The sequence below is a fragment of the Gordionus sp. m RMFG-2023 genome, chromosome 5 (genome assembly GCF_954871325.1).
Source record: "Gordionus sp. m RMFG-2023 chromosome 5, tfGorSpeb1-WG-v2, whole genome shotgun sequence".
Taxonomy (NCBI): Eukaryota; Metazoa; Nematomorpha; class Gordioida; order Chordodea; family Parachordodidae; genus Gordionus; species Gordionus sp. m RMFG-2023.
Window position 1 is genome coordinate 21,562,800 of NC_088779.1, and position 121,357 is coordinate 21,684,156.

General features: G+C 25.9%; 5 protein-coding genes and 1 long non-coding RNA gene across 10 annotated transcripts; 4 read left to right on the forward strand and 2 right to left on the reverse strand.

Moving 5' to 3' along the window:
• Nucleotides 1–10,220: 10,220 nt before the first annotated feature.
• Nucleotides 10,221–10,559, reverse strand: LOC135929494 (uncharacterized). The gene is made up of 3 exons (XR_010572600.1): nucleotides 10,506–10,559; nucleotides 10,347–10,463; nucleotides 10,221–10,303 (listed from the first exon to the last, which is right to left on the reverse strand). It is a non-coding gene; the product is annotated as an uncharacterized LOC135929494 (long non-coding RNA).
• Nucleotides 10,560–32,786: 22,227 nt separating this feature from the next.
• On the forward strand, nucleotides 32,787–44,393 carry LOC135929558 (probable serine/threonine-protein kinase DDB_G0283337). Of its 3 annotated transcripts, none has more exons than XM_065466198.1 (11): nucleotides 32,787–32,861; nucleotides 32,908–33,030; nucleotides 33,076–33,188; nucleotides 33,249–33,580; nucleotides 33,647–33,809; nucleotides 38,321–38,955; nucleotides 39,372–39,600; nucleotides 39,746–40,027; nucleotides 42,297–42,535; nucleotides 42,862–43,257; nucleotides 43,732–44,391. In XM_065466198.1, exons 1-11 carry the CDS (start codon nucleotides 32,810–32,812, stop codon nucleotides 44,174–44,176), a joined length of 3,009 nt encoding a protein of 1,002 aa, XP_065322270.1. In that variant the 5' UTR covers nucleotides 32,787–32,809; the 3' UTR covers nucleotides 44,177–44,391. The 3 variants fall into 3 exon arrangements, with proteins under 3 accessions (XP_065322270.1, XP_065322269.1, XP_065322271.1); XM_065466197.1 differs by having other exon boundaries at nucleotides 39,369–39,600; nucleotides 43,732–44,390; XM_065466199.1 differs by lacking the exon at nucleotides 42,297–42,535 and having other exon boundaries at nucleotides 39,369–39,600; nucleotides 42,869–43,257; nucleotides 43,732–44,393.
• Nucleotides 44,394–48,565: 4,172 nt separating this feature from the next.
• Nucleotides 48,566–67,577, reverse strand: LOC135930243 (uncharacterized). Its single transcript, XM_065467025.1, has 5 exons — nucleotides 67,209–67,577; nucleotides 64,668–64,839; nucleotides 52,842–52,964; nucleotides 50,205–50,800; nucleotides 48,566–49,202 (listed from the first exon to the last, which is right to left on the reverse strand). The coding sequence occupies exons 1-5, from the start codon at nucleotides 67,575–67,577 to the stop codon at nucleotides 49,002–49,004; spliced, it is 1,461 nt and encodes a 486-aa protein (XP_065323097.1). The 3' UTR covers nucleotides 48,566–49,001.
• A 1,725-nt stretch (nucleotides 67,578–69,302) lies between these two features.
• On the forward strand, nucleotides 69,303–70,997 carry LOC135929857 (solute carrier family 35 member F5-like). Of its 2 annotated transcripts, XR_010572646.1 has the most exons (3): nucleotides 69,303–69,378; nucleotides 69,435–69,575; nucleotides 69,613–69,704. XR_010572646.1 is itself a non-coding variant. In XM_065466587.1 (2 exons), the coding sequence occupies exon 2, from the start codon at nucleotides 69,518–69,520 to the stop codon at nucleotides 70,715–70,717; it is 1,200 nt and encodes a 399-aa protein (XP_065322659.1). In that variant the 5' UTR covers nucleotides 69,303–69,378; nucleotides 69,435–69,517; the 3' UTR covers nucleotides 70,718–70,997. The 2 variants fall into 2 exon arrangements, 1 of the variants encoding a protein (XP_065322659.1); XM_065466587.1 differs by having other exon boundaries at nucleotides 69,435–70,997.
• Nucleotides 70,998–84,582: 13,585 nt separating this feature from the next.
• LOC135930547 (putative uncharacterized protein DDB_G0282133) lies at nucleotides 84,583–94,060 on the forward strand. The gene is made up of 11 exons (XM_065467361.1): nucleotides 84,583–84,676; nucleotides 84,748–84,881; nucleotides 84,926–85,659; nucleotides 85,705–85,804; nucleotides 85,911–86,108; nucleotides 90,463–90,578; nucleotides 90,796–90,929; nucleotides 91,245–92,067; nucleotides 92,257–92,526; nucleotides 92,627–92,755; nucleotides 92,800–94,060. Exons 1-11 carry the CDS (start codon nucleotides 84,665–84,667, stop codon nucleotides 93,165–93,167), a joined length of 3,018 nt encoding a protein of 1,005 aa, XP_065323433.1. The 5' UTR covers nucleotides 84,583–84,664; the 3' UTR covers nucleotides 93,168–94,060.
• Nucleotides 94,061–106,823: 12,763 nt separating this feature from the next.
• LOC135929783 (myoneurin-like) lies at nucleotides 106,824–109,180 on the forward strand. Of its 2 annotated transcripts, XM_065466496.1 has the most exons (3): nucleotides 106,824–106,913; nucleotides 107,064–107,368; nucleotides 108,387–109,180. In XM_065466496.1, exons 2-3 carry the CDS (start codon nucleotides 107,068–107,070, stop codon nucleotides 109,133–109,135), a joined length of 1,050 nt encoding a protein of 349 aa, XP_065322568.1. In that variant the 5' UTR covers nucleotides 106,824–106,913; nucleotides 107,064–107,067; the 3' UTR covers nucleotides 109,136–109,180. The 2 variants fall into 2 exon arrangements, with proteins under 2 accessions (XP_065322568.1, XP_065322569.1); XM_065466497.1 differs by lacking the exon at nucleotides 106,824–106,913 and having other exon boundaries at nucleotides 107,042–107,368.
• The last annotated feature ends 12,177 nt before the right edge of the window (nucleotides 109,181–121,357 follow it).

A 121,357-nucleotide genomic window follows, 5' to 3' on the forward strand; every position in this document is an offset into this window, starting at 1 on the left:
TCAAATATAATATATCAAATATAATATATCAAATATAATATATCAAATTAAATAATATATACAAATATAATATATCAAATATAATATATCAAATATAATATATCAAATATAATATATCAAATATAATATATCAAATATAATATATCAAATATAATATATCAAATATAATATATCTATAATATAATATATCAAATATAATATATCAAATATAATATATCAAATATAATATATCAAATATAATATATCAAATATAATATATCAAATATAATATATCAAATATAATATATCAAATATAATATATCAAATATAATATATCAAATATAATATATCAAATATAATATATCAAATATAATATATCAAATATAATATATCAAATATAATATATCAAATATAATATATCAAATATAATATATCAAATATAATATATCAAATATAATATATCAAATATAATATATCAAATATAATATATCAAATATAATATATCAAATATAATATATCAAATATAATATATCAAATATAATATATCAAATATAATATATCAAATATAATATATCAAATATAATATATCAAATATAATATATCAAATATAATATATCAAATATAATATATCAAATATAATATATCAAATATAATATATCAAATATAATATATCAAATATAATATATCAAATATAATATATCAAATATAATATATCAAATATAATATATCAAATATAATATATCAAATATAATATATCAAATATAATATATCAAATATAATATATCAAATATAATATATCAAATATAATATATCAAATATAATATATCAAATATAATATATCAAATATAATATATCAAATATAATATATCAAATATAATATATCAAATATAATATATCAAATATAATATATCAAATATAATATATCAAATATAATATATCAAATATAATATATCAAATATAATATATCAAATATAATATATCAAATATAATATATCAAATATAATATATCAAATATAATGTATCAAATATAATATATCAAATATAATATATCAAATATAATATATCAAATATAATATATCAAATATAATATAATATATCAAATATAATATATCAATATATCAAATATAATATATCAAATATAATATATCAAATATAATATATCAAATATAATATATCAAATATAATATATCAAATATAATATATCAAATATAATATATCAAATATAATATATCAAATATAATATATCAAATATAATATATCAATATATAATATATCAAATATAATATATCAAATATAATATATCAAATATAATATATCAAATATAATATATCAAATATAATATATCAAATATAATTTTTTATAAAGTGAGTAATTTTAATTTATTTATTTTAATAAAAGTAAAATATAATTATAAAACTATTGATAAAATTAAATCATAAATTAAATAAAAAAATTAAAGCACAATACAAACAGTGGAATATTATATGTCGTAGATTTACAGTATATCTAATTTTATCAATTATCATATAATAATTAAATAATTTTTACCGATATAGCGAATTATATATATTACTGAAAACTATAAAATACTGATAAGGACATCAGAAAATAACTTTTAAAGACATTGTGGGATGAATAATATGAAGATTATTTTTTAATATCATTTTTTATTTAAAATAAATAGATGTAGTTAAATAATTTAATGCATATTGTTGCTATATTTATTATCAAGAGCATTGATAGAAAGAATTGAGGACGATTGTATTGAATAACTACGGAAGATTGAAGGTTAAGAATATATCATCAATTGTAGAATGTGGAATCCGTGAAGATTAGGAATATTAATAATTAAGTTCTTTATTTTCAACTAAGATCAAATAAAAACAAAAGGTGAAAGTAATCATGATCATTTAAGTATATATACAAATATAACATCAATTTAATATTAAATAAAAATCATTGTATAACTTTTCAAAACATCAATTTAATGTTAAATATAATATAATATAATATATCGTTTTAAGCCTTAAGTTTTCTACAATACAAAATCCATTAATAAACATTGTTACTTGTATTTAACAAATATTAACTGTAATATATTTTCTAACAGTCAAATATGTCTGTAAAAGTGGAATTTTACCTAATATTTTGTAACCAATTCTATATAATAGAGGAATATCAATACGTCTACTTACTTTTTATAAATAAATTTCTTATACTTGTTTGGAATAATTATTACCATGCTTTTATATTAATGTATATACAACTAATTTATTATATTTTATATAAACTAATATAAATATATTCCATTATTCGCTTTTTTATTAAAAATACCCTCCTCTCTTTTAAAAATATTTTATGACTATATATAGACTAAGGTAACCCGCAGAAGGCCCGCCCAAATGGGGTGGGGCAAAGTCCCCAGAAATTTTTTAATTCCTTCCCCCCTTTAGGAAAATTCTGGCTACGCCTATGCTTGATGTATATATCAAATCTAAGGAAACAGATTAATACCGATCCGTAAATATTTATTAAAATAAAAAAGGTTCTTATTAAATTTTTATAAAATTTGGTAATTATTGTGCAGTGTTGCTAAATAGCATGATTTGAGCCGATTTTTAAAAATGGTCGTATTAAAATCTTAGACAAAATAATATTATCTAAGCCCGATATAACCAGTTATTTAAAACAGCGGTAAATATTTTAGCATTATGAAGAAAATACTGAACAACAGTTTTGGTAAGCCAACAAATTAACCGTAATCTTTACGATCTTACATCAAGATTTCATGATATTTCTTAACATAAAGGAGCTACCTTTCCGTGGGACTGGTTCAACAGAAATTACGGATGCTGCAAATGTAGAAAACATAATTTATTCTTTCTGGGCTATTTATAGCAACTAGTAGATAGCCCGTCAAAAATGACGGAGAATGAGAATTTTATTCGTTTTTTTAAGAAAGATGTTACCTTTTATTTAAAAATCATATCCAATTTATATAATTTTTAAATCCCCCCCCTCCCCATTTAGGTCAAGTCCAAGCAATGTCATTGAGTCAACCCATTAGGACTAAGAGTGGAAACTATTATTTGAGTCAAAATATATTTAAATGAGCTTGTACCCAATACCAAAATTCTTTGTAAATATATTACTGGTTACATAAGACTAACATTTAACATTAAAAAATTTCAAGCCAGGTCCAAGCTCATAATATTTGAAAAAAATTTCCACGCGTTCAAGACCTTATAATTTATAAAAAAAATTCTCAAATCTAGCTCAACCCATAATAATTTTGAAAATTTTTTCCTAGCCCGGCCCATAATAATTTGTATAAAATATTCTCAAGTCAGGTGCAAGCAAATATTAATCTTGAGGAATATTTTTCAAGCCCAGTCCATCACATATTAAGTTTTAAAACTATTTCCCAAACCCGGAGATAGTTAAATTTCTAAATAATTTATCAACACATGAAGGGGAAATCTCGGATTTACCAATTAATGAGTTAACTCCTTTTATCAAAAAATTTGATAAGGGCTATCTATATCTTTTGTTATGTACAAAAAAATGCTATCTATTTAAATTACAAAAATGCCATTCAATACTAATGAAACTTATATGCAATTTATTTATATATTTTTTAAGAAATTTGTTTTTCTTGCCATATAAATTTAGGTATTTTTTTTAAAAAATGATGAGGATTAATTAATACTCTGTGTGTCTGGTAAAAATAAGAGCAAATCCTTTATGACATTTTAATTTTTGATGAAAAAAGCGACAAAATAAATCTGGGCAGCCGTCTGCAGAAGAAAAAATAAATGTATAATATCATCCCATTTAGGGTTGTAGGTGAAAGTAATGAATAATGACGGATTACCAAAGCAGTGTACAACACCCATTGCATCCTGATAAAGCTGAGGAGAAGAACGCGAAATGATATTTCTGCCAAAGTGTCAATTTTGGTATACCCCTCTAAAATAGAATCATGAACGACATTGTCAACTCAACCATAAAACGGTCGTAAGTATTGTTATAAAGGCCATGACAAAACTATCGCATATTTTCCCATTAATAATGTTAATGAAATTGGCTGCACTACACATTCACGTTTGAACATCTCTCTAAATATTCATGAAAGTTCCTCAGGGATTCGGATAAAGTATTATTTATAATAACTCCTAATGAGGTGAATGATAGTGGAATTAAATGCTTATATTTGTTAAAAATTAGGCAGAGGTGGCATAGGGATTGTGGTAGTGGTAATAGAAATATCATTTGGAGGCAATTGGGTGTATAAAATAAACATATAGAAATAAAACATTAGATAAAAAACAAAATAAACCTCCAGAGGAGTTCACAGTGCCTTATTATCTTGGCCACCAGTAACTCTAGAACGGGTAAGGCGTTTGTTGAATCGCCATTTTTTCCTTTGCTTATCTTTAATAATATATTCATCATGTTTGGTAGCAATGTGAGGGATTAGGATTAGCCTAGACATATAAATAAATCAGGCAAAAATATAAATATACTATTGTTGAAATTAAACAAACATTAAAATAATGTAAAACCGGTAGAAGGGTCAATATTAGATGCATATTTCTAATAAGTTGGAGGGCTATCATCAAATAAAATTTTTGGGGGACTTATCAAGTCTATTATGATATTATAAAAGTTAAAAAATAACATGATAAATGTAATGTTATTAAGATAAAGGTTAATTAATTGTAAGGTAATTAAAAAATTAGATTAAAAAAGGGGGGAAAAAGAAGGTATAAATTATTATATTATATTATATAAATTAAAGGTGATAAGGTTTTGAGATATAGTGGTTAATAGATAATAGAGATAGAAAGAAAAGAATGAGATAATAAAATTTAGTGATAAATAAAAATGTTTATTTTTGTTAAAAAATAGGTGGAGGTGGCATAGGGATTGTGATAGTGGTGATGGAAATATCATTTGGAGAACTGGGTGAAAATAAAATAAACATAGATATAAAACATAAGATAAAAAAAAACCTCCAGATGAGTTCATTACAAGCGTAGTTCTTTATTATTTTGTCTACCAGTAACTCTAGAACGGGTAAGGCGTTTGTTTATTTGTCATTATTTTCTTTGCTTATCTTTAATAATAGAATCATCATGTTTTGTAGCAATGTGAGGGAATAAGGTTTTATTTTGAGTTGTTAGTAGATTTTGTAGGGCCTCGCTATCCCTAGTGCGTTTCTTTTTTTGATTGATCTGCCATCTTTTTCTTTTATTAATGAAGGATAAATCACCACCTGTACAATCATTAACTGAGGTTAGGACATGTCTTGTTATCTAAAATAGAAATAAAGAATAATATAAAGAATATAAATGCAATGAACATGATCTAAAATTAAACAAAAGAATAAATAAAAAATAGAGTCAATATTAGGTTAACCTCTCTAGAAATAGTGGGAATACAATCATTAACTGAGGTTAGGACATGGCTTGTTATCTAAAATAGAAACAAAAGAATAAATAAAAAAAATAAATGCATTGAACTTGATGAGGAGCCAATATACCACTTGTACAGTCATTAAATATGGGAAAGACATGGCTTGTTATCTAAAATAGAAACAAAAGAATAAATAAAAAAATTAATGCATTGAATTTGATGAGGAGTCAATATACCACCTGTACAATCATTAAATATGGGTAAGACAGGGCTTGTTATCTAAAATAAAAACAAAGAATAATATAAAGAATATAAATGCAATGAACATGATCTAAAATAAAAACAAAAGAATAAATAAAAAATAGAGTCAATATTAGGTTAACCTCTCTAGAAATAGTGGGAATATCATCCATCATAAGCTAAAAATAGATATGATCATAAAAAATGAACAAATAAATTAATTCTTCTGATTTCAGGAATTCAAATAAAATGATAATCTCTAAAAATTGGTATCTGGCACTCCGATTTCAGTCAAGGAAAATGATAGTCTCATAAAAAATCAACAAATAAATTACTTCTTCTGATTTCAGAATTTGGTATGAACATCTGTTTAAAAAAATATAACAAATAAAAAATAAATAAATAAATACGTACCGATGACATGACGTAACGATGACATGACGTAGCGATGACATGACGTAGCGATGACATGACGTCACGATGACGTAGTGAGGACATCGGAAAATTATAATATAGATGTTTTCATACACCATCCAAAAAGATCCTGAATTAAATAAAATTACGAAATTTATATACAAAAATACGCGATATACATCACTCAGATTTAAAATGAAGTAATATCTATTATGATATGGTGCTTGATTATATTTCATTTCAGATAAATATAATAAAAGTGAGATCAGGGGCGTCGCTAGCCTTTACAATCACAGGGGGCTCAAATAAAAATCTTTTGCGGGCCTTCGTCCCGCTTTTGCCTGGCCTTCGGCCGGGTTTTATATTAATATATTATACTTTTTAAAAATTAGCTAACTCTGAATAATTATTCTGAATTTCATATTTTGTCATTTATTATATTATGCATACAAAATAAACTAGCATATAAATGATTAAAACAATATAAGACATTTCTAAAAATATTATTTTTTAATACAAAATCTATTTATTACAGTATAAAATATTTTTGATTGCTGATTTAAAAAAAATTTTGCTTCTAAAGAATTACAAGTGATAAAAAAGGTTAATTAATTCAATATGCCTCAATTGATAATGGTTTTTAAAAACTACATATTTTAAAATTAGCAACTTATATTGACAAAAGGTCAAGAAACTAATATAACACTCTGTTACCATTTTTAGACAATGTTTTAAAGAATGAATTAATAAGGAAAAATTTATAAGCCTAACCAAATCAACAATTCTTGGAGAAGAGAATATAAACGACCAATCTAAATCATAAAACTATATGGTGGTTATAGCTTCCTCTTAAAAGACATGATGGAAGCTAGATAAGTAATTGAGAAAAAAATTGTGAGATATTAAATTTCTAAAAGATTATCTTCCATTTTTGATGATATATAAACAACTACACAATTGACCCTTATTGCTTATAAAATATGCAATCATGTGCTCTCAGCAGCTGTAATAATAATCTTAAATTACATAGCTACATAAATTATAGATGCTGGTTAATTTGCAGTCATAGCCATGACACTCAGTATACTAACTTTATATTTATTATGCTAGATAAATTGATAAAACAAAAACACTAAAAATCTTTAGAAGAAATTATGCAAATGTATTAAAGCCTTAAGTTATTTACAAGGCAGGGATGCCATATTAGAAATAAAACATTTTGTAGCTATAAAATAAGAACCAGAGTGATATTATGTGATAAAAGAAATTAATTAAGATTTTATATATTATTGTCGCACCACCTCTAGTTGGTATATTATATCTTAAAATAGTAGTAGTTTGTAAATATCAAAAGCTTTCCTAAAAACACGTAAAAAAGAGAAGAAAAGTTATCTAATTTATTACATCCATTCTGGGATAAATAATAAGATGTTATATTTTTAAAAATATTTCCTAATAAATAGATTGCGTTAAATTTTTAAATGCAATTTATTACTTATATTTATTACAAAAGCATTTATTAGTAAAATTTATTAAAATATTAACTGTAATATATTAAATAACTTCAAATACGTCTGTAAAAGTGGTATTTAACCTAATCTTTTATAACCAATTATATCTAAAAGAACTTTATTTTATAAATAAATCGCTTATACTTATTTGGATTTGGACCTTGAAGATAATTTTAAGAAGAGGCATGGTAATTAAATTTAAATATCAATAATATAGTGGATTAGTGATTTTGAACTCGGCTAATTACATATTAAATTTGTTAATTTTCAATTAATATTTATTTATTTATTTAATTAGGGTTATATAATAATTTAAATAATAAAAGTCAATAAAGCTTCAACTGTTAATGCTAAATTAATATTTAGTGAGTGATATTAATATTCTATTTTTAACACAGAATTTTATTGCAAGCTGATATAATTTATAAGTATTAATCTAATCTAATAATTAAAATAGTATTCATTTAAGAATAATTTAGATAGACTTATTCATTTTTAAATTATAAAATTAAATCTATATATTACTCAATAGAATAAAAAAATTCATTTAGTGGGCAATCAAAAAAATTTATTTTTTGTTCAAGTGGATATTAAGGAGCCATTAAAAAAAAAGTGGCTTCAGGGTGCTCGAGTCCCTGCGCCCCCCTAGCGACGCCACTGGTGAGATGCCTTTTACTTTGTCTTAAGGCTGATGTGACAAAAGATGCATCAGGTTGTGAAAACCTGAGCATAATTATATATATTTTATCTGGAGAAGTCCAAGAAAATTTATTATGGATTATTAATTCACAGTGTCTTTCTGCAGTAATTGCATTTTAAAGCAACTTAATGAGTTAAATATTAATTCAACTAATATGATAAACCAGGCATATTATGGTGCAAACGTTATGGCCGAAATGGAGGAGTGCAAAACCTACTTCAAAAAAAAATTAATAAAAAAGTTCCTTTTATACAATGCTACCACATGTTACATCTTGTGGTTCAAAATTGGTATAATAATATTGTTTTCATTTCTAATTTTTTTTAATTTATTCAATGCATTGCATAATTTTTTAGGCGGTTTAACTTTCCTGTAAATATGCAGGCCATACTCTTAAGAGACTTTTCGACCAGAGGTGGACTCATTTAGCAACATCTCGCATCATTTATGTTAATTTTGAGGCTATTGGTGAAGTATTAGTTTACTTTTATAATAGAACTCTTAATTCAGAGGTTTCCACTCATGATTCTGTCGAAGCCTCTGGTCTTTTATCTCAATACATTAATATAAATTACGTTATATTAGCCATTATAATTTATGAGATATTAATAACAATAGATCCACTATATAAGTATCTACAATCAGTAGGTACTTATCAAGTGGATGCTAAAAATTGTATACCCTTGGACACTCATAACATCTTCCCTTTCTATTTATTGGAATATGTTTTTCATCAATTATGTTGAGAACGTCCCCTATGTTGTTACGTAATAGTCTACATATACGAGGGTTCTCGTATCTACTGGTCATAAATGGAGTTATCAGTTCCATAGCTAATAATTTTATAAATTTAGACCTTTTTATAGTCAACAAATTATTGGCTTTATAAACTATTAGGGCATTTATTATTAAAATATTTATCATAGTATAAAAAATGGTAAGTGGCCATCTATTTGATCTCCTAGATATGGAATATATTGAGCAAAGTTGATCCACTACATCAACTCCTGCTTTGGTTAAATCATAAAAAGTAATAATTTGTGGTTTTAACAATTCACCAATTGTTACATCAATTTTATTATTCTTATACCTTTTTGGTATATATGAAACAATAGTAGTATTTTCTTTGAATCCAAATAAACTTGAATATATTTCTCTTTTTTTATTAAAAAATAATGCAGGTAACTGCTTTTTATTTTTTTTAATAGTCCCTACTATTGTTAGGGAATGTGAAGATAATAAATAAAATTCATAGTTAGTAAACCAATTGTCCATTGTAATATTTCTAATACTTTTTGAAATTGGTTGAATTAGTCTTTCAACTACATCAAATGGCTTGTTTGACAATTTATATGGCCCTTCTGGCTGATTGCCAGTATATAATTCTGTTTTTAATGTATAAAAAGTTCTAGAATCAACTAGAGCATATATTTTCAGACCATATTTTGATGGTTTTATTTGGCATATATTGCCTAAATGGACATTTTCCTTTGAATGCAGGAAGCATTTCATCAATAGTAACATATTGTCCAACAGAATAAGAATTATTGCAATTATCATTAAAAATATCAAAAATTTCTCTAATATGTGTGGCTTTATCAAGTGCTTTCCTTGTATTTCTTGTATTCATATCATCAAATCTAAGCACTCTCAATAGAAATTGGAATCTATTTATATTCATAGTATATCTAAATATATCAACACCAAATCCATCCTTATTCCATAAATCTCTTATATTTTGATGACTGGATTTATAAACTCCGGCTATCATTAGCAAACCAACTAAGGCATTCAATTCATTTTCATCCATTTTGGCATGATAAACAGAGTCATCTTTTTCAATGGACTCAATCTTTTGATTTGTATATTTTAAAACTAAATCTGTAATATTAGGTGAAATGAATAATTTGAGGCTTTCTAATGGTGATTTTGCATTTTTTTGCATGAGATTTAACCCCTGGCAAACATGATATTATATTATGGGATCTTGTCCTTTTTTGTGTAGGGCATTCCATATTCCATTTAGTTTTTCCATCTTTACCTTCATATTTTTATATAATTTATTAAAGACTAGCATATTTTACTGTAACATTATTTATAGCTATCTTCACACACATCACTATCTATATTGTCCTCCTCTCTCTCCGAGTTGTGATTGCTGTTATACAAATAATCATCATCTGACTCAAAATCTACTTCACCTATATAAATTTTATTAATATCAAATATTAAATAGAAAATACTTCCAGAACTTGATGATATTAAATTTTCCATATGCTAATTTTATAGTATTTTGCTCCACAAGAAAAAAAAATAGTATAAAATTTTAAAATTTTGAGTAACAATATAACAATGAAAAATTTACAAATAAAATTTTTTTTTTCAATTTTATATATTAGTTTGTAATATACAATAATATTTATCAATAAAAAAAAATTGTGAAAAAAAAAATTACTTAAGTACAAAGGTGGGACTTATACTACCCCAAGCTCAACAAATTGCAAATATTTTAAAAAATATCAAATCAATTATCTTGAAATTTGGTAGATATATTATTTATAAGAAAATATTAAACTACTATAAAAACTAGGTCAAAATATCTTCAGGTTTTTTTATTACCAACATTATAAAAGCCGTGGGGTATTATTTACCCCACCTTTGTAGTGAAGGGTTAAATTGTTAAAAATTTATTTGTAAAGATCATATGCATACAATTTGCCGCGAATGTTATCTCAAAATTTTACATGATATTTGATGATTAATATTTTTTTTGATATATGATATTTTTTTATAAAATTTATGTAATTTTCATTATTCAACATTGATTTAATAAAATATTTAATAAAATTTGCATTTTTTGAATTTTATTTAGTGATAATACCATAATTAAAGGAAGTACTCAAAAAGAAAATTTTATTTCAGTAACTTTAGGAAAATTTGTCTAACTTTTTTTTGGAGGTAAATATTAATCTAAGATTTAGTATTTATTATCTCCTATATTTTATAAATATATACTCATAATTTTAGATCTCAATTTTTAATATGTTCTGAGATATAGCTATTTTTATTATAAATTTTACATTTTTACAAAATTTTAAATAAAAATATGGGTATTGTATTATATATATTCTAAAAATAAAAATTTAGTGTCTTTTCTTTCCTTAGGTGGTCTGGTATATTCTAAAAATTAATTACTTTTCCTTTCCTTCATCATTATGTTGGAACGTAGTAAAATAAAAATACACCGCCCCCCCCCCCCTTAGTTAACTAAAATAAATTTATATTTAACAAAAAACATCTAGGGCTGGGTATATAAAAATTAATTTTATAAAACATTAAATTTGATACAAAAAAATAAAATTATTCCCCCCCCCCCCCTAAATGATGAGGTGCCAGCAAGGCGTTAATGAATTTAAATTTATTTTTTCAGAGAATTATTTAGTATATAATAATTTTTTATAATTATAAAAAAAACTTTTTTCTTTACTTATAGTTTTTTTTGATTAAAATTTTTATTTTTTCTTCAATATGATGATAATGGAAACAGAAATAGAACAAGTAATAACAAAAAAAACTATTAAGTGGTATAATAATAAGTTTGAGGTGTTTAAAAAAACAGAAATATCACATTTATGTATCAGGAAAAAAATAGTTAAAGTGAATATTTTTTCAAATTTTTACAATAATTTTTTTAAAAAAAAGTAACATAAGAATTTATCTACGAAATGTTTCTAGAATATCGTGTGTAATTGGAAAATTAATTTTTTGGAAGTGTAATACTGTATTGTAGTATTTAATGATCTTTATTTCAGATTCTAACCTTAAATTTCAATATTGATCATAAAGACTTATACTAAGAATTTAAAAAATCAGCCCCCACCTTTAAAGTAATTAACTTATATTGCAGATTGCCATTCGTTTTTTTATGTAGAAAGGCGCTTAGAAGAACGAAATATAAAAATTATCAACTAAAGGATATTTTATTTTGTATATATTATAATAATCTATAATTACAAATACAAAAATAATAATTTACATAATGATTTAATTTTGTAAGAAAATATTATATTTTTAACATTTTCTTAATATTAATTGAGAATTATTCATTTTTATAAATAAAGTAAGTGTTTGGACAGGTATAAAAAATTTTCTATTAGATATTTAAGCATCAATACTCATAAAATTAAATTTAATCATAATCCTTTTTTTTATAAAAGTAAAAAAATAATGTTCTATTCGCTAGATGACGTCAGTATTTTACCAAAAATATAAAAATAATGAATGTGTTTAATAAATTTTTATAATGAGATAAATTCTAAATACTACCACGTTGACCTCCTAAATCAACACACCCACTGAGTAACATGACATAATCCACGTCATGTACGCAACCTTCTTCCATTGTATTAAGTTTGAGACTGTTCCTCCCTACAAAAGTGAAATAGTAAGTATAATCGGATTCTGTTTCAGATATTATAGCTTCAATACATTTATAAAATAAAATTTACTCATTTTTTTACATTCATGATAGTAAAAAAATATTTTTCTATCCTCTAGATGAAATATTTTTTATCATTCAAATTTAGAAAACAAAAATTTTGAACTGGTCTATTTTAACTTATTCTACCAAGATGCACTAAAATGTCTAACGGTGTATTTTTATTGTAATCTTTTCTATATTTTAGTAAATTAATTAGTAGTCTTTTTTAAATTTTACCATTTCCATTGATCAGAGTAATTAATAACGAGAGTAATTTTTTTTATTGATACATAATTATAAATCATAATTTAACGATATATATTATAATAATGCTGTTATAATATAAGTGATTATTTACATAAAATATAATTTGTTCGGCATCGGTGAAAAGAGGATTAAAATATAAATTTAAGATAATATAATTATATATATTGACGAAATAAATAATATTCGTTATTCTAGAAATATAAGAAAGGGGCAGGCGAATGTCGGGAAAAATAAACAACAAGTTCACTTTACTATATTATAAACCTAATTATGTATATTGATGAAATATATCTGTTACTTTAATGGGCGAAGGGCATGCGAAAATCAGGAAAAAATAGGGAATTAAAATTTATAATAAATATTTTCATAATTACGAAAATTTAAAAAATATTAAGTAGTGAGTTCATAAATGCATTTCTAAATATATTAATGAACTGAAATAATAAAATAAATTAACGATAAATAAAGCATTGGAAAAATATAAGTGTAGGACCCCTAAGCGAGTAAACCAGATTCGCGAAATATTTCAATAAAAAAATTGTAAATGCTATTATGTCTAAAAAATTACACAACATAATTTTTATTTTAATGGATGGGCATAATAAAAAATTTACGTGATTTATGCAACTATTGTAAAAATGAATTAAAATTTTTCGCTATATATAATATATTAACTTAAAAACCCTTTAAAGAAATTAAACGACAGAATTAAAGATATTACAATGATCTAAGAGAATGAATTCGAAAGATAAATCTCAGAGAGTGAGAAGAATATTTATTAAATAATTATTATCCTAATTTCTAATACCCGAATCAGTAGATGGTTATGATACATATAATACTTCACTTAATAATCATGTAAAGATAAAAGGTTATCATTGTACAACTAAAAAGCTAGAACATTAATTCCTTTAGATAAATATAATTTAGTTGATATTATTTTTTCGAGTCCTTTCTGCTTTAATTCTAAGTCGCTGATGTGGTTTTTTTGGGCATTTTGGTTTTAAAACAGATAAGTTTTATCTAATGAATGTAATTTATCTTTGTTCTTACTATTAAGTAAATTATTTAATGTATCATGACAATCTATCGATTCGGGAATTAAATAGTTATGATACTCATTATTTAAAAAATATTCTCCTGTTCCTGAGAAAAATCTTTCAATTTCTTTTTCTTGTAACATTGTTATATCTTAAATTTTTTTCGATTAATTCTTTTAAAGGACGTTGTTTCCAGTTTATATATGATTTTAAAACGTGATTCATAGATTCACAGTTGTTATTTAACCATAAACAATTTATTATTTTATTTTTTAGGGGAATGTAAACATGTTCATAAATTACTTTTTGAAATTTATTTTTTATATATGGCAAAAATATATTTAAATTTTGATTATTACAATAATTATATAAATCATTTAATTTTTCATCAAGCCCATTAAAAGAAAAAATGTCCTGTATAATTTTTTTAGACATAACAGCATTTACACACACCTTGTTTTTCCACAAATATTTTCTTACATTGTCTTTTAAATGAGTATTAAATTTAAATATTTACCGAATAGATTTTACTATAGCCTTTTCTTGGTCACTACCAAATATGATATTTTTAATATTTATTTTATTTATTAAAAATGCAGAATGTAAATGAGAAAAAAAAGTATATGTGGTCATATTAGAATCTCCATGCGAATATATTGGTCTTAAAAATATTGGGGATTCGTATGTTTTATATCTCTTACTTTATGTTTAAATACTATAGCAGTAAGGTATAGATCACCCAAATTAAATGTTTTATCAACAGTCTACGATGGTGTTTTGTCTTTGATATGAATGATTGATTGGAATGCCGAAATATGTAAATCATTAGTAATGTGTAAAATATTATCCACGAAATTTAGACGTACTTTTATATCTTTTTTAAGCTTATAATTTAAGTTAATTTGTTTTAAATTTTTTGGAAAATTGGTGATATGTCATAAATGATTTTATTTTGAAATAAACTTGTTTGACGCATCTGTCACTGTTATTTCAATTGATATATTTTATTTTAAGTTTTTCTGAAATTATTTATCTCATTCCGAGAATTAGCCTTATTTCCTGAAATTAATTATTATTATTTTTTTTATTTAAAAACAACTCGATATTTCGCGGAAAAAACCTATTTTAAAATTTAGGTTCAGGGACCAAACTTTTTTTTAAAATAATTTTTGTTTAATTAAAAAAAAATACAATATTCCTTAATAAAAGATTTCATGACCATGATATTTTCAATGAAATATTAGGGCATATGAGATTTAAAGTGGATTACTTATTTAAACAATAATCGAACCCAGATATAAAATCCTATTAACAACTAATTAGGAACAGGTTGCCAGAGCTCATTTAACGAAATTATGGGGAAAACATAAATCATTAATAGGGCTGTGTCGATATTAAATATCGGATAGGATCGGCACAGATATTTAGCGTTTTCCAAAAATTTCGGATTAGAAAACCCGATTCGATCTTTTTACTTTTCTTTTTTTATATTATTTGAGAATAAATTTAAAAAATTTTAAAAATGGCGTAAATGAACAAAGTTGTTTAAAATATTATAAAATTTCAATTAAATTTTAATATTTGTATTAGTATTTAGAATTTATCTCATTAAGAAAATTTATTAAACACATTCATTATTTTTATATTTTTGGTAAAAATTAATAATATTGACGCCATTTAGCGGATAGAATATTATTTTTCTTACTTTTATAAAAAAAAAGGAGTATGATTAAATTTAATTTTATAAAAGTATTGAAGATAAAATATCTAATAGAAATTTTTTTATACCTGTCCAACACTTATTTTATTTATAAAAATTAATAATTCCCAATTAATATTAAGAAAATGAAAGCTCACTTAGAATATGATCGTAAATATAATATATAAATAAAGGATTATTTATAGCCGAGCTATATTTATCAGCCGAGCGATATATAGTAATAAATGATTTATTATGTCATTAGAGCGACATTTTTCAGCCGAGCGATATTTAGTAATAAATGATTTATTATGTGGTTAGCCGAGAGATATTTATCAGACGAGCGATATTTAGTAATAAATGATTTATAGTGTGGTTAGCCGAGCTACATTCGAGCGATATTTAGTAATAAAATGATTTATTATGTGGTTCGAGCGAAATTTCCTAGCCGAGCGATATTTTCAGCCGAGCGATAGATAGACTCACCGCATTATAATATATTAAAAATATGGAAATTTTAAGATCTTTTCAATTTTTTTAATAATTCTTTAAAATAATTTGCGGTTTTTAAAAATTAATTTTATTATATTAATTTTTAAATTAATATTATTAATTAAATTAATATTTGTTTATGATTTTATATATTAAGTAAGTATAAATATATTATAATTAATGATAAAGAAGTAAATGAGAAATATAAATTTTTTAAGGATTTTTAGATGTTTTTTTTACGTTTCCAGTTCAAAAATTAATTTTTTTGTCGCGAAAGCAATTTAGAGGGGAAAGGCTAACATCTTATACGTAATTTTAAATATTATTATAACTCAGAATTAAATTCTCTATCCAAAGAGTTTAATGAAATAATATTATTTGAAATTACGTTTAAGATGTTAGCCTTTCCCCTTTAAAATGCCTTCGCGACAAGATAATTATATTTTGAACCGGAAACGTAAAAAATAACATCTAATCGGTTTTGGATAGAGAGTTAAATTCTGAGTTCAATGATATAATAATATTAATAATTATGTTTAAGATGTCAGCCTTTCCCCTTTAAAATACTTTCGCGACAAAAAAATTAATTTTTAAACCGGAAACGTGAAAATATACATCTAAGCGGTTTTGGATAGAGAATTTAATTCTGAGTTCAATGATATAATATTATTAATAATTACGTTTAAGATGTTAGCCTTTCCCTTGAACCGGAAACGTAAAAAATTATCTAAGCCTTTTTGGATAGAGAATTAAATTCAGAGTTCAATGATATAATAATATTAATAATTACGTTTAAGATGTCAGCCTTTATCCTTTAAAATACTTTCGAGACAAAAAAATTAATTTTTAACCCGGAAACGTAAAAAAATACATATAAGCGGTTTTGGATAGAGTATTTAATTCTGATTTCAATTATATAATTATCTTTATAATTACGTTTAAGATGTTAGCCTTTCCTTTTTAAAATGCTTTGGAGACTAAAAATTATTTTTTGAACCGGAAACGTAAAAAAATACATCTAAAAATCCTTAAAAAAATTTATATTTCTCATTTACTTCTTTATCATTAATTACAATATATTTATACTTATTTAATATATAAAATCATAACCAAATATTTCAAAGAATTATTAAAAAAATTGAAAAGATTTTAAAATTTTCATATTTTTAATATATGTAATTATAATATTTTTTCTCTAAAAAAATCAATAAATCAATCAAATATCTCATTAATCATTTTCTTTGTTATTTTTATTTTCAATATTATTTTTTAGCCTTTCGTATTACCAAGCCTTTCGACTTATAGACCTACACAAAAATATATATCATATATTATGTTTATTTGTTGATAAATTAAATATTAACATTAAATATAAATATAATGAAATAAATTATTTTAATAAAAATAAAAAAATAATAATAGGCCGCGTTATTTTCGCGAAATAGTTTTCGCTATATTATCTTCGCGATTTATGTTTCGCGATATTGACTTTGCTATAAAAAATTCGCGATGTTTGTTTTGCTATATTGTTTTCGCGGAAAAATATTCTCTAATGTGGATTCGCGATAAAAATTTTGCTATAAATTTCATTCGAGCTAAAGGTCGCGATAAAGTGTTTCGCGATAAAAGTTTCTCTGAATTGACATGAAACCCATTGGTCTACTTACTTTTCTTAAATAAATTTCTTATACTTGTTTGAACCTTGTAAATATTTTTAGGAAGAGGCATGGTAATTAAATTCAAAAAATGGATTAGTGATTTTGAAATCGGCTAATTATAAAATTAAATTTGTTTTCAATTAATAAATTATTTTATTTATTTAATTAGGGTTATAAAATAATTTAAATATAAAAATTAGTTAAGCTTCAACTGTTAATTAAATTGATATTTTGACATAATGAATTATACTCTATTTTTAACATAGAATATGATTGTGCAAGCTGACATATTGAAAATATAATTTATATATATATTAAAGCATTCATTTAAAAAAATTTAGATTGTCTTATTAATTTTTAAGTAATAAAATTAAATCTATATATAATACTTAGTGGAATTAAAATAGAAATAGTTCAGAGGGCTTTCAAAAATAATTTATTTTTAGTTCAGGGGGATATTAGGGAGTCATTAAAAAAAATATTAATTTGCAGAGTGCTATTCAAATTTATCAGGAGGCGTGAGACCCTGCTTGCTCCTCCCTAGTGACGCTAATACCCCTCCTTCTGGAATGCTCAATTCAGAAGGGGAAGGAGTGGTTTCTGTGATAAATGTTACATAAGATTTTATACATTTCATACATCTTATATTACAATTTATTTGTTTTATATTATCATTATTATTATATATATGACTTAAGTTTATAATGTGATTCGTATGAGGCAACAAATAATGTGATTCGTATGAGGCAACAAATAATGTGACTGTGTTTTAGACTTTACATTTATGTCTACGAGTATTGGATTCTCTTATAATGAATAAAGAAGAAAAACCTACTGTAATTGGGAAAAGTGATGAATCAAAAAATTCTAATTAATAAGAGTGCTGAAATTAATATTTTAGGTGAGATGAACAATGATAATCAAGCAAAAAAATATTTTTGAATCAACATTTATATATCAAAGAATTTTGAAATTAGAATGAAATAGTAGAAATAGGTAAGGCAGATTTTAGACCCATTACAATTCTATTTAGTTCTTGAATTAGGCGCATTCGAATAGAAAGAGGGAAATGAGAGACAGTTGCTGAGTAGGCGGCTTAAAAAATTGTTACATAGGCGGCTTAAAAAATTGTTACAAGAGTGTAAGTTTGAATCATACCTTGAAGAGAGGTTAAGATAGCGGCTATATGAGCGGAATGGGTTAGAACAGTTTGCATACAAGACAACGATATTGCTAAATATCAATCAAATCTATATATTGCCCATAAGGGTAGACATAATTTTTAAAATAAAACTATTTATGGATCATTTTTTTACTATCCTTTTAGATGTATATTAAAAGGGTTAAAAATTCTAACAACAAATTCATATTCGTGACAAACAAAATACTATAATGACATAATGGAAAACTATTTCATTACTTTTAAATATTTTGAAAAAAAAATATTTGACTTGCATAAAATTGTTAGAAAAACTAAATATCGTTGTAACAATTCTTCCAGATTTCGCTGGACTATATTCGTGGTTAGGAGTTGATGCACATTCCAAATGGACTGAGGTGGAGTAGATGAGAGAGGCCACATCTACAACAATGATCAAGGTGTAAAGAAATGGTTCGCATGTTTTGGAATGCCAAGACAAATTGTGCCACATAATGACCCCAGTTTATTTCTGGATAATTTTGAAGATTTTGTTTAGAGAAAACTATTAAATTAATACATTCGAAACCTTGCCATCCTAAAACGAATGAGTTAGGTGTGCGAACACTTGTGAGTCTATATATTGCCACTAGATAAGATACTAAGAAGCCAGAGGATGCTATGAAAATGTTAAACACATTCAAATGAGGGGATTCGAGGTTTTCCAACATTTATGTGTATATAATAAAATCAGTTCAGGGTGGAGTGAAGGAAGTATAAAATTCAGAACTGGTAAATATTCCTATTAGGTAGAAAGTAAATAGAATTATATAAAAGCATACTGATCAACTTCGAAAAGGGAATGTAACAAAAAGATGAAGATATCAGGGAAAGAGGAAGAAAATATGGTGTCAGAGATATTTGATAATTTGGAAAATTAAAAGGATCACCTATAGAGGGAGAAACGGCTAAATTGAAAAGACTGATAAAAATTTGGGTTCGTAGGATATGTCTACATTATTTCTAGAACTAGAACATCAATGAGGCAGAAATCACAAATGTCCTGAAAGCCACACATCGTCGGATTGAGGAGTTTTAAAATCGTTTTGGGAAATGTGATAAATGTTATATAAAATATTATTATATTTCATACATTTTATATTACAGTTTATTTGAATTATTATTATCACTGTAGATAGCCCGTCAAAAATGATGGGGGATGAGAATTTTATTCGTTCTTTTACGATGATGTTACCTTTTATTTAAAAATCACCAATTTTTATTCTTTTAACCCCCCCCCCCCCATTTAGGTCAAGTCCAATCCAGTAAGACCAAGAGTGAATACTATTTTTTGAGTCAAAATATATTTAAATTAGCTTTTATTTCATATAAAAATTATTTGTTAAAATATTACTGATTACCTATGGCTATAATATTTAATATTAAAAAAACTTTGAAAAAATTTCCTCAAGTCCCGTCAAACACTATAATAATTTTGAGTTCAGAACCAAAAATAAAATTTAAAAAAAATCATAATTCATTTAAAATACGATCGGAATCATCATGGTCCTTGGTTTTTTGATCAGGCCTGGACCAGGCCTGCTAAAATTTTTCTTAGGCCAAGCCCTTATTATATATTAAGAAATTTCCAATTCCAAGCGTCTAAGACCTTAATAATTTTTTTAAAATTTTCCAAGCTCAGCCCAACCCATAATAATTTTGAAAATTTTTTTTCAACCCTGGTCCAACCCATAATAATTTTAAAAAAATTTTCCAAGTCAGGCCCATAATAATTTGTTAAAGATTTTCTTCCCAAGCCAGGTCCAAGCCCATATTAATTTTGAGAAATTTTTTCCAAGCCCAGTCCAACCAATAATAATTTTGAAAATTTTTTTCCAAGTCCGGAGATAGTTAAATTCCTAATTAATTTATTATCAAATGAAATAAATTCTCCGATTTACCAGTTAGTTTTTGGATTAACTCCTAGCATAAATACAAAAAAACACGTGAATTCGTAATTAAGGAAACTGGAAAAGACCGGGCAAACCATTTATTAGAGAATTATGACAAAATCAGGTCTGTCCTAATATTTTTATAAGAAATAACAAATCTTACCTCGTTTTATTGAAGATAACCTCAAAAATTATGTTATGGAGAAAAATATGGATTGAAATTACATACACTGCAACAATTCTAATAAAATTGATTTTTTCTATATCAATTAAAATTATATCTATAAAATAAAATCTTGTTTATTATATTGATTATTGTTGTTTTACAGATAAATTTAGTTAATGTTATGCTTATCTATGTAAGTATAAGAAAAACATCAAAATTATTATACGCATAAAGATAAATAAACATTTGCATTTTTAGTATAGCCATGAATCACAAACAGTGGTGAGTAACAAATAGCGATGAATCATAAAGCATGAGATATTAAAGTTTTATAAAAAATTAAAATACAATATAGGTAAAGCAACGGCATAATATAAATGAGTGTTTATCAGTAGCTTATTTATTGACAGGGACAATGATAAATAAAAATTATATATATTTTAACTATTATTATTCAAAATAGTAAGTATGCGAATAAAGACGAATATTGCTGGGGGAACCAATTCTCAAGTTAATTTTAAAGGTAGGATTAAAATAAAATACTATTCGCAGAGACCAAATGGCAATCTTTTTAAAAAATAGAATCCTTTAGATATAGAATAATTTAAATAATATAAATACCCTACTATGTAATTTTTTTTAGAAAAATGTTATATTCTATTTAAATAATAAAAATAGGAAACCCTCTTTCGTCTTTTTTATTGAGTTATACAAATAAATTAGCAGGAATAAAAATGAATATTGTTAAAAAAGGTAGGATCGTTAAAAATAGATATATAATTTTTATTAAATAAAAAAATATTGTAATTATATCGCCTTTTTGGAATAGATATAAAATGCTATATATTATTTAAATAATAAAAATAGTGTGATATGAATATTTTTTTTTGAATTATACAAAATAATCAGCAGAGCAAGCTTTAAAAAAAGTAAGATCTTTAAGAATAGATATATCAATTTATTTAAATATTAAAAATTATATACTTTGTATATTTTTATGTTAGTTATACAAAATATTATTCAGAGATATAGGCACCCCGACTTTGAGTGAAAGTTTGTGAGGCCTGATATACTTAAAGAGTTTTAAAATTTGGTGGGATAAAACGTCACTTCTTCCTAGGTTATCGTTTTATCAGCACTTTTATATATATAATTAAATCCCTAAGAATTTTGCTAAGCAATTGAATACTTATGGAATCGAAATTTACATTTTTAGGGGTCAGGATGGCATTTTGAGCAAATGATGTACGATAAAAGGAAGTATTGTCTTTGTCTATATCCGATAGCAATAAATAAGATCCTCGATATCATTAAAAGCTAAAAAAACAATCTTCAGGTATTTTTATTTTATGAATGGAGCCATCAAATGTCTCATAGTCTTCATCAACTTTTAAAAAGAAATTTGAGTAACTATTATTGATAAGAGATTCATTTGCGTCGTGAAAATGTAATAGATATTAATTCCTAACCTTAATGGCAATATATGCGACCATAAATACCTTTTTAAGGTTTTAACAATGTCGCATCTTCCATCACGTTTTATAGCAGGTAAAATTTGTCTAAAATCTCCACCAAAAATAATAATTTTACCATCAAACGGTTTATTGATTCATTTGCGTCGTGAAAATGTAATAGATATTAATTCCTAACCTTAATGGCAATATATGCGACCATAAATACCGTTTTAAGGTTTTAACAATGTCGCATCTTCCATCACGTTTTATAGCAGGTAAAATTTGTCTAAAATCTCCACCAAAAATAATAATTTTACCATCAAACGGTTTATTCAATTTCATTATACCTGAAATGACCTATGTTTATGTGCGTTATCGATATTTCGTCCCATATTATAATAACGGATTGTCTTATGAATTTAGCTATTTGGCTTATCTGCATCTGTACATTCATTGAAAGGTTAAAACAGGGCTTGTTATCTAAAATAAAAACAAAATAATAATTTAAAAAATAATGTATTTAACTTGAGGGAGTCAATATTAAGTTCAACTCTCCAGAAATAGTTGAAATATCATCAGAAGCTAATAAAAAAAATATATTCTAAAATGTAAGTAAGTATATGCATTTTTAGTATATATAGATGACTAAATTTATTTTGCATTGTTGGTAGGTTATGTTGGGTCATAAGACCCATTATAATTGAATTTACAATATGAGTTGAATTCAGTCTTAGGCTGGAGTGAGTGTAGCCTGGGGGGGGGGGGGGTAAAAGAGAAAATAAAATGAAAAAATAGTAAAATTTAAAGGGAAAGGAAGATAAAGAGAAAGAAAAAGAAATTAAAGGAAGAGGGGAAAGTGGAAAGGGAAATAAAATGATGAGAAAGGGGAAGATAATAAGAGAAATTAAAAAGGAAAGAAAGGAAAGAAGAAAAAAAAGGGAAGTTGAAGGAAATTGATTATGGATAACTTAGAAGTAATGTTTGCTTTAGTTGCATCTTTACTGTCAATTATAACACCTAAATATTTATATCAGCTTGTTAAATAATTTTATTGTTATTGTAAAAAAATTCGTGATGAAGATTTGAATTTGTTAAATTTTAGTTTTTTATTAAATTTATTTTCAGGTTCATTTTTCCATATTATTTGAGACTGTTATTAAAATGTCAGGAATGTTAGTGACATTTTCAGTAAGGATACACATGTTGACTGCGTAGCATAGCCAGTCTTTTGTTTGAAGAATGAATTTGTTAATTTAGAATTGATTCACAGCTGCATTACCAGAAGTAAGAATAGTATATCCTTTTAGTTTTTATGATATTATTATTTATCATAGTTTCTTGGGTCATTAGAATTTTAATATTACTATTTTCTATGATTTTTCTGAGTATAGTTATTTTATTTAAGAGCCCTGAAATATTAAAGGAATAAATTTGTAACTTGACTTTAAGAGACATTTTAAATTTATTTTATTATGGTTGGAAAGAAAATTAAAAATACTATTTACATTTAGTTTTGAGAATAATAGTGGCTTTTCATTTGCGTCGTGCTTTCTTGGCTGTTGTGTTTGTAAGGAATACCTTTCAAAATATTTATTATTACTATCGTATATGATTTTTCTGAGAATAGTTATTTTATTTAAGAGCCCTGGAATATAAAAGAAATAAATTTGTAACTTGTCTTTAAGAGAAATTTTAAATTAATTTTATTATGGTTGAAAAAAATGAAAAATATACATTTATTAGATGAATTTTTTTACCAGTTTTTAGGATAATAGTTGCTTTTCATTTGCATCGTGCTTTCATGACTGTTATGGATGTTATTAGTTTTGTGTTTATAAGTGTTAAACATGGATTATATTTATATTTATTTTATTTAAACTAGATGTTGTTTAGCATGAATTGCAATTTACCTCATTCATTCGTTGTATTTTTAGGAGTGGCCAGAGTTCCTTGTTTTACATTTTTCTTTACATTGGAGGTAGGATATTCTTCGTCATTGATTTCGAAGTATCCAAACATGTATTAGTGGTTTTCTAGATCTGGAAGATGTTGGGGTCTTCCCATTTTTCTGACAACGAAGCTACATGGTTAACTTAATCAATAGCTCTGCTATAATCTACAAATGTGAAGTAGAAAGGTGTTTGTACTTACTTTTCTGCATGATTATATTTCTGAACTAATTTTGACTCCAATATATTTTTTTTGGCCTGTATAAACATATGTATTTTTGGGGGGGAAAGATGAGGTGCAGGTGATATGCTTGTGGTTTTTTTGAGTGAACCATAAAAAATATTTTTTCATGCTACAGGATGTGAAGGCTATAGCTCAGTAACCCTTTAATTTCTGTGGTCTTTGATTTTTTTTGGGTAGTTACTTAGGTAGGATTTGTTCCATCCCACTGCAGTAGTTCTGCTTTCCCATATTTTATTGAAAGAGGGAAAATAGATAGCGAGATATTGTTGTAGGTGCAATTTTTGGATATTCAGCTGTGATATTATCTACCCCCGGCGCTATGTTTTCCCTTAATTTTTTTTTTAGTTTTTTGACCTCTTGTTATTTCATTTATGGAGAAACCAGTAGAAAGGTGGGCGAGGTTTGTAATTGTTTGTTGGTAGAGTTTTTTTCCCATGAGTGATAGAGTATCATATAACAATCAAGCCATAATGCCTTTTGTTAATCCTGGTCAAAAATTTATCTTCTATTTTAGAGAGCAGGTTCCTATTTCTGCGTTATTTCTCTCATATCTTTATCAATATCAAAGATCTTTTTCGCGGCCATGACTAAAATCCGAATTGCTAAAAATTAAGAATTGGCAGGTAAAATGCGAATTGACATACTAAACTATGAATTACCGTATATAAAGATAAATTATGATAAAATGCTGTAAAATAGGATGACTAAACTACTAATTGTCGTATTTAATGTTAAAGTAAAGTGACTAAACTACGAATTGCCGTATTTAATGTTAAAATAAAGTGACTAAACTACGAATTGCCCTATATAATGTTAAATTAAAATGACTAAACTACCAATTGGGTAATTAATGTTAAATTATAATTAATAAACTGCGAATTGCCGTGTATAATCTTAAATTTAAACTACTAATTGCTGTTTAAAATAAAGTAACTAAACTACGAGTTGACGTATTAAAAGTTAAAATAAAGTGACTAAACTACGAATTGCCGTACAGACTCTTAAATTTAAACTACGAATTGCCTAATTTAATGTTAAAATAAAGTGACTAAACTACGAATTGCCGTATTTAATGTTAAAATAAAGTGACTAAACTACGAATTGCCGTATATAATGTTAAATTATAATTACTAAACTACGAATTGCGGTAAATAATGTTAAATTAAAATGACTAAACTACGAATTGTGGTATATAATGTTAAATTTAAACTACGAATTGCCGTATAAAATAAAGTGACTAAACTACGAATTGCTGGATATAATGTTATTTTTAAATAATTAAACTACGAATTGCGGTAATTAATGTTAAATTATAATGGCTAAACTACGAATTGCGGTAATTAATGTTAAATTAGAATGACTAAACTATGAATTGCCGTATTTAATGTTAAAATAAAGTGACTAAACTACGAATTGCCGTATATAATCTTAAATTTAAACTACGAATTGCCGAATTTAATGTTAAAATAAAGGGACTAAACTACGAATTGCCGTATTTAATGTTAAAATAAAGTGACTAAACTACGAATTGCCGTATATAATGTTAAATTATAATGACTAAACTACGAATTGCGATATCGGCATTATAATTTAACATTATATACGGCAATTCGTAGTTTAGTCACTTTATTTTAACATTAAATACGGCAATTCGTAGTTTAGTCATTCTAATTTAACATTAATTACCGCAATTCGTAGTTTAGCCATTATAATTTAACATTAATTACCGCAATTCGTAGTTTAATTATTTAAAAATAACATTATATCCAGCAATTCGTAGTTTAGTCACTTTATTTTAACATTAAATACGGCAATTCGTAGTTTAAATTTAACATTATATACCACAATTCGTAGTTTAGTCATTTTAATTTAACATTATTTACCGCAATTCGTAGTTTAGTCATTATAATTTAACATTATATACGGCAATTCGTAGTTTAGTCACTTTATTTTAACATTAAATAGGGCAATTCGTAGTTTAGTCACTTTATCTTAACCTTAAATACGGCAATTCGTTTTAAATTTAAGATTATTTTCAGCAATTCGTAGTTTAGTCACTTTATTTTAACATTAAATACGGCAATTCGTAGTTTAGTCATTCTAATTTAACATTAAATACAGCAATTCGTAGTTTAGTCATTTTAATAACATTAATTACCGCAATTCGTAGTTTAGTGATTATAATTTAACATTATATGGCAATTCGTAGTTTAGTCACTTTATTTTAATATTAAATACGGCAATTCGTAGTTTAATCATTCTAATATACAGCAATTCGTAGTTTAGTCATTTTAATAACGTTATTTACCGCAATTCGTAGTTTAGTGATTATAATTTAACATTATATACGGCAATTCGTAGTTTAGTCACTTTATTTTAACATAAAAGACAACAATTCGTAGTTTAGTCACTTTATCTTAACGTTAAATACGGTTATTAGTTTTTAATTTAAGATTTTTCCTGCAATTCGTTGTTTAGTCACTTTATTTTAACATTAAATACGGCAATTCGCAGTTTAGTAATTATAATTTAACATTAATTACAGCAATTGATAGTTTACCCCAATTCGTAGGTTAATCATTTTAAAATAACATTATATACAGCAATTCGTAGTTTAGTCATTTTAAACATTATTTACCGCAATTCGTAGTTTAGTCATTATAATTTAACATTATATACGGCAATTCGTAGTTTAGCCACTTTATTTTAACATTAAATACGACAATTCGTAGTTTAGTCACTTTATCTTAACGTTAAATACGGCAATTCGTTTTAAATTTAAGATTATTTCCAGCAATTCGTAGTTTAGTCACTTTATTTTAACATTAAATACGGCAATTCGTAGTTTAGTCATTCTAATATACAGCAATTCGTAGTTTAGTCATTTTAATAACGTTATTTACCGCAATTCGTAGTTTATTGATTATAATTTAACATTATATACGGCAATTCGTAGTTTAGTCACTTTATTTTAACATAAAAGGCAACAATTCGTAGTTTAATCACTTTATCTTAACGTTAAATACGGTTGTTAGTTTTAAATTTAAGATTTTTCCTGCAATTCGTAGTTTAGTCACTTTATTTTAACATTAAATACGGCAACTCGTAGTTTAGTCATTTAATTTTAACATTAAATACGGCAATTTGCAGTTTAGTAATTATAATTTAACATTAATTACAGCAATTGATAGTTTACCCCAATTCGTAGGTTAATCATTTTAAAATAACATTATATACAGCAATTCGTAGTTTAGTCATTTTAAACATTATTTACCGCAATTCGTAGTTTAGTCATTATAATTTAACATTATATACGGCAATTCGTAGTTTAGCCACTTTATTTTAACATTAAATACGACAATTCGTAGTTTAAATTTAACATTATAATTCGTAGTTTAGCCATTTTAATTTAACATTATTTATCGCAATTCGTAGTTTAGTCATTATAATTTAATATTTTATACGGCAATTCGCAATTTAGTCATTATAATTTAACATTAATTACCGAATACGTAGTTTAATCATTTTAAAATAACATTATATACGGCAATTCGTAGTTTAAATTTAACATTATAATTCGTAGTTTAGCCATTTTAATTTAACATTATTTATCACAATTCGTAGTTTAGTCATAAAAATTAATATTTTATACGGCAATTTGCAATTTAGTCATTATAATTTAACATTAATTACCCCAATTCGTATTTTAATCATTTTAAAATAACATTATATATGGCAATTCGTAGTTTAGTCACTTTATTTTATCATTAAATATTTCAATTCGTAGTTTTAATTGAACATTTTATACGGCAATTCGTAGGTTAGTCATTATAATTTAACATAATATACGGCAATTCGTAGTACACTTTATTTTAACATTAAATACGGCAATTCGTAGTTTAAATTTAACATTATAATTCGTAGTTTAGCAATTTTAATTTAATATTATTTACAGAAATTCGTAGTTTAGTCATTAAAATTTAATATTTTATACAGCAATTCGCAATTTAGTCATTATAATTTAACATTAATTACCCCAATTCGTAGGTTAATCATTTTAAAATAACATTATATACAGCAATTCGTAGTTTTATCATTTTAAACATTATTTACTGCAATTCGTAGTTTAGTCATTATAATTTAACATTATATACGGCAATTCCTAGTTTAAATACGACAATTCGTAGTTTAAATTTAACATTATAATTCGTAGTTTAGCCATTTTAATTTAACATTATTTACAGAAATTCGTAGTTTAGTCATTAAAATTTAATATTTTATACGGCAATTTGCAATTTAGTAATTATAATTTAACATTATTTACAGCAATTCGTAGTTTAGTCATTATAATTTAATATTATATACGGCAATTCTTAGTTTAGTCATTTTAAACATTATTTACCGCAATTAGTAGTTTAGACATTATAATTTAACATTATATACGGCAATTCGTAGTTCACTTTATTTTAACATTAAATACGACAATTCGTAGTTTAGATTTAACATTATATTTCGTAGTTTAGCCATTTTAATTTAACATTATTTATCGCAATTCGTAGTTTAGTCATTAAAATTTAATATTTTATACGGCAATTCACAATTTAGTCATTATAATTTAACATTAATTACCCCAATTCGTAGTTTAATCATTTTAAAATAACATTATATACAGCAATTCGTAGTTTAGTCACTTTATTTTATCATTAAATACGGCAATTCGTATAAATTGAACATTTTATACGGCAATTCGTAGTTGAGTCATTTTAATAACATTATTTACCGCAATTCGTAGTTTAGTCATTATAATTTAACATTATATACGGCAATTCGTAGTTTAGTAACTTTATTTTAACATTAAATACAGCAATTCGTAGTTTAACATTTAAGATTATATAGGGCAATTCGTAGTTTAGTAACTTTATTTTAACAATAGGCAATTCGTAGTTTAAATTTAACATTATATACGGCAATTCGTAGTTTAGTCACTTTATTTTAACCTTAAATACGACAATTCGTTTTAAATTTAAGATTATTTCCAGCAATTCGTAGTTTAGTCACTTTATTTTAACATTAAATACGGCAATTCGTAGTTTATCGTAGTTTAAATTTAACATTATATACCGCAATTCGTAGTTTAGTCATTTTAATTTAACATTATTTACCGCAATTCGTAGTTTAGTCATTATAATTTAACATTATATACGGCAATTCGTAGTTTAGTCACTTTATTTTAACATTAAATAGGGCACATTCGTAGTTTAGTCACTTTATCTTAACCTTAAATACGACAATTCGTAGTTTAAATTTAAGATTATTTTCAGCAATTCGTAGTTTAGTCACTTTATTTTAACATTAAATACGGCAATTCGTAGTTTAGTCATTCTAATTTAACATTAAATACAGCAATTCGTAGTTTAGTCATTTTAATAACATTAATTACCGCAATTCGTAGTTTAGTGATTATAATTTAACATTATATACGGCAATTCGTAGTTTAGTCACTTTATTTTAATATTAAATACGGCAATTCGTAGTTTAGTCACTTTATCTTAACGTTAAATACGGCAATTCGTAGTTTAAATTTAAGATTATATAGGCCAATTCGTAGTTTGGTCACTTTATTTTAACATTAAATACAGCAATTCGTAGTTTAAATTTAACATTATATACAGCAATTCGTAGTTTAGTCACTTTATTTTAACATTAAATACAGCAATTAGTAGTTTAAATTTAACATTATATACGCAATTCGTAGTTTAGTCACTTTATTTAAACATTAAATACGGCAATTCGGAGTTTAGTCACTTTATTTTAACATTAAATACAGCAATTCGTAGTTTAAATTTTATATTATAATTCGTTACTTAGCCATTTTAATTTAACATTATTTACCGCAATTCGTAGTTTAGTCATTATAATTTAACATTATATACGGCAATTAGTAGTTTAGTCACTTTATTTTATTATTAAATTAGGCAATTCGTTGTTTAGTCACTTTATTTTAACATTAAATACGGCAATTCGTAGTTTAGTCACTTTATTTTAACATTAAATACGGCAATTCGTAGTTTAAATTTAAGATTATATACGGCAATTCGTAGTTCAGTCACTTTATTTTAACATTTATTACGGCAATTCGTAGTTTAGTCACTTTATTTTAATAATAAATTCGGCGATTCGTAGTTTAGTCACTTTATTTTAACATTAAATACGACAATTCGTAGTTTAATTATCCTATTTTATAGCATTTTATCATAATTTATCAATATATACGGCAATTCGTAGTTTAGTTATAGCAATTCGCAATTTTCCTGGCGATTAGTAGTTTTTAGCAATTCGTATTTTAGTCATGGTCCTTTTTTGCTATATAATCTGTCTATCACTTTGTAGAGTTTTTGTTTTTCTGGAAAAATAACCTTCGTTGTGTTGTGTTCGTGGCTGGATAGTCCTAAACTTATTACTGACTAATTTTTGTCTATTCACTGGATTTTTAATCTATTTAAACAATTTGCGGTAAACCGATTAGCTTTTTCTTATTTTTTATGGATAAATTCGAAATTCAATTGATATGAACACATTCTCAATTATTGATAGTAATTATTAACTCTTACATTAAAGATGTTAAACTTATAATTAGCCACCACCCACCCTTAAAGTAATTGAATTATTTTTGCAGTTCTTGGGTATTGGCTTTTGTTTTTACCCAATTCTTTTTGTTTATTAGCCTATCTCGGACTGTTGCGCATACAAGTGCGTGCGACTTGCCCACAAACGTGTGAAGGGCTCCTCATTTTCTCCCCTTAATTAACTATCCAATTTGAAGAATTTTTGAGGAAAACCTAGCGTAGCTCTGTTGTATCCACAACCAGAGGGCAAAAACGCTTTTATCACGTATCACGATTTTCTATTAACTCAATATTATCCTTAAAGATTTATTTTTTTTATTCTTTAATATTAACCTCACGGACTTATTTTATGATATTGACTCAATAGTTTGATATAAATTATTTAATAGATTTTTTTATATAAATAGATATTACAAACTATATAAAAGAGAAAAATTATATTGTATTTCCAGATATATTTTTAGATAAATTTTAATAAATAATTTTTGCGTTTATCTGTGTTTCATGATTCCCTGCTCACCATAACAGTAAGGTATTTCTTCTCAAAATATTTTTTCGTTTTATAAAACAGACTATTACTACAAAAATAAATACGTATCGATACATCGGAAAATTATAATATAGATGATTATCATATATATAATTGACGTTTATAATGTGGTTCATGATGAGGCAAAATAAAGTAACTGTGTTTTAGACTTTACTTTGTTTCAAATGATTTTTTTTACATTAAAAGGCTACAGTAGAAGCTTCAAACATTACACAATATATCGTTTTATAACATAAATTAATTAAAATCAATAAACATACACGTTGTTCAGAGAATAATTATCATTCCTGAGAACTTAAATCTCTTAAATTAGTATTGTCCAGGTAGAAATTTTTATTTGATTAATTATAAATAATCATAAAATTAAACAAATATAGATAAAAACAAAGGATAAAAAAAAATATATAAGTATTGTAGCCTTATTTAATGTTTAATATATATAATAGTCAATCAACAAATATTGCATATTTGTGATTAATCGGTATTGAATAATATTAATAATAAATAACATGATTATGATGATAATGATTTTTGATATCGATAATGTAAATTTTTCGGGCACTCTTAGTTATTATTTAATTACGATAAAAATTATTAAATTATTGGATTAAATTTGTTGTATTTTTCTTAAAATAATATTTTTTACTTACCAAAAAATTGACAAATAAAGAGAAATTTAAAATCTAAGAAAAATAGCAAAGAAAAGAGTAAGATAATAATGACATATTAAATGAAAATATCCAAATACTTTTTTCTTTTTTTGACGATGATTGACTCCAAAGTTATGACGGTTTCAAAACACATCTATCCAATTTCTCAATCCTGACTCCATATGATTTTATCAATGCCAAAAGAAGTCAATTGTAACATAAAAGAACTTATTGGTATCTTATAATTTTTATTATTTTAAATTATTATCAAATATTGCAGAAATTACTAATTCCATAAAATTGGAAGCACAATCAAATGAAAATTTTATTAAAGAAGAAACATCTCAATATATTTCAACATTTTTTATCAAATTAGAACATATTCTTGAACGAGATTTAAAACGTAATTTTATTATTTTTAGATATTATGGATAATATAAATAATTAGAAAATAAAATTATGTTTGGAGATCATTCTTCATTTTGGAGATTTTTAGTTGAAAGTTTATCAATCAATAGAGCTTTACAAGATGGGATTTTTTATGTCATTAAAACTAACAAGGTTTATTTTATTTATATAATAACATAATTAAGCATATATTAATACTATAATTTATTAAAGCAAGCATCTGACATAAATAAAACACGATTATTTTTGCGATATATTTTGATTAATCACCAATTAGCAGATACTATTCAGCATTGTACAATTGCTAATAAGGGATGCCTAATGAAATATTATAATCAAGATTGTCCACTTATGAAATCTTATAATGTGGCTTTTCTGATAGACAGCCTATATTCATTAAATGATATTAATTTTATATTAAGAAACATGGAATGTTTAGATCAGTTTGAAACATTATCAAAAGAATATCAATATGGAAGCAATAAATTAATAAAATCTTCAAATTCACTTTCATTATCTTCTTTCCAATCATCTATTTCACCCCAGTATAATTATTTTTATTAAAATAATCCTATCCTTTTTATTTAATATTTAAAATCTTTATATTTTAGTGGCTCAAATTATATGCCTGAATTGACAGATTTTCCACCACTTCCAGAATATATCAAAAACCTTTTCAGTCCATCTAAACCATTTTATGAACAAAAACATTTTGACAAAATATTATTACACAAAACTTACAAAGGACAGGAGAAAACAACTATAATTGAGAATGTATTGCCAATTTTGATAATATTAAATAAGACTTACCTTACTAATTAAATTTTTTCATCATATTTTTTATATATCAGCATAGGCTAATATTATTTTAAAAAAATGGTAAAATTCAATATTTTTGTTTTGAGTTATTTTCTGAGTGATTTTTTATTTTCATTATTATATTAGGAACCAAAATTCAATTTATTTGTAATGTTTTTAAAAAAATCTAATTATTTAAAAGATAATATAGCTATGCAATAAGAAAAGGGTTTAAACTTATATAACCAATCACATTCAGCTAGTATGCTGGCTTAGCAGATTTTTCAAAATGGCTAACCCAAGAGTTTTGCCAAAATAAAAATACCCAAGCTTGGAAATTTTGCTCATAGATGACAGGTTTGGATATCTATTGGCAAAATTTTGAGGCTTAAGTAATTTTTTTTGGCTCTTAATCTAGTCATTTTTAAAAATCAGCTAAAACGAGCCATTTAGCAACACTACATTCAGCTATAAACATTGCCCTATTTTAAATGAGATAAATTACTTCTGGTGAATAAAAAAAGCAAAATATACTTAACATTTATGAAATTACTTGGGTTTTTATTAGATTATTTTATTTATGACATTGGTTAAAGATTGATGGTAATTAAGAATCAATAAAAATATTGTATCATTATCATATTATGAAATATCAAATCAAATTGGTGAATATTTTTGAACCGGCATAGCATTATTTTTTGATTAAATCATTTAAACGTAATTGGTGTTGATAAATGTTCTGCTCAAACCTATTCCAAAACTGTAGCAAATTTTTAGCCAAAAAGAATAGTTTCATGTTTTGAGGCTGAGCCATTCAACAATTTGCCAACGCTAAATATCAGAGATGTACCACTTGGTATTGGTTTATATTGCTTTCAGTTGCTGCATTCAATTTTAAGCAATACCATTAGCTGATACCCAATGAGAATTAACATTGATAAGTTTATGAAACCAAATCTATAGATGGACTTTACGAATCTTTTAGTAGGGATTTGAGATTTGATGTAAGAGCGTTTGACAATTTTAATCAATTTCTAGAAGTTCCCTAAAAATACGAATACCGTTTTGCCTAAACAGACATTAAATGACTTAGAATTCCTGATGGAAGTAAAAGGTGATTATGATTGATATTTTTTTAAGCTTCATGAATTCGTTGTGGAAGTTCTTAAACTTAATTGCCATCAATTTGTTAGATAACGTTTAATTTTCAATTACTAGCCGATTTGAAGAATGTTCATAAGCTAATTAAATTAGTTATTGAAACTTTTAGCTAAGCAGATGCTTTATTGATTTCCAGCTGATCTCGCTATTAATTCTACGAAGAATAAGCTCGTAGAATCTAAAAGCCAATTTAGTATTGATTTACTAAATAATATTACATAATGCATCGAGGAACACATGAACCCAATTTTAATTAATTTATCTAAGTGCCTTTAAAGATACGAATATGATTCTGTCAACAAACATTAAATTTAGCAATCAAAATTAAAACACTCTTTGAGACAGATGGTTATACCAATTCCATGGTTGCAAATAGTGATAGTGTTTTCCAAGAAAATGGTTTGATCGACACGAGAACTGACTATGTAAGAATTGAACATGATAATAAATGATACGAAAAATGAGCCACAAGAAAAACTTAATTTTATCTAAATTTAGACAGTATTGGAAAGCATACAGAAAATGTTCAAATATTGTACAATAATACCATACCAACTTCAATAAATTCTGAAAGTGTTTTCTCAGTGTACTGCAAACTTTTGCACTAAAATTAGATCCAAATTATTCGATGAATCACAAAATCCATTGGAAGGTTAGGTGATGTTAATATTTTTAAGTTAATATCCCTAACATATCGAATTAAAGATAAATATGTAAATAAATTAAAGCCATATTCTTTTAGTGAAAAAATATGTTATTAGTTAAATTTGCTCAAATAAAGAAACAATTGACCGGAAAAAAATTTTTGAAATAAATATACTGACAATTTATTTAAAAAATTTTTTTTTTGACATAGCTAAAATTTTAGGATTCAAATCTCGAATCTTTAGGAACCTTAATGGCCAATACCAGTGTTTTAAACGACGCACTCAATATTTTAACCAGAAAAATATTATCTAAGTCTCTAGATTTCGATAATAAATGTCCAAACCCTAAGCAAAATCTACAAGGTTGCGTTATATTTTTTCTGGATAAAATATTGAGTTCGCCATTTTTAAAAATCGGCTTAAATCGAGCCGTTTAACAACACTAGCCAATACACAAATATTCTATCATTTAAATTATTTTTTTTAGCCTACACTAAGCTCTGAATCTATAAAAAGGAAAATTTTTCTGAACCCTAATGAAAGAAAAGAATGTGCTTATAGCGCTTTTACCCTTTAGCGTTGAAGGTTCAACAGAGCTACGCTAGGTTTTCCTCATTTCCATCTAATTGGAACAAATTTATTTTGGCCTAAAAGTAAAAATATGAGGAGCCCTTCACACGTGTGGTCAAGCCGCATGTACTTGTAGGCACAACAACATTCCGAAAAATGTTGCTTACCTCTATAGGCTTATTAAAAAGGAGTGGGGCAAAAAAAAGAGCCTATACCCGAGAACTACAGTATAATTTATATTACTTTAAAGGTTGGTGATGGCTGATTTTAAGTTTAAATTTTTTAGTGTAAGTTTTGATGGTTACTATCAATATTGAGATTTAATGTTCATAGAATCTGTAAATAAATATGATTAAAATAAAAAATAATTGCCTGATCAGTAGATATTGTATTATATTTTATTAATGATCAACCCATACAATACAGTACTATCACTTCTAATTTTTGCACCGGGTGAAACCGCAAAATGCAAATCTCAGTTTTTGATTTTTATTTCCTTTTAACTTACATAATATAAATTTCATAAGATAATTATAAATGATGATAAATGATGAATGGATATTGTTTTAATAATATTTCATTATTATATTTTTGGCATCGGCATTGGTGTTGGTATCTGTTCCATTTCTGCGAATTTTTTTTTAGTATTAGCCACTGTGTTGATTACGGTATACTAAAAAAAGGAATTGCATCTCTGCTAAATAAAAAATATAAATATGTGTAATATAATAGACTAAATATATATTTTTTTAATTGAAATTTTGACGGTGAAGGATTTAAATTTTTATGCAGACCCCAATCATTTTAAAAAAAATGCTATTACTCTCTTTCTATATTTTTGGCTGATCTTTTAGTAGCTTAATTAGTGATCTGCATCGGGCCTAATTTTTCAAGCCCGGCCCGGCCTGAAATTATTTTTAAAAAGTTTTTCCGGCCCGAATTTATTTAAATATAGAAATTAATTTTTATTTATAATTACTCAAAATAAATGATATATGTTATATGGCGTCTAGTTTTTATAAATAAAATCTAATATTTTTATTTTACATTAAAAATTCAACATAGAATTGATAAATTTAGATATATTAAAAAAAAATTCCAGAGCCCGACCCGGCTCGGCCCGAACTTTATAAAAAAATATTAGGCCCAGCTCAGCCCGAACCCTACTTTTGGAGATCTCTAAGCTTAATATTTATATTTTTAGGTAAAGTGCATATATGCAAAATTAATTTTTATTTGTTCGGTGATTCATGAGTTATAATGGATTTTTGGAGCTTTGGGTCTGTATAGACCCCATCCCATTTGATTGATATATTAAGCATAAATAAACATTTTTATACATCAATTTTATTTAAATTTTTTTATATTATATTGTAACATTTTAAAGTTACCTTATTCGAGTTTATTTAATATACATTACATATATTTAATTTAACCCCTTTATACTTTCGTTTTATTCTTTTTAACCTCTTCTATAAAGGGTTAATTATGAATATGTTTTCCAATTTAAAATAATAAAATAAAAATCTTTGAAATATTATAATCACGCTTTATTTATTTTTTACCATGTCTTATAGTGTGCACAAATTGAGCGTTGCGCCCTATTTAATAATAAAAACAATGCATTCCTTGTTTAAATTGATGTTGCTTTTTTTTATTAGTATCGTCTATTCAAAATTTTAACTAAGTTATAAAAAAGAATTGGTTTTAGTAAAATATAATATCGTCTGCCTTTTTATTTCATTAATTCCTAAATATTTCATTCTAAAAGATGAGTAATTTTTTTTAACATTTTATATAAATTTAATTTAACATCTAAGGATTTTTAGTGCCCCCCCCCCTTTATTCTTATCTGGGTGCTAAGATTTTGACTTTTTTGCAAATAAATTGAGTAATTAAAGAACGAGTCGTAGTTCAACACACAAGATGAATAAATAAAAAAGATTTAAAACAGCAAACCAGTTTGCATTTTTTTCTAACATCATACATTAATTTGACCAGTTCATACGATACCACCTTGAAATACATTATATGCGTTTGAAACGCATAATTTGTGGGCACTATTATAAAATCTCCTTCCCCATTAACATTTTACATCCATGATATTAGGCGGAAGACGTTGTATCATACTGCGATCAACCAACTCAATATAAATCAAACACTTCCAACAACTCCTGTGATTTGGAAGACCTATTATTCATGATAGAGAACTTCATTGAAAATTACCTAACCCAAATACAAAATATCAAAAACGATTCAAATATACTCGATAGCATGGAAGACCCTTCAATATTTGTTAAATTAAAGAGACTCATGACCAAGTTATCACAGCTCAACAGTCATTTAGAGTTTCCTTCTTCTAACGATAAGATCTCTCTGCCTAATATTAAACCCCAATTTCCTGATAAACGCAATCAGATACGTAAGTATCACAGTGCTGATTCCATATCTCTCATTCGCTATGATGGGTCAGAACTAAATTTTAATGATACAAAAAACTATGTGATTCGCGAAAAAAAATATCAATATAATAGTTTAGGGAATCCGGGTTCTAAAGATCTGGAAAAATCGGAAAATAAAAAGAGATTTCGAATTAAGACCTCATTGAATGAGCATATTAATCATGCCTTGGATCGATTGAAAACGTTGGACGTTTTTGGGAAAGGGACCGTTAGTGACAATAACATTGGAGATTTATTGCTGAGATATTTAACAATGATTTTGCAAGCCTGCCATTGTTTTATGTAATAATAAATTTAAACAAAAATAAAATAATATTATTTGATATTTTGTATAAGACTATAATATAATGTATGAATTGTAAGGATCCGTCATACATATCCCATTTAAAACGAATAACATTAGGTAACTTTCCTCTCATCGTTTACTAAACAGAAACGATTAAATTCCACCCTAAGATTCCCTGAGAAACAAATTTTTGTAAAAAATAAATATGTATAATTTGGCATATATAAAAAGGACGAATACGAAAAAGTTTGACCCCATATTTTAAAATATTTTTAAATCCTCAACTCGGGCCAAAATTTCTTCTAATTTAGTTTTAAGTGTTAGATCACAATAAGTAGTAATTAAAATTAAAATATTGATTTATTAAAATATTATGGTTACATGTTTATATAGAAATTTTTATCTTAAGAAGTGAATCAAACGCGAACTATAATTTTCGAGAGGAATGCGATACTCTTTTGGATAAAATTGTCATCCTCTTAACCTCTCAAAAGGACGCGTCCGGAATAACTACTAATCCACTTAAAGCATCAACTCCGACAAACGATATATTGGTAGTGGATTCGATTTCCCAACAACCATACCATCTGGATATTTTTGATTCCTCTTCCAACGAGGAAGGCCGGAAGAGTTTGTTCGATGTAAATATTTAAATTATTTAATTTTTAAATCTCCATCATTTTTTTAAAATGGTTTATTTCTGTGTGTTTGTGGGAAAGGGGTGAAGGGGCAAATAAACATTTTACTCATCTATTATTTTACCCCTGAATAAATTGTTATTTTTAGGAACTTTTAGAACTTGATGAAAACGAAAATATTCTCCCTAATAACAACAATTCCAATCATTTTAACACCCTATCCGATAATAAGATTGGAAATGAAACAACTGGTAGCAGATCTCCTACAGATTTCTTCTTGGACGAAAATTCGACTTCCGAGAAAATTGAAAGAGTTCGCGGGTTAAACCATAACTTGGCCTTTCAAGAAAATTTCATGACCAAGATGGAAGCGGAAATAAGTGAGCTTAGGCTATCGAGGGATACGGATGATGAACAGTTTCTTTACGAAGTACTCTTTTTTCATCTTCGGGATTTATTTTGTACATTTAGAAGCATTAAAAATTTAATTTAAGGGAAATGTTTTTAAGTTAGAAATTATTATGTTTTTTTTAGGATAAATAAATACTTATTTTAAAAGATTAATTTATTTCTAATATATAATAAATATATAAAGTTGTATAAAACTAAAAAGTATTACACGCATGAGGCTATATAAAAAAAGAATTAAAAAAATTTATAGCCAAAATAATTTTAAGAAAAACATAATTGGGTTCCTAAAAAGGAACAATAGTTAAATTTAAAAATGTTTATTTATATCAGAGACCTGTAGAGGTACCATTCTCCCTGCCCGGCTCGGCTTTTTTTAAAAAAGAACTCAGACATGGCCCAGATTTTTTAATAAAAATTTCAGATCCGGCCCTGATTTTTTAAAATATATTATATTTATTTTGATTTTTATAGCTAATAATGGTGTTTTCAAATATTTGGTTTTAAAATATATGACCCGGCCTGGATATTTTTTTGAAAAAATTTTCAGGCCCTGCCCGAGTATTTTTTTTTAAAAAAAAATTTTTAGGCCCGGCTCGGGTATATTTAAAAAAATTAAAATACGACCCTGCCCATTTACCCGGCCCTGCAGGTCTCTGATTTATATGTTCTACCTAAGGAATAAGAATTCCCTAGGTTCAAGTGTTTGTAATTTTATTTTGTGAGCTAAATTTTTTAAAAAAACTAAAGGTGATAGGAGCAAACTGTCCGTTGGTAGAAGTTGCAATTGACGAGAATATGAAATTGCTGAGGCTTTTGTATTATTTTATTAATCTTTTCTATAGTAAGTAGGTTGCTATTTATATTGGTGGGGAAGCATGACATGTGTAATCCCAAATAAGGGATGTGTCCAGGCGATAGTGGTCAAGCCGCCAGGTCTTAGGCCGTCATCTGTTGAAAGATATCAAGGTTCTGGAATATTTACACGAGCCTTTTTTTAAAGGAGACTTAATAATTTATTTATCGAAGAGTGTCTTATGTCGACCCTATATTTTAAATGCAATTAAGACCATGTCTTCCCTTGGTGTTTACTAGGAGGTCACTTGTTCATTAATTAAGGGTTTTAACCATTTATGGCCCCATTTTATCTTCATTTAAAAAAAATTGAATGTCTTCAAGGGATGAAGAGGAAGATAAATTAGTAAAATTTTGATATTAGGGGTGAAAAAATATTATTATGGGAAAATATGTATCAGGAGAGATAATGTCTTGCCACATTGTAAGAGTTTCATCTAATAAGTTATTATTGGGAGATATGAAACTAGATATTAATGAATTATTTGTTAAATTGAGAGACAGGGAAGGGGCAGGGTAAGGAAAGATATTAAGTTATGCCCTAGGTACGGGCTATTTTCCAGTTGAGCATGGTTAAATTTAGATTTAAATAATTTTTCAGGAAAGATTTAAAAAGTGTTACCAAAATCTCTACTAAATCTTTAAAAAGTAAAAACGAGGAGGAGCGAAATAAATGTAGAATTTTGGAATATATAGGCATTTACGAGTAATGAGGTTCTGGTAAACTGAGAGTATATTTTAAAAAGTTATATGTTAAAGATATTGTTAAAAAATTTTGATAATGATACCTCCGATGGAGGAATGTTTAATAGGGGGTGATTCTAATAGGGAAAGATTATTAAGGTCTACAATTTTATATTAAAAATATTATTTTGTTGATATGTAAGTAGATTAAAACGAAAAGCAACAAGAATATTACAGACGGAATGCTCCAGATTTTAAAGAAACGGAATCATAGACTCACGATTCAATAAAATGAATTTAATACATAGGCGCCAACTGTAGACGCCATTTTGTAGTGAGCACTTTGATGAAATGTTAAGCGATATATGTCATTGGTCTACATGCCGACCACATAATGACGTCTACAATACTATGTATACATTTACAGAATAAATAGTCAATATAGGTTAATGAATATCATTGAACGGAACACGATTTAAAAAAAATTACTAAAAACGAAAAATAGTTGTTTAATTATATTGGGGAGAGGGGTGTGGGTTCGCTTTATCTTTAAAAAAATTCTTAAAAGAATCTAATTTTATGTTCCAGAACCTTCCTAAAAATTAAGATCATCGGAAGTGAATGAAGTATTTTTTAAATTTTATTTTAAGTGAACCGATAGAAACGAAAAATATGCAATATTTCAAGTCCTCTATACAAGGCGAAATCCAATTTTATTGATGAATTAAATTTTTTTAAATTGCATATAAAAGTTAAAAAACTTGACCGAACACTTAACCGATACTGCCTCGGAATGCTATGAGCTCAAAAGCAAAAATGCCGAATTAATTAAGATGTTGTTAGAAAGCGACAAGAATAACGAAATTATCAAAGCAAAATGTAACGAATTGGAGGCCAAAAATTATTCGATCAAAAGAAGTTTGACTAAAGAAGCTAAATCGCTTGAGAAGGATAACAGAGATCTAAAACGAACACTTTTGAAATTTATAAAGTTTATTTTAAAAATAATTCAAAATATGTTAAACCTAGAAATATGGGGGAATAAAAAGAAATAAAAAATCCCAAATTAATCTAGTCTAGTTTTTCAAAAATAAAGATCTTTTACGCATAGAATCACAAAAGATTTACTTTTTTGAATTTTAAATGAGCTTTTTTTCAAAGACTTTTGTGGGCTAAAAAAATCTTCAGATTATCCTCAGAAATTTTTTAATTTTTTTAACTCGAAACCACGTAATTAAGGCCTTTTTTTAAAAAAAAATTAAGCTGATTGATGAACATAATTTATATAAAATATATAAATATTTTTTTCCCTGTAAGAGAAAAGGATGCCTTATGGAGACTAGCCCGAGATCTCGAAAACAATAATAATAACAAACCTGGTAATGATACATTACACTTAGACGAAAACAAACCCTTTAAAAATAACTCGAATAATCATAGCGCCAAAACATCGAATTCTCTCTATGACCTTTCCTCTTACTATTTGTCCAATTACATATCTCCCACGAAAATGTATTCTTCCTTAACCAATAACAGTGCTCGACAAAATACGATAATCGTTGATGAAAATCAAATGAGCAACAGTAAAGAACAAACATCATGCGCCAATTGTGGTAAAGATTTCGGTTTCATCATGAAGAGACCCCATAAATGCCACAAATGTCAATCTACATTTTGTCATTATTGCGTTAATAATTGGGTCCCCTACTCGGAGTAAATATTTATTTTATTTCATAAGACTTATATCTGCGCTAATAATATCAGTATAATTAATTTTATAAACTTTCATCAAATTTATATCACAATATTTGTATGCAGAAAAATCTCGTTATGGTCCTCCAATGGGACATAAAATTTAATTAACTACAAATTATACCATATATAGAACGACACTTTTTATATAATTTAGATTAAAACAATTTTTTCATTAGATTCTATTTCTATCACAAATAATATAATGTATAATAAATTCAAATATTCTTTGCAAATAGTGCCTTTTTGGGATATCTAAAATAGAAAAGTATATTAAATTAAAATAAGATTACCATAAAATAATTCAAAATTAGCTATGACCAAATTATTTAATACTATGTTAGATATGTTTCTGGACTGATAAACTATAAAGAGGTTTATTGTATTATATGTTTCAAAAAATATTTTGTAAAAATTAATTAACATATTTTTAAGCAACTCACGACCAGATACTCTAATAAGACTGTGTGATAATTGTTATTCGGCCAACTTCATTCAGGGTTTATCCACCGCGAATAGTTCTTTAACAAATTCTATTCATAATAAAACCAACAAAGAGAATACAAAAGGTTTAAAAACTTCTAAAAGTTCTGTTCGTAGTATAAGTAGTAGTGAAGATACAAACATATCCTCTTGTATAACCAACGCATCCTCCCTCAACTGTCTCATTAACGGTATGTCTACGTGCGACGAAAATATGAGGTGCCCTAAAAAGGGTTTTGATAAAAATCTTGTTCGAAAAACAGAAAACAGTGACAAGATTAAAATCGATGAAAATGGGGTAAACGAAGACGATAGCGATTCTGAACATTTATTTAATCATAACAAGGCACCGAGATATTTTTGGATTAATGAGCCCGCGCCATATTTGTCTAATTAAATTAATTGGGAAGAATTTGATCGATTTTGGAATTTGAACACCACTCTTCAATATGTGATCATTCGTGTGCTGCAGCTGCAATCTTTATAGTTTGAAAGATTTTATGAGAATTGGGAAATTAATCAAAATAAGGGTTTTTTAAAATAAAATAAATGGATATTATATTTATCCGATCACATTTTTAATCCGCTTAAGCTTTAACGTTTATTTATATTATAATATAATATATTAAATTAAATTTAAAATAAATTATAATAATATAAAAAACGATTGTGATATTTTTTTAGAACAAATTTATTTTTTAAATTAAATTATCTATTTATTCAACATGTAGTATTAAAATAATACATTTTTATATTAAAGTGTAAAAATGTTTTAGTTAGAATAAACTATAAACATTACTCAAAATTAATATTTAAAACAACTTTATACATATTACATTATATATTTATATGTATGTTTTTACGCAAAACATAGAAATAAAACTGATATAACCTTTTTCTGTAAAATAGAAATTATTTATCGGCCAATAGTTATTGGATCATGGATTTTTTACACTTGTTTTGTTTAGACTAATGGTCTGCATTGGGCGAATATTTACCTACCCGCCCATACTTTGAACGGGCGTAGTTGGATTTTCTAAAATATTTTATTGGACGGTGGCGGGCAATTAAAAATTTTAAGTTATGTGGGCAGGTGAATTTTTAATATTTTTCAGATAAGCAGAACAGACTTCAAATTATTAAAAATAATAGTTTTATTTCATAATATTGCATATTATATGTTTAATTAAAAATGCATTAAAATAAAGAGACAAACCAGCCGTTAAAATATTTTTAAACATTAGGCGGATGTCTGGTAAACAAAATTTATAGATGCGTGGGCGGGTACATTTAAAAAAAAAACTGTAAGTCGGCGGGCGAGCCGGATTAAAAAATTTCCAAATGAGTGGGCGAGCTTATTGGCTAAAAGCTCTTCCATTTCAGGCCTCGTTTAGACTGTTTCCAAAATTAAAAAAATTCGATTCGCAAACTTTTGACACTTTATCGAAAAGAAGAAATAAGCTTTTTTTAAATATAAAAATAAAAACGTGTCCTAGAAATTTTCAAATTAACATGCGATTTCATTAAATTTATAATTCTGAAAGTTTTAAAAACTTTTCAAATTTTTTAAAAAAGATGAACATAGCATTATACTTTTTATTTTGTAAAATATTTTGGCCTTCTTGTTACCATAATTTTTTAAAGATAAACTTAAAACCAGACATTCGGATAGAACCTAACCGTTATACCGAAATGAACCTTTATAATTTTCTAAACCATAACCGAATCTTTATACCAGCTCATTAAAAAGAACGAAAAACGATATAATTTTACTAAAACTGTTGCTATATATAAATTGTAATTTAAAACCATAAGTAACCCTTTTAATTTTTTATACAGTAATTTTTCAAATTTTAAAATATTTTGATTTTTTATTACTTGATTAGATATTTAAATTAGGGATGTACCGATATTTTATATCGGATGTGAGTAGATGTATGTAATGATGCAAAATAGCTCCATTTGAGTCAATTTATAAAACGGCTATATTTTAGCCAGAGAAATATTGCCTAAGCCCCGAAATCCTAATATTGCGTGACATTTATGAACAAAATCTTCAGGCTTGTGTAATATTTTTCAAGGTAAAATACAGAATTAGCCGTTTTTAGAAAATTGGAACAAATATCGCTATTTTGCAAAATTAGATGTATGCATTAAAAATTAAAACGATTAGTATGTTTCAAAATAAGAAGATATAGGATCGGTAATCAACCGATATCAATTTAATATCGGATCGGCCTCCAAAATGTGGTATCGCTACATCCCTAATTTAAATTTATAGATAAAATAATTTTCATTAATATTTAGTTACAAATACTAGCACAATGATTTACTAATATTAAGAGCGTTTCTTAAAATTTGGAAAAGATAGATTTTACTGAAAAATGTATTCCAGCAGGGGAAACTTTCTTTTTAATAAGAATATGATATTAATCTATAAAATATAGTTAGAATCAAAGCTATATCCAATAAAAAAGATTTAGCTAGATTATTTTTGAGGGCACTTAGCACTAGCATGATGTTAAATGGCCATGCTATTTTATTTTAATTATATATGCTATAAAATAAGAATATATTCTTTGAACTTATCCAACCTGAACTGTTAGGTTTATCTGAATTGATACTACTATTGGTTCAAATTTTGGCTTAAATTAATTATGTTGACTTTATAAACATTAAAAATACAAATATTTTAAATATATATATATAAGAATAATAATCATTTAAATCTTAATAAAGATAAGATTTAAATGCTGATATGGCAACTTCCCCTATTCAAGTTTTGCCTTCCTAACTTTTATTAAATGGTTTTTATATAACATTAAAGTTTTAGGATTTTATCTAAATATAAATTTGAAGGAGTAAATTAGCAAAGCAAAAAATGTAGAGCGAAATTTTCGTTCCAATTTTAGAAAAATAGTAATGTACTGGGAAAAAATTAGATATAGATATTTTAGAGATCTGTATAATAGGTCAAGCCATACTCAGCTAACAGCCATTTTTGGATTAATAAATGAGCATACGTAGGCACATGGTATAAAACAATCAGTTGTTAAAGGATCGAATCAAAAGATCGCCGATCCTGGATTCGATCCAAAATTTATCCATTTTCCCGGATTTATGATCCTGACTTAAAGTGAGGATCGTGATCATTTTTTAAAAATTTTCCATCCCGATCCTTTTAAAGATTATTTTTTTACTTAAAAAGCAATAAATAAAATAAAAAATTAAAATATTATTTTTTTAAAAAAATATATATATATCATATTTTATTCAACTTCCATTCCACCATATTTTATATTACAACAATTTCCTAAATTTTATCTAGAACGAGATCTAGAGCCTACAAGTTTTATTTAATTTATTATATTATATAAATAAATTCTAGATTTTAATAATTTCCTCCATTATAGATTTAGAAGATAATACATCTACTATTGATGTGACATCAGATATAAGTGAGAATCTTTTACCATTTCATAATTTATGTAAGTTAAGTATTTTACTTTATCTGAAATGGATGGAAGTAACTATACAATGATCAGTACAAAATGCTCTTTATGTAAGAACAAAATATCTTCTTCAAAGATTAGTAGTTCAAACCTCAAGAAGCATTTAGAAGTAATTAATTCTTTTAAAAATACAGTTTTATTATTTATATGAAAAGCAACAATATGCATAGAATAAGAATTATTTACAATAATTAATAAAATATCTATAGATGTGTTAATAAGGGGTAAGTTTTGAGATACCTGATTTATATGAACGAACACTTTAATAATTAATTATTTCCTTCATATGATGACAGTAACATATTGGCAGCTATAATTCACCCAAAATTTAAGCTAAATTGGCCTTATATTAATCTGCTACAAAATCTGTTGGTAAAAGAAAGGCTAATAACCCATTTGGAAAATATCCAGGATCAACCACATGCAGATGCTTCAAATGAAAGTAAGGATGGAATAGATAATTTTTTAAAATTCTTCATAAAAGCTCGTCCATTAATATCTTTTTTTTCAAATGATGATTCAATGAATTTTTTAATACTTGTGTTAATTTAAAAAAAATATTTATTGAATATAACAGACCTTTGCCATCAAGCACTCCTGAGGCTAATTTTAATAATAAATAAATATATTCTAATTTTTATATTTATATTATATTATTCAATTACAATAAATTTATACCATATTTAATTTATATTTATATTAGTTAATTTTGCATCGATCAGAAATTTAAATAAAAAAAGGAACGTGATAGCGATCCTTCTTTTAAAAAAAGGTCGATCCTGGATTTCGATCCTCTTTTTTTGAAAAGATCGTGATCGGGATTCGATTTTTATAAAAGGATCGATTAACAAGCCTCAAAACAATACATATCTGAAGAAATTTTCAGAAAAAATAATCCCTTAAATAAAACATTAGAGGGGATGGCCAGTCAATACCTATGGCTATTTACCCCAATCTTATAAGATCCTATGTTATCTTAGAATGAGTCTTATATATATTTTTTTTATATTGGCAATACGAGAATTACTAAGATTTCAATATCATATTTTTTTATTTTTATACAAGTTGCAGATATGCAACCAATGAAATTTCCTTTTTAGGATGTTTATTGGGCAGATTTTTAATCAAACTAAAATAAATAATACTTTTAAAAATTTTTATTCTATTTCATCAGATAAAAACAAGAAAAGACCATTGAAAAAAAATTAAAATGGTATGTAGGATTGGTGATTGACCGATTCAACCTCAATATCAAAAATAAGATCTGTCTCAAAAATGGCATCAATGCTCCTCTATTAATTTATTAATATTGAACTATAAAAAATTGCTTAAAGAATATAAAATTACTAATGAATGGTATTATATTTTAGAGTAATTAAAATCGAATTGATGAAAATACTTATACATTAATTCTTTATAGTAATATGATTGACCATTATATTCAAAAAACTGCGGAGGGGGGGGCATTGAGATTAAACACATTGAACATAAGTTTTATATTTTATAATTACATCAATGATTAAAAATATAAATTTTTGGAATATGTATTTAATATTGATTGTAAAAAAATAATATATTTTATAATATTAATTTGAAATTTTTTATCCTATAATATGTAACAAAATGTAATGTAATTTAAAATTATAATCTATGAAACTTGTTAAAAAATTAGAGTAAAAAAAATTTGAAACAATTTTTATTAATTTATTCCTAAAATGCTAGTCCAAACCCGTTCATGACCTGATTAATAACTCGGTCACCAGAATAATTATTATGTGTTTTCCAAGCATCAGCAGCTTTTTTGAGGACAGATTTTACCGAACTTTCTAGCTTATACACAATTCTAGCTGGGTTAGGGGTAATATTTTCGGAATCCTGGCATTTGACTAAAATTCCCACTTTTTCTAAAAACTTACATATAAAATATAGATTATTATATTATTACATTCGAAAAAATGAAAATGAATCGGAAATGAAAACAAATAATAGATTTTTATCAGACATGCAGAGATACCATTTTCACGGCCCGGCAGGGATTTTTTTAAAACATATTACATTTATTTTTTATAGCTAATAATGGCTGTCCGGCCAAGGCATTTTTTAAATAAAATTTAACGTCTGCCCCGGGTATATTCAAAAATATGATTTTTATCATTGGGAAAACTTTTAGGGCACTAAACAAATATTAGTACCATTATTAAATGATTAATTGTGATAATATAATTTTAAGATTGCATAAGTGGGGCTGGCTGCACCTAGTGTAAAATGGCTCGATTTTAGTTTAAAAAGGGCTAACTCAATATTTTAGTCAGGCCTTTGTATTTCTCTAATGGATGTCCAAATCTTTGTGTCATCCATGAGCAAAATCTTCAGGCTTGCGTAATATTTTTCTAGATAAAAATACTAAGTTAGCCGTATATAAAAATCGAATCAAATGGAGATTTTGCATCACTAATTGCATGAGAAAAATTAACTAATCGGTTGGACGTAAACAATACAAATAAGTTTGAATGCTTCTTAGACAAACTTAATTTGACAGAAAAACTCGTATCTATATGTCAACTAATAAATAATTTAACTATCTATATTGGTGTAGGATATGCTATAATTGTTTTTTTGGTCGGCTAGGGATTAAATACCCTTTTTCTATTCATTTTTTTGAGATATTTAAAATTAACCACAAAATATATTGATAACTAGTATTAAAGAACAACCATTTAAAAGCCAGCCATGACCATAAATATGATTAAGTCATTTTCGGTAGTATACGAAAGAAAAATTACCAAAAGCCTTGGAAAAATAACTTTATATACATAATATAAATAAGAGGGGCAAAAGGGAAGCTAGTAATACAAAAATGTAAAATATCTTAAAATAATATATAATTTTTTTTAATACGTGTAAAAATGAAACCTCAAATTTCTGCGATTCGGTAAATAGGGGGTAAGCTATTTGCTCATCTATGTAATTTAAGATTTCCCTAGGCTTTTTGAGTGTGCGCCTAGACCTTGGTCCAGTTTTACTGCCGGTGCCAGTCAACCGCTCATAGAACACTTTTTGATGATGAGCATAACCATAGTAAAGGCATTCAAAATCTTCAGGGGAAATCCAATACCGAGATTCCCTATTCTCGTTCATCGTTTTTTCATCTTGAGAAGACGTCTGATTTTTCTGGCCATTCAAAAGCAAATTTGGGATATGCTCCTGTGTGTCAGCCTTCTGGCTGGATGTATTATTTGCGGGGGCATCATGTACCCTTTTAGAACATTCGTCAATAGAGTCCAATCCGCTAATCAACTCCATTATATCACAGTTGTCGTCTTTGGGTTTATTAGTGAGTGAGGTATCCCCAAGCAAAGGTTCCAACTTATCAATGACTTCTTTCAATTGGAAACATTTAGTTTGAGCTTCATTTATTCGTGGTACGTTGGCGACCTTTTTGAGCTTTAATCCCAAGGAATCAAAAGTAGGGTGAACAGGGTTCGTGATTTCCACTTTATTTGAATCAGCTAATCAATATTATTATCAATGTTAGAATTTTATAGTTACGCTATATATATACTTCAATATTTATATAAAAAAGTTTTCGGCTATCATTCAGTGTTGTTATTGTTAAACGGCTCGTTTTGAGCCGATTTTTAAAAACGGCTTAGTCAATATTTTATCTAGGTAAATATTACCTAAGCCTTGAGATTTCGCTAATAGATTTATAAACCTTTATGCCACTGATCAAAATTTTCAGGCTTGCATAATAAAAAATACTAAGTTAACCGTTTTTAAAAATCGACCCAAATCGAGCTGTTTAACAACACTACTTTCATTTGTCAATTTTTTTTTCCAAAAACCCTATTAATGTAATAATAAAGAACAATCCTTTTCATATATGTATAATATCAATTTAATAGGTGCCCTATTAGAAATATTAATTCGAGATTTTATTCCAAAAATTCTAAACTATAAATATCACCCCAGATGAAACGTGCTCTACAGTAAAACGTCGCTATAGTGAATGTTCAGGGATTTTTTATTCATAAGTCACATAGGGAAGGAAGGTAGATCAAAAAAATTGTGTTCGTACTAGGTCCATCGAAATATTAAAATTGAAATCCATCTCTCCAAGTTCTGACCAGAGTTAACAAAAAAAATATATATGCCCCACCAGAAAAAGATGTATTATTAGTATCGGTTTGAGACCAATATTATACTTTATTTTTTGAAGGTATCATTTTAAAATAATTTTTATTTTTGACAAAAATATTAAATCTATTTTTTTCATCTATAAAAATAAAGAAAAAAAATTATCATTAAAAAAATAAACCTAAGCCCTGCAAATAATCAATGCCTACATGCCGGGGTGGGTAGGAGACAAATGTCTCCAAAATATATTGGCATTTGGGGGGGGGGGGAGGTAGTTTTTGACTTGAATTATATTCTTTCTAAATTCAATAATTGATCGTCAATTAACAAATAATTAAAAATAATAAATTTTTTCTTTTTAAATTTTAAGCTTTCTTATTAATTTCCATAATATTTTACAATTTCACAAATATTAATATTATTCTTATTTGTTAATTTTAATTTTCTAAGTATAGAGAATCATATATGATTAATTTTAAATACAAATTTCACTAAAAATATAATAAATCCTTTAAAATTTTGGCAAAATACTTTAAATATTATAATTAAAAATAAAATTTTCGATAGGTAAATAAATTTTAATTATAAACTATATTCTTTATTAACTATAAACTATATTCTTTATTTAATAATTAGCAAAAATCCAAAGTTATTGAAAATTCCCAGATTATATTTTCTTCTCATTCAATGATCAATCCCGACCCAAACAGCTTATCAATTGCCTATTGATTATTAGCAAGAATTAGAGATTTAATTGTTTTTTCTAGCCTAAATAGGCCTGAAAGGATGTAAATAAAATTTTGTTATGAGAATATAAATTGTAGCTTATTATGAAATTCTTTTTAATAATATCACTATAGCATGATGGTTTGGCGAAAATCACGGCCGAAGACCGCGGAACTTTTTATGGGGGTAGGGATAGATTTTGTAAGGAGGTTTACCTCTATCAAATTTTCTGCCATTTAAACGTTTCTAATAATCTTCAAAATTTATTTTATTTTATCCGAAAAGATTTTCTTTCATTCTTTCTTAAGTCTGACCCGAGAGTTTCCATTGAAAAAAAGATTATTAAGGTTAAAGAAAATAAAAATTACCAATTGCTTATGTCATAATTCCAAGAGAACATTCCAATTATCGTTTTTAGAATAAATGAGAGAAATTTAATTTATATGCATTTTTTAGCTGGTCCATTTTTTAAAAGTCGATCCGGGCCAATTTTATATGCGTGCTCTCTAACCCATCCCGATTCCGAGGCTCTAGGTCCTCCTCTAGTCCATAAAATATTAATATCAAATCAAGGATTGGCTAAATAGTACCTCTGGTGGGACACCCTAAAATTTCGTTCGCTATAACGAGATTTAACTAGAGGATGTTTACTATAGTGATATTTTTTTTTACTGTATTCCAAGTTACCTACTAAAGGAGAATTGCTTCTAAAATTTTCGGGAAATATGTAAGTCGTTTGGCCTTCATCTCTGGTAGCACCTTCGTCTTCTATACGAAAAATAGTATCGGTGTGAGGGTTGAAAGAATTTTCTGGTAAAGATGTCAAATAAATATTTAAAAAAATTTAATTTAGATAGAGAATAGGTATACATCGATCAATATGCAATTTCCTAAAATTATATAATTTTAAAAATAAAAGGTAAATTTATTAAGACCAACCAAGTGACTAAGAATTGCGCGAATATACATGAGATAATTAAGAATTTACTAAAAATAAAATTACATCCAAAGTTCTATCATCATAGATGTTAGATTATCTAATTTACTAGTTATTCTTTCATAATTTCAATTTTTTCACTGCACAATCGATTCAATATGAATCTGTATAAGCGTGACATCATTTGAATTTTGATTATCAACCAAAATTTTAATTAGGATGTGCACTATTTGCTTCTCACTTAAGGGCATGGGAATTCTTCGATGTGGTTATTAGTGTGGGCTTTTCTACTCGATACCTAAATTAAATATTGGAAAATATTAGAATGATTGAATATATTTATTTCAAGTTTTTATACCTCATATAGTATAAAAGAAATAGTGTTACCAAGCCATGTGAAGTCCATATATTCCATAAACGAAATAGGGATGGATTGTTATTTGCCATTAGCAGGACAAACGAACTTGTACCATATGCTCCTCTTTGCAAAAATGAGAAAGCATCATCCGTCTAATAACAAAAACATTGGAAGTAGTCTCTCAAAACCCAAGGCTTGACATTTCCGACATAAAGCCTGGAAAAATACACATAAATCAACCCTTGACGACTATATTTGGAAATAGTAATTTAAGCGCAGATAGGGTTATAGTTTCAAAATCTGTTTGGCTCATTGTAGGATTGAAATTTATATTTTGTGGGGTACAAAAACTTATAATAATTCGTAATAGTTCAATGTATGTCTCTGATCATAACATTTTGATATATCATATTCAATGTAAATAGCTGATAACATAAACTAGAAAATATGTAGAAAGTTCCGTCCATATAAATTGTTGAAGAAGATTCCATCAATTTAATCATATCGAAACCAGCCTGTACTGTTAAATGAAAGTATGGCCATCTATATACGAATCATCTCATATCGGAAATTATCCAAAAGCAATCCCGCCATTTATATTAATTAGGATGCCATATTGATAGGTGTTTGGAAAAATATAGACCTTCTATGTCTCATTCATTTGATGATATAATATTAACCATAGCGTATGCGACAACTAAGAGATTTCAAAGATTTTTTATCCCTATTGAAAATAGTAGAATATTGGTTTTTGAGACTACGATATGCTAAAATTGATTAAATCTTAGTTCCTAAATTTTATTGTCAACTCTATACATTGTATATAATGTAAGAAAATGTTATGATTACGGTGATATATGCTCTTTTTCCAGATAAATCAAGGGAGACACATACTCAACGATTTAGGATTATTAATTTTTGTACCATAAAAATATTTACTTCAATCCTACAATGCGACAAAGAGATTTTGGGGAGGTATATGGGCGCTTAGATTTTTCCAAATATGGCGATCAAATTTATAATTTATGTTATTTTAATTTAAAACAATTAGAATGCTTCTTTCATTATTTCCAATTATGGCGGAACTGTCAAGCTTTGGGTTTAGTGATATACTATCTGAACGATTCCAATGTCCAATTAGTTGTTAGGCGAATGATAACTTTACCATTTTGCAAGGAGGAGCATATGGCCTAAGTTCGTTTATCTTGCTCTTCAATGGCAACTCACAATCAATCTTTACTTCGTTTTATGGAGTATATGGACCATACGTGGCTTGGAGAAAATGCGTTATTCCCTCATACAATATGGGCATGGTATAAAAACTTAAAATAATTATATTCAATTATTTTTCAAAATTTAATTTAGGTTATTATGTAGATGGGCCCACACTAATAACCACCTCGAGGTTCCATCATACGCTCAAACGAAAAACAAGCTGTGCGCATCCTAATATGTATAAGTCCTAGTAAAAATATTAAACGCAGATTCATAATGGATCGATTGTTCGGCTAGCAAATCGGACTTATGAAAGATTAAATCATAAAATAGTCAATCTAACCGCGATGTATGATAGAACTTTAAATTTGTTTTTATTTTTAGATAGAATCTCATTTTTAGTTAATTAATCATTTAATATTATATGTATATACTCGTTATTCCGATTAAATTATATTTTTATAATAATATTACATAAATATTAAATTATATTATATATAATTACTTTTGTTTTTTTTTGTGAAGTATTGTTATATTTATTTTTAGTAAGATAATATAAAAAATATTATTTACTACTTTTTTTTATTTTCTACTACTTTTTTCTATTTTCTAAATTTTATTTTTAATTTAAAATTTTATTATACATGTTAATTCATCATAAAAATAAAAACCTTAAAAATATTAAATACAAATACAAACAATATTAAATAAAAAATTTTAAAAAACAAATAAGAATATATTAAAAATTATATATAAAAAAATATATATATATATTTTATAAAGAAAAACATTAAAGGGAACTAAAAAATATTAAATAAGGTAAATATCACCCTAGAGAAGAGTGAATGCTTAAAAAATTAGACCCGTAGATTTCGAGAGAAATCTGCTGACGAAGGTAAAATAATTGATTTGGAGTCCCCAATCTGTCTCATTTTTTTCCCTATGGTTTTAATGAAATTGAGGGCCTCACTTCAGAACATGCCTACGGTATTGGTAAAGATTGGTAAGACACTATGTTGGTGAGGTCAGCATATTTGTTTTTTAATTTCTGCCTTTACGAAGGCAATAAATGAAAGGGTTGGACTTTACCGCAAAATCGACATAAGTATAGTCCCAAGTCAGCTGGATATACTAAAGATCTGCAAAAGTAGGACCCGGGCTGAATCAGGCCTAATATTTTTTAGAAAAATTCGAGCCGGGTCAGATCTTTCCATTGAAATTTTTTTTTAATATATTTAAATGTATCAATTTTATGCTTAATTTTTTATGTAAAATAAAAATATTTAATTTTATTTATAGAAACCAGGCGATATATCTTTAATTTTGTGTAATAATAAAGATTAATTTCTATTTTAAATAAATTCGGGCCAGGCCTGGCAAGTAAAACTTTAAAAAATACTTCGGGCCGGGCTTGAAAAATTAGGCCGATGCAGATCACTATATACCATGGGGGGCTAATGGCGTATTCATTTGAAAGACCCATTGGTTCGAGGGTCAATGGGATATTAACTTTTTGGGGGCAGCTAGAAGAATGTTGTTGATGGATTTATGACGGGGTTATCGTCCGCGGGAGAATTTGCAGTGAAAGGGATAGTGGGCTTTTCGATGGGAAGGCCACAATCGATGCAAATGGAGGGTACCAGCATTTAAGCAAAGGCGAAGGGCTATGGATATAGGTAGCTGTTCGCCAGTCATGAGGAGACCAAGATTGGAACTGAGGATGGCTTCAACCATTCATAGTCTGAGTTTGCATTTAATATTATTTTATTGGAATTTTATTGAAAGGGCCTGTTCGAAATGAGGTATTCAACATAATATGCGATCAAAGGAGCATCCCAGTCTTTTTGTGCTGGAGGCACAGGACGACAGAGGGCGGACAAGCTTTTGCTGCGAAGATAATGGCCTAGGATAGGTTAGAATTTATAGGATGAATACATTATTGACAATAATTTGAGCAGCTAGACGAGATGAGATAAAGGCAGAAGGAGAAAGTTGTAGCGGGTATTGGATACTAATACTACCTAACTTGATCTGGAGGGTGCCTGTAACCAGGATGAATATAAAATTTTATGCTCAATATATTTTCGGGGAGACCCTTGATTTGGATTTCATGAGAAACTAGAAAATCATTGCATTTGAAGATAGGCGAGGAAGGGCGTAGAGAATTTTGGGTATATTAATGTAGTTAATTAGAATATGAAATTTAAAAATATTCTAAAAAGGTTAAACAAAATAAACGTTAAGATTTATGAAAATAATTTATTACAAAAATATAATAACATAATATTATAACCAAAGGTTAATAAAATTAGAATATATTTTTAACAAAGAAGAAATATATTAGGCAATCAGATATATCTATAAGAGTAATATAAAAAAAATATCCATATTAAACATTAGAAACCTTCAAAAATAATAAAATATTAGAAATTCAATTATTTATAAGAGTAATAACTAAAAATAATTATGGTAAAAAAATTTATTCAGGAAGTTCCTAACAAGTGCCCAAAATACCCTTATTAATCGTTGAAAACCTTCAAAAATAAATATTAGGGAATCAGATATTCATAGGAGTAATAAGTAAAAAATTTATTCAGGAAGTTCCTATTAAGATAAGTTACTAGCATATCCTTATTAATCATTAGAAACCTTAAAAAATAAAATATTAGGTAATCTGATATTTATAAGAGTAATAGGCATTCAGTAACATCACCTAACTCCTGATTAAATAAGGTAAATTATATATTAAGATATGAATGTATTTTTTTTATAATTTTATTATTTTAATATTTATTTTACTTGTTGGAGCTTCTAAAATATTTGGAATATTTATGGCAATTTTAATTTTAGCGATTTAGTGTGGGAATGGAACCCATTATTTTTGTGATCGAGTATTAGATGTGATATGCATCGGGCCTAATTTTTCAAGCCCGGGCCGAGCCCCAAAATATTTTTGGAATTGATGGCCCGGCCCGCGAAATTTTTTTTAAAAAAATCTACAGGCCCGGTTTGGCCAAAATTTATTCAAATATAGAAATTCATTTTTATATATATTCAAAATAAAAGATATATATTATATGACGCCTTATTCTATAAATAAAATTAAATATTTTTATTTTACATAAAAAATTTAGCACAAAATTGATAAATTTAGACATACAAAAAAAATTCCAGGGCCCAATCAGACCCAGATCGAATTTTTTTAAAAATATTAGGCCCACCCCAGCCCGAACCCAATTTTTTTAAAAAATAGACCCAGCCCGAAGGCAAATCTCTATAAAGCAACACATATGGATAAATAAAAGTTAATTTTTGAAAAATTATAAATACATAAAAATAATTATAAGTTTTATGGCTTTGGCATTTTTTGAAAAAAATTATAAACATTTTGGCTGTAATTATTTTAATTTTGTTAATGTTTTATACATTATTAATTTAAATTAAAGTATATTTGAATTATACCGTATGTTTACACCATGTGGTTAGCTAATAGATTTTGGTGAGTTAACTTAAAGACCACAATAATACCTAATAATATTACCCCATGAACCAAGGGTCCAATTCTGTATGAGAAGTCATTAAGGTGAAGGAGAATAATATTTGCTATGTACGCCTAAATATAAACATTATGCACTAAATATGTATATAAAAATAAACTGCTAAGCTGTACATCAACGAAGTTATTAGTTCGACAGTAATTCCTGTAGAATATTGGCAGGTTCAGCCATCTGCTCAGAATTGTTATCAAACCCTATGTTACCATTTGTCGAAACCTGACCTCTTGAATATTGGTAAACTCGGCAAAATTGGTCATATCCGTGGAATAATTGATGGTTGCGAGTCAGTTTGAGCATCTACCATTACCAGAATTTGATTTACTTTATGTTCCCGAGGTTTGGTTATCCTATCTACACATATTGCAATAAGATGTCCAGGGGAATTGCACCCAAAACGGGCTAAGACTATTTTTTTTGGGTCTGAACTCTCTTACGGTAGACTTAGAACTAGTTTTATTGAATCATTATTCTGCGAAATAACTTCCTATACAAAATTAGGCATTTGGTTCATGGGGGTATAACATTGTAACCTGAAGTAGAAATCACCATAATATATTAGTTGTGTACATGGTGTGAACATGTGGGTATATTTCAAATTTACTATAATTTAAATCAATTTCGTAAATCAACCAACAAAATTAAAATACTTACGGACAAATAAAATAAAACTAATATACAATTAATTTCTGTGCTTATAATTTTTTCAAAAAATCCTAAGGCAATAATATGTAATTATTTTCTGTAGGGGTGTACCGATGCCACTTTTTGAAGGCCGATCAGATATTCCAGATATTAAATTGATATCGACCAATAACCGATCCGATAACATAACTAATTTAGTATTCTGTAAAGATACCAATGGTTTTAATTTGTAATATACTTTTTCTTAGTATAACATCTATAATTTAATTATACCATAACTTATGTCATTCAAATATATTATAATGTTCATTTATAGTTTATATTCAATTCTATTGTCTAAAAGTATATAAAATATTTTTATATCTATATACGTAATAAGTAATAAACAAATATATTATGAAATTTAAATAAATATTTAAAATAATATTTAACATTAATATATCGAAGATTTCTTTTTGGAAATATCAAAATATCCAATTTATCAGAAATCAGCCTGCGGCGATGGTAACTGTCAATATCACCAGCTTCACTAAAAACAGATTCTGAAGAGATTATCGCACACTTTTATAAACAGAGTGCGCAAAAAATAACAATATGGCAAAATGTTTATTAATTAAATTATTATTAAAAAAATATGGATTTCGACTTTATTTATAAAAATAAATGATTTTAGATATAACTTTTTTTAAAATTTATAACATTTTATTTTTGTTAAGGACGCCATTATCGACGATCGGCAAATTTTATAATATTGGCCGATAACCGATATTTTATAATAGGTGAAATATCGGCCCGATCCGATAAAAATATCGATACATCCCTAATTTTCTGAGTTTAAAATTTTTAAAAAATCAACTTTTATTTATCCCCGCTTCTAGCCATCTGACCACAAGAATAACGAACATATCAACAAAAATTAAATGAGCTAATTTTTCAATTCATCAGTATTTGGTGTCAAATCTCTGAAGTATAATTTTAGAAGGGCTAACTGATCAATTTATTTTTTGCATGTGCTAATGAGTATAATATTGGTCAAAAATATATAAGAATTATAATATATTCTTTGATTTGTAAGGATTGCTTGATGAATCAAGAACCTTTCAGTTATTTAAATTAGAAAGCCTGGATTTAACCGATTTTTAAAAAACCGATAAATTTATTTTAGCCAAATATTACCTATTAAATTTGGCCAAAAATTGGAAAGATTGAACACTCTATTGGCGAAATCCTGAGGCTTAAATCAAAATTGAGTTTCTGAACAACCACTAGAAAAGGGGGAAAATAAAGAAATATATTTTATAATATTCTTCTACCGATCTTACGATAATATTTGAATGATGGGATTGTATTGGTGATATGCGATATCAAATTCACAGAGGCCTAACTCTGAACTCAACAATCACGTAATTTATTAATAAACATTTGGCTAGTTTCTTCAAATTCTAAAATACTTCTGCAATTTTCATGGTGTCAATAAAATATTTTTTTTTAAAAAAATTGCATAAAATCTCTAGTATCATTAAATTATTTGTTGATATATTCTATTGCAAAGAAAATATCGAGTTTCTAATAAGGCGTTTTCTTCTCAAGATTTTTAGGCCATTTTAACATTTCACTAGGTGCACTCAGCTCCTCTAGCCCTGCATTCATAGTTAGGCGAAATCGTGGCTAATCACAAAATCCACGAATATTTTAATGATAAATGGTTTTTAAAAATATTTTCATAATCTGCATTGGGAGGGGTTGTTATTGTCCCCATCCCCGCTGAATCCTTCCATTATTCCACAAACTTCATTAAGACAAACTACTAAATTCGAATAATAAAAAAATAACTAATGATATATATACCATAAACCCTTTTGGGTATTATGAGGGGGGGGGGGTCAAAAAGGCATTTATATTCTCCTCTCCTGGAATTTTTCTCTTTAAATCCCATTTATAATAAAATATTTAAAATATGGTGTGATTATACCTAAAACAAATTATTTGTTATTCGATATTCGATTCGATTAGTATTTTACGAATAACACAATTATTCGATTCGAAAATTCGAATAAGGAAAATATATTATTAGTCGAATAATTTTTTATTCGAGATTATTCGATTAAAATAATTTATATTAATAAATATCGAAAAATTATCATATATTATTAGTAGGAATTATTTGCAATTATTCCTATTTAATAAAATTTCCAGTGGAATAATGAAGTAACATTTTATATTTCTAAATGTTGTTAACGGCTGTTTTTATTCGAATAATTCATAATACAAAATAACTTCCGAAAATTGTTTTATGATGGACGAAGAAAGTATTTATTTATATGTAATTTATAACACATATACAATTATAAATAACTAGTAGCTATCCCGTCAAGAATGACGGGAACCAGATATTTCTCCTTTGTTTGATGATGGAGAAATCATAAATTTGACTTTTTGCAAAAACTTTGTGTTTTAAAAATTTTTTGTTGGTATATTTGTCTTCTACATGATATTAATATATTGATTTTTCTACATTATACATAAATAAACTATATATGTATCTATATTATCTTACTAATAAAATTTGTTTGTCTTTTTTTATCCATAGTTAAATTTTACAAAATAAATTTAATATGCTATCTTTTTTAATTTACGGTTAAATAAATTTTTTAGAATTGAATCGAATATTCGTACAAATACGAATAATGAATTATTTGATTCGTATTTTTGTAGGTCTAGGTGTGATTTATTATTTTTCAACCACCGAAACAATCATAGATGCGCTACTGCATAAAACGAACTTGAAAGCAAATATATTTTACGGGCTTAGACCGTGTCCTGGGCTAATTTAATTTTGATACTTATGCTTTTTAGTATAGACTAAAAAGCTTTTGAACTAGGATACCCTATTTTGGTTTTTTTAAGTATTTGGTAGTATTGTTATTTTTCGTACTTTATTTTCGTTTTTTTGGTTGTTTAATTTTCGGTTTTTGCTTTTTCTTTTTTTTAGTTGTTTTATTTTTGGATTTTGTTTTTTCGTTTATTTTAAAATTTTTATTTTGCTTTTTTGGAATTTCGTAATAAGTCTACCATGACACAGGAAAGTAGCCACGGGGGGCCAGCCCACCCCCAAAAAATTTATTTGGCCCCCAAACCTCAAAAAAATCTCTGGCCTCTAAAAATGGCCCCATAAATTTTTCCAGCCCCCCAAATTTAAAAAATTTTTGTAATATATTATTTTTATATTTTTTAAATAAATTTTAAATATTTATTCAAAAAACATGTCTAGTTTGTAAATTTCTTTCTATCCTGTTTTATTTTTATTCAATAATAAATCATCATTTCATATTTTATAATTTTCATGTGTGTTTGTGTGTGAAATTATATAGGCACTTAATAATGTTTAAACTTATTTTAAAGATAATTATTTTATTTATTAAGGTTCAATCACAATATTATTATTATAATATAACCAGTTATTTAAAATAGCGGTGAATATTTTAGAATTATGATGAAAATACTGAGATAACAACAATTTTGGTAAGCCAACAAATTAACCGCAATATACGTTTAATCACAGGTGATTCAAAAGTAGGCTTTTACCTTCGACAAAAAATATCAATTGAAATTTGTCTATCCAACTGCATATCCATACATGGGTCATTAAGCCCCGCCGACCATACCTAAATATATTATTTTTTTAATTTCTCTTCTTTTAATTATATATTTTTATATATAGATATAGTATATCAATTGTAATTTTAATATTATTTTAAATAATATTTTCATCATTGTTTTGTTTTATTTTTATAACTGTGCATTTGCATTTAAGTATTTTAAAAATAAAAGTGATAATATAATCTTTACTATCTTAAATCAATATTTGATTTGATGCTATTTCTTAGCATACAGGAGCTACCTTTTCGTGAGATTGGTTCAACAAAAATTACGGATGCTGCAAACGATTAAAACATAATTTATTCTTCTGAACTATTTATAGCAATATTTCATACACTATCCAAAAAGATCCTGGATTAAATAAAATTATGAAACACCCAAAATTGCCCAATATACATCAACCCAGATTCAAAAGGAAATAATATCTAGAAGATATGGTTGGAAATATCTCAGATAAATATAACAAAAGTGAGTGTCATTTTTTTGTCATGAGGCAAAAGATGCATAAGATTGTGAAAACCTAAGCATAATTATTCGCTATATTTTTTCTGGAAAAATTCAAGAAAATTTAATAGGATTATTAGTTCTAAGTGTCTTTCTACTGAAAGCATTACTGATTGCATTTTTAAAAAACTTAATGAGTTAAATATATTCAACGAATATAATAAGCCAGGTTTATGATGGTGCAAACGACATGTCTGATCGAATTGGAGGAGTGCAAATCCTTCAAAAAAAATATAAAAAGTTCCTTTTATATGGTGCAACCACAAGTTGCATCTTGTGGTTCAAAATTGGTATAATATTGTTATCATTTCTAATTTTTTTAAATTTATCTAATGCATTGTATAATTTTTTAGACATTTTAAAGTATCCTGTAAATATACAGGTCATATCTTAAGAGACTTTTAGACCAGAGGTGGACTGGTCATTTAAAAATATCTCGCATCATTTATGAGAATTTTGAGGCTATTGGTGAAGTATTATTTTATCAAAGATTTCCACTCATGATTAGTCAAAGTCTCTGGTCTTTTATCTCAATGCGTTAATATAAATTACGTTATATTAGCCATTATAATTTATGAGATATAATAACAATAGATCCACCAAATAATAATTATCTACAGTCAGTAAGTACTAATCTAGTGGATGCTAAATATTGTATTGATTCCACTATCAATATATTAAAAAATAAAAGAAGCGATAATTCTTATGATTTGATTAGAATTAAAGCCGAAAAACTTTTAGCAAAATTTAATCTCACTCCCCACAAATCATCAAGGGTACATAAAACCGGCTATAAATTTTCAAGATTTTTTAGTCGAGACCAAATTACAATTTGATTTGTGAAAAAGACTCCAAATGGAGTCTTTTAAAAAGGAATTATTATGAAATTATTGATTACTTTGTGTTGATCGTTTTTAGATAAATTTACACAAGATGACTATAATCTTCTATCATGTTTTAATACCCTGATTATTTTACATAGGATAAAATAGCCCGATTAAAATCATTTTTAAACTTAAATATGGAAACGTTACATCATGAAATGAAAATAGCTAAAGGATTATTAGATGCAGAAGTTAAAGAAACATAATTTTGAAAATATCCTAAATATTATGTATAAAAAATATCATTATGCATTTAAAGAATTGTATAAATGCTAATCATTAGGGTACCAACGACATCTTGTGTGGCCTCTTTTTCTACAATAGAGAGAGTTCTATCGAGCACTAGAGTCGATGAAAGATCAACGTAAGCAAAATTTTGTATTATGGCTTATGGAAAAAAAATAACACAAAATTTATCCTTTAATTCATTTATGTTAAAAATTTTTAAAATCGTCATATTATATTATAGCATTATTTTGTATATTCATATTATAATATTATTTTGTATTCATATTATATTAAAAAAATTAATATATTTGGCAAAAAATTTCTATGAATGCTTAATTTGTTTTATTTTAAAAAAATTGTGGCCCCCTCAAGTAAACAGGGCCCCTTAGCTGAAAAATCTTGGCTACGGCCCTGCCAGAATATCGCCTTACTATTTTTTGTTAAAAAAATCATATTTTAAGTAATTAAATTCATGAACAATAGTAAAAACCAAAAAAAGTTTCTTTAAAAAATAAATAATCTTTCAACCTGTAGTATTGATCACGCTGGATTGTGAATCAATGTAGGGGGAGGGAATGAGAGGGGCAAAGGCACAGTGAGACATAGCCAAAGGAAAACCTTCTAGAGGTTCAGGTATCGAGCCGAGCTGAACTGCATCCAAGAACGGCTTAATCTTGCATTCATGGAAAAATGTCGAAACCTAATACAATTTATAAAATAATTTCAAGAAAAATAAATTTGCTGATTTTACAAAGATTTATATACTTTTATTAGTCAACAATGGCAAAATGTTAATAAAATTGGGTTGGTTCTATATGAGGACCGGGTGAGATTATTAAAATAAAACACTTGCTCTATTTAATGAGATTTTTTTTTTTTAAAAAAAAACTATAATTTATTAGTAGATTAATATTTTTGCTTAGTGGTTTAAAATAGAGATCTGCAAAGTAAGGCCGGGCCCATCCTGGCCCGAACGGGCTTCAGGCTGGGCTCGAGTCTAATTCTATTTAAAATAATTGGGTTTGGGCCGGGCCTGATATTTTTTAAAAAAACTTGGGCAGGGCCGGGTTGTACCTTGGAAATTTTAATATATCTAAATTTATCAATTTTATATTGAATTTATGTAAAATAAAAATATTTGATTTTATTTATTGAAACTAAACGACATATAACATATCTCTTTAATTTTGAGTAATTATAAAAATTAATTTCTATATTTAAATAAATTCGGGCCAGGCCAGTAAATTTTTTTAAAAAAAAATTCATATTCGGGCCGACAAAACTTTTTAAAAAAAATTCGGGCCAGGCCGGGCTTGAAAAATTAGGCCCGATGCAGATTACTAGTTTAAATGTTAGTAATTTTACAATATATTCTAATTTGTCAATTTAGTAAAAATATAAGGAAAATTTTCTTGGAATTTACAACAAAAATTGGTATACTAGGATATAGTCTGAAATGGGCAGATTTTAGCCAAAAAGCTTGTCCACTTGTTGTTCTGAAATATTTTAGCCTGCCTGCCAACATTTTTTTTAATAAGCTCCATCTTTTTTAAACTCTCACTCCAATATTCATCACCTAGTAAATTATATTCGTACAACCCACATAAATCCTCTAAATCATTTGAAGGTTTTTTGGGTGGAATGTGTTGGGGATTTTATTTCCTACATACAAGATAAGTTTACTTTTCGTACCCCTATTTTTTTTTGTTTATCTATTATTAATTCTTTGAATATAGATTGGCTATAAGTGGCAGAGTGCTAAAATAAGTTGAGCCCCCCCCCCCCACCCCTGTTTGGTGAACTTCTTCAAAATTTTAATGTTTATTTACTTTCCCTTTTTGCTAATTCTATTTGAACCAATATTTTTTGACACCTCCCCCCTCCACTAGTTGAAAAATGTTATGGTATCATTGTCAACAATGATAGTATCATTTTGAAAATTTACTATGAAGTTATTCAAAACTATATAACCTTATTTTTTTATAAAATGCCTGTACAAAAGTTTGGCAAATTCAAAATCTGCCAAAATTATTCAAAATGAGGTTTAGAAATAGTCAAAATTAAAAATCTCATATCCCATATATGTGATCCATAAGGTATAATCTGATGAAAATTCTGGTCAATTAAGCCATGGCCTTGCTAATTTTTTTAATAAATTTAAATTATGTCAATTTAAGATGTGGGAACCTGCTAAAATCTTTTGTAAGTAAATATTTTGTAATTTTCATACATAAAAAATCTTTTAAGATCAAATCAAAATTTTTAAATGTCCAGGCCATAAATCATAACTTTAAAAAAATCCCACCCTTAAAAATAAAAAGGGGTCAAGCCAAATAAATTTATTTCTCTGGCTAAAGGTTAATAAAAAGTATGATTTTACCAATAATGTGCATTGTGTTTGAATGCCTACCCTATTAAAAAACATGTTAAAAAATGATTTAAAGTTAAAAAAATAACACATTGGCCTTAAAATAACATATTGCCATTAAATTATATAAATCAGAGTTTGAAAAAAATCTTTGAAAAATTTTGAACAAAAATCTTTGAATATTTTTTTAATTTGTAATTCTATCTTGAAATATTTTTTATGCATGAATATTGCAAAAGATATACTTATAAATAATTTTTTTTAAAAAAAGATTTTGGCATTTTAAGGTAAAATTAGATCAAAAATCTCCCTTTGAGCTAAGTTCAAAATCTTTTTAGATATTTGAATTGTTTAAAGTTTTAAAATATTCTAGAATTATATTTTGGGCATATTTTATTTTAATGCTTATTATTTTTCTAAATAGTTTTAAAGTTATGAATTATATTTTTTGATATTTAGGATTTAGCTTTTAAAATTTTTCTTTGCTAAATTAGTTTTTGAAACCTGTATTAAATATATTATTTTCAAGAAAGCAAATTAAAATACATCTTTTAAGTTTATATAGTACAATAAAATATTTTATTTACCCTTAACTAAATCCAAAAATATATTAAAAAATTTACTAATTGTTATATTTTTACATCTGTAAATATTTTATAGGATTATAGGAAACTTGTGCAATTTTTTAAAAATAAACATACCTCTCTACAATATAAAGTTCCAATTCTATATATAGTCGGTTCAATTGAATTATTTGGTTTTGCTATAATCCCATAATAATGAATTAAATTCTCTAATTTTGCTAACTGATCGGCCCGATTTTTATTAGTAGCTGTGCCCTTTAATCTTTTTGCCATAATTTTTGATAACGATGAGCCTTCTCGAGCAAAAACAAAAGCTAGATAGATCATGTCTTCTCCAAAAGATCCAAGAACAGAATCTTTTGTTACTTTTTTATGAGCATCATTTAAAAGATTATACATGCCAACTATATCAAATTCCGAAAATTGGCAATACCTTACATAAGGATAAGGCAATTCATATGTTCTACCCTTTTTTGATCTGTACATATTTGAAAAAATTAGGAATTAAGATGCAATATATTGTCTGACACTTTATGACAGGTTGATTGCTAGTTTTAATATATTTTCACATAGATAAAAATAATTAACACTAGATTTTGCTTAATCCCACTCTGTCTAATTTTTGTACTATGTAAATGTATAACATTTGTAGCATATAAATAATAAATATATTTTACTACATTTTATTAGGTGATAATTTATAATTAAATTAATATTCTACAAAAGTTATAATAATTATCTGAATATACTATTCCATTCTATTAAATACATTTTAATATTTGATACAATTTCAATATAATAAGAATTATTGTTGGTAATTATTATTCAAGATATTAATTATAATATATTAAATGTCACAAGGCAAGGCTTAAAAATTTTTATTTAAAAAAAAGATTTTCATGAATTACTCCTCTTGAGTTTAGTTATATTATCATAGAAAATCTCCAGAACTAACAATTTCAAAATAAACATTTTTGGTTCCCTTTTTCTATGCAAATTAGTTTCCAATATAATATTTTTCAACCAAAACATGTGGAAATTATTCGTTCATATGTTTTAAACAATAGTTTAAGACTTTTTTAGATTTATCATTGTAATTGTATGGACGACATTATATATGTTATATAAGAATATGGAATCCATGTGGATTTTAAATTTCACGATTATGTAATAATTTATGGGGGAGTTAAATTCTAAAATTAATTCAAGCAAAATGTAGAGTACCTTACCTACCCTATAAATTAATAATATTTTACTCATGAACCTTTATTTACTTTTAATTTATATGAATTCTATACGAAATTATTGCAAATTAAAAGTATCTCAAATGGCTAAATCAGGCTTTTCAAATTTAAAAACTGCCGTCAGTAGATGAGTTGGCGTTGAAATTCTTCATCCACATCATTGACGAATTGAATTTACTACAAGCGAAACCATTGTAAAACATTTTTTTATTAGTAAAACCTTACAAAAAATTGCTAGTAATAAGTAATCTGTTACTTATTATAAAACATTTTTTTATTAATCAAACAATACAAAAAATCGCTAGTAATAAGTAATCTGAAATATTGAGAATCAGCAAATTCAATATCCAGTGAGTCACTTATATTTTCCATATTCAACGATTAAAAAATTATAAATTCAAGTTTTGATTCCTCATTTTTTGTAAAATTGATTTTGGGTTTCTTTTCAAAAATCCTTTCAAAAGGTGACTTTAATTAAAAAATATATATTATTTAATCATCGGTAATGACGATACAATATAATGGATTTGCAATGATATTCTTCTTCTTTTTTTTTCTTTTCCTTTTATTCTTTTAAAATAAATTTAAACATAAAAAACCACGAATAATAAAGTGACCTTTACAATTTCTTTTTAAATGTAATGAATATAATCAATCATTCGGAATTGTTATATCCCGAAATGTAAATAGCAGTGAAGTAGAAATCGCAAAGATCGTGGAAGACTACACATCGTCTGGTTGAGAAAATTAATAATCTTATATGTGGAGAAATATGATATTATCATATTTCATACATATTTACAGTACATATGGATTATTATATTATGATAATAATATATATATTTATATATTCGATTAATTTGTCATTATGCAATTAAAAAGTAAATTATTTTGGTTGTTTTTTAGCTAATTTTTAAAATTATTTGGGAATTAATGCAAAATATAGGCTTATCAGCTGTAATAATAGCTTGAAGATAGGAATGTACTAACATGATTTTAATATTTCGATACATTTGTGCATTAATCGCCTACATTAAATTAAAGTACTCGCAATTGCCATATACATTTACTATCGGATTACTATTAATAATATTATTAGATATTTTATGGGTTGTATCATCTGAATTGACAGAATATTTATTTACGATTAAAGACTATAAAAAACCATTTTTTATAACATATATGAATTCATTATGCCTCTCATTTTCTTATCTGGCTAAAATATCTTTTGATGTTATATGTAATTTATATTTTTATGTCAATAACTTTTATCGTAGAAAGAAATATAATTTAAACAAAATAAATACAAACAATTATACCTATATTGAATGTAATTCTCGTCAAGTGATTGCTGATGAAGATTTAAAAGAATATCAAAATTCTAGTTTCTTAAAAAATGATGAATATAAAAATATTAATCATATAATTGACAATGAAACTGAAGATTTACTGATTAACCAAACTTTTAATCCTAAAATTTCAGAAAATAAATTAAATTTCCTTATAATGAATAAAGATATCTTAAAAGTATCATCATTTTTAGCCATTCTATATTTTAGTCAAAATTATTCTTATTCTTTGGCATTATCATTTACTTCACCATCTTTAGTAAATGTATTATCCTCTACATCCAGTCTATTTGTTTTATTATTTGATTCAATCATAAAATATACAAAATCTAAAAATAATAGTATTGGTGACTTTCAATCCTACAAATGTGAAAGATTTTGTTTTTATAAATTATTATACTCACTTTTAAGTGTATCAGGTGTTTTGCTAATTAGCTTTTCAAATACTAAATTAGACTTAAAAAGAATGAATAATTCAACTGATAAAAACAGCATTCAAATCCAACAATTTTATTTAGTTAATATCACATCTAACCAGGCCATCGTAGATATACCTCTTTATTGCTCATATAATGATTTCAACCAATCCTCAGTCTTAAAAGGTGCTGTATTTTCATTGAGTGGAGCAATTATTTATTCATTGTATTGCTTATCTTTCCAACTTTTTAAAGGATCTAATTGTGATATACGTTTCTTTATCAGCATTATTGGTGTATGGTCACTTTTTCTTTTATGGCCTTTATTTTCCATATTAAATTTTTTTTGTATTGAAATATTTGAATTACCTTCTTCTCTTATTCAATGGATAATTATCATATTTAATGGGTTAATTGGGTCTATGCTGACTAGCATTATATATATTATTGCTAATATATACACTTCCCCATTAATAATTACTTTAGGCACTACCTTAACCATACCAATGACCATTTTATATGACATTGTTTTTTCCCATTTACACTTTTCAATATTATTTTACATGGGAACATTAAATATATTGATATCTTTCATTGGAACTGCATTTCTAATATGATTTTATATTTATTCCTTTATATAAACATATTTCAAATAAGTATTGATTATACAATTTTTTTTACAACTGTATATTGTTATACTCAGAGATCTGCAATACTAATTTTTATTTTAAAATAATTTAATTTAATTGGTAGATATCATGTCTTGCAAAGATTTATATTATATATCATGAAGAAGAAGAAAAAATGTTTTTTTTAAACTTTATTTAAAGTCTCAATAATATATAGTTGAATATTCTTTAAAATTTAATTTATCAAGAAAATATTATATAATAATTAACTCAGTCAAATATCTTTTGTGAAATTGCGAATTTTAATAAAATTATTATTTCTTAAACAATAAAATCTGAGTAGCTCATTTATTTTTATTTAATAATGTTATTTAAATAAACAATTTGTATAATTTAGTCATTTAGGACATATATAAATATATTAGAATATACAACACAGTTGTGGTGTTAATTATTTGGGTCAAGCCAAATGGTTTGATTTCGAGGATCTAGTCACAAGAAATCAAACCAACCGTGATAAATTTTAGCAATTAAATCCTCTAAGTTAGTGGGGCCTATTGCTCGATTCGGCTAATTTACAAAACTAAATATAGCTATAAATAATCTCTGAATCTAGGTTCATTTGAAGAACTATTTGCTAGCTAATTCCAAAATAGCACAAAAAATTTAATAATCTTAATGGATATGGCAAAATGTTCTTGCGTTTAAGAAATTGAGGCATTGTGGTAGTCATAAAATGAAAACGATACATATATACTTGGAAATTATACAGGATATTTTTTAAATATATTATTTATTCACCTATTATTTTAAAATATGGAAACTATTCGGAATTAGTATTCCTACTATGTAGAAGATATAATTTTTAATATGGGAACGCTCTAAATATCCGAAATTTTTCGAAATGATATTTTGCAACACTCAATTTTTGGCTCTTTTAACCTTAACCAAACGCTCTGGCATGGGCTTAGCATTATAATACACTTTTATAAAGAAATCTTAAAAATGTTTTAGCATTTTTTAAATAGATAATTTAAATTTATTGTATGATTTGGTTTGGTTATCAACTTTATCGCCTATTTTTATGCTCAATATTTATAGATCATAACATTTCTGTAATTATAATTACTAGAGATATTCCTCCTTAGTTCGGCTTTTACCCTGATAAAAGTTATGTAATGAAGATTGGAGTGGAATAAAAGTAGGAAAATGTCCCTGAAGACTTCTCGGTTCGAATAATAAATGTATTCTTTCTCTTTATTATTTTTTTAAGTTGATTCCATTAAAAACACCTCTAATATTTTAAATTAGCATGCGAATTTTGTTTAAAATGTTTAGATAACCGAATTAATTCGTTCAGTGAATTCATAACTAATTTAATGGAGTTGACATAGTATTACGATAAACATCTTAAATATTAAGGGGGGTGGGGTGGGCATAATAAAAAAATTAGAGGAATGGATGGGATACTAATTTTTATTTTAAGTGGTACTAAGTACCTCACTCGATCTATTTTACTAATGCGAGTTAGTGTTTTGTTTAGTTAAATTTTATTTCTATTCTTTTTTAAGAAAATTTATATATATGTATTCAAAACCAAGAACCGACCGAATTGTAGTTTGGTACAAACCACAATCCGAGATTTGGTTTTTATACGCGGTTTAGTTTTTACATTGTAACCTATAATTCAGTTTGTCTTTGAAAATGGGTTACAGACCGAACCCTGACATTAACATGTTAGTATATTGCTATGGATGGCAAAGCATTAAAAGTTCTTTTTTTTTACATTGCTTCAATATTTTTTTTAAAAAAGGAGCAGGTGTAATTCCAACTTAGAGATTTGCCCAGGGGATAGTGGTCAAAGAGCATTATCAATTGATAGATTGCAGTTTCTTAAAAGTTGGGAATGCGCGGTTTTTTAAAAGCGAGCATATTTATTGAGAAGTGGCGTTGCTGCCGACCTTGGCTTTTGATATAATTTGTTCAATGTCTTGCTTTAACGTTTAATAAGTGGTTGCAATTCATGCAGCTGTGAGAGTAAAGTCGCAACCGTTTCCAGCACAGTCACACTGAGTTGATTGGTTAAAAGATTTAGGTTTTTTGACAAAGCTTCCATTCGTGGTACTACTAATATCTACAAAAGATGAAGAGGAAGATTAATTAATAAAAGATTTCGATATTAATGGTAAAGATGTATTTCCGTGTTTTACTATTATAGGATTCACTATTTCGGGAGATATTGATAGGGCTAATACTTGAACCTAAAGAATTCTTATTCCTTAGTCAGAATATTCAATTAAAAGGGACACAATTATGTTTTACTTAATTTTTTTCTTAATTATTATATATATGTTTTTTAATCTTTTATTATTTTGATTCTTAAATGTTTTATTTAGGTTTAACAATTTTATATATTTTTAATAGAATAATAAAATATGTTGGGTAAAAAAAAAGTTTTAATTCTAAGTGAAACGAAAAAATACAATATTAATTATTAATAAATTTGGAAACAATTTAAAAAATTTTTTTATATGATTAGTGAACAGGGTTAATTATAAAATAATATTTCATTTATTCTGACTTATGTTTGGTATCTGAGGTAATAGGAGCGGGCCCTGATGATCTTTCGATGAGTTACGTCTTTAATGCAATTGAATTTTGAATTCCGAACACTAATTGGGTGTGATTAGCCTTTTTTTTAAATCGGGGCGTGATTCGGTATCCATTAATCTTGCATGAACCAAAGTTTAGTTTTTTAATTGTTTTAAAATATATTTATTTTTGTTATTATGGTTTAACTCGTGGAAATTATTTTTGATCAGATGACCTGTTAGATTTGACAAGTTATTAATAAAAATGATTAAATTTTATTAAAAACTATTTTTAATATCTAGTAACCCTAACCTATATATCTCTGATCTATAATCATATATACTTGTTTAACTTGAAATATATTTCATCCGATTGAAAAATTGGGTATACATCCACAGGAATTTTTTTTAAAGCCTTTTTTTCTATGACAATTTCCGGTTTTGTACTTTCGCATTTGGGTATTAATCAGGTTTCTATCGCATTTATTGATATCATAATAAAGATCCATATTAAGCTATATAATATTTAAATTATTGCTCTAACTTAATTTATTCTTGAGAAATTTGTAAGTCAATAAAGTTTTGCATACTTTCAATTTATAATGGCCCCACAAAACCATCATTTAGCAAGATATAATATCATAGTGTATACTGTCGATTTTCAATTGTGCACAATTGGAAGTTTTTTAAAAGAATTACGGTCTCCAATTGACGAACCGGACTTTTAATAATATTTAAATTTTCCTCACTATTCAATTCTTATAACTTTTATAAAAAGATCTGTCTTTATTATATTTTTTATTACTTTTCTAGAGAGTTACTTTAGTTTTTGTAATTCTTTTTCTTTTCTAGTTTATTTTTATTTTGTAATATACTATGAAAACGAAAAGTTTGACCAAAAGGCACTTTATCTTTATATTATTCATAATTGATTTGGTATTGACATAAAATACTTTTATATTTAATAAAAAATGATTTTAAAAAAAGGAATTTAAATTAGGTAAAAAAGAAAATAATTAAAAGGCCAGTTTTGGAAAAGTGTAGGATTATGAAATCACTATCCATTTTAGAATCACTACCCTGGTGATTTTTAAGAAATGTGATTATTTGTAATAATTTTGTATTTTTTTTAAATATAATTTTTACAATTTTTTTTCTATTTAGTTGTTATATTTTAATGATATTTTTAGTATATAATATATATATAATTATATTATAGTTTTTATATAAATTTAATTAAATAATAATATTGAAACTTAAAAAAAAAGCAACTCGATTTAAAACTCTTCGAATCCAATACTCTATTTGAATTAATATCAAAAATTAATATTGGCGAGGACTCTATAGATTAAGTATACTTATAAGCCTTCTTTAAAAAAATATAACAAGACGTATTAAAAATTAACAAGGATGTGCTAGGTGCTTTTCTGAAAAGTACATGCTATTCAGTTTTGTCCTAAAATTAAGACGAGTAAGGACGCAGCCTTGTCATTATAATTTTTAAATAAAATTATCATATTTTATTACAAAGTTATTAAGTTAAAACAGATTATAAGGATTAGAGACCACAAAACCAAAATCTTTGCTAAAATATGCTCGTAGCCCGGTGGAAATTTATTTAGTTCTAGGCTCGGCCCGTGGCTCGTATTTTTTAAAAAGCTATAGATAAAAAATCTCAAACTCAAAAAATTTATTTTATGCTCTATTTTAATGTTATGTATTAAATTTAAATATATAGCAATAACATTTATAATTTAATGATGTTCATCGATAAAATTTAAAACAGGTAATATAATGTAGTAAAATTAAATTTAAAAAAACATATGGAATACAAAATTATGCTAAAAAAAATAAAATATCATAAGAAAATAATTTAAATATTTTCCACCTCCTGATTTTTTTTAAAAATTTCTTATTTTTCTGGGCACGAGCCGGGACTATATTTTATTGATGATATTATCGTCGGTCCACAGTGGGGGTATAATTCTCATCCATAGAAGCGCATCTTTTTGAAATAGGTCCATATTACCTGATAAAGTATTGAAGATAATTTTGATACAGATCATATCAACAAAAAAATGTTAATAATATGGAATTTTCTATTCCTGAATCGCTATATATTTTAATCTCGATAAAAAAAATTAACAGGGTAAAAATTTTATTTTAAGATGTACCGGAAGGTTTTATCATCAAACAAGACTAGTGGCTTCAACGAGGAATTAAGAGCAATATCAAACAAATTTAATATCGATTTATAGCCCAATCCTTAATATTCAAAATAATATTTGAATCAAAGCTCTATCTACAATATTTTCTGAGCTAGATGAGTTTATTTGAAAGTTGATTATATGGCCCAATCCAAACATGGTAAGTTTCAACTGGCCACAAAATATATTCAAGAACTATATTATAAATTAAAAAAATACAATAAATAATTAATATTATATTTTCATTATCAGACTCACTATTTTATAAATTATTATCTACATGTTAAACATGTTTAAAATTAACGATTCATCTATATATATTTATAAGTTTTATCAAGAGATGCTAAAATACTTATTTCAATCTTTTCGCATCTTAACCAATTTTGAGAGAAATTGGTTCAGTTCAATAGATAAAAAGTTAAAGGGTGGTGGCCTGGCCAGTCAGCAAACATGGATGGTAATTTATGCCATTATCCCCTACACAATTTTTATTCTAACTAATGCTATTATAATATTAGACTGATCCTAGCCGCATCAAAAAAGTAACCTACTATAAATGATTTTTTGAAATAAATAATAATACTATTGAAAATCCTTTAGACGCATATTTTTAAATCGAAAAATTATCAAATAAATATTTTTGATGATTTTTCTTATATAAAAAATATGTATATTGAATTTAATACTGCATTGCCCTCAAGTGCTAATGTTGAACTATTATTTAGTTATCTCTAGATAGGATGACAGCATGGAAAGATTATTATTTAGATGCAATAAAAAAAAAATTATATGTATTTGAAATTTTAGTCATATTTTTTATTTGTGGAAATAGATAACGTAAAAAATATCTTAAAAAAATTCAATAGCGTAAAAAGTAGCTAATAAAGCGATACTTTTTTGAAAAAATAAAACGATCTTGTGTCCAAAGTCAAAATTCTTTTTAAAGAAAAATTTACTAATGAAATTTACGAAATCGAGTTTGGACGCATGATATATATAATGCAATAATATTTTTTTTTTGAAAAGCTTCTTGACTTTGGATTAATCCTAAATATTAAAAAATATAGAGTAATTATAATTTCAAGGTATATTTTTCTCAATTCTAAAAATCTGTAATATTATATTTTAATTAATGAAAAACATTTGTTGTAGAATTAAATAGAATAAAATTAATAGTGTATTGCTCTTGAATTATAAACTAATTATATTAAATTATGATGAAATTAAATTTACATTTAAAAAAAAGCGTATATATGAGCTGTGAAAAAGATACATTGCTTATTTTAATAATAATTTGGATAACCTTTAGATGTCATGACAAAGTGTGTTATAATAGCATCAATCGCAAATTTTTGGGAATGACTAAAATACGCGCCGCGCCCCCTATTAAAGAAGCTCAATTTAAATTATATAGAAACGTATTTAGCTTTATAAGATGAGTCAAAAAATGTTATTTTTTATTTTTAAAAAACTGGTAACATAAGTAAAAATTTTTAAAAAATTATATTTTTACATTACTAAACTAAGCACCCCCATACGCGCCCCCTATCAAAGATGCTTAATTTATAAAATGAACACAGAATCACATATAGTTTATTAAAAGGAATCAAAAAATGTTAATATTATATTTTATACTTTTCATAACCTAGTGGGCTTTTGGAAAAACACATTTTTTTGACTAAACTACGCGTCTCCTATCAAAGAAGCTTAATTCATAAAATATAAAAGCATAATCATATATAGCTCATTAATGGAATCAAAAAATGTTAATATATACGTTTATATATTATTTATAACTTATTGGTATTTTGAAAAAACACTTAATTTCTTCTTTTTTGACCGTTCCCTCGGTAAATACACAATATTTTTAAAAAATGAATATAGAATCATGTTTAGCTCTTCGAGAAGATTCAGAAAATGGTATTATTCATTTTTTTTAAAAAATTTTTATTATCAAAATATTTTTTTGACTACAATACGTGCTCTCATTAAATATACATTATTTATGCAGAAAAATGTTTAATAATCAATTAGAAAGTCATTTAAATTAATTTCCAATCATTCTATACCTTCATCCAACGTTTCTCATTATACAAGTTTAATTAAACTCTATAAACTCGTCATCCGTATCGGGCTAAATTTTTCAAGCCCCGACATACCCCGATTTTTTAAAATTAGCCGTAACCGGCTTGGCCCGAATATATTTAAATATAGAAAAAATATATTCTACAAATAAAATATATTAGGCTATTATTTTTTGCAAATTTATATATATATATCAATAAATATTTCTAAAGCCTTGAGATTTCGTTAATAGAAGTCTCCTAACCTTTGCGACATGTATGTGCAAAATGAAAAATTAGCTTGAATTAAGTTAGGATTCCCTTTTTTAAAAACTTAGTACGTATACATGGAGGGTTCGGATGAATGTATAGCATTATTGGGAAAAATTAATTAAAATGACTAGATTCAATTGATAAGTTAAACATTTTTCTGCATAAATAATGTATATTTAATGAGAGCGCGTATTTTAGTAAAAAAATATTTTGTTTTGATAATTAAAAAATTTTTAAAAAAAAATGAATAATACAATTTTCTGAATCTCCTTGTAAAACTAAACATGATTCTGTATTCATTTTTAAAAATTATATATATTTACCGGGGGCGCGTAGTTTAATCAAAAAATAAGAAGAAATTAAGTGTTTTTTCAAAATACCAACAAGTTATAAATAATTTATTAACTTAATATGAACATTTTTTGATTCCTTTTAATGAGCCTAATATGATTATGCTTTAATTTTTTATAAATTAAGCTTCTTTGATATGGAGCGCGTAGGGGCGGAAGGACGTGGTTTAGTCAAAAAAATGTGTTTTCTCAAAAGCCCACTATGTTATAAAAAGTTTTAAAATATAATATTAACATTATTAGATTCCTTTTAATAAGCTATATATGATTCTGCGTTCATTTTTTTTTATAAATTAAGTTTTTTGATAGGGAGCGCGTAGTTTAGTCATGTAAAAAAATAATTTTTTTTAAATTTTACTGTGTTACCATTTCTTTTTTTAAATCAAAAAAAAACATTTTTTAACTCATCTTATAAAGCTAAATACGATTCTATATTAATATTATTTAAATTAAGATTCCTTTTAAAAATTCACTTTTTTTGTTCAACATAATTATTGAATTCTATTCCACTGCAGGCCCCCGGGTTTAAGATATAACCGGTTTCTAAAAAAACCCAGAATTTTTTTTTTAAAATTACCCGGGCCAGGCCGGACCATATTTTTTTTAAAAAATTTATATAACATGAATTATTATATTCGTCAATTAGATATGGTTATAATGATTATATATAGTTATGATTAATATAATGTTTGGTGAAAGTTAACACTATTTAACACTCATAGTATCTATTACATAGTAAAATTATAGTTTTCCTGCCATGGAATAAATACGTAAAGGATTAAATACATTATTGTATAATATATAATATATGTTATATTTTTTATTAATTAAAATATCACTTTTATTTTTTTTATAAATACATAGTATATTCTCAAAATATTATTTACACAAATTTTTTATAGTATCAATTTGTAATATTCTAAATATCTGTTTAGAATAATAAAAAAAATATGATAGTGTTGTTAAGCGGCTCATTTTGAGCCGATTTTTAAAAACGGCTAACTCAGTTTTTATCCAGAAAAATATTATGCAAGCCTGAAAATTTTGCTCATGGAAGGAGTAAAGGTCTAGACATATAGTATAGAAATTTCGAGGCTTAGTCAATATTTTTCTGGCGAAAATATTGAGTTAGTCGTTTTTAAAAATCGGCTCAAAACGGGCCGTTTAACAACATTAGCTAATATACTTGCTTATTAAATGATAATACTCACCGAAAAATATGATAAAATACGAAATAATCAATTTTTTATATATACCAGGTCGAATATAATTTTAGAAAATTTCGAGCCGGGCCTAAAAAAATTTTTTTAAATCCAGGCAAGGCCGGGCCCGAAAGAATTTTTTTTTAAAATATCTGAGCCGTGCCTAAAATTAATAAACCCGGGGCCAGGCCGTAAAAAATTTTTGAAAACAAAATCCGGGCCGGGCCGAAAATTTATTAATCTGGGCTGGGCCGGGCCGTACAAATGGTACCTCTGCAGGTCTCTGATTTTATCTAATTTGAATATTGATTTCATATTTTACAAATATAATATTATTCTTTATCAAATCACTATTAAATATGTAATGTAATTTTAAAAATATTCCCCCATTAACATCATTTTAAAATTATTTATAGAAATAGATTAACCTCTTAGTCTTTATAATTATTTTTTTGTGGTTGTATTAATTTTGTTACCATAGCAGCCAATTATTACCAACTTCCTAAATTTAAATACAAGCATCATGGGTGTATTTCAATATTTCTCTCAAAATAAATAGTCTTAATATAAAATTTTCATCTCTAATTCTTGCTCATAATCCATAGACAATGAAAGAGGTGCCTGAGTCACTCCATTGGGATTGATCCTGAATGAGAAGAAAATATAATCTATGAATCTTCAATAACTTTGGATGTTTGATAATTATTAAATAAAGAGTAGAGTTAAAATGTGTTTACATATTGAAAATCTTATTTTTAACAATATTTAAAATATTTTGATAAAATTTAGATAAAATTTAGATAAAATTTTAGATAAAAGATTTATTATATTCATATGATATATAGGATGGGACTGACAATAAATCATATATGTTAACCTATATGCTTTTGGAAAATTACCAAATAAAATCAATATTATACTCAGCGTCTACATGAGCGGGAGGGGTAGGAACAGTTTGCATCCTATTTTTTTTGAGGGGGTAGGAGGTAAGTTGCTTTATTGGGGGTAGGATAAATTTTTTGGGGGGTTATTTATTAAATTTTGAGATGAAATAGGACAAAATTTATTGCTGTAAAAATTATACTTTTATTATAGTATTATTATAATACAATTCATCGACCTAATCTATATATTGCAAACAATCATACACATTGTTTTCCAAATAAACTATCCTTTTTAATGTAATTTAAAAGGTTTAGATATTTTAAGCTCATAATGCCATAATAACTAATTAATTGTAAATAATAGAAGTTTTAATTGAATTTATTATCTAAAAAATAAATTATTTATAATCACAAAATATAGAGTTGGTAGTAGATATAGATTATTTTAGGTTATCCTTTATAAATTCTTTGAAAAGGGTATCAATAAATAAATAGGTAAAAATAATGATAAAGAGACACCGCCGCCTAAGGCGGCGATTTTTTAGGGGGGTAGGCAAAGGTTTTTGAAGGGGGTTTGCATCCAGTGAAAATCCTGTCATGTAGACGCTGATTATACTTTACGCGTGAAATTGTAAAAAATCTATATTTTTTTGACAGATCTTTTTCTTTAATTGATATTTGTCAGAATAAAATTAACGATAAACATCATAATTGTAACAATTATTATATCTAAATACATTATATTTCAATTCAACCCCCCCCCCCCCCAAAAAAAAAAGAAAAGTAAAGAAGAAATCTCAAAAAATAATACCTAACCCCCAAAAATAAACATCTACCACTAGAATCAATACCTATCCCCCAAAATGCCAATATATTTTGGAGGCATTTGTCTCCTACCTCAACCCTGGCCATGTGACACTGCAAGCTTGTACCCTATGATAACGCTCAGCTATCGGATATAAAAAGACCAAGTCACAAGGGACAGCTTCAAGCCATTCATGGCTGCAGTTTTATCCCAAATATTTGAGGATTGGTGTGTTTTCATAGGAGGATTAGTCAACACCGATTTCTTAAAATTAGCCAGAATAGGGTTAAGAAAGTTTTTTTGTGATGAGGATGTGGAAGGAATAAATAAATCTTTCTTCCATAAGTCACAAGCAGTCTCAAATACTATCTTTACCACTTACAAGCTTACTTATAACCTCCTCGCAATGAAGACAAGAAGAAAGGAAAGCTGATAAAAAAAACTAAATTGAGAGGGAGAAACTCTAAACCATCTTCATTGGTCGGAAGTTTTAGCAATGGCCCAATAAAACTCGGAAAAATGAATGTTTCAGATAACCTCAAGAAAGTTTTTAATTTTCAGGTCTAGGGCTGAAAGGAATGAAGAGTTTTAAAATGGAGATGAGGTCCTAAAAGGGTTTAAAATTTTAAGAAGCCGCATTTTCTTAATTAAATATAAAGATTGATGGAGAGGAATATTAGGCGATTCAAATTTGGCTCAGCAAAAAGTTGCTCTCTCTATTTAATTGTGTGTATAATTATTAGTAATATTTTAAATGGTGCACGTGCTCCTTGTACAATACGTGGGCCAATGTGGGATGCGATAAAATTATTGTTGACAACAAATTTTCACATATGGGAATAAATGAAATAAGAAATTCATATTATAAAATAACGCTAGGTAAGTACTTTTAAACAAATAAATTTTTTTTAATTTATAGGGTTATATATGTAAATGTTTAAATTTTTGGGAAATATATATATATATATTGAGAACTACTAAGGTGTAAAATGAATTATATATATCTATATAATAGATAAGGTTTTTTACAATGAGGTTATGTAAAAAAAATATATTTATAAAAATTAATTTTCAATAAAATATTAAAGAATAAGATAGAAAGTTAAGAAGTGAAAAAGGGTGTCATTTTTAAATTAACCAAATAAAAATATGAAAGTAAACCATTATTTTAAAAGAGTACCATTATATATGACTTAAATGTATTTTTACTATATGATGTTATTAGTTAAAATATTAACATTAAAAAAATCTTATTATCTTAATATGATAATGATGAGTGCCACATGTGATTTTAAAGTATCATTTAATTAAGTCCCTCCTGTCTTATGTTAAAAATATTATTTTCCCCTACCCTATTTTTTTGATAATTAAAATTTTCTTTAAAGGAAAATATCCACTTGATTATGTATATTTAATAAATTGCACTCTGATTTAAAAAATTGACTTCAGATGATTTATGTATAGAAAGATGGTAATTATATATAAATAAATTTATATAATATCCAATGTCAATCAAGTATAAATGTAGTTATGACAATATAATAGGTTATACATGTCAATTACCCTATATATACATCTAAATAATATGTAGATTTCTAATCAACTCACAAAGTCTTATTTTATAAAGGACTTCTCGATTAACTCGCACCCCTTCGTATCACAATAATATTGATGTACATGTATAACATATAATATTGTCAAAAGATATATAAAACTAAATTAACGAATCTTCATTTAAACATTACTTGAATGTAAAAATACACAATTTCAAAAACTAATTTTTATTTTATCTATTTGGGAATTATTAATTCCAAAACATTAATATTAGGACCAGATAGGGTTCCGTCTTCCAGATACCAAAAATTAAGGTCAATATTGAATTTGGACTTCATTTTAGAAACATGTCATGAAGATAACCTAAACAAAAGAAGAGAAGGCCATAAAAGACCCACTTATTGGATTCAGAATTTAAAACCTTCTCTCCAAAAACTAAAAATAATGCTGACCATACCAGGAATTTATATAATGGGGTTGTAATATTCAGTTGAACAAGAAAATTCTTATACAAATTATTTCAGATGTACTTGTTGTAAACAAAAAAAGATATGGCTTATTCAAATTTTTCGATATTATTTATTTTAGCAGACTATGTAAATGAAAAAGAAAGGAAATATAAGATTTAGTAAATATTATACCACTTTTTAAATTTTGGAATTTTATTTCGTTTAACCTTTCTCTTTTAATTTTTTTTATCTTTAATTTTATTATGTTTTTACTGTTAATTTATTATTATATAATTAATAATTATGAATAAATTTATTGCTTCAGAATCGATATTTTATTATTTAATTTTATTTTTTTAACGTTTTATAACCGAATTATCACAGTCAGGAAATCTATCAAAGAATTTTGAGGAGAAGATGTCTGTACGAGAATTAAAATAATTTTTTAAATCAACTTTGCACAAAACTGAATTAGGAGAATTTCCAATATAAATCCGGTGGGAGAGGTATTTGATTTTTGTTTTGTTATATTCTGAGGTAAAGAGGGATGTGATAGATTACTAAAAGTATTTATTTTAATTTTATATTTAATTATTTATATTTTAGGTGATAAATTATATTTAACTCAATTTTTTAACTAGTGTTGTAAGACGACTCAATTTGGGTTGATTTTTAAAAACGGTCCTTTTAAAATTTAGCCAAATTATATTATATAAGCTTCGAGATTTGGCAAATAAAGTACCAAACATTCTGCCATCTATGATAAAAGCTCATCTCCACGCTTACATGATATTGTTTTGGCTAGAATCTTAATCATTTAAAAAAATCGATCGAAAACAGTGTTTAACAGGATTAGTTTCATTTTAACTTGATATATTCTTCAACTTTCAACACTACAAATAATCTGTACTGTTTTATATTGATGTTAAACAATATAAAATCACTATTAGAGGAAGACTAATCTACTTGGGTGTTAGAATTAAATTAATTATATTTTTTATCATTACATTATTATATAAAAGAAATAAATGCTCTAAAATACTTTAAAATTAAATTTTCTAATAAAGGCTCCCAACTTCAAGTTTAGTCCTCCCAAATAATTATAACGTTACTTTTTAGATAAAATTTGAATTACTTATCATTAATTTTACCTAATGTACATTTATTTGAAATAAATTAAATTTATTGCCTATAAAAGTATATTTTAAATAATACGATTATATTGTTAATAATATTCCCTGTGGTGTAAAATAATGTAAACGTCAGATTTATTGGATTGGATCAATGCGCTATAATAAATAATGTAATTCTTAAAAATAATTATTGGAAGCTAGAAGTTATCATTAAGATTTAAGATATAAGATAAGATTAATAAGGATTTTTATTAGGGTTATAGCCATCAACTAAGGAATTATTTAAAATATATATTTTAAAAGTCAAAATAATTGTCTTGCCAAAATAACCGGTTAACCAATTTTAAATTATATTCGCCATATTGAAATTATTACTGTCCAAATGCTGAATTTATGAATTAGGGCTTAAATTTTTTAGTGTCTAATGATAACTCAAGTAATCACGTTTGATTAATAGCTTTTTATAGTTCTCATTTTTACATATTTTGTATTTACTTATATAAATAGGATGAAACACAGGTGCATAATTATGACGATAAATCTATTTTATCTTCACATACAAGTTATTCAAAAATTTTGCCTCAGCCCTCATTAATCTATATCAGCTCCTTAACTAATCAATCACTAAATTCTAATAATAAGTAAATTATAAGAAAAAACATAACTTTACAAATTTTCCTGTTAGGTTTATGGGGCATCCCAAATTAGATTTAATTCCACAAATTAGTTTATTGGATAAGCAATATAAAAATTTGATTAAGAATGGTGTTAAAAAGGGAAGGGCTAAATTGGTAAAAATAGATAATGCTTTAAATGGCAATATTCAAGATAAAGCATCTATAACCAGCCATATTTTGAAAGCTTTAGACAATAAAAAATCATCATACATTCTCCTGAAAACAAATTTACCAAATAGCTACAAATTACCAAATGTTAATTTACCTATATTCCCTGCCATAAAACAAAAATGCAATAACTTAACTAATTTGAATAATCTCAATTCATCAATATTAAATGTGATAAATTCTAATCTAGTTTTAGCAAATAGCAATAGTTCTATCAAATCTGTGTCAGGAAGCATAAATTCAAATTTTAAAACACACATTGCTGCAACTAATAAATTTGATAAAAATAGACCACTTCCTATATATATAACATATTTACCAAATTCTTTACAGTCTCAAAAAGGTTCATGTTCACCATTGATCTTATCTCATAATACACCAGTTTCTGGGCATGATTTTCCATCAATTAACCTTAATGTTCCTAAAAAGTCAAAGATTTGTAAAAAATATATTGCCATAAAATCTAAAAAAAATGGGACTGGTGCTAAAAGTAATATAACTCTTAGCAATTTTAATGTTCTTGACCAAACTTCCAAATATAGTTATAGTTCAAGTTTTGCTACATCGCAAATAAGTAAATATATTTCAAACATGAATAAATGAATTTTTAATTTATTAGATGAAGTTTTTCTTAAATCATGTAATAACACAATTCCAGATCATACTCAGAAAACACAAAATATCAAGTCTACCACAAATCGATTTGAGAAAGATCTCTTGTAATTTTATAATTAATTAATAACCAGTATATTCAAATAAATTTGTTAAATTTAAAATATTAGAATTATATATTTCCAATAAGTAATATAAATAAATTATTTTTAGATATCAAATTTTAAAAAATAATATATTGGAGGATTGTGAACTAGAAAAATTAAAATCACAACACAATTTAGCTCTAGATCTTTGCTCTAGGTATAGATCTTATCAAAACATTACTCATAAAGCTGAATATTTCAACACTAAAAATACAATATTGCCTGAAGATGGATTTGTTGAACAATTACAAAATCAATTTCACAAGTAATTATTGTTTATTAACTATATTTAATAAAAAAATATATTTCATGTCTCAAATTCTACTATTACTTATTAATGTACCATTTTAGGCAGACTTAAAAATTTATAAAAGTATGCTTTGCTAAAGGTACGACCTAATTGAACAAAACACAAAAAATGAATATCAAATGGTATCATGCAAATTGATAACAATTTATAAGCATTAATAAAAATGCAAGCTGGTTTGCTTTTTTTTGAAATGCTTAATTTTATAAAAAGCCATTTCTTTTATTAGTGACCTAATTACCACTTTTTTAAAAGGACAGAAAGACCCCATATTTTAATGCCCCAATTTAAATAAAATTTTTGTTGTTGCAAATATAATGAAAAGGAAGTGAAATATAGTAATATATGACAAAGTCTAGGGTTGGTATTAGTGCTGTTAAGGCTACTTTTAATAAGTAGCACATCAGTTACTTTCTCAGAAAGCAGTTTTGCTACATTAAAGCTACTTCTTCAAAAAAATAGCATCTTATTGCTACTAATTTTCAGAGTTGTTAAAAGATACTTTTTAAATGGATCTAGATACAGATACATAGTCTAAAAATTTATCAAGATACAGATACAGCTTCTAAAAAGTTATCTTGATACAGATACAATTTAAAATGTATCTATGTACAGATACATTTTTTATTATATAAACCTAAATTAGGATTCTATTGTGAAAATTCATGAAATGATCTAAAAAATTTATTGACTCGATATCACATTTATCAAAATATAACTAAAATAATGATTTTTAGATATTAATATAATATATGATTAATATAAATAATTATTATATATCATTAATAAAATAATATAATATATGATTAAATGATAATAAATAATTATTAGATTTCAGTAACAACCACTGTGTCGGCAAGTTATATTTTTTTGTGGAGCTAATGTTTTGATCATTTTTATAAAGAAGGATTTTCAACAATTGAAAATGGCTGAATTCTATCTATAATAAAATCAGTTATTAAATCATCTAAAGTGTTTGGGTTAAAGTCTGAGGTCTCTTGGAAAAAAATCAATGGATGATGAGCCTAGTCCAATATTTTCTTTAACCCTTCACTACAAAGGTGGGGTAAATAGGACCCCACAACTTTTATAATCTTTGTAATACAAAAGCTAGAAGATATTCCGACCTGATTTTTTCAGTAGTTTAATATTTTGTAACAAGGAATACAACTTCCAAATTTCATGATTATTGATTTGATAGTTTTTGAGATATATGCTATTTGTTGAGCTTGGGGTAAAATATACCCCACCTATGTAATGATGTAATTTTTTTTTTAAATCCAATTTTTTTTTTGTTACTAATTATATTTATGTATGTCAGGTTAATAAATATAATTGAAAAAAATATAATTATATCTATTTTTTGATTGATATATATGACTTTAAATTTGAAAATTTTATATTATTTATTTTTTCGGTGGACTAAAAAATCATAAATTTAACATATGATTTTTAATTTGAATTATTCTAGTGACATTTTATACTTTGAAAATAGAATTATATGCTGGCAATCAGCCTGAAGGACCTTATAAATTGAGAAATAAGCCTTTTGATGTGGTTGAAAGGTTAATTCAGCCCATTTTTAAGAGTAATAGGAATGTCACCACAGATAACTGGTTTACCAGTTATGAACTTGCTATACATTTATTAAATTCCCATTCATTAACAATAGTAGGAACTTTAAGAAAAAATAAATAGCAGTTTCCAACATCATTTAATTAAAAAGAAAGATATTTGTTCAAGTTTATTTGCCTGCTAATATAATATGACATTAGTATCATATGTACCAAAAAAGTATAAGCATGATGCTTTCTACCCTTCACTATGATAACAATATTGATACATCAACTGGGGATTTGAATAAACCAGAAATTATCACATTTTACAATCTCACCAAAGCTGGTGTTGATGTTGTGGATCAGCTATGTTCAAATTATTCAATATCCAGAATAATAAATAGATGGCCATAACAATTTTTTATAACTTGTTGAATATATCTTGCATAAATTCTTTAATAATTTATAAATCCAATAATTTAAAGGAGATTAATAGATCAAAGTTTATAAAATTATTAGCAATGGAGCTAATAACTCTATTAATGAGTAATAGATATGAAAACCCACATGTTAATAAACTACTAAGGGATAATATTGGGAACATGCTAAATATAGAGGAATTAAAACCTATTTCAACCAAACAAAAAGGAAGGTGCCCCTCTTGTCTAAGGGTTAGGGACAAGAAATCCTCATTTATTTGTTCAAATTGTTCAAAATTTATATGCAAAGATCATATTTATGTAACATGTCGTGAATGTTTTATTAAAAAAAATGCATGAACTTTAATATCAAATATTTTTTTTAATATCTGATGTTTTATTATAAAATTCATTTAATTATTACTATAAAATATTGAATTAATAAAATATATAATCAAATTTGCTTCCATTCATTTATTTTTGGTCATATCATATGATTAAGGAAAGTTCCAAAAAAAAGATTTTTTTTTGAGCAGCTTTAGTAAATATATCATAACTTTATTTATAAATAAATGTAAATCTAGAAATTTTGTATTTATTATCTCTAATATTTTTACAATAAGTATATAAAATTTTAGTTCTTAAATTTTATTATTTTCTGAGATATAGCTATTTAAAATTTGGGGTAAAATAGACCCCACCTATGTAACCGCGGGAGTTTTTTTCACCTATGTAGTGAAGGGTTAATAGATTTTTTCTCCTTCCCCTTTTTTATTTGGATTAAAAGTGTTTGATGTTTTCTCTTAAAATTAAAATTGTAAACATTTATTTAGTATCTATACCCTTAAATGTTTTACAATGTTGCAAGTTGAGCTAATGCTAACTGAAATTTGCATATTTTTTGGTAGACATAGCAAACATTTTACTAACAGAGATTTGTTTTCCTTATTTTGAGATATTATTTTAAAATTTTGAGAGTAAAGGAGAGTAATAAATTCAATTCTTTTATTTTGGTTTAAAAAATTATGAGATTTATTTCTCTATTTAAAAATGATCAGTCAGTGTTAAGTAACAAAACAATTTTAGTCTATATAAAAAAATGCAATGTATCTGTTAATAAATTAATATATCAATTTGCTTAAAATATTAAATAAAAATAAAAACAATTTTAGTTAAATTTGAACTCATTTATTAGGAAAAATAAACACCAGTGTTTAAAAGTATAAAATTAAATTGACCCTAGGGAATAATAGTAAAATGTGAAAAGTAAATTATAATTTAAAATAAAATAAAATATAATATCAACATTCTCCTCTCTTAGAAAATTGTTATTTTCTCTTACATTCATATATATGCTAAGGATGGGCATAATTAATCAAAAATTGTGAATATTTACTAATTCCTTTTCAACGATAATTAATTACTTATTACATGTAATCATGATTTTCTAAAGTAATATATTATTAAACCCCAGTCTATCATATTGTTACTGGAGTTTTAATTAAAAAATTTCTTAAATCATGGCATTGTATAAAAAAAAGAGGCATTTATAATATTTCAAAAAATAAATGGTGATATTATTTTTAAATAGCATTCATAAATATAGCCAGAAATGTCACCTGATTACTCAGCTACCTATTTTTAAATCGAGTAGTGAGCTACCACTTTAATTAGCTACTAGTGTTGTTTACCGGTTCGATTTTTAAAAATGGCGAAACTTAATATTTTAGCCGATTTTGCTTATAGATAGCAGAAAGGTTTGAACCAGTGATCTGCATCGAGCCTTATTTTGCAAGCCCAGCCAAAAATTAAAAAAAAATTTGTCCAGAGATCAATTTTTTTATTTGTCCCGAAAAGCCCGACCCGAAATAAAAATTATTTATCCGCCCGACTCGACCCGAATTTATTTAAATATTGAAAATATTTTTTTTATTGTAAAGCAATCTACAAATAAAAAAATATTAGCGCCTTGTTTCAAGAATTTAAAAGTATATCAATTTATTTGGCAAAATTTAATATAATATTTTAAAATTTAAGCTTGACTCGCCCTGGCCGGAAATTAAAAAAAAATTAGACGCGACCCAGTCCAAACCCAAATTTTGAAAAATAGACTTGACCCTGCCCGAGACTTGTTTGGGCTGGGATTTGCAGATCTCTAGTGTGGACATTTATTAACGAAATTTCGATGCTTGCTTAATATTATTTTGGCTAAAATCTAATTTAAATTTGGCTAAATCAAGTCGTTTAACAATACTACTAGGTACTAGCTACTAAAAATAATTCTTATTGCAAAATTTTTATTTACTATATTGAAAATCTTTGTTATTTATTTTTCAGCTTTAACTTAAATTGTCAACCAAGGCCTTGTATTTATCAATACAATTCAAACAAAAAATTAGTCAATACCCATTGCCTCAAACCAGCTCTTCCTTATTCAAATTTGTGTTCTAATCGTAAATTTTTAAATTTATTTTCTCATAAATAGATTTGCAATAATTTATAAACCTTAATATTATTAATAAATCTTTAAATATGTAACTCTTTAACTCAATTATTTGCTCTTGTTTTTAATTTAATAAAATCTCATGATTTTAAACAACAAATTTTAATATAAAATTATCAATTTTTTTTAACTAATGAGATAAATTATGTGCAATAAATATCAATTAGATATAGCAGTTCACCCCAATCAACAACTTTTTGAAAGATGCTCGGCAAAATTTTCAAATAATATTCAATGTTCAAATCCTACGTTCGATCTTTTAAACGATGTTCCCCTGTGTTGGCAACATGCTAGGAAAAAGGTTTTTTAAAAAAAACATTAATAATTGTTAAAATATTTATTTGTCACAATTTTTGAGGTGAACTTTTAAAAATGAACCAGGGACTTAATCCCTGAAAACGGTTTGTTTCGTTCTCAAGGTCAAAACTACTCCTCGAAATATTCTAGAACAAATTTCGAAAGTGTTTTGATTTCTTAAAAATATTTAAGCGTTATGAAAGTCGGGAATAATATATTTTGTAATAATGTTGTACAATTACTATAAAATTATATATAGATATAATCTTTTTCATTTTATCACAAAAAACACCTATATATTTTAAATAATTACATGTAGGCATTACATGACATCACTCTCCTTAAATCAGCAAAAAAATCCGCATCTACCAAAGGATCCACCGCCAGATTTGGCCAAATCTCAAAACATAGACTACATTCTATGTATAATACTTTTTTCACAGATAACAATATTGTTACTACTATTGATTATCCAAAAAAAGGACCATTAGAGTTTACATATGATTACGAACACAGTTTATTATCTGACAAGGGGCGTAAAAGGAAATTTAAAAGTGATTCTAAGGTATTAGAGTCAAATGTTGAATTACCAAGTGGCACATCTTGCGACGTGAATAATTTCATTAAAAGTGTTTTGCCTCACAATTTTTCTTATCCTCCTTTATCGACCAACGTTGGTTTGGATTCTTCAAAATCTGAATTTTTTCTTAATGATTTGTCGAAAAATAAATTTTCCTTTCCATCCCGCTCTACTATTGCTAAAACAACTGAGAAGGATAATGCAGATTACAAACCTGACGTGAATATATACACCAGTAATTTTAACTCCATATTATCCGTTCTCAATAGCAACTTAAATACCTTGATGAATTTAAATAATTTAAACAATATTGGTCATGATAATCACAACAGCTCTATTAATAATTCACATTTTGCCAATTACAACAATATTGATAACAGTAAAAGTAAGTCTTTAAATTCGTATGCCAACTGCCTCAATTTCAATTATTCCAATAATAATAACCTTGGTAATCATCCACCCAATAATTCAGGATTTTTAAAACCTTATCCAACTTTGGTTTCTGTAAATGATCCGTTTCTTAACAATTCCAGCAATTTAGGGAGTTTAAATTTTACAAAAAGTATATCATTTTTTAAATTCATGTATTATTATCATCTATATTCAGTTATTAACCAATCTAATTAATTTTTTTAAACTAAATTTATCTTTTAAAATCTCATCTTATAATCTAAATTTATTGTAAGACCAAATTTTTACAATAAAATTTTTTAAACCCTTAATTATTATAATATGTTAATTAAATAAATAGAAAATCAACTTAATTCTCATTCCTACCTATTGGAGAGCTTGAAAAAACCATTTATTAGGACGTTATCTCAACCTACCTTGGACTCGGATCCTTATTTGATACCTAGTTTCTCAAATCCCATCGTGCAAAATTCTCTTATTAGCAATAATATCAATAACAATGGTCTTCTTAACAATGAATCGTTTAATTCTTTAGATGGAAATCTAGGTGCTTCTTACTCATCTTACTCCTCTCATAGTCTCAATGATATACTATTCAATTTCGGCTCTGGTAAATTATTTTATTATATAAATTAATTAACATTTTAAATTTCTTTCTCAAGAAGATTTGTTTATATTTTTAACCATCTTTTGTATAATCATCATCTCAGATGTGATACTAGACAAGAGTTACGAAGAAGGCTGTGCCATGTTGGATGATCCTGTTAAAGATATAAACAAATTTCCCGACGATAATTTTAGCGATATGTTTCATTCGCGAAATTTAACGCCCACCACAAGTTAATTAAAATAAACATTAAAGATAAAATTTTAAAAAAATTAGATTACAACATGAATCATTCAAATCACACTCTAATAAACAATCTGGATACCACCAAATCTTTCGTAATCACGTCACCTACAAGCATGATAAGTAGTTTTGATAATAACCATATCGATGGTATCAATATTGGAAACGTTAAAAATCTTTTTAATACTCACCCGTCTATATTTCTTTCTCCAACTCTTTCACTTACTAAAGATGAATTTCCTTTTAGCAAATTGAACCTCCTGGGCAAAGATGAGGATTACATAATGGAACAAGCGCTTGCCGACATATCTAAAGACCTATCAGCCTTTGTCCCTGACGAAACGGAGACAGAAATAATTAAACAGATACAAGCCAATCTCATGAAAGATTTTCAAAATTAAACGGTGATCTTTTTTATTCCTGTTTTGATGGATATGAATGAGTATGATTTTGAAATCGCTGAGCAGCTCAAGCCAAATCAAATAATCTCATATAAAATATTCAGAAATTTCTACTGGTTGCAAAAGATGATAATTTTGAAATTAAATAGAAAACTGTTTTTTTAAAACAAAATTAAGGTCCTATATAAAAATAGGTTTTTTGTAAAATAAGAACATCATTAGTCCATCCTCTATACTATCGTTAGATATGTTTCATGTCATTCGTACATTATATATTATCTGCTTTTTGTTAGAGGTACACCAATAACTCAGTTTTACTGAATATCATATTGCCAATATCCAAAACGACTAATAATTCAAGCTAAAAAAGCCTTGAGCATGTGATAAAAAAATTGATCTATATATTTCCTAACAGGAAAAAAAAATTATTTTTACTTTTAAAAATTTTATTGCAGAATTATTATTTTATGAAGAATAAAAAAAATATACGGTAAATAAAATTACATACTACAAAGTTCTCATAAAAATTTGAAAGGCATTTTTATGGCTTAATAATTATAAAATATTTTTTGTGGAAGTTGCGACTAGGAAAAAAACTTATCGATATTGACAAAAAAGTGTTATTGGTACATCTCTGTTTTTCATTGATATACAGCATTTATAATTAAATCTTTTATTTTGTCTATATAGTTATGTATATAAATAATACGGTCATTATAGATAAGTATTTATTAGAAATACATTTTGTTAATTTTTTTTATATAATAAATTTAAAACATACAATATTTGTATTAATATTTTTATATATTATATTATTGAAATTTATACGCGATATTTCAAAGGAATCGTTAATATATTTATTAATACATTTATTGATCAATAAAACTATGTGTCATGATTAAAGTTTAAATATAATGCATATTACAAATTTTTTTTGTAATTGGTTGTAATTAGGGATGTAATGTACTCTATAGTTTCCCCAATTTTTATTTTAAGTTTTTTTGTCAAATAATCAGGATTTGTATCATATTTCAGAAAAATATTTTTCTTCTTGTTTCATATATTATAATTTTGTTTTGGATGTAGGTTCATTTTCGATAATATAATAATAGCTCACTTTAGTAACGTTCATCGGAAGGAAATTTTTTTATTGAGATAAGGTAGGCCAACTTCCTCTTATTTTAATTCAACTAATAATAATTTAAATTTCTGAAAAAATAACTTAACGAATTTAATTTTTAAAAACAGCATTTAAAATATCTCAAGATATTTAATCAATAAAAATAACAGTGAATATGAAAGGATTACTAATATAATAACCAAAAAATATGATAAAAATTTGACCTTTATTAATGAAGGGTGGACAAATATAGTTGTCTCAGGCACATACGCAGGAATTTGGTCTGATAATAAAAAATTTTAAGAAATATTATTGTTTTTTAAAAATTCAAGCATAAATTTATTAGGACTAATAACTATTTCTAATACACAATTTTAAATTAATGTGAATTATAAAAAAATTATATGTAAAGAATCACTTAAATGACCCAAAATAGAAATTTGAATTTTTTGAGCCTTTACACAAAAAGTTTCTGGAATAATTGCATTTAGTATGTTATATATTTACAATGTAAAATCCAATCTTCGTTGTGATTGAGCTAATTTATCAATTATCTCCCTTGATTGTCGTCAAATGAAAATTCAAAAGATCCTTTTTAAATATACCCGGGCCAGGCCCGATATTTTTTTAAGAAAACACCCAAGCCGGGCCAGAATTATTTTAAAAAAACACTCAATCCATGCTGTATTTTTTAAAACAGCCCATATTTGAAATAATTATTATTAGCTATAAAAATCAAAAATAAATATAATTTATTTTAAAAAATCCGGGCAGGGCCTGAAAATTTTATTTTAATAAAAGCCAGGCCGGACCTGAAATTTTTTTAAAAAAAGCCCAGGCCGGGCTGTAAAAAATTTTTTAAAAAAATCCGGGCCGTGCCCCGCAAATGGTACTTCTGCAGGCCTCTGTTATTCATCTTAAAAAAGAGAATGTTCTCTCATTAGTTTACTAATGGAAAGAGTTTATAAACCCTTTTAATACATTGGGAATTTAATCTATGAAATAATGCAGAGCATTCATAGCATTTTTTAGGACTATATCAACCATAGTTAATCTTATAAATAGTGTTGCGTAATCGGCTAAAAACTACGCCTAAGCCTAATAAGGCTAAGCCTAAAAATCGGCTAAGCCTAATTAGGCTAAGCCTAAAAATCGGCTAAGCCTAATTAGGCTAAGCCTAAAAATCGGCTAAAACTAAAAATCGGCTAAGCCTAATTAGGTTAAGCCTAAAAATTGGCTAAGCCTATATATATCTGCTAAAATTAAATTAGTCAAAATTCTGCATCGATGCTTAGTATAGTATTAATTATTATTTATTTATTTTAGTAAAATAATTTATTTTATTTATATTTAATGTAAATATTTTATTATTATCAACAAATAAACATGATATGATTTAATATTTTTTATTTATATTATTATATTTTGAAATGAAAATAAATTTATTTATTTGATGTTATTTTAATAAAAAAAATAATATGCTGCTATATTGTAAAATTGTAATATTCTTTTTAATATAATGTATTAGTGATTTTTACAATCTTATTTATAAATACATCTTTTATTGAGGAATTATATTGTAAATTTTATTAGATAAATAAACAATCTTTTAGGTGAAATCTTTTATAATTTTTTTATCATTTAAAATTATCTATTTTTTATTAAATGAGGTGGATTTTATGAAACTTTTTTGATGATTTTATATGATCTTTTTAAGGATAATATTTTAATGTGACAATTGTCATAATCGTTATTTTATAAGTTTTTTGAATTTTTTTGAAGAAAATAGGTTAAAAAAAGTATTAATAACATGTGTAAATATAAATTTAGTGAAGATGTACCAAAGAAAAGTGACAATTGTCATAATCGCTATTTTTAAAGTTTTTTGATTTTTTTTGACGACAATATGTTAAAATAAGTATTAATAACATGTTTAAATAAAAATTTAGTGAAGATGTACCATAGAAAATTGACAATTGTCATAATAGTTATTTTTAAAGTTTTTTGAATTTTTTTGAAGAAAATATGTTAAAATAAGTATTAAAAACATGTTTAAATAAAAATTTAGTGAAGATGTACCATAGAAAAGTGACAATTGTCATAATCGTTATTTTATACGTTTTTTGAATTTTTTTGAAGAAAATATGTTAAAATAAGTATTAAAAACATGTTTAAATAAAAATTTAGTGAAGATGTACCATAGAAAAGTGACATTTGTCATAATCGTTATTTTATACGTTTTTTGAATTTTTTTGAAGAAAATAGGTTAAAATAAGTAGTAAAAACATGTTTAAATAAAAATTTAGTGAAGATGTACCATAGAAAAGTGACAATTATCATAATCGTTATTTTATAAGTTTTTGGAATTTTTTTGAAGAAAATATGTTAAAATAAGTATTGATAACATGTTTAAATAAAATTTAGTGAAGATGTACCATAGAAAAGTGACAATTATCATAATCGTTATTTTATAAGTTTTTGGAATTTTTTTGAAGAAAATTTGTTAAAATAAGTATTAATAACATGTGTAAATATAAATTTAGTGAAGATGTACCATAGAAAAGTGACAATTGTCATAATCGTTATTTTATAAGTTTTTTGAATTTTTTTGAAGAAAATATGTTAAAATAAGTATTGATAACATGTTTAAATAAAATTTAGTGAAGATGTACCATAGAAAATTGACATTGTCATAATGGTTATTTTTAAAGTTTTTTGCCGAAAATATGTTAAAATAAGTATTAATAACATGTGTAAATATAAATTTAGTGAAGACAATGAAAAGTGACAATTGTCATAATCGTTATTTTTAAAGTTTCTTGAATTTTTTTGACGAAAATATGTTAAAATAAGTATTAAATTAATAACATGTGTAAATATAAATTTAGTGAAGATGTACTCTAGATAAGCGACAATTTTCATAATCATTATTTTTTAGATTTTTTGATTTTTGTTGACGAAATAATAACATGTGTAAATAAAAATTTAGTGAAGATGTACTATAGAAAAGTGACAATTGTCATAATCGTTATTTTTAAAATTTCTTTGATGTAAATGGGTAAAAATATAGATTGTAAAATTAAAATTGCCTGAGTATATGCCATAGAAACACATATGGTAATAATAGATTCTTCCCCAAAAACAGGAGCAAATTGGCATTTTATTACATTTGTTCATCGGGTCAGAAATTAATATGCAAAATTTATATCATAATATCTAATCCTAATTTAGAAATTATTATTTTTTTTACCAATTTTCATCAGACAATCTTGTTTAAAATTTGGGTAAACTTTTTTTTCTATTTTAAAATCAATATCGATGCAAGTTAACTATTTTCGTCAAAAAAAATCAAAAAACTTTAAAAATAACGATTATGACAATTGTCGCTTATCTAGAGTACATCTTCACTAAATTTTTATTTAAACATGTTATCAATACTTATTTTAAAATATCTTTGTCAATAAAATTCAAAAAACTTTAAAAATAACAATTATGACAAATGTCACTTTTCATTGGTACATCTTCACTAAATTTATATTTACACATGTTATTAATTCTTATTTTAACATATTTTCGTCAAAAAAATTCGAAAAACTTTAAAAATAACGATTATGACAATTGTCACTTTTCTATGGTACATCTTCACTAAATTTATATTTACATATGTTATTAATACTTATTTTAACATATTTTCGTCAAAAAAATTCAAAAAACTTTAAAGATAACGATTATGACAATTGTCACTTTTCTATAGTACATCTTCACTAAATTTTTATTTAAACATGTTTTTAATATTTATTTTAACATATTTTCTTCAAAAAAATTTAAAAAACTTTAAAAATAACGATTATGACAATTGTCACTTTTCTATGGTACATCTTCACTAAATTTATATTTACAGATGTTATTAATACTTATTTTAACAAATTTTCGTCAAAAAAATTCAAAAAACTTTAAAATTTACCATTATGACAATTGTCACTTTTCATTGGTACATCTTCACTAAATTTATATTTACACATGTTATTAATTCTTATTTTAACATATTTTCGTCAAAAAAATTCGAAAAACTTTAAAAATAACGATTATGACAATTGTCACTTTTCTATGGTACATCTTCACTAAATTTATATTTACACATGTTATTAATACTTATTTTAACAAATTTTCGTCAAAAAAATTCAAAAAACTTTAAAATTAACTATTATGACAATTGTCACTTTTCATTGGTACATCTTCACTAAATTTATATTTACACATGTTATTAATTCTTATTTTAACATATTTTCGTCAATAAAATTCGAAAAACTTTAAAAATAACGATTATGACAATTGTCACTTTTCTATGGTACATCTTCACTAAATTTATATTTACACATGTTATTAATAATTATTTTAACAAATTTTCGTCAAAAAAATTCAAAAAACTTTAAAATTAACCATTATGACAATTGTCACTTTTCATTGGTACATCTTCACTAAATTTGTATTTACACATGTTATTAATACTTATTTTAACATACTTTCTTCAAAAAAATTCAAAAAACTTATAAAAGAACGATTATGACAATTGTCATATTAAAATATTATCCTTAAAAAGATCATATAAAATAACATCAAAAAAGTTTCATAAAATCCACCTCATTTAATAATAAATATATAATTTTAAAAAAATGATAAAAGATTTCACCTAAAAGATTGTGTATTTATCTTATAAAATTTACAATATAATTCCTCAATAAAAGATGTATTTACAAAGAAGATTGTGAAAATCACTAATAAATTATATTTAAAGAATATTACATTTTTACAATATAGCAGCATATTATTTTTTTTTATTAAAAAAACATCAAATAAATAAATTTATTTTCATTTCAAAATATAAAAATATAAATAAAAAATATTAAATCCTATCATGTTTATTTGTTGATAATAATAAAATATTTACATTAAATATAAATAAAATAAATTATTTTACTAAAATAAATAATAATTAATGCTAAGCATCGATGCAGAATTTTGAATAATTTATTTTAACCAATTTTTAGGCTTAGCCCATTTTTAGGCTAAGCCAATTTTTAGGCTTAGCCGATTTTTAGTTTTAGCCAATTTTTAGGCTTAGCCGATTTTTAGGCTTAGCCTAATTAGGTTTAGCCGATTTTTAGGCTTAGCCTAATTAGGTTTAGCCGATTTTTAGGCTTAGCCTAATTAGGCTTAGCCGATTTTTAGGCTATACCTAATTAGGCTTAGCCGATTTTTCCACCTAAAATCTCGGCTAAGCCGTTTTTAGTCGGCCAAAATTAGCCGATTACGCAACACTACTTATAAACATAATTATTCAGCCAGTAAGGCATCATAAGATACTTTAACATCTTCATAATAAAAATTTAACAAATATTATTTTTTCGATCACCATCTGAATAAGGTTGGGAAGGCTTTTGTGGAAGTAATATTTGCAGATTGGTAAGTGCTGCATGATGAATTAAAAATTCATTTATTTAGGTTATAAATGTATCTGTATTTAAGATATACTCTTCTACTGATCCTATATTAATGTTTTAACGATGAGCTTGCTTTGCTACAAGTCGAGGGAGACAAATATTAAACACGTATAGCTCTGCTTTGACTCAACAATAAAATATGAAATTCTTCATCAACATTAGCCCTAATTTCCTTGAGTTCTGATAAAATGCTCTCCGCTATTCTCATCTTCTTAATCAAGTCAATGTCATGTTTTTGAAAAGTAATACTTAAAATAGTTGTATAATTAAATAATACATTCTAATGAGAAATAAAATTTGGAATAAGCATTGAATCCAATAATCTTCTTGCTTCTGAGGAAATATTTCTTTCAGGCCATTGTGATATTTCAGGATTAGCAAATAATTGACTCTTCTAACTCCTTAAAAGCTGTTACTGCTTGATGCCATAGACTCTATCTCGTTGGACAAGGTTGCAATTTCTTTTTCCCTGTTGGACAAGAAGTTTCAGAAATAATTATTATTTGACTATAAATTTGAAAATGGCAGATAAATATTACGTGATATATAGCGCTTTTGCCATCTAGCGTTGAAGATTCAACAGAGCTACGTTAGGTTTTCCTCATTTCCATCTAATTGGAACAATTTAATTTGGGTATAAAAGTAAAAATATGAGGAGCCCTCCACACGTTTGTGGGCAAGCCGCACGTACTTGTAGGCACAAACATTTCGAAAAATGTTGCTTAAACCTCTATAGGCTTTAATTTAAAAGGAGTGGGACAAAGAAAAAGCCTATACCCGAGACCTACAGTATAATTTAATTACTTTAAAGGTGGGTGATGGCTGATTTTAAGCTTAATTTCTTTAGTGTAAGTTATAATTATTATCAATATTGAGATATAATGTTCATAGAATCTGTAAATAAATATGATTAAAAAAATCTAACCAAGACGGGAAATTCGAAATTCAAAAAAAATTTGAAAATAATAAGTAAATATTGCGCCGGAAAACTTGAAATCGAAATTAATTGATAAAATAACTTCGTAGATAAATGTGATCATAAATATAATTAAATATATATTTAATATGAGATACGAATAAATATCAACAAATATAAATTAATATAAACAATAATATTTTTGAAAAATTTATACCCCCCCCCCCTTCCCCCGCTGCGTACGCCAATAAGTTGTTGACTGTATTATAAATTTTACTATAGCAATCACATCCCATTTTCTATAAATTAATTGAAAGAGGGACCAATATGCATACGGAGAATATATATATCTTTAGTGAATTTATTAAAGTAATTGAAGATATATGAAACACAAAAATTAACATAATTGGATAATGCAAGTAATGAAGAAAGCCTGGACACTTGTGAGAAATAAATATCCAATTATCGAATGCATTGAGTCTGCATCTCATGTAATTTGGGTAGGATCTAGCAAATAAAATATTGCCAAGTTAAATATTAGAAGCAAAAGCCCAAAGTATTATTTAATATGTAAAATTCATAGTGCTGTAAACATTTCTATAAAAATCCAACGCCTTCAACGTTCATTGACAATAATCTAACACGTTCACTTTCAAAAAAAGGAACCATGTTCACGTTCGTTCAAAATTTTATGATAAATTTTTTTCTTAGTTTAATTTATATAAATAAATGTCATATTTTAACACAATATATTAGCCATATTAAAAAATAATATAGTTTTATTTTGATGAAATAATTATAAATATAATATAGAGAATAAAAAAATGATATTTTTATTTATAAAAATTTTTCTTAATTTTTAATAGCAATTGTTTTTCAAAATTTTCATTTGATAGATAGGAACGCTTGTCAGTTAATACGGCATTAGCTATATTAAAAACGTGCTCAACAGGGACAGATGAGGGGATTGCTGTATTATACTTAAAAAACAACTCTTGTAACGCGGGGAATTTATCAAAAACATTTATTGTTTTGTCCTTCTCCTTTGCCTCAAAGTTATCCTCCTCCAATCCATCTTCTACTTCCGCGATATTTTTACAAAAATATTAAATTTATAGCATTTTTATATTGTGAATAATAATATAAAATTCTAAGTATAGTAGATTCAAAGAAATCATTTTTGTATTAAAACTTATATATCATATAAAAGTTATAAATTTATACTTCAAATTGTCTTCAACAACTAAAATATAAAATTCTTGATTAAAATAGTAGTAATTAGATTATAATTTTAGAAAATCACATTAAAAATAAATTCTAAATGATATCAACCATTTTCTATCTATGTATATAATATATGAAATTTAATGATTTTTACTTAGAACAATCTAAAATAAATTATTAACTGGTTACTTAGTTATATTATATCTTTTAAATTGGATCTTAAAGATTTTGAAACTGATATAATATTTTTTGGGCATATTTTACATTTGGTAAGTATTAAATTTATTCCTTCAATATAGAATGTTACTGTAATATAATATTTGGGCCATGGTAATTCAAAATCAGATGATGATGATGAAATAATAATATCCATGCTTATGCTAATCTATTAAATTAAAATATAAACAATATTCAAATCAATAAATTATAATAATGGCTTGTTAAAAAATTGAAATGCGAAAAGGCACAACAGCTGATTAAAAAAATAAAACTTTTTCTTAAAAAATTCGGATTAATATTAATTTTTCAAATAAATAAAAATAAAATGTTTTTGTAATTGAATGAATGTTAACGCGTTTATCAAAAAAAGGAACGCGTTCACGTTCAAAGTTCGTCACATCATTTTTTTCAAAAAAACGAACTTCGTTATTGTTTCCTTAAAGTAGTCTACTCCAACTCGTTGAAAGTATAGTTTTGTTAATTAAGGGTCTGTTAAAAAATTTAAATATTTTGAGGATACTCCATATTTTTATAGAGATAAGAGACAATCTTTTTATCTTCAAACGAAGGTAACAAATTAAATAATTGAAATTATTTACTTGTTTAAATAATATATTAATAGTCATTATATTTTTAATAAAACATGAAAAAAAATCACTACTGACCAAATTTTTTAAAGAAAATTTTCCCCTTTTTCCCATTGTTGTTTCGAATATTTAGTTTAATGAATTAAATCGTTCTTCGCTCTCAATTGATTTATTAGAAGCTGAATTAATGATAAAGCTGAATTTTCACATGAATTGTAAAGAATTCGCAAAATTTATTTCTAAAGATAACAATATTTTAAATAAAATAGATTCTTTCAGAAAAATATTTAGAGATTTCCATTTGATTTTTTTATATTTGACTTAATAAGTATGAAAAATGTTGGACTAAAAACTCAACTTGAGTCGTAGTTAAGCCGACTCGGCGAGTCGTTTAACAACACAAATAAAGATTGATAAATTTGTAATTCGATAAAACAAATTCACCAACACTAATATAAAATGTAATTGCCTTTGTTCGGCGTAATCCCGCTTTCTAAATTTTTTTTATCATTTTAATCATTGAAGGTCTCTCGAACTCAATTTTATAATATGGTAGGTCTAATTGCGAACCGAGCAAGTATGGATTAGAAAACCTGGGTTCTTAGAAAGAAAAATTTTGGACCCGAAGTTTAAAATTATGCAAACCAAAACTGACACCTCGAATTTAAAAAGGGTTTAGTGCATTTTATATTAAAAATAAATATATTTACATATTTAAAAATATAAATCAGAAACCGGAATGGGTACACGAGCTGGGCCGTATTTTATTTTTTTAAATATAACCGGACCGAGCCGGGTTTATAATTTTTTCTAAAAAAATAGCCGGGCCCTATATTTTAAAACTAAAAATTCTAAATAGTCATTATTAACTATCAAAATTAAAAATGAATACAATATATTACAAAAAAATCCGAGCCGGACCTGAAATTTTTTTAAAAGAAAAAATGGGTCTTGCAAATGATACCTCTGAAGTCTCTGGTAATTTTATATTCATAAAAATAAATCTTGAAAAACGCATAGGTAATAGTAATTAATAGGAAAATCAATAAAATACGTGGAGAAAATAACAAGTTTATTCCACATCTATCTTTTAAAGCCAAAGTAATAATTTATCAATGAATTTGCGCAAATTATCTAAATCAACAAAGCAAATGATGACATGTATTATAAATGTAAATAAAAATTAAAATTTGCTGGAATATAGATATACTCTATCAATTATTAAATGATAAAATTGAAAACTCTTGATCGCTTTCATATTATTTTAGGGTTGGTTAATTAAATCAAATTGGTTTAACTCTGAGATATGAAACGGAACGTTCTGAAAACGTCCCGGGATCGGAACTTGGGGGAAATTATGGGAAGCTATGATTCTGGGAACATTCCGAAAAATAATATAAAAATGAGAAAAAAAAAATAAAGAACAATTTAGGACACACTCAAAAAATAAATGGACTGATCGTTGGTTATTAAGTTATCTTTTTTTTGAAAAAGATCGGAACGCCCGCCCCTGTTTAAATTATTTTTTAGCCCACTTACTCTCTCCGCATGATTTTTTTTAAAAATTATCATGCCTTACATTTATCTAAAAATCTTGTTTAACCCACCTGTCCAATATCTAGAAATTATTCTATCGATTGGTTTATCTCTTATTTTATTTTAATGCATTCCTACCAGAGACCTTCATGGGCCTTAATTTTTTGATCAAACTCGGCCCAGGCCTGCAATAGAAATATTTTTAGACAGTTTTTAAATTTATTTTTATTATAAATTAAATTTTAAATATAAATCCACAACTTTATTATTTAAATATAAAATTTGTAACCCGAGTTTAGGGAAAAAAAATTAATGTATTTAATCCCATTTTATTTTTAAATTAACTATTTACGAAAGTGAAACCGAAGGTATAACTTTTTGAATAGATATTAATATAGACTATAAGAAGATTATATAGATCCCACTTCCACTGAGTTTTTTAAAATATTATTAATAATATGTTTATTAGATATTTTAATCAGAGAATCTGTAACCCTAATAACGTCCACATCATCTACATGTCATTTAATAATGTTAGATGGAAAATATAAGAGATCCTTTTTAGAAATTCGCACATCCTTATTTTAAAAATAGATGGATCACATGAGGTAAAAAATATTCGCATAATGTTTTTAGATCTAGCCAATTTAACTCAAAGATAAGAAACTAGACAAATATTTTATCTCCTTATATTGGGAAAGACCATTATATTAGCTTTGAAAATTCTATAAAATGCTTCGAACAATATAGAGTTCGAAGTATTATAAATAATTTTAAAATTACCAAATTTATAATTTTTTAAATATAATTCTAATTTCCCATATCTGCTACGGAAGAAAGATTATTCAGTTTTGAAAATTTAATTAATAAACCTAGGCAGAGATTAAATGATATTTTATTTGAAAACGTTATTATATTTAAACATTATCCACTTTTTTACACATTTAAATGTGATTTATATGAATTTTTTTATGCTAACTATTATATTTTATATTCTATAATAATAATTTGGTTATCGCTTATTTGAAAGGGGTATATTAATATTTTTTTAATTATTTTTATTTTAAAATTAATAAGGGATTGGTTGTTTTTATGATATAGTTTATTTTTTATGAGAAATGATAGATGAAATAGCTTATAAAATCATAGCATTATTATAAAAATAAGGGTCGATTTTTAAAAAATGTTTGCGTAATATTTTAGCCAAAAAATATTATGCAAGCCTGGAGATTTTGCTCATAGATGACAGGTTTGGGCCTCTCGCAAGCAATATTTTTTTTTCAACCTACTATTATGGGGCTGCAAAATGTATGTTCTGCTCCAAATCGGCATTTACTTAATTAGAAATGAAAAGTGTTTTCAACAATTTGTGCCCAAATATTCCTAATTGATTAAAAATAATACAACTAATTTTTTTAGCTAAGGAATCTCATATACTCTCATAATAATCCATAGTTAGAATTATAATCTAAAATATATTAGAAAAATTTATGAATAAATATCTAAGTTTACATTTGATTTAATCAGCACCATGCCGAGACTTTTGACGGCCCAGGGCATTGATTCTTATAAGCAGTGAGATATGGTAGCAATTTATCTATATTTAAAAAATTTTCGTATTCTGAAGAGCTTACCAATTGCCCACTAGTCCGGCTCATTTAAAAGATTTTTTTTGGGCTCGGCCAGGGCTTATATTTTCAGGCCCGGCCCGCCTGAATTTTTAAAAAAATTCTTTTTATGCCCCAAGATTTTTTAAAAAAAATATAATATTTATTTTTAATTTTTATAGATATAATAGGCGATTTAAAATATTTGGTTTTAAAATATACGGGTCCCGGATATTAAAAAATTTTTTTAGGCATGGCCTGGGTATATTTAAAAAATTAAAATATGTCCCGGCTCGGGTTAAGGCCAGTCCTGCAGGTCTCTGGTTTAGATATATTGTATACATTTGGAGTAGGGGGGTTATTAGCTTAAGATGATATTTACGAGAACAGACAAGTTTCACTTCCCATCACTTGGTTATGCGTAGTATTGTGTTATTTGTTAAATGGACCGATTTATCCAAATTTAAATGTTAGCCAAAATAATATTACGTAACCCTCGAGATTTCTTCAATAGATGCCCAAATTTTTCTGCCACCTATGAGCGAAATCTCCAAGCTTCCCTAAAATGGGGAAAATATAAATCGAACTGTTTAATATTATTAGTTACGTGCCTCTGACATCAGGAAAACTTTTCGTATAATTTTAACGGGGGGGGGGTCAATTTTTTGAAAAATCATAGCGGATTGAGCAAAAAATTTAACGGGCAAGATGTGTAGCTTTATGGATCTCTAATTAGCATACATTTTTTCGAAAATTTACCCAACCTAATTAAATTTTAAAAAGTATACGTAAGCATTTTATTCTAATTAATAATTTATTTATTTTTTGGAATTTTATTTTGTAACTATCATCATCTTTCTTGAAATTGTTTTTGAATTCAAATTGTTTATTTATTTAATTTCAAATATTAAAAAAAAAAATTTTATAATATTATTATATAAATAAAAAAAAATTAAAAAATATACGAGATGAAATGAGTTATTTTTCCAAAATTCGAAAGAAGGAATATATGTATTCTCAATTGACGTCGAATAGAGTAATTAAAAGCTTTACAAAAATTTTTTTTACTAGAATTGTTTTTGTAATATTATTATCAAAAATCATTAAAATTTCAAAATCAAATTTTTTTTCAATTTCAAAAACAAAAAGATTATTTCAAAGATTTAATTATTATTTCCTCATTTAGGAAGATGAATAAATCGGAGAATATTTCTTTGAATAAAATGTCACCGCACAATAGGTTAAAATGCAATCTTTGTCCTAGAACATTTTCCAATGCTTTTCATCTTAATCAACATTTGCGAATTCATTTAGGAGTCAAGCCCTACTGTTGCCTCATATGCTCAAAAAGATTTACACAAATGTCTCATCTAACCCAACACACAAGGGTGCACACTGGTGATAGACCCTATATTTGCAATATCGCCACTTGCAAAAAAAGATTCTCTCAAGTGGCCAGTCTCTTATTCCATTCTAAGTGTCATCAAAAAGGTTAATAATTAATAAATATATATAAAGAAAAGAAAATCAAAAAATATTAGCAAATTTTAATTAAAATATTATAATGGTATTGTAGCATTTAATTTAGTAATTTCAAAAGTATAAAGTAGAGATCGGCATTGCATAGACGGGCTAAAAATCGGACTTGGGCTATGAATTATAAGGGTCGGGCTAAAAAAAATTTTATTTGTCTAATGTTAAGTATCTGTTTAAACTTGTTCAGTATTTAAAATCTGTAGATTATTTTTAAATTTTAATCGTATTATTTAAAAATTTAATCGTATTATTTCAAACTTTAATTGTATCATTTTTTTTTTAAAATTTAATCGTATTATTTCAAACTTTAATTGTATCATTTTTTTTAAAAAAATTTTAAACTTTTTATGATATGGAAGGTAATGAATGAAATATATTTTACTTTATAAATTTAAAATGACAATAAAACTTTCACATTTATCCGAGAATTCTTACTTAACCGGTTTGCATTTATAAGATATTTAACTTTTTTCAAGCAATATTCTCAAAATGGCTTATTTATTTCGTACTAAGGGATTATGCACTTAACCGATCATATTTAAAAGGTTTAATCTGGGATAATATATATTGACATATGTGGTATTGGGATGTGGATTTCATGTGGATACGGAATCTGCCAATTTTAAATTATTTATCTAGGGCAAATTTTTTAAAATTGAAAAATCTGATTTGACCGGAAAGTATATGCATTGTAACAACATTTAGACAATTTTAGCAAGAAACTTTCTTGTATTTTTAATTTAAAAAAAATTAATACATAAAGTATGTTCAAAAGTTCGTACCAAAAATCTTTGAAATAGGGTACTCTAGACATACTGGAATACATTTCGGTATAATCAGAAATTTTAAATGACGATAGCATAATATTATGTCTGATATAAAAAATAATCTGTAAAAAAAATAATACTCTTATTTAAACATATTAAATAAGCCTTAGAAAATAATCTTATATATATTCTTTATTCTTAAAAAGATTTACCCTTCAAATGCAACAGTTGCTACAAATGTTTTCCGGGGGAAGATAAGTTGAAAGAACATATTTATTCTCATTTTTATTCTAAGCATTTGAGGATTTATATATGTACAGAATGCGGAATGTCCTATTCCGAAATCACGAAACTCAAGGAGCACATGCTTAAACATTCGCGACAACCAAAATTGCTAAGCAATAAAAAAAATGTAAATAAATATATTCGTAAACCTAAAGATACCACATCTAACATGCATAATTTATCCCTTCCTTCATCATCAGAATCCGATGAAGTAAACAAAATTAAAATTAACGCTAAATCGCAAGATAAAATCGCCACATTTCCCGTACAAAGTTATGAAAGAACACATGTTAACAACTTAAATACTAATCCAAGTAACCACACAGAATTTAACTACCAAGCCTTATGTATCAAATACGAATGGGGATGGGGAGATTTTATCTCCTTGAACAACACTTTCCATGTCAAATCAGGAAATTCTCCCTGTATGACTAAATCAAAAACATCTAGAATTATTGATGAACCATTAGAAATGCAGGAGATGAGACCTAGTGTAATAAAAGAAGTCAAAGGAGACGCTAATCCCTTTACAATATCATGGACTCGAGCTGAAGATAATTCGTTTAGGGGTCGCGAAAACTCATTAAATATCGTTCAAACTGCATTTAAACAAAATTTCACCAGAGAATCTATAATAAAAAAAATGTACCCTTATAAAGAATATCCATAACTTAGTATATATTATGTATATATAATACATTTAATCATATTTCAATATTGGGAAAATATTTTATTTTAAAAAAAATTTAATTATTTGACGAATATTAATTTTATTATAATACTATATAACGAATTTAGTATATTAAAATAAAAATTATATATAATATTATACTTACTCGAAAAATCTGATTGGGTTTTAATTTATTTAGTAGATCTGTAAGGAAGACAAGGCTATATAAACCTTTTAGCCTGACAAACCATTTTAGTTTAAAATCAAAGATACTAATCGCTCGAAGGTCAGGTCGGGCTTGGACATAATTTTAAAACCTAGGGCCATATTTGGGCCTAAAACATAAAAAGAATTGGACAGAGCCTTAGATATAAATAAAAATTTGGATTGGGAATTAAAAATGAATTAAAATATCGGGGTAAGTTCTGACCAAAAAAAATTAAAATTGAAAAGCTATAACATAGGGTCGAACTACTTATGTAACCCTCATTGTATAATTTTGGTTCTCAAAGGCTTTAGTCAAAGTCCTATAATTTGAGAGGGAGAATTTAATGTTTTTGTCGGACTTTAACATTTTGTCAATCAAAAATCTTCAAAGATTTATTATCTTTAATGATAGAAGTATCAAGTTATTTCCTGCAGGCCCGGACCCATTTTAATTTTTTTTACTATACCCGGGCTGGGCCTGAAAATTTTTTTAAAAAAAATATCCGGGCCGGGCTGTATATTTTAATACCAAATATTTGAAATTGCCATTATTACTTATAAAAATCTAAAATAAATATAATATATTAAAAAAATCCGGGTTGGGCCGTTCCGTGCAAATGGTTTTTATTAAAATTTTGAGTTAAATCCTTAAAAAAGATTTTATTATTACGAAATATTCGAATTATTTGAAATCAATTATTATTTGTCGAAATTTGATTTCAAATAATTAATATTCGTTGTGAGGTCTAGTGCTAACCATTGATATTTGACATAGAATTTGTTTAATTTTGAACAGCTTAATATTCACCAATCATTTTGCGATCTTTTCCGAATATTATTATCAAAAATTTGTTATTATCAGAGTTATTAAAGTATCTAGAAACTATTTTAGATAAATAGTTTTGATACTTTTTAGATAATTTTGGTATAATTTTATTTTGCGTTTTTTTTTAAAATATCAAAAATGATAATATTACATTTTGACAATATCAGTAAATATTCAAATAAAGTAACCCATGACCGAAAAAAAATAATATTTGAATTAAATTCATTAAATATTATGTCCGAGTTTATTTCATTACAAAAATAAACCAGACAAATTTTATTCTACGCAATGGATGAACGAACAATATGGTAAATTTTCAATGTTATTTAATGATCTATCAAAGTTTCCAACTGATTGTATAAACAGATAACCTGTGAAAAATAATAAAAACATGAGATTTTTTTTCCAGTACCCTTTAGTGGATATGAATAATGATATAAATTTTGGTACTCTTATATTTTGAATAATTTTTTTAAAAATTAGTGTCAGGATTTTAGTATATTTGAAGATCATCTCAAATAAAGTTGTATTCATAAAGTATAACAACACTATGGCTCTGCCATCAAGTTCCTCGATAGAAAGACTTTTTTTTAGTAGAACTAAACCATGCCCGGACTTTTTTGAAATATATTACAATTATTTTTAATTTTGCGAATAATGGCCGGGATTTAAAATATTTGGTTTGAAAGTATATGGCCCGGCCCGACTAGGGTATTTTTTTTAAAAAAAAAGATTAGTCAGGGCCGTATATCTAAAACATTTTTTTAGGCCCGGTCCGAATATATTTAAATAAATTAAAATACGGTCCGGTTACCCGGCCGGACCTGTAACTAAAAATATAAAAAAACGGTGGAGGGGGATTAAAAAATTATTCTGTCAGGGATAGAACCAAGGATGGAGATAAAATAAGATCTACATATCTCAAAAGATATTTTTTGTCTGAGATATAAATTTTCTTTAAGATCTTCAGATTGTTTTTAACTTTTTACATAAAGTTTATAAAAATAGAATTGCATCTACATTTTCTAATTACCAATATTTGTTACGTTTGAATAATTAATTACATATTTTATATGTAGATGAGATATCAATTCAATAAATTTTTTCAGCTCACTTCAAAATTTAAATTTTAACAAAAGAATCTTAAATTAGGCATTATGCACACCTTACATTATTCTAATTAGTGATCTGCATCGGCCCTAATTTTCCAAGCCCGGCTCGACCCGAAATTTTTTAAAAGTTTTGCCGGCCCGGCCCAAACTAGAATTTTTTTAAATAGAGAAATTAATTTTTATAATTACTCAAAATAAAAGACATATGTTATATGTCGTTTAGTTTCAATAAATAAAATCAAATATTTTTATTTTACATAAAAAATTCAATAAAAAATTGATAAATTTAGATATATTTAAAAAAAATTCCAAGGTCCGACCCGACCCGGCCCGAATTTTTTAAAAATATTAGACCCGGCCCGGCCCAAACCCGATTATTTTAAAAAAATTAGGCCTTGCAGATCTCTAATTCTAATATTCTTTAAAATTGTATTGTTTTACATTTATAAACATTATAAAAGATTAATTGATCATTGTGGATGTGGACTATAGTCTCGCAAAGTTTTTTTTAACTTACAATACCTTTTATGTTAATGTTGTATAAAATATTTAACGTTCTTTAAAATTTAAACAAAATAGAATACTTTCAAAATCAAAGCAATTTAACAGCTATTCCTAAACATTTATGACTGACATTGGACAAATATAAAAGAATCGTATAATCTCTTATAATTTCAGCTTTTGAATATTTTTACGAGAACTGAACTATATTATAATTATTAATAGCCTAAGGTCATTTCCAAACAAAATGTTTTTTAAAAGTGTTTTCAGGGGCTTGGTTTTGGCAAAATATTTTACTTCCAAACAACGAATCATTTTTATTTTGCTGCTGATATTTTATATTACAAAATATTTTAAAGCCTCAACATTTGGCAAATAGAGGTACTTTCTGCCACCTATGAGCAAAATCTTCAGGCTTAAATAATACTATTTTGGCTAAAATCTTAATCGGGCCATTTTTAAAAATTGTCCCAAATCGGGTTTAACAACACTACACATAGCTGTAATAACTAATTTTCAAGGTTTTTTTTTGTTATATAATTGTTTATAATATTTCAGTAAATATATGTAAGTTGTATAAAATTTATATAAAATTATTAAAAATATTTCAATAACAACATATCTGCCATACGCGAAGGTTTGTAATTGTTCTAAGATATTCTTGGATAAATATAATATCTGATCTGCTAAATAATCATTTCTATAATAATGATCAAGGAGTTATCATAATTTCCTTAAATTCATTCAATATCTTATTTTAATTTAATGACAGAAATGTAAATAAATATATTTATATCAAATAATGATGCTTAATTAATTAAAAAATCCGTTACATTAAGAGATGTTTAGTAAACTCAACAAGATATGATGCAATATCAAACTATTTTACCTTTTAGCATAAAAAATTCACAATTCTAATAATTTATTTGAGTAAGCTTGTTTAAAATGATTGCATAATATAATATTAAAAAACACTTATTTACTTCAATCATATAATAAAACAACATTTTATCTTTAAAAAATATCAACATAGTTTAATATTAAAAAAAATAAATGAAAAAAATCTTATGCATTAAAAAACGTTTGTGTTTGGTAGAATACATCTATTAAGCTTTATTTGTTTTTTTCGGTTTGAAAAAACGATGTTTTTAAATGGCTCCTAACTCTGCATTCGCAGTTGGCGCGAATTCGTGGCGAAGTATACAAAATATGATATAAACATAACAATTTTTTCAATTATGAATGCAGGGTAATGCGTTTTATTTATTATTAAAATGTTTTGCTCAAATAGAAGATATTTTTAGCTACACTCAAATTAAATTTATTAATTACTAGACCGTTTTTCTTATCTCCCAATCGGCGCCATGTAGTATAGCATATAATATATATTAGCGGCAATGTGTTTTTCCGGCATTGTATTTTTCAATATTAAAGCGCGTTTTTTTTAAATTTGAAGATCTGATTTTACCGGAAATGTATTTCGGCTTGTTTAGAATACCTTATAAATTGTTGACAATTTTGCCATGAACCTTTGAGTAAAACACATTGACGCTAACATATATAAATCAGAGACCTTCAAAGGTACCATTTGCACGGCCCAGCACTGGTTTTATATTTTCAGGTCCGGCTCGGATTTTTTAAAAATATATTTTATTTATTTTTAATAATGGCGATTTAAAATATTTGGCCTGACTCGGGTATTCTTTGAAACAGACCCGGCCCGGATATTTAAAAAAAAATATAGGCCCTGCCTGGGTATATTAAAAAAAATATATGGTCCGGCCCGTGTACTCAGGTCGGACCTGCAGGTCTCTGATTAAATATTAAACTCCCACCAAAAAGGGGCTAAATAAGCTTAGTTATAAAAAAAATGATGAATATTTCCCGGCGCCAGCTTGTCAAAATATTTTTTTAAGCATTAATTTTTACTTAGTTAAATATATATTTTTTTACATAAGGTCAACGGGTTGGTATTACCGGTCTTAGACTGGGACGTAGTATTGCTAATTACTATGACCTCTTGGCCGATCACATAATCAATCAAAAAGGGAGGAACAAAAAAGATGATTCAGAATTGAAATCTAAAATTATGCAGCTACTAGAACATAATAATAGATTGACGATAACAAATATAGTGGAAAATTTACAACCTAATCTCAAAATGACTGATTCGGGAATATATAGATGCATTAAATTAATGGGATGGAGCCAGAAAAGGGTTGGAAAAAAGCCCGATAGACGGAATTCCCCCTGATATTATATCAATATTCATAAAGAATATTGCTTAAAAATGATGAACATGCCACTTCAAAATATATTCTATTTAGATGAAACAGGCTTCAATTCCCACGTTATTTTCCAATATGGATGGACACGTCTGGGTAAGAGGTCTCCGTCAAACTCTCTCCTTCAAAGGGATAAACATATCGGTTTTGTGTACCAAAGGAATTAATAATCTCAAAAAATACAGGATTATAGATAGGGCATTTATAGCAATAAAATTTTTAACTTACCTGGATGAATTATCATCCATTTCGCCGTTGAATTCACTCATAATTATGAGTAAGGCGCATATTCATCGTGCCCATATAATAACTCAAAATTATCTTATTCCCCCCAACTAAGCCCCATTGAAAATAAAAATTATCATAATTTGACCTTAAGTTTTACCCAAAAAGAAATTGTGTATTTTTTTTAACTCATATTGATTATATAAAAAAAAACCTCAGTCATAAAAATACATTTTATAAAGAAATAAATTATTTTAAATTTTTTAATTAATTGCATATGATTTTTTAATTATTTTTGCAACTAAACTGGATGGGTTTTAATTTAATCGTCAATTTCATAGAATCATCACAATACTGTAACTGGTAAAAGATTTATAAATCGTTTATGACAGAAAAAAAGTTTCATATGGCTAAAAATTTTAAATACGTAAAAAAAAATTTTGTGTAATATTACGAGGAATATTTTTTATATACGTTTAAACATCTTTAATATACTACTTAATCATCTTTATTTTTATCGTATTCGTAAATACATACAACCCTGTAAACAACGAAATGATTATTTTATAGTAATATCTTTTGTGTTTATCTATGTTTAATGAGATACTGATAGTGTTTTTATTATTAAGAAATTAACATATTATCATCCATCCATATTGTATTTTTTGTTACCATCTGCCTTCTTTTTAAGTATTCAGATTGGCTTTATAGAATGTAAACAAATTTTATCCCGCCTTTTATATCGGGAAGCGGTGCGATTGGCTGTTAAAAAAAGCACATACATGTTATTTGAAAAAGTATAAAAGAACGGGATCTTTATATGTAAAGATTTAATTTTCAAGTTTATTTTTTGTAATCTTTTAAAAGTAATTTGTTACTTCTGATTATATTTGTAATTAATAAAACTCATAATTTTACCTTTAGCTTGTGTAAATAAATTGCAATACTTTTACTTCTGATTACATGAATATGCAAATAAAGGAAAGAACTAATCCTAGGTATTTTTGTTTGTAATTCTCACCATAGGTTAATTCAATGACAAAACTTCCAGGGATTCAAACGACCATTAAAAATAAATGAAACTTGGTATGAAGGTTAGATAGATTGCATATTTTACATATAAAAATTGTAATGCTCTAGCTCAAATATATCCCGAGTTATGGGCCTTCAAAGTTCGATGAGAGCCTTTTCCTCTTTTAAAGAATCTTAAAATACTTAAAAAGTTTTTGGTCTTAAGTATTAAATTTTATATCATTTTCCAGCTCTTAAAATTCTCCTTGAGAAAATTCAAAAATTATTTTTAAATATTTTCAATGTCCTTCTAATTCCGATAAAATAAAACAAAAAATTATTTTGGAAAGTGCACAATTTAAAACGATGAAACTTATGAAATGTATAAATTTAAATTTATTTAGTTTTTTTTTTAAATTTTAGGAATAAATCATAATTAATGTATTTTTTAAATAAAAATGTGCATTTTATGTAAATAACCATAAACATTTTTATAAAATTATCATTTCTAACAATAACGTCTATAAATATTTTTTTTTATTTCTTAAAATTGTAAAAGCTAAATAAAATTGACATTACTATTTTCCCCAATATTTTTTCCTAAATATTTAAATATATTGATAATAAACATATCTGATGAGTTTCATCGTTTTAAACGTCCTTTATAATTGATTTTATTATTTCTAAATTATAAAAAATATAATTTAAATTCTTATTTCCTCCATAATATTTTCACTTAAATATTTAAATGTATTGGTAATAAACATATTTGGCGATGTTCATCGCTTCAAATTCGGCAATTTTCAAAATAATATATTTTTGTTTTAACGGAAATACAACGACACTGAATATATTTTAAAATAATTCTTTTTTCTTAAGGAGAATTTTGAGGGCTAAAAATGATATATAATTTGTTACTTCAGACTAAATTTTTAGAGTAATTTGAGATTAGTTAAAAGAGTAAAAGACGCTCATTGCAATCTGAAGATCCATAACTCTGAATTTATTTGATCTAGAGAATGAAAATTTTGATTTAATACAATCTATTTTACCTTCATGCAGAATTTCATCATTTTAAAAATGGAAATCACGACATTTCAGTCGATTTATCATGGAATTGCCCCATTCCTTTTCTAACAGGGATTCGTCATGGAACGACTATTTTGATAATACAACCTCTCCTGCCATGAGCCAGCCATTCTAATTGATATAACAACCCTAATTCTTTCCGCGTGGTATGCTGACTATGCGTCTATAAACAGGAATTCCCCAATAACATTAGTTTTACGAGATTTTAAGATTGATATAAATTTTAAAATATTAATAAAGTATAGAGGCAAAAAAATTCATTTTGAAATAAGAAAAAATGGTAAGCAAAATTTGAATATTTATACTTATAATATATGGACAAAAATACCCAAATTTTAATATTTTTTTTTAAATGCTTAAAAAAAGAGGAAGCTTAATAAAAAAAACGCATAATTTCTTCCACACATAGCTATCAATCTTTACTAACAAAAATTATATGACTAGTGACATTTTTTACATAAATTTTTGGAAAAAACCCCAATATCAAGTAATGAGGTAATGTACTTTACAATAAGCTATATTAAATAATTGGCAAATATTATTTAATATCAACATTTATACAAATTAATATAGAAAATTAATTCCAGGGAAATAATTCTTTGGAAAAAAAATTCCCCATTTTTTAGATTTTAAATAAATATCGCGGAAAATAAATCCCAAGAAAAATTCCACTAATTATTTTTTTTTTAAACTTTCCAAAAATACCCCGCTGCTAAAAATAATGAAAATAGTTGTTAAAATTTTTATCCCAGTAAATAAATAAATGTTACAATGATTTCAAATGACATTTCCGTTTAAGAAATAATTTCAGACATAACATTCAGTCTTTTCTGAACGTTGAGTATTTATTTCCAACTTTTAAATTTTATTTTAAACATTTCAGTTTTAAGCGATTAACAGCTATTTATTTCGAGTTCAATGGACTTTTTAATCTATTCACTCATTGAACTTATTTTAGTATAGTAAAAGTTTATAAACGATAGAGGATAATTTTTAGATACGGTTAGTAACAACTAGTATCCCCAACTAATACTTATTTGTTAATCCTAGCCTAAATAATGCTAAAAAGGTTTTAATTGGGATTTTATTAAGAGGTTAAAAATGATGGAGCATTTTAAGGTTGCATGTAATTACTATACTATAATTAGTAAACCGTGAAACTATTTTAGGGGGTAGGATTCGATTTTAGAGAGATTTTATTATTTGCTTCCAAATAATCTTCTGTCATAAAGAGGCTGGTGGACTTGCTAGGCCAAAAAAAATATATATAATACTTACTACTATTTACTTGTCCATTTAAATAATGACGGTTTAAGGCGATCGTGTGATATATTAAATTAAAATTTGATATTATGTAAATTGAACACATTAAACGTTATTTGTTGATATATATAAATAGATTAATTTACCAAAGAATTCAGTTCATGTTTATTATAAGGAACATATGTTGGTTGTCATATATGCCGTTTTGTCAAACAAAAGAAAATCAACATTATATTAAACTTTTTATCATGATCAAAGAGATATGTGAGAAGTATGATTTGTTGAAATCTCTCTATAATGAGAATCCTATAGTTTGAACTATTGTAAGAAGAATGTGTATGCTACCTCTACTAAATCTCCAAGATATAAATGATGTGGCACTTGCCATATATTGCAACAATAAATAATCTTCCTATGAATAGATTTTTTTAAACATGGATAAAACCTGGCTTGGTAAAAAAATATATAAAATAAATTAATATTAATTTATTATTTAATAGGACAAAATTCAATGTTTCCTCAAGAGATGTGGTCCAGATATGGTACATCTGCAAATAATCACCAAAAGGGCTGGCATTCTGCTTTAAATAAATCAGTCAAATCTTCGCATCCAAAAATTGATACAAAATTAAAAAGGTTCAACTAGACTTGGGGATGACCTTAAAGAAAACCAACAATAAATATATAACAAAGAAAAGAATAACAATAATCTTATTAATCAATATAATTTAAAAATTATATATATCAAATTAATGTACAATTATAACACAGAATACAAATTTATAATAAAATCAAATCCTAAAACTCAATTAATTTTATTTATAAGTTATATTAAGAAATTGCATAAGTGATTTCTTTTATATTAAGAAATAGCATAAGTGATATTGAGAAAATGCATAAGTGAAATATTCTAAATTATTAAAATTAATCTTAAGTAATCATATTTATAAATTTCAGTTATACTAAGAAATTGTTTATCAAATTTGCTATTTAAATTTTATTAATAGGTATAGCTTTAACATATATAATACATTAATACATAAAATACTCCTAATATAAAATATAATTAAAAACAATGTTTGATATATTCATGAATTGCATATCATCTGATATAAGATTTGCTTGATTGAACCTGGATAAAAAATGTAGATGATATTAAAGATTTCTTGCTTGGATTTGATAAAAAATTGCTTGGAATTATCTAATATATTAAATAAATGCATAAGAATAATTAATATTAAATAAATGCACAATAGAATAATTACCTGCATAATAGAACAATTACGTGCATTTAAATTCATATGAATGAAAAAATCGTCCATTTTGACCGAAAATGGACCATATGAATCATTTTACGATCAAAATCTTACAATCAAAGGAGGCCCTCCCTTCATTATCAAAAGCATTTATTAGTAAAATTATTATAATATTAATTGTAATATATTATATAACTGTCAAATACGTCTATAAAAGTGGCATTTTATCTAATATTTTATAATCAACGATATATAATAGAGGATTATAAACGCTATGTCTACTTACTTACTTTTTATAAAGAAATCACTTATACTTATTTGGACCTTAAAAAATTTTTTAGGAATAGGTATGATAATAAAATTTATTGATTAGTCATTTTGAACTCGGCTAAAATTAAATTTGTAAGTTTTCAATAATAAATGATTATATTTATTTAATTAGGATTATATAATAATTTAAATAAATAATAGTCAATTAAGCTTCAACTGTTAATGCTAAATTAATATTTAGTGAGTATTGATATTCTATTTTTAACACAAAATTTGATTGCAAGCTGACATAGTGAAAATATAATTTATATGTATTAATCTAATCAAATATTCAAAAGCATTCATTTAACAAATATTTAGACAGTCTTATTAATTTTTAAATAATAAAATAAAATTTATATATTACTTAATAGAATTATAAAAGAATTCGTTCGTTCAGTGGGCAATCAAAAAAATTTATTTTTAGTTCAAGGGGTTAAGATTCCATTAAAATTTTTTTTTACTTTAGGGGGATATTCAAATTTTTCATGGGGCTCGAGCCCCTAGTGACGCCACTGTTAGCAACACAGTTAATACTCTATATATGTGCCTACTACTATTCCGTTAAGATTAGATCTTTCAAAATAATTGTTGGAATTGTATTAATATCCACATTTATTATTTAATAATTATTTCACAATAATTTAAATTTTATTATATGATAAATTACATTTTTATTTTCAAAGATAAATTACATTTTTTATCTTTTTCAACAAAAACAATTTCTCTTAGAATATCTTTTTTTTAAACATTAATAAAAAAAATAACTAATACAAATTGATATATAAAAAAAATGTTAATATAAAATTTTCACCGATTAAATTTAAATACAAATTGATATATAAAAAAATAAATCAATTGCCAATATAAATAAAAATATAATATCGCTCAACATATTCAACCTACCACCCTCCAAAGAAATTCGGCTTATGATTTCCTTGGATAAGTTAAGTGGTAACGTAATTAACATTCATGATTACAAAGCAATACGCCACCCATGTTCAAGGTGCAGTCTTCTTTTTAAAGCAAACGATGGCTTGGTAAAGTAAAGACAACCCCTAGCTAATTTCCAAACCGGATCGCTTGTGCATGGCATCGGACATCTAGATTCCATTCGAGTAAGGTTTATTTTGTCGTGCTTCAGCCAGCAATCCAATTTCTGAGTCGTTGCATGGATCTTGGGGCACGGAATTCTCCTTGAAGTATATCAGGCACAGTATCGGGCTTCAAGTGAACTTTATCTTGTCTGACCATTTTGGGTTTGTAGGAGTAAGTTGATTCGAGGTCTTTTTTTGTTGTTGAGATTATCTTCTCGAGATCATTCTCTACATTACACACTAAGAACGTTTTTTAAATGTTGTTGAAGGTGTGGAGCCACATACGTTCTAGCAGGGGGATCTTATCACAATCCACTACAATGACCTCCAGTTTATGTGAGTATCCTTCATACTTAACGTTCACATTGGCAAGACCTAATATCTTGATAGCGCTACCGTCATAACCAGTGAGTCTCATGTCCGTCTTACGTATCGCGGTTATGCCTACAGTCTTAGCTGTCAGCTTTGAAAGTATAGTGTACCTCGTTCCGGTGTCAACCATTACGTTGTACGTGTCATATGTGGCATCCTTGACCCCCATATTGTACACTTCAAAATTCTGAAGATTATATTTTTTGAGGTCTGTGTTTAAGTCGTCGTCATCATCGATTACTTCAATGTTCATAGCATGGTTCGTATTCAATTGACAATCGCGATATTTGTGATCAGAAGATCTATTGTAAGTGTTATTGTCATTTTTGTACTGGTTGGCTCGACGAATATTTCGGAAAACCATTAATATTTTGAGGGTTGTGTCTGTGCTGATAACGACGGGAATAGTTGGTACGGTTATCACCTCTATAGCAGTCATCCAGTCGATCAGGGCTTTGATGATGGTCACAATGATAGTCGTGGCGATAGCCATGGACGTTGTACCCGCTATTGTTGTATCGATCATCGCAGTAGTTATCGTTGCGATTATCAAAACGGTTGCGGTTATAGTGACAATTATCATAGCTTTGATCAAAACAATTGTCGTGGAATTTGCTGTGCCATCTGTTGAATCGTTTGTCGCAGTCGTTGTCGTAGCGTATATCGTAA

Bases quoted from the DNA above. Each gene is read 5' to 3' on its own strand.
- LOC135929558 (XM_065466197.1), top strand. From the start codon at position 32,810: ATGATTTTATCAATGCCAAAAGAAGTCAATTGTAACATAAAAGAACTT. The intron at 33,031-33,075 runs GTAATTTTATTA...ATAAATAATTAG, and splicing joins TCTTGAACGAGATTTAAAAC to AAAATAAAATTATGTTTGGA. The intron at 40,028-42,296 runs GTACTCTTTTTT...TGCATATAAAAG, and splicing joins ATGAACAGTTTCTTTACGAA to TTAAAAAACTTGACCGAACA.
- LOC135930243 (XM_065467025.1), bottom strand. From the start codon at position 67,577: ATGTACAGATCAAAAAAGGGTAGAACATATGAATTGCCTTATCCTTAT. The intron at 64,840-67,208 runs GTATGTTTATTT...AAATTGTATTAG, and splicing joins GAACTTTATATTGTAGAGAG to GTTTCGACATTTTTCCATGA. The intron at 50,801-52,841 runs GTAACTTGGAAT...AATATTGATTAG, and splicing joins AAGCAATTCTCCTTTAGTAG to CTGATTCAAATAAAGTGGAA.
- LOC135929857 (XM_065466587.1), top strand. From the start codon at position 69,518: ATGAATTCATTATGCCTCTCATTTTCTTATCTGGCTAAAATATCTTTT.
- LOC135930547 (XM_065467361.1), top strand. The intron at 90,930-91,244 runs GTTTTTTAAAAA...AATTACATGTAG, and splicing joins GGCAACATGCTAGGAAAAAG to GCATTACATGACATCACTCT. The intron at 92,756-92,799 runs GTTAATTAAAAT...TAAAAAAATTAG, and splicing joins AAATTTAACGCCCACCACAA to ATTACAACATGAATCATTCA.
- LOC135929783 (XM_065466496.1), top strand. From the start codon at position 107,068: ATGAATAAATCGGAGAATATTTCTTTGAATAAAATGTCACCGCACAAT. The intron at 107,369-108,386 runs GTTAATAATTAA...ATTCTTAAAAAG, and splicing joins TTCTAAGTGTCATCAAAAAG to ATTTACCCTTCAAATGCAAC.